At 45.4% G+C, this 144,179-nt stretch overlaps 1 protein-coding gene across 1 annotated transcript; it reads left to right on the forward strand.

The window, feature by feature from the left end:
* Positions 1-26,449: 26,449 nt before the first annotated feature.
* Positions 26,450-108,565, forward strand: MIP (major intrinsic protein of lens fiber). Its single transcript, XM_069652838.1, has 4 exons — positions 26,450-26,966; positions 68,808-68,972; positions 84,962-85,042; positions 107,623-108,565. The coding sequence occupies exons 1-4, from the start codon at positions 26,607-26,609 to the stop codon at positions 107,803-107,805; spliced, it is 789 nt and encodes a 262-aa protein (XP_069508939.1). The 5' UTR covers positions 26,450-26,606; the 3' UTR covers positions 107,806-108,565.
* The last annotated feature ends 35,614 nt before the right edge of the window (positions 108,566-144,179 follow it).

Raw genomic sequence — 144,179 nt, forward strand, 5'->3', positions numbered from 1 at the left:
AAGGCCAGAAAACCAGACTGAAGAATCCTGCTTTGTGTGTCGAAGATACCAAGGGCCCTCCAGTGTAACTGACCAAGGCGGGGAGGAGCAGCAGTCGCCGTGGTATCATCCTTGGCTCCAAGAACAAAGAAGCAACAGAGAGATCAACATAGCCGGTGAGTTGGGGAGCCCGATGCATGACCAGTCTGTGTTGAAGTCAAGGTTGCAAGCGGCAACATTGTATAACGAGCACTGGAACGATCATTGTTAAATGTGTGTGATGAAAGAGGCAAGTAAAGCTAAACTGCTGATGAATGTTTGAACTTAAGAAAGTAAGATACAATACCGTTGACAGAGTGGTCCAGCGCCATGACTGTGCTCAATCGAAGGTCTCTGTAAGGTATCCCACCAAGAGAAATGAAAGTAGAAGATTGATGAAAACAATTGTATGAAGTGAATCGAAGTGGTCCTGTGATGGTTTAAGCAAAACCCCTCCCACATTCGAAAGTCTTCAATTTTGATACTAAGAGGATCCAAGCCAGAACGAGCGAGTGCCATACAAAGAGGATCAGAGCCCGAATGAGGGAGATCCATGGTCCAAGCCCGAACGAGGGAGACCAAGTGTGAACATTGTGATAAAAAAAAGGGGTCTCCGCCTGAAAAAGGGAGACGTATGATGAACATTGAAAGCGAGAACTTGTGCATGTGAACATCCTGATAGAAACGGAACTTTGAGATTTGTTTTGTTACGACTCACCCTCTGCAGTAAAAGACTGTTATCACAATAGAGGCTCTGACAGAAGTCCCTGGTGTCGGTGCTTTGAACTGTGTCCTCGTAGCCGAGAAGCCAGAGTGTGTACGAAGCTCGAACTTGCTCCCTTGCTGAAAACGTGGGGAAGGGAAGTTAACTGCTCAACCGTCCTGACATAATTTTTCTTGAACACTTTTCTTTTGCATACACCATTGTCCCACACCCGTTTGTATTTAGAAGTAAGGATTGGTAATAGGTTTATTAGTACAGGTCCTTTTATTATGACTGAGACTCGACTAGGACTTCATTATTATTATTTGATGGTCGTAGCTTGCTCCCATCTTTAGATTTAGGATGAGATAGGCGCAAAACAAACACATTTGAAGTTAAATGAACACCCTTGAACTGTGATCACATATGTCTGCCTTCATCGTTGATACCATGCCTTCCTTACAGAGCCCAGAGATTTCATCACAAATCAATAAGAAAACTGCCAAGTGGTATTTACACTGGAATGATATAAAAGCACATATTTCTATGTTCACTCCATTTTACAACAAACAGTCCTGGAAGAGCTTGTCGAACATGGTGGGCGTGGCAGGATGCTTTTCATCATTCTGCCCTGGGTGTTTAGATGGAGTCAGAGACAGACTAACATCCTTAACCTGCTTGAGAAAATGCCCAAAAGCCTATCCCGGAATTAATTTCTCCTCACCCCCCTTCTTACTGACAAGTGCTGGGGACAGCAACGACCCTGTCACACATAGAGGACCTTCCACTAGCATGTGCTCAGTGATTCCTGATTGCAAGAGCATAACGCTTCTGTTAGGAAAGATTTCATGATTGTATGTCATTTTCCCTCCATGTGTCAACCCCCAAACATTTTGCTGCTGTTTAGACACTATTGACTGACTTTGCCAGAGAATCACAGCCTTCAGCTGCACTCCTCTGGGCTTTCGCTCACGTTTTATGGGGAAACTGACATGCCCTTAAGACAGTCAGTACTGGGAGACTTTGTTTCCCTTAGTCCTTTCCTCATGTTGCAGCATTTGTGCAACATGTAACTAGTGTGCAATGTATCTTACCATACAGCACACTTGGGTCTATAGTCATTTCTAAAGGCCCTAGATACTCTCGCTGGACTTTTAATGAACTGTGCAGATGTATCATGGACAGGATTGGTGGCAGCTATCTTTTGCATTATTTTTAACCCTTTCCTGTCATGTTAACTGTGTTAACTGCGTTTGGCACAAATAGGTGGCCAGGCTCCAAAATGGCCATGCCATGAGGTTCTTTGTCCTGTCCTTTGGCCATTTTGCCCCTTCACCTTCCCCAGGTCGAGTCGACCCAGGTCAGTCCTTATTTGGTCATGCACATTCCCGCAAATCCCAATGCTTTTGCAGGCTTCTGCATGCCTTGTGTGTGCGCCTCCAGGATGTGGGCTGGAACGTCTGGTTCCAATACACATCCTGGGTGCCAGAGAGTCTAAAGTGCCATGAATGACTGGGACCACCGTGATCTGTGATTGGTTCACGTATGGAGTGTGTGTTTGTGAGCAGATCTTCCATTGGGTCCTCTCAGTTTTGGCGCGAAGGGAACTTTGGATAAGAGGCGGCTGAAAACACCACTACCATGTCGATCTCCTGAGTTCTCACTGAACAAAGGATAGGATCCAGGTATCCTGCAACTACGAAGCTGAGTCGAGGAAACACTGGTGACCCGCTGGAAGGTTTGGCACCCTGAGCCCGCTGTCATCCCGTGGGACCCCTCTGCATCTGATCGTCCTAGAAGGTCTGTAAAGATGCTTCGACCAATTGGAATAGTGGAACCAACTATTCTCGGTACCTTCATCAAACTCTGCAAGTAAGCTTTCTCAGACGTGTCCCTGGGCCAACCAGGGGACTGACCAGCTTACCCAGCTGCTTTGCTCTGTCACCGCTGCCGTTTCGAGGAGGCCCTCAAAACTTGGTATACTGCTAGCTCTGCATCCATGGCACCCTCACACCGAATTTCATATACTTGGCATTCCCAGGTCTGAAGTGAGACGGGTGCGCCAGGACCGGAGTAAACGCAGTTACTGTGTTGCCCTGCCGCGGCAACGTCCTTTGCAAGTTCACTGCATTTGTGACCCTCTTGCCCCTGAAGCCTGCTGCAGTGAAACTGGGTCGATTTATCCACCCCGAGCTGAGAAATCGCCACGGTCCTGTTTGGGAATCATCGCTGTACCTCAGGATCTAAAAGGTGCCGAGACTTCCTTTTTGCCGCATTTGAACTTGCAAGCGAAGTGGACTGACCTTCCAAAGTTTGGGTCCGCTTCAGTCGGGGACCGGTGAGTACTCAGTACCCCAACCGGTGGCCCCTAGCACAAGGTCCAATTTTACGCATGAGTGGCCCCTGAGGGCCCCTCACTTGTCCTCTGCTATTGCGAAATAGCGACTCCATCCCGAACTCTCGAACTGCCTCTGCCTTCAAGTGGAGGTCCTTCTTGAATAGTGGGAACTTGTTCTGCATCACCTCATCCACCTTCCCGAGCTGCTAGAGACCCCTGAAGAGACCCTATTCTGCCCTTTGGAACAACCGCGTGCAGTGGCATTGCATGTACTATTGAGCACAAGGCTCCTCTCTTCTTAGGGCTTGGACTGCCTCTTAGTTAGGTGTATTCTCGATGTTGAACTAAGCCTATAGATTATCTGCACTGCCCGTTTCCTTCCCATCTAGTTTGTCGACATATTTTGTGCATTTAACCCTTTGGACCCTAATGATCTTGTATATACATTGTATTGATAGTGATGTGTTGGTTTACTTAGTGTTACTGTGATTCTTTTGCTATGGTCTATGTTACAAAGGCTTTGTAATAAATGTGTCTATATTTTTGATATAACACCAGTCTCGAGTAATTTGTAAGTGTCCTTGCTCTGTGTGCTCATTGAGGTCCTTCAGTCAACCTCACCCCTCCTGAGACTTATTCTTGACGGTCTGCCATAGCTACCCTGATTGGTCTGGCTTGTCCAGAGGTAAGCCTGTTCCAAGAAACTAGGCTGGCCTTCTGAACCTTTGCCCACCAGGTCAGAGTTCAGAAATCCATCTTAACAACTTCCCTCTCCTACCCCGCTGTCCTGCCCTCACACGCCCGGTAGACCGCCACAGAGCGAGGACTTTTCACTTGGAATCGCACCCTCAGGGTGTGACGGAATGACTACTGCTCTGCAGTAGTACATGGATGAGTAGGGCCTAAACCACCTACTCACCCACTGGCTACTACAAAACCAGCAGTGGTCTCAATCATAAAAGGCAGAACCCGACAAGGATACCTCCTTCTCCTCTTTTAGTAATGTGGGCGAAGTTCAGGATATACTTTTCAGGAAGGGTGTGAGCTGATACAGGTGTAACACAAACAACAATAGTATTTGGAGTCCAAAATAAAAAACATTTCGAACCAAAGTTATAGAAAAATAGGAACTTTAATCAAAACGAAACATGCACAAACCAAATTAAATTAATTAAACCCACAAAAGGCCCACCTCCACAAAGGAATCACAGAGAATTTAGACTTTGGGAATAAATGTGGAACTCTGTGTGAAGAAAGCGGTGCAGGCAATTGATCTGAGAAGCAATTGTCAATGTTCAAGGATATGCCTTTCAAACCCAGAGTCTGGCATTTTTACTGGGTCGAGTCAGCGTTGAGGCATTTTGAATCAGTGGTCCATTCTGTCTCGAGCTTGATTGTGCCTTCCGGCAAAAAGAGTGCTGGAAACAATTACATTTTTTTCAGCTAATGAATCGGCCCTTGAATCGGAGTGACCAGCAGGGTCAACTGGGGTACCACAGCGGCATCGAGTTAGATTCTGGTGAACTGGAGAGCCTGCGAAGGGCACTTTATAAAGGCATATTCCCATGGGGACTGGCAGATAGGGGATAAGCTGGACATATCATAGGGTGAGGAAGCAATTGGAAATGTATAGGGTTGGATGCAAGACTCAGGACATTTCAAGGTGTCAGGTGTAGCTGCGCTTGGGAGAGTACAACGTGCAGTTGCTTCCAAAGGGAGGAGAGGCACAGCTCAACCGGTGATGGAAATGGGAAAAGATATGGTGGGATTCCAAGTCTAAAAAACAGAGGGCCCAATTCTGCACTTTGCCAAAACCTGGAGTGGAAGGCTGACATTCTCTCTCAGGTTTCCAGCACCACAATTCTGAGTTAGGTGGAAGGATTTCAGGGGGCGCTGTTACACTTTCCAGCTGCAAAAGCTCATCGTGTGCACCAGTGCCACTACAAGGATTTCTGAAAAGTATGACACTTTTCTTATTTACTAATGACTCATCACGCCTTCCATAAATTAGAAAATTGGCGTTGCCATCCAGTGAAAAACCAAGCTTTTCAAGGAAAAACTTGTGAGAAATGTTAAGGACACCTCACAAGTTACACATTTGAACACCTTTGTTTTAACATGCAAAAGAAGGGCTCTGCAGAGGTGAATTCCCTCACAGGGTCTGCTCTGATTTAATGATGGCCACTAGGGAGGTTGTCAGGCCGTAAATCAGGCACACGCAAATGCTGAGGCTTTAATGCCCCGCCGCCACATTTTAGTTTAACAGAATAGGTGCTTTTAAGAAAAGTGTTGCTCCTCAGGTCAAAATGCCTGGAAATGGGATTGTGAAAATTAATTAGCATCTATTCCAGGAGAGATGTATAATTCTAAAAAAAAATGGTCATTAATATTGTGATGTTTTACAATTTCAATTATCTTTGTGTATGATTGTGAAGAGTGGATGTAGATATGGGCATGCTTGTTTGGACTGAGGTACATTGTCCAGTACGGATGTAAGAGTTAATTCTTTTTTCATTTTCCTGCATTGAATCATTGGTTTTTGATTTGTTCTTGATTCATTCAACATTTCTATATTAGTTAAACAAATAATGTTTCTATTTTTGTAAATTGTGTCCTCTGGATTTCTTCTTTCTGAAAAAAGCTCCTCCATGGAAAAACGCTTTTCTATTTTTGCATGTACCTCAGAATTGGGCCCACAAGGATAACATAAAATAACACCACATTTTATGAAGATGTCTTGAAGTATATATGGATCCCATATAAACATGCCTCACAATATGTACATCTTTATAGCAACATGTTGAGCAAAAAGAGAATAATAGGTGTAGTTTGTTGTCAGGTTTCCTGCCAACCAGAGGGCTCTGAGGAGGCAAGGCATTGCCCGACATATCATTACCTCAAAACACCAGGTTTCAAGAGCAGCTACAGCGCTCAGAGAATCACGTTCCTGTCCTCGTCACAACTCGGCATTGTCATTCTCCCAGTTCACCAAGGAAAAACAAGGGCTACCGCCCTTGTACGCACTGGATTCCGTGGATGGGCCACGTGGAGGTTGCCATGGTGACTGTGGCGTCCGTTGCGTTCGCTGGGCAACGTTCAACGCTTTGGAGGCGGAGCCACTGGTTACCATGGAAATGCTACATAAGCTTCCGGGTTCCAGAGAATGGCGCTTCTGATTCTGAATTCTGCAAGAACCTACGAAGTCCTTAGTGCTTTTGTTCCTTGTCTTTGCACTTGACCTTTCGCTAGTTTCATGTCTCCTGTCTTGTGATTACGATTTGCCTTCCTCATCTCTGCGACAACGGAATGAAGACTGTCTCACTGCTTATACCACCATTGCTCTTGTTTCTCCACGCACAGTAAACAGACCCAGACTGCTGCTTCGACCTTCCGAACTCTTCCTGATTTTGTCCACGTACCTCCACGCATAGTAAACAGACCCAGACTGCTTTTTCGACCTCCTGAACTCTTCCTGATTTGTCATCATACTTCCACGCACGGTAAACAGACCTGGATTGTTGCTTTGACTTACCTGGATTCTTCACGCACCTCACAACAAATCCATCAACTTGCCCAGAACATCTGTTGCTCCTCTCCTGTACCTGGAACCGCCCGATATACACCTAAGTGTGTTTCCCAAAAAACCCAGCGCAGGAACTCAAGGACTTCCACCTCTGGTGCTTGAACATCGTTAGGCGTCTGCGTTTCATCGTGACAGGTGGTCCCTGAGGACTAGAGACTGTTGACCACAACCGAGTTAGGCGTCCTCGTGCCGGAGGGATAGTCTCGTTTGCGGGCAAGGCACACTGGGTGTGGTATCTGGATTGCACTACGAAAGTTCCATGCTTGGGTAAGAAACTCTCTGTCATCTCTTGTTTGGCTTGTCTAGTTGGGGTTTCTTGTTTCTTACTTTCTATCATTTCTTAGGAAATCCTCCGATCCAATTAGGAACTTACGACTAGGAGGGGATTGTCTACCAGTAGGAACCTCAGTGTTGCATGCACAGCTTAGCCCACTTTACAGTGTTATCCTTTTCTGATCCTCCCTCTTCCGTTCTGTTATTGATCATCCTTGTATTTGTTACAGTAACTCCGGTGCTGCTGGTCTCATCATCACCTTACCATTGTTTCCTGGGGTGCAGTGGGTGTCCATCGCTCTCAACTAATAGATCTCTTTGCATGTATAGTCCATACAGAGAATTACATTGGTAGGGAGAATTCTTCGCCTACACTACGGAGGGCAAGACCTCTCATCTACACCACGTATCAGGTATCTGACATTTGTACATCCTGGATGCAAGTCTACAATTACCAGCATGCAAAGTAATTTTCAGCCTGAAAAAAATCTTAGCTGGGTTTAAATTTAGTATCAAGACAGAAAGAAACAAAGTGAAAGAAAATGCATTATGATCACCTGAATACAGTCATTATTCACACAGCATGTCTCTGTATACACCCTTCCCGTTTCTACTCACCCACTATCTGCTGCTTTTAAGGGACAATAATCACCCATGTGCTGATTGCACTTTAATGAGCTTACATGGTTATATGTGATCTTACCGACCACATTTACAGAGTGGTAAATTTCATTGCGGACAAAACACAGAAAAACACAGATATTTATTTATTTATTTATTTTTATTTGGAGGGTCCCCTCAGAACCCAGTTTTTTTTAACCTTTTTACTGAACAGCCCATCATGACCTATTATAACCCTTTACACCACTACCTTTTATTTATTTAATTAATGTTTGCACTGTTTTTCGGTGTTGTGGTCCGCTCTGAAATGTACCACTCTGTTTTGTTTGCAATAAAATGACTGGATACCGCTTACATGCAAAAGGAAGGCAAACCCTACAAGTAAATCTCCAAGGGTGGGGACTGAAGATCACTGCTGCTGTGTGTTGCAGCTCGGGCATGGGCTTCAATCCAGGGACACCATTTTCGAAAACCAGGGTAACCCAGCCCAATTCCAGCACTCAGCACAACAGCATGTATTAAACACCACCTCCCTCCATGCACCAGGAAACTGCACCCCTTCCCAAAAAAATTCTCATTCCATTTGAAGGTTGCGTCTTCGCTGGGCTGGTTAAGTGTGCTTGGATGGAATGCGCAGACAGTTGAGGAAGCCTTGCCCCTCTTTTTTGTTCTGTGTATGTGTTAACAGTAATTAGAATTCATTGTACGGACTCCACACTCTATAGTGATAGCGAGCTCTTGGGCCTTACTTCTCTGCCAGATGTTATCTTTGATGTCCTGCATGTGAGGCTGAGCAGAGGATAGTGGGGGTGCGAGTTATGGTTGCTTACCATAACTTGCAAATTTCTTTGGTTTTTCGATTTTGGCGTGAACGAGAACGTCTCTTTAACAATGTTTTTGGTCTGGAAATCAAAGGTTTTATTAGAGCAACTTAACCATAACGTCCGTTTAGCAATGTTTTTCTCTGAATTTCAAAGGTTTTTATTAGTGCAACTTAACCACAATGTCCATTTAACAATGTGTTTTCACGGAATTTCAATGGTAAAGAAGTTTCATGATGTTCCAGCACAATATATGTTATTAATATTTTCACTTTTAACATATATGAAAGAACTATAACTCTCCTTTAAAAAACATATTTTTTGCAGCGCATACCGACGTGTGTCACTTTGACTGGCAAATGTTGGGGATGCAAGGCATGAGTGAATTGCCTAGTGCATGAGGCTCCACCATGACCCCAACCCCTACACACCACCCACAATAGCCACTGGACCTAGCCTGCCAACTGATGCAGTTCCCACTATACCATAATGGGACGTTGGGCCAGCGTCCACGGCTTGTGGCCATGGCCAATGGCAACAAACCCTGGGCATGGGCTTCAGAGATGTATTCAGCCCATGAAGCAATCGACAGTAGAGATTGGGCCTAGCATGCAGCCCACCCCAGTGGCCACTACATTCCAATCGTGGTACCATGGCCTCTATTCATGAGTTGCAGCCATGGCCACTGGCCACACTCCGTAGGCCATGAGATTCAGCCATGTTGCCTGCCCCACAAATCAACCCACAGTAAACACTAGCCATGGCCTGTAGCCTGCCCTGTGGCCACTATTCCTCAATGTTAGGATCTTGGGCCACTGTTCAAGGCTTGCAATCCCTGAGAGATGGGCTTCAGCCATGTTGAAGGCCCCGCTAGCCATGTCAGACATTGGGGATTGCCGGAGGCTAGGCTCAGACCCACTTTAACCCCATAACCGGTCCGCTGGTGGCAATGACCAGTGGCCAGAATGTCCGTGGCATTTTGTACCTACATTTTGACACTTTTGGAAAACTAAAACACAGGATGGATTAACACCAAAGTTGCAAAAGTACACTTTGGGACCTGGCGGAAGCTCCTCGCACAAGTTTGGTGCAAATCAGTGCAGTGATTAGGTCTGTAGCAAAGAGCAAAATATTTTTCTCATTCAAGTTTATCCAGATTTTGAAAATGTTGGCTGACACCCCTACAACTTGGTCCCCCTTCACGAAACACCAAAATAAAATTCAGGGCCTGCCTTCCAAGATGTCCCCTCATTCTGTGTACCCTTGAACCTAAAAGCACCTAGCTGCGGTGCAGCAGGAAAAAAGAGGCTACCTGTTCATTAAACCCTGCAGAAATGTTGCCCCGGATCAGCCCTGCACAAAAGAAGAGTTGTATTTACAAGTATTTGAACCTGATACTTTACGCTCAAACACCTTTTTGGCACATAGCCAGCAGGTTTGCATTCCCCTTTGACCTATGGGGGCACCTGCTCTCTTTACCAAAACTCCTATCCCTTGTTGCAGAAATAACTCTGACTCCCGGAGACCCTGCTGGCGAGGATGTCACTGGCCACCACCTAGCAATGGTATCCCAAACCCTATACATCTATCTATGTAAATACATAGGGGATTAGAAACTAGCTAAAAGCCACAAGATGCTGTTCCCAAAACCCTAGGCCAGTGTCCAGGCCCCATCTTCATGGGACTCATAGAAAACCTTGCCCGGCAAGGCCTGAAATACCCTGTGGCCCTGCCTCCCATGCCAAGAAAGCACTTCATGACACTTGCACTACTCTGAGGGAATGCTCCACTGGCCCACAAGTACCATAGTGGCCATTTTAGATTCATTTCCACTCCGTTGGCATTCATTTTAATGCAAAGTGTTAACGTTCACAGAGTCATATTGTTTATATAAGCCGTTCTGCCTGGTTCCTTACATCGTTAAACCTATGGCGAAGTGTTCTTGTTCATTTCTACACCCCCAGGCAGAGCTGGAATAGTTGCAGGTTTAGCTCGGCCTGCTGCACTAGAAGATGACTCAAAGAGAACTTTGAGGGGCCTTCTGGATTTGCTTCCGTCTGTGACTACGCAAATAGGGCACTGCTTCCCAGAGCAATTTCTCCCACATACTCTCGCCAAACCGATTCCTCTGTTTCAGTGGATATTGTTTTCCTATTTTTTGGTAATTTCAAAAAACCGGAATGTAGTTTACTTTTACTATTTGGAATGTGTGTGCTCCCAGTGCTATGACTCTGGTCTGTCTGTACCAAGCACGATCCAATGCCTTTACTGCTTCTCGTTTGTAGGGACGGTTGGAGAATCCTGATCTACTAACATTTACTCCTAGATTCATGATCAAACTAGATTTGACACGTTTCATGCATGTAAGTGCACTTCAGTAGGGCCTCTAAAGACGATGGCTTCCCTCATGGCCGATACCCTCGGGTCTGGTGCGCATTATAAATAATAAAACAAAGAAACAAACTCATGCTGGATCCCAGAGACGTGCAACATTGAGAACATATGAATCTTTTCTCTAGCCATCGTGGAACTCTTGCTTGTACGGGATTGGTTGATTACTGCATGTCCAATTTGGTAGTTGGAGAATTGCATATTTTGTGGTGCATTTTGCCGCATATATATTTGGGGGAGGGTACAGGGGTATAATTAATGTAAAGGGATTAAAGAGGGTGTGGGGGACTCCCCCAACATATATATGTGGCGAAATCTACCTGTACGAAAAAAAAGTCTGGTCAATTCTCCAGCGATCAAAAAGACTTGCAGTAATCAACCCAAACCGCGTGGACCTATTGTGTAATAGGGAGATACTTCCAAATGGATCATCATAGTATTCATAATACAACACAAATGTATGTACGAAAGGCATATGGGCTGCATTGTTTTTATCATGGTCATTTCAATAAATTCTCTAATGGGCAAAATTCCATGCAGCTGAGGTACACGCAGTTTTTAAATATCCCTTGGGGGAGCAGGGAACCATCCTGGGTTAGGCACGAGAAGAACTGGTTGGAGACTTTAGGATTAGAGGACATGTGGCGATCCCCAAATGCGTAAACTGGGGAAGACTAACCTAGGATTGGGGAGGCCTTTTTGCATCACCGGGGGCATGTAACACTAATGAAGGTGCTGTCGATGTCTAGACAGCTAGTAAACTTTTCCCTGAAGCCAGAAAGACATTACGCACTGCACATGCATCCAGAGCACATGCAGAGTCCTGGCATCCGCTCGCTACACATGAAGGTCCGCTCAGACCTGCTTCCCCTCCAGCCAATAGTTGGAAGATGGCTGGAGCTGGGCTTCTGGGATTCAATGTGTCCATGCGATGGAAGGTCGGTGCAAACAATCCATTCTCATTGGAGACTGGGGGCTAATGCCCCCCTGATGACAGTTCATAATTAGAGGGATCGGTAATGCCTGCTATGGGCTAAATCCATGCTTTTCCCTGTAGTCACCTTGCGTGTTGCATCCTTTTTTGGTCAGAGCCAGGAGGATTAGATCCAAGGCGAGTTGATACCACCTAATAAAGATGGTTTGCCGATTCCATGGTGAATGGTATACATTTGAGATATATAGCGATACCCGATTTGATGTTTTTTGGGCTGCGAGATACAGAATCAGCTATGCACTTTCGCGATAAACCAAATACTTTTATTATTACTGAGATGGGTTAGAGTAACTTTAGTGGAAATATTCATTTATTAAGATATTGGGCCTCATTAGGAGTTGGCTGGTGCAGTGTTAGCATGCCGGTAATTCTGTTTACCGTCATGTTACCGCACTGGCCAACTCTGAGTTTGTGGGTAAGGGGCCTGATTTACCTCCAGCTAAGTGCTGCATGGAAGTCAAGCCCCTAACCGGCAAGAACTGTGAGAATACTGGCAAATCCCCCGTGGAGTTCTATGGGATTCCATGGAATGGGGAGCAACTACTCTTACCAGCATTTGTAATCTGCTGGAAATTCCAGCAGACCAAGTTCCAGTAACGGTAATACCGTTTGGTGGTATCCCGCCAGATTTCCCAGCGGGATAACACAAAACCTGTAATGAGGCCGATTATCTTGTATTTTTTTAAGCTTTGTATGCAATAACTTTTGGGCAATGCTGCAGGGCCTCCCAAAGCGAGGCAGGGTAACTGCTGTTACCATCAGCAGGCCTGGAGAGGGGCAGCCCAACCTCTCCCCCCCTCCCTGCTCCTCTCCTTCCCCCAAGCCGAAGAGACACGTAGTCTGTGCAACACAATGCTGAGGAAGGGGGAGGTGTGAGCAATCACCTCACCCTTCCTTCACGCACCAAGGTGCTAAGCACCTAAGGAAACCAACAGGCAGGCAGGGACCGGGTTCAAAGACCTGCCCCCCCCCGGGGGGCCAGATAGTTGGCTATCCGGCCGGGGGGGGGCTGAAACATAACAGCCCCCACTACTATACATATCAAAGACCCAGGGCTTCCCTGGGTCTTATAAATACAGAGCGGCTTGCTCTGAGAAAACACAAACAGTTTGTGGACCCTGAACAGGGACCCAAACACACAGGAGGTGCACTGTTTACTCAGTGCCTTCCAAACCTTTGCTCCTTTACCACAAAACCCTCCCACCCTACAAATAATGGAGAAGAACAAAGGAAAAGAAGTACAAGGCACTGTACGGTGCCCACAACAAGTCGTGGGACATGAGAAGGCGGGCGCGGGCCAGAGGGGGTAACCTCAGGACCCGGTGCCCAAAAGTATGTTACTATCATGATATGTGATTATTGTTATCTCCATAACCATATCTGTACAATAAAAACCTACGGCCTTTGATTGCCAACAATTGACAAACAATGTGTGAACCAATTTATTCTGGGTGAGGGCAAGGGATCGGCTAATAAATGTATGCATGCATATGGGTTCAGCAGTTATGGGTATGCAATAAACTTGATTTGTATAAATAATATTTATGTATTGGATTTTCTAACTGTTACTTGATATCACATTGTATGTATGCATGCATGGTATTTATAAAGCACGGCCCTGCCTTGGAAGCAACGGAGCACTGTACAAAGGGGCTGCACCCGGGGTTTCCAAGTCGCAGAAGGAGCTGGAATGGCTGTGGGAGTCAGGAGTGGGGAATCCCAGCGGATGGCGAAGGGTCAGGGGTGCTGGTCTAGGCAGAGCCAGGCTGATTGTGTTCATTGGAACATGCAGCCCACCCATGTACCCCTACTACTGTGCGATTGGGGGCAACACAAGCAAAGGCACATGTGCGATGGTTGTGACGCGCGTTTCTTAATTTTAAAGGAGCCTTCTGTTTGCATGGGAATTTTGTAGGGTAACTCAGTGAGTTAAAGTCTGCGTCCTGATACATGAAAGTCACACGCAGGTGCGACTACTAGTGGTTGGGTCTCAGCGTCATATCCTTCTAAGATCTCTAAAATGACCATTGAGGGGCGGGGGTGTGATGTTTGACCATCCCAAGTGTATTACCCCTTTAAGGGGATGTGTCCCTCCCACTTGTATTGCCCTTTTAAGATGCTAAGAAAGGAGCCCCTGCAGGCAGTGGTCGAAGTGCGCGGGAGCGGTCGGGGGCGGTACTCCTCTACTTTTTTTAATTACTTTTTACAGCTCCTATACTTTTATTTTAAAAAGAAACCATTCCGGAATGGTTTCGTCTTAAAATAAAAGTGTAGAAAGTGTAGAAAGACGTTGCAGCTTGCACTTTCAGCGCAGTGCACTGAACGTTCCCTTAAAAAGCAGGTGCAAGAGTTTGGGGGTTTGTATTGTGTGTGAGAGGGGGCGTGGTGATGGGGTTTGTGGGGAGTGGGTGCAGGCCAGCAGGGAACATAGTTCCACTACTTCTTTTTGTACACTTCGACCACTGGGCACGTGCAGCAGAACGGCTGCAGACTCCAACTATGGAAATCCTGTTGTCTCTGTCTCTCATTGTGGGCTCACAGGCCTACACAGTGTGATCCCGCTCCTGCGGCCCTGGCCTGCAGGCCCCAGGCCGTGTGACCACGGCCCTGCAGGTCCTTGCTGTTCTTGGCCCCCCAGACCAGTCTGGTGCTCTAGGTCCAGCCCAGGCACCCATCCAGGATGCTACCGGTGTCCACGGTGCTCCGGCACCCAGGCTGTGCCCCACAGCCTCCCAGGGCCCTGCCCTACAACAACTTGTAAGTCCGGGTGACCCCGGCATATCAGCATGGTGCTGGTCCCCCTCCCTTCGGCGCCAGTGACCGCCGCCCCCCCACAACAGGGGGTGCCAGCTGCACCTGTTATCCTGCACTTAGCTCTCCAGGTCTTTAATCACGTAATATTGCACACGTTGTGTTCCTTATGCCATTGAAATGGCGCTCGTAAATGCTGGCAGTGTGTTTTGATAACGAAATTACAGGAGACGTGAATTTGATATTAATATCACCCGTGTTCATCCATGCATTCACCACACTTTCGTTGACCAATGTATTTCTGGGATATGATTTCTTTAAACACGAATGCAATCTCTCTTAAACTAAAAGAAAACATCCCCCCAAAATGAACCTCCATTAGGGTTTCCCAAGCACAGAAACCTGTAATCACAGATCCATGCAGCGACTCGTGAGGGTTCAGAGGACGCACACGGCCCGTCCTGCGCCCGCACGTAACCCCTCCACCCCCCAACACACTTCTTCACACAGGAAAAATACAAGATTAGCAGAAACAAAAACAAAATGCTCGATGTTTTCCAGGCCTGTCGCCCTCCGCCCAACCAGTGCCTTTCTAGCCCATTCTGAGGCAGACAATAGCCGGCTCTTGTCGCGGATTTCGGGGCTGAATGGAAGGCCCGGCGCAGCGTTCTCATTGTGCGCCCTGGACCCCCGCACAAACAAACTGGCTGAGTGGGCCAAAGCTTTAAAGTGCTGCCCTCACAGAATCTGCCTGAGGGCGAGGGGTGCCGTGTATGTCCAGCGCGGCCATTTTAAGATCCATGCAGTGCGCGCTTTGTCCAATCGCCCTCATGCACTGAAGGCTGTAACTTCCGAACGGGTGGAACGAAAGTTCAGATCGGGGAGGCGATGTCTTCTAATGAAGGGCCGATAAAGTCACTCTGCAATCTCCCCTAGTCTTAAGATCCAGTGGCCCGAAACTTTGAGTGGTTCAGAGTGAATGATCGCGGTTAAAACCAATTCTGTGGCGGGAAAGCCACTCTTTGCAATATGGCTCATCTTAAGACCATGCAATGTGACACTTAGCCAAATACTTAGAATGCAGCACTTAATATGTCAGGCAATGTACTCGTAGGAAATACAAGAGCCCGATTCACCAAAGTGATAATGGAGTAAAAGGCATCCAATGTATTTATTGTTCATTTATAACATGTGGTTTCTACACGCGAGATCGGGATTCGAACCTGTGTTGTGCTGTGTTGTCTTGCTTCCAATACAAACGGGTTGCCCCTGAGCTGTCCTTCCTCCCCAATTCAGAAAAGGATAAAAGCACATGTCACTCTCATTTTATGAACCTTTGCAAATCAGCTCTCTGTGATCCAACTAGCCTGCAAAGTCTTTGTGAAAACGGATTCACTAGCACATCTTGTTTCTTGAGTGGGGTGCATTTTCATCATGATCGATTACACATGTAATGGACAATGAGCTTACCCTAGAACCACAAATAAATGCAATTATCAAGAAATGCGTCTTCCACTGGCACACAATCAAAAATATTCTACCATTCCTCTCCGTCACATACAAAACGCTGGCCATCATCTCCCTCATCATGTCCAGGATAGACTACGCCAACAGCCTATACCTTGGAATTCCTGATTATCTACTGAAGAAACTACAACGTACACAGAACACAGTGGCCAGACTTCTCCACAAACTCTCACAAAGGGACCACAACACTCCAGCGCAAAAAAAACGAATCACATTCAAAACGGTGTGCACAACACACAGAGCAATCCATGGCCAAGGAGCAGAATTCCTACAAAAGAAAATCACTATTTACCAGCGGACTAGAACACTCAGATCCAGCCAAGAAATGAGCCTGGAACCTAAACCATAGACAAGGAAAACACTTGGTGGATCGGCATTCTCTTGCCTAGTCGCAAACATTTGGAAATCCCTCCAGAGAGAAATACGAAACATGAAGGACCATCTAAAATTCAGAAAACTCCTAAAAACCTGGTCTTCAACTCAGAACCATACTAAAAAAAATGAGCAACACCCACACCCCACAGAATGAACACACAAATGACAAGACGGGGGACTAGACCAGAGCATGACAACGTGCAGAGAAATAGAGAGACCTCCGAATGGAAGGGAGACCCAGGTGCACCCATTCCCATAGAGGGTCCTACTGGAAACCTAGAAGAGAGATAGGAACGTCCCAGGTTGAACCACAAACAGAGGGCATTAGAACTGAAGGGGAGTGGTGACTGAACAGATAAACCACGGGGCCCAGGGAGCTCAAGGGCACAGGTAAGAGCCTCGCCAAGGGGCCCAGAGAGGCGATGGTAGCTCCACACCAGGATATACTACAGGACAAAGCTGGGTAGACAGGGGCAGAGCCAGCCTCAACATTTTGGGGGGCGGGGAGGGGCGGTCAGCAGTTTTGAAAACTGATAGTGAAATGGGACATAAAACCTATTGCGCTACTGATTACCGCCCATCCTTCCGCCCCCTCCCCATGCCCAGGAGGCTGAGTAGATATTGCACTTTCCTTTGGCCCATTAGACCCATCTTTCACTCCAACTCACCAGAGGCACAGCTATTGTTCTGTAACAAGTGCGGCCTGGAGCTAATGGAGTAGGGCCCACACTAAGAAGAGCCCGCAGAAGGAAGGCCCTTGTTCTGCCCCCAGCCAAAAGCACAGGGGTGACACAGTAGTGAGGGAGGGCGAACCAATCAAGGGGGGGTTGTCCCTTTGAGAAAAGTTGTTAAACAATAGCTTAATAGTGCATTTTTCAGTACACTTTCTGTGATAAATTAGGTAAAAACCCACACAGTTTACAATCGGTTTTGCAGGGTAAGATATCAAAAATATGCGCAGGTGCATTTTCAAACACATTTTCATATTGATTGTGCTCACACATGTCGGTCTGGTGCACCTATATATGCCACTTTTCCCACATAGGAAAATACAAATGTTTGCTTTGTCCATGATGCCAGTAACGATACAATAAAAAGCATGTGTATGCAGTCTCTGCCAATAGATGCCAGTATGCCCATGTAAGAATATGCTCCTTTTGGCTTTGCCTTAATGCCGATGAAAAATGACATCCCACAGTAAGAAAACATATCCTTGCTGGCTACACAAATCCCCCACTCCCCATATAAGAATTTTCATCATGATGTATTTGCTCCCTAACGGCAGTAAAAAATGCCATGCAACAGTAAAAAAAACACTGCCTTGCAGGCTGCACGAATGCCCCACCTCAGTGTAAGAATACTTATGTTGCCTTTGGCCTTAACACCAGTAATAAACTGCAATGCCACAGTAAGAAAGCATGCTCTTGCTGGCTAGCTGGTAAGATATCTCAGAGGGCTGAGCGCATGCTTTTGTAATCTGAGTGTGATTCGCAGGTTCAAACCCCGGCAAGGTCAACTCAGCCTTTCATACTTCAAAGTGACCTCCCTGATCTCTACCCTCCTCTACGGAACTTGTACTATTATGTTTCTTTTGCACCTTGTTACGTCTCTCTTAATCTGCACTGTACTGTGTTTTCCGTGCTCACCAAGTTGCACCAGCACTGTGATACTTATGGGTTTGGGCGCTGTCAATAAATGTAATAAATAAATAAAGCTCATTAGTACCCCAGCGAGAGACAATCAGAATGCAACAAGCATTCTGATTGGCTCTCGCCAGGTCCCTACCCGGCCGGGAATCCCTCCGTCGGGATTCCACAGCCTTTGTCCTCGGCGGAGGGCGTGGCAGCCCCTCAGCCAATGAGGAGGCTCGAAGCGGGGCCATCCCCGCTCCGAGCCTCCCCGCGGCTGAGAGGCTGCCTTCGCCCCCCGCCGGGGACTCGGGTAAGTCTTTATTATTATTTTTTTTCCTTCCCTTCCCTCCCCACCATCCCACCCGCCCCCCCCAACTTACCTTCTTGATCCTGCGTCCCCGGCGGGGGACAAGGGAAGCCTCCAGCCGTGTGGAGACTCGCAGCGGGGCCGGGATACTAATAGCAATAGAACCCTCACGGCGGGGGCATTACCGACTCTGGTAATGCCCCGGGGCCTTCGGTAAGGCCCCCGCCGCTCGGGTTCTATTGCTTAATTAAATGAGTGATACCTTTAATGTAAATACGGCCCATGGCCCACAGAACTAGGAACAGCACCCACACCATCGAAATAGTCAAAAACCTTGGAGTCCTAATGTGCAAAGTGGTAAGATTAGAACCACAAGTAAACACAATAATCAAGAAATGCTGCTTCCTCCTAGACTCTCTAAAATGAATCCTACAGTTCCTGTCCTTCACTCATAAAACAGTGACAATCATTACCCTTATCATTTCACGAATTGACTATGCAAACAGCCTCTACCTTGGAATGCTGCAACACCTGCTGAAGAAACTTCCACGTATCCAATACGCAGTGGCCAGACGACTCCTTAAACTATCACGAAGGGACAACATCACCCCAGCACTAGAAATGCTACCCTGTCTGCCAATCAAACAACGAATCACATTCAAATTGATGTGCATAACGCACAAAGCAATCCACGGCCAAGGAACAGAATTCCTACAAAAGAAAATAACCAGCTACAAACCGACAAAAACACTCAAGCAACGACATCCGCCTGGAACCAAAACCATACACAAGAAAAAAACGTGGGGGATCATCATTCTCCCACCTGGCAGCAAAAACTTGGAATACCCTTGCGAAAGAAATACGCAATACAAAGGACCACCTAAAATTCAGGAAACTACTCAAAACCTGGCTCTTCACCTCAGAACCAGAGAGAATCAACTAACAGACACCAATGGAAATTGAACGCACCACAAACAAACGCACATGGTAAGAAATAGCTGAGGAGGGAGGGGGCCCAGAATTCACCCTCTCCCAAGCCAAACCCCTACGCTAGGCAAAGCCCAGAGGACAGGGACTGTATCTGGATATAAAGGAGCATTAATCATTAACTAGCACCCAACAAGACAGGGAACTCTTAGGATTTGGAGGGAGGGTATCGCGCCCATGGAGCTCAGGAAGGCGATGGCAGGCAGACCCCACTGACAACCAAATAGCAACCCTACAACCTTAGTGTTCTCAACCTGGAGAGGTGGAGACCCTCCCCACCTTCCCACCCACAGATCACTAGACAGTCACAGAGACACGCGACCGCCTCGCACAGAACCAGATGAATGAACCGCCAAGGAACGCTCCAGCAGACAGCAAGGACAGAGACACCTAATACAGATGTCCGAAACAATGAGGTGACCCCACTAACCCACCTGCTAAAAGCCTCAACTCTCTGCTTACACCGCTTCCCACCGTAAACAAACAACCACTTTCTTGCACAGCAAACCGCATGCCCTTCACTACACTGCAACAACAAAACAAACCACACATAGTCTCGCACAACAGCACATGGGAGCCTACCGATCCTTAAACCGCACCCATGCTCATCGAACAGTGTTATTTGAACTGAAGCTGCCAACAGGACATCACAAATCTCGCTCTCCATTATCCCACTAAACTCGACTAACCCTCCTCTACCCTCTTACTTTTTTCAAATCCACCAGAGCGTTTGGCGACCACTCGGGTGTTGATAGTGTGCGGTATACATTACCTTTAACATTAACATGTAAGAATATTTATGTTGCCTTTGGCCTTAAAACCAGTAAAATAAAAAGCTAACTCAAAATAAGGAAACATGCCCTCCCCATGTGAGAACACTCATGTTGGCTTTGCCCATAATGCGAGTACAACATTCCATGCCACAGTAAGACCCAGCCAGCTCCACTGTAGTAGTCCCCCCAGCCCCACTCCAACCCCAACATCACATGAAAACACTCAAGTTGGCTTGCCTTTGCCCAAAAATGGCAGTACAACATGCCATGCACTTGTCAAAAAATGTTCATGCTCCAATACTCATCCCCAGGCCCCAGCGGGCATACACACAGAGATATAGACACATTCAAATACATTCACCCACCAGTCTCACACACCCACACAGCGGATCTGTCATTCACAGGAGCACCAAAAACATTTAGACTGTGCGCTCATTATCATGCGCAGTCACACCCGTGTACACCATTCTCACTGCATTCATTCACTGGTACTTTGTTTTAGTAAATGGTAATTATTGAAAGCATGGGCCATGTAAAAGCTGAGCCAGGAGTTAAGTCTTTAGCTGCAACATGGGGTCGGCTCTACTGATGGCAGGCTTTTGTCCTCTGCCTCTACCTTCACTTCAATGCCTGATTTCTCACCTCCGCGAGCAGTGTATTTTCTTAAGTAAATACACCACGCTCTGAGGTGAGAAATGTGACAGGTTCTAGCAGCCTGAGCCAGGGCTGGGCATAACAGCAGTGTTTTGCCTGCTGCGTCAAAGTGGGGGGGGGGCTTTAGCCCTCGCAAACCCATGCCTGGCGCTGCCCCTGGGGGTAGACACCGACTAGTCTGAACACGGTTGCTAAGACCCCACATCTCTGCACAGAATATCGAAGGGAGGCCCCCCTAGCACACCACAATGCACAACTCTGGCAGGGACATGTGCCACAGGTGGTCAAAACTGAGGGGGCACATTGAAGCACCGCCACTAACCAACCCCACTACAAAACCCATCCCTCTGCTTACACCTCTCAAACTCAACTCTAAACAAAACACAACCATACCTTTACAGCACAACAAAGCACACGCATTTCACTACACCGCAACAACGAAACATAGCACACAAAGCCTTGCACAACAGCACATTACAACTACTGACTGAAAATTCACACCTGTGCTCAGCGAACGGTGTAAACCCAACTGAAGCTGCCAACAGCACATCACAGCTCTCATGCGCTTTTTTCCCACTCAGTCCTACTAACTTACTCTACCCTCTTGCTTTTCAGATCCGCCAGAGTGCCAGGTGCCCAATCAGGTGGTGATAGTGCACGGTATAAATATACTATAACATAACATAACATGTAAAGTGGATGTGAGGGATCACTTGCCTTGGTGAATCGCCCCTCAGTGTACGCCGTAGATTACAAGGATGGACACTGAAAATGGTGGCATTGTTGGTCATTGAAGTACCATGAGGAGCTGACCTGTGTCCTATTCCTTGCTGACATTTCAGATTTTTGTTAACAGCTCCAGTGGATACAGTACAGTGTTTTATGGTGTCTCACCCTTCCCAGGCTCTCTCCGCATAGTCCAGAAAGTGAAACAGGGACATTTAAGAAACCTATTACAGCTTATCTTGAAGCAGATCATACCTAACCCTCACCTTACACCTTGCATAGATGTTTCCCAAAATAGACATGGAGATGAGGATGTTGCCCCATTTAAGTGTGCCTATGGCAGCTAAAGGCAAGATGGCCAGCAGCCTCGCAGTATCTGAAGTCTCAGATAACCAGCAAAGCTCCCAGGGAGCAGGTGCCTGTGTAACCCAGGTTGAACCTCACAGCAATCTCTGAGACCATCTGTCTGTTGCAATCTACGAAACTGAAGATCCCAGACTAAAGTGTAGCTGGCACTGCAAACCTTGCTGAGCCCCTCAGCATGCACAGAAACCATGCATGTGTCGCAATCTCCGAAAGAGGAAATCTCAGAATCGCATCCTGTCAATCTCTGAAGAAGCAGCTCCCTTTGTAATCCGGGAGGGGCCTCTCTCAAACTCTGAGACAATATGTGAATCTTCTCCGGTCACGGTCTGAGAGAGCAGCTGTATCTGTAATCTAGGATGAGCCTCCCGGGAAGCTCTGAGACAATGGATCTACTGCAAACTCTAAAACATCTGATCTTGGAATCCCATATAGTCAAGCTCCGAGAGTGTAGCTGCCTTTGGAAGCTGGGTTAAGACTCTGAACACGTTCTGATACGATTGAAAGTGTTAAAATCTCCAAACCTGAAATTAGTACATCTTATGCAATCAAGCTCTGAGAGCGCAGCTGCCTTTGCAATCCGGGACGAGCCTCCCAGCAAGCTCTGGGGTGATATGTAATATATAAAAAATCTAAAACCATGGAACCGTATGGCGTCAAGCTCTGAGTAGCAGAGCTGCATTCGTATTACGAAACCATGGAACCTTATGCATTCAGGCTCCAAGAGAGCAGCTGCTTTTACAACCCGAGATGAGCCTCCCAGCAAGCTCTGGTGTGATACATAATATATTCAAAATCTCAAAATCTGAAACCACGTGAGCAGAGCTGCATTCGTATTACGAAACTATGGAACCGTATGCCGTCAAGCTCTGAGTGAGCAGAGCTGCATTCGTATCACGAAACCATGGAACCGTATGCCGTCAAGCTCTGAGTGAGCAGAGCTGCATTCGTATCACGAAACCATGGAACCGTATGCCGTCAAGCTCTGAGTGAGCAGATCTGCATTCGTATTACGAAACCATGGAACCGTATGCCATCACCTTATGCATTCAGGCTCCAAGAGAGCATCTGCTTTTACAACCCGAGATGAGCCTCCCAGCAAGCTCTGGTGTGATACATAATATATTAAAAATCTCAAAAATCTGAAACCATGTGAGCAGAGCTGCATTCGTATTATGAAACCATGGAACCGTACGTATGCCTGGAACGTATGCCGTCAAGCTCTGAGTGAGCAGAGCTGCATTCGTATTACAAAACCATGGAACCGTATGCCGTCAAACTCTGAGTGAGCAGAGCTGCATTCGTATTTCAAAACCATGGAACCGTATGCCATCAGGCTCTGAGTGAGCAGAGCTGCATTCGTATTACGAAACGATGGAACCGTATGCCATCAGGCTCTGAGTGAGCAGAGCTGCATTCGTATTACGAAACCATGGAACCGTATGCCATCAGGCTCTGAGTGAGCAGAGCTGCATTCGTATTACAAAACCATGGAACCGTATGCCGTCAAACTCTGAGTGAGCAGAGCTACATTCGTATTTTTCGAAACCATGGAACCGTATGCCATCGGGCTCTGAGTGAGCAGAGCTGCATTCGTATTACGAAACCATGGAACCGTATGCCATCAGGCTCTGAGTGAGCAGAGCTGCATTTGTATTACGAAACCATGGAACCTTATGCATTCAGGCTCCAAGAGAGCAACTTCTTTTACAACCCAGGATGAGCCTCGCAGCAAGTTCTGGGGTGATATATAATATATTCAAAATCTCAAAAATCTGAAACCATGGAACCGTATGCCGTCAAGCTCTGAGTCAGCAGAGCTGCATTCGTACTACGAAACCATGGAACCGTATGCCGTCAAGCGCTGAGTGAGCTACGAATCCGTGGAACTTTATGCATTCAGCCTCCAAGAGAGCAACTGCCTTTGCAACCCGAGATGAGCCTCTCAGACAGTTCTGTTTAAAATCCTTGATATCTCATATCAAGGACTCTTATCCAGTCAAGATCTGAGCATACTGCTGCCTCTGTGACAAACAAATGTTCACCAGATGAGAATAATGCTGGTTTCTAGGCTGGTGCTGCACAGAATAGCTGAACAAATAAGGAAAACCTGCTAAACCTCTCCAATGAAATGATATACAACACAACTTTAAACTCAATTGTCTATGTGTGCCACATACATTTAGGTTAGAACTAAGAAGTATGCCCCATTGGAACAAATGATGAAAGAATGCGAAAATTACGTAAAATGAAGGAATGCTAAAAAATGATTTCCAGATGAAAAAGATCGCTCCCATGAACAGGTCTACTACACCTTCCAATCGAAGCAGCACAATATTGAAATGACAGGATTTTCAAACACTAACAGACCCAATTCTTCACCAACAAGTACTTATGGTGAATCAGTCAACAGTGAGAAGGGGCAGAACGCAACACCTCAGTGTCAACAAATACAGGGACCGGGAATGTGCTATTACTGAAGCGGAAACCAACAAAAATACAATCAACCAAAGAAACAAGTTACTTTTTGGGCAAATAAAATATGACAATTTCTGTGATAAAATGTTCATATGTTTACAGCTAAATTAAAAGTTGGCATTTTCTTGCACCTATATTTTCTTACATTGCTGTTTTAAGAACACTTTTTTAAATAAATACATAACTTTGCCATACATTTCTTGGTCAAATATGTAATCTCTTTCTGAATCACTATTGTATATGAATGTTTTTATAATCAGGCTTTAAAAGTATGTGTTGCATATATACAATTGAGTTTAATGCGAGGTTGTGGACTATAAAACAATACATACATGTGAAACACATGAGCGCACACTCATGTAAGACGCCAGTGTGAGAAGCAGACAAATCCTACTTAGAAGATACAGATACAAAATGCACTAATGTACAAAACCATGTTCCATCACAAGTTAATTGTACCCAACACCCCCCCAAACCACACACCCACACACACACACACACATTCAACTATACTCCTAATAGACGTTTCTTCTCAATGCAAATTAAACTTGAACTCAGACTTTACAACACTCGATTTAAATGTTAAATTGTTTACAACAATGCTATACTTAAAGACTTTTGAAGGGATGTTGTAGCGGGAGTTAAGGTTTAAATAGTAAGATGAACTTTGTAGTAGGCTAGTATTTTTTTTAATGCCTGTTAGTACCTTAACTGTGGCACTCCTATGGTGGGCAGACTTTACATTTTTGCAACCTTAACACTTAAATGCTTTTTACAATGTTATATGTGTGTGCATATCAGGGAACGAAATCGGTGGGAGCTATTAACTCCTGGTTGTAGCGTAGAAGTGCCTGGTTAGTTTGATACATAAAGCTACCAGAAACTGCTTGGAACTCCCCATGGCAACTAGTGCCATACACATATACTTGCTGATGAACTTGTCATTTTGAGCCTTGATCTAGTGATCTAGTGAAGCAAACGTGATATGCCTGGTATTAGGAGAAGCAAGGGCCCTGTTACCCACCACTGGGAACTGAGCCTTTGTCTACTGCAGGTGGACACTGCTATATATATTATCTTCAGAGCTTTCTAAACTGTACCAGACAGACGACGCAGACGGGGGTCTCCAAACCTTGCTCTGTGAGAGAATAAAAAGAAAGGGGCAGCAGAGGAGATAAAGGGGAGCACGGTTCTATGCACATGAAAGACCAGCGCAGGTAGGACATTAACATGCCTTTCCTCGTAAAGCACCAACTATGCTCTGGGCGTCGGGGTGCTATGGAATATTATTAAGAGTTCACTTCCTAATAAGCAGTGTTGCACGACTTAATGAAGAAAACTGAGCAGTCCTGGGATCACTGTTCAAAGAATTCAGAATACGTTTTTAAAAAAATGGTCCACCGTGTTAAAGAATGTGTCACTTATATACAAACAAAATCTACTCGCCTTTTGGAATGAATTCGATGCAGCTTGTAAAAAAATTCAATTTGAAAGAGTTCGGAACAGTTAAAAAAAAAATAATGATGTGCATATTTAAAAAAAATGCATTTTGTACATTTTGTTTAAGGAATTCTAGGCACCTTTATGGACTACTTTGTGGATTATTTTAAATAAATTCAATAAAATCTGCACAATCCTGTTTAAAATGGCAGACAATCCTAAAAGAGTCTGATGGTCGGGTATTTTGGTATCTGCCCATCTAATCATTTTGCATTACTTTTTAAAAAAATATTCCTGGGTTCTATGCTATTTTGCATAAATTCTCTGGGGGTGTTTTTCCTCATTGGATCTAGAAATGAAGAGGGACACGCTGCAAACGCTGTGCAGTGGTGTGGGCTGCTGCACGCTTCAGTGGCTGTGGCTCATCCCACGTCCATCTGGATGGGATTTCCAGCTCTGCCAGTGTGATTTTAGAGGGGCGCGTGCGGTGCAGTCCAGGGCTTTACACTTGTATGCCCAAGGCACAATTGGGCAGGACTCAGCGCTTTATAGCAAGGCACCGCTAACAGAGCTGGACGACAGCAGTGATCGGGTTAAACACTAATGCTGCCGTCACTGCGGTTCCACCCACACTCGGGCACGTGTCAAATCCACAGCCTGTTATAAATGCTTGCCGACTCTCTAAAAACAAGTTGGGGGGAACACATCGAGGAAGAACGCAGCTTTCTGTCTCTCAATCTCTGTTTTTCTGTGAAGTCCCCCCTTTGTCTTTCTTTTTATTGCCCTCTATCTTGATCCCCTCTCCTGTGCACCCTTCCTTCCCTTCCTTTGTGGTCAAATAGGCACCCAAAAATGTGGGAATTTCGATCGTCCTCGTTCTGGCGGGCGGTCTTCGCAGAGTTCTTTGCCACCATGTTCTACGTCTTCTTTGGCCTGGGGTCCTCGCTCAAGTGGGCCGCTGGTCCAACTAATGTGCTGCATGTAGCGCTGGCCTTCGGTTTGGCCATAGCCACCATGGTGCAGGCCGTTGGTCACGTAAGCGGTGCCCATGTCAATCCAGCTGTTACCTTTGCCTTCCTCATCGGCTCCCAGATGTCACTTTTCCGGGCCTTCTTCTACATCGCTGCCCAGCTTCTCGGGGGTGTGGCAGGTGCTGCTGTGCTCTATGGTGTAACCCCAGCTGCTATCCGGGGCAACCTGGCGCTCAACACGGTAAATATGAAAAAAACAAGCGCATGCGCTAACGCGCTAGAAAATAACCTGGTAATCCACAAGAGATTTAGGGCAGATTCAAAAAGAGGTTTCTCTGAATCAACGTTGCCTGAAACCGGGAGACGGCTATTCAATTCACAAAAAAGTTACTATGAGTACAGTATCTCTCACTTTTATTGAGGAGAACATAAGGAGTAGGGCAGAGCTACCCATAGTAACTTCTATGTGAATTGGCCCCTTGGTGTAGTTACTGTGTCAGTGATTGGGGAACCAGAAAAACTGAACTTCACCACTTGGCCAAACTGTGTGATCCAGGGGAATTGATTTTATATCCCCCCTGCCACATTTTCTTTATCCGAGAAAGCTGGCAGCACACAGAAAAAGTATGATGTCCTGTATAATAAATGTATATTTATTCCAAAAGTTCTGCTGGAAGTTCCAGGCAAGGCCACACTTGCACACGGTAGATCATTTTAAATACTCCTGCGTGAACCGTATCATTCGGAAAAGAATCCCCAAATCCTAGAGCTACTTGCAGTACATTTTATCTGCAGAAAATATACACAAATGATTTAATCAACTGTGATTACAACTATTTCTGCATAAACTTGTAATTTTGTTTGCACAAGATGTACATAATGATCTTATTGTAAAAATGAAAAAAAAAATAACAAGAAAGAGCTGAAAATTGGCTAGAAAGTAGTCTCCTGTGGCAAACATTGTGGGCTGGTGAGATCAATGGTCGAAGTGACCGGGAGCGGTCCGGAGCGGTGCTCCTGTACTTTTTTAAATTACCTTTTACAGCTCCTATACTTTTATTTTTAAAAGAAACCGTTCCGGAATGGTTTCGTTTTAAAATAAAAGTTTAGGAAGAAGTTGAAACTTGCACTTTCAGTGCGCTGCACTGAACATTCCCTTTAACAGCAGGTGCAAGTGTTTGGGGGTGTGTGTTGTGTGTGGGAGGGGACGAAGTGATGGGGTTTCTGGGGAGTGGGTGCAGGCCAGCAGGGAACATAGTTCCACTACTTATTTTCGTACACTTCGACCACTGGGTGAGATGACATTTGCAGCATTTAGATTTCGTTATTGAATGTATTCTTGGAGACAGCTGTGCCACCTATCTGTCATTGCCTCCTGTGCTTGTCCCTTCTCTGTTCCCACACTATCTCCACCTCTCCATGTTCAACTCATTCATTCCAACTAAGCTTAGAGGCACCCGACGCAGGGACTGGCTCGACCCCGAGAAACTGTATGCTCTGCACATCATTTGCGGTTGAAATGACATCCTGCTGCCTCAATAAATGCATCTAGCCAATGAACGTTCAAACTCCTTGGTGCTGTTGACATGACAGAGTTTTGTAAGCTACTGCTCCTCTGTATCAAGGGGAACTATGAGCCTATGGTCTGCAACCTGTGCTCTCCTGATGTTATAAACAACAACCTTTATGATCCCACACCATTGCCCATGCTGGCACTGATGGAAGCTGAAGTCCAAAACATCTGGAGAGTCAAAGCTTTCAGAACCCTGGCATGGGGATGACATTAGAAACGGGGACTTATGCAATCCACCGCCTAAGCACACTACAACGGTTAGTACATGGCAATATATTCACTTGCTTGATTTCATTTTGGGTATTTGTGAGACGCACAATCTGCCTTAGCCTCTGGAGGTTGAACGATGCACATGTAGGAAAACAGAGGTACAGTGCACGTTGCGCACTAACCGAGCACACTGCACTGGATATATCCTTAGCGTGCAGTCACTTGGGTAGATGCACTGCTGAAATATATACATGCACGAATTTCCAAAAAGAGATCCGCGCATGTGCAGCGCGGACAGGAAACTGAGCCACTGCTTTGGGTATATAGGAGTCATGTGCATGCTGACTCCTCCCACTCCCTCATTACTTTTTACCCTACAGAGCTCAGACTGGCATTCACCTCTACATGGACATTGCTCCGGTGGTGACGTGCGCAGTAGAACAGGCAAAGAACATAAACCACAGTGATATGGAAATATGCAGTCCAGAAAGCACAGAGACAGCCGCACTGCAACTGGTCAGATAGCTCAGCGGCGTAAAGACTAGCCTCAGGGACGCGTGCACGGCCTGCAGGCAGAAGGTGGAATCCCAGCAGGGCCCACTATAATACCCATCCTCCTGCTGATGGCGGAGGGTCCGGTTATCAGAACACTGTAGTATGGTCCTTCCCCCCTGCCAAGCACCACGCCAGGACCAAATACTGAGGTAAGTGCCTTTATTGCCAGGTACAGGTTAGCAAAGTACATAGGTACGACCGCTGGCATCGAGCACCACAGCCAACACAGCTCTAACTGCTACTCAGTAGATCACTCACCTAGAACTCTCACCTAGGCCAACGCTCTGCAAAGAATGCATCACCTGCACACCCACATCCTGACAGGCAGAACACTGCACACAGCTATCAGGAAGGTGCATAGGGGCATCAGTTGGGATCTACACAAGATACTTTGAGACGGGCAATATTGAACTTTTCCTTTTTTTGGTTCTATGTAATTTTACTGAATGAAAAAATAGAGAATGACATTTGGGGGTGCGGTCCTCCCTAAAAGCCCCCAGTTTCCCCATGTTTAAAAGCCCGCCCCAAACCACTCCCACCAGATTTAACCCCTTACCCCATCCCCACATATATGTATTTTTGAAATTCAGTATTTTTGTCGGTTTTTTTATTTGTTTGAATTTCATTCAATATTTTTTATTCGGCATAAGACTGAATGCCCTTTTTTTATTTTAGGCCTAAATGCATTACACTCCAAAGAGTTAAATGGTGTGTTGCCGTTTAAAAGGTTATAGGCCATTTTGTGTATGCTGTGTTGGGGGAAATAGTCCTTTAAGTGGGGGGTCCACATGTTACAGCGGTTCACCCGTCACCTTTCGTTACACCAGTTTCTTTTGACAGCTGCCGCTGAAGACAGGCGCTGTGACCAATGCTTAAAAGAGTTTTCTTTCCGGACACGTGACTGTATTGTCTTGATTTCAGCGCCAGAATTTCCGAACCCTCCGTTTGATATCCGTGTCCTTGTCTGTGCGTCTGGATTATTTCCGCGCCCTTGTGGGATATATGCTTGCCCTGGGTAGGGTGAAATATCCGTTCCCATACACATTTGTGTGTTTTTTGCACGTTGTGCCCATGCCCCAATTGTGAGACGCTTGTAATGGCATGCCGTGTCCGGTAGCTATATTCCGTGCACGTTACACTTTCCGCGCCAATCACTTAATATTTGTTTATTTTGTATTATATCTATTAACCAAGTATAACACACATAAAAAATGCAACACAGGAAAACCACAACTCAAATTCCGATCAGTCTTTTCAAAAGTTCAGACACCTTTTTTTAAATCTAGTTTAAAACAGGGATACAAATACATTTGACAGGACACATTCTTTCTAAGATGATTTAGCTAGGAACGTGTGCACAGTTCCCCATATCTAAAAGGCGGCTAGCAGGTCACTACAAATTGCTGGGAACTGGGAGCTATTTGAGCTCCGGCTTCTAGATTAGGAGAACCTGGTTAGCTTGAAAGCAACAGTTGCCAGGAGCTACTCTTAACTCCCCATGCAACTGGCGACATAGGAACATGCATCTGTGACATTAGCTCTGTATGTTTAGTACTGTGAATAAAGGTGATTAGAGGACACATAGAAGGGGCATTTACAGCAGAATGGAATACACAACATGGACAAAAATATAGTGTTTGCATCTCATGCAAATGTTACAGTTGTGGAGCGCTGTCTGCTAGCTCCTGGTTCTCCGGAGGTGGCTCTTGCCTAGCGGGTGATGCCCAACTCCTAGGCGCTGCTTCTAGCTCCTGCTCATCAAATCTCAATTTCGATCTCTGTTAAAGACCCGCCCACATAGATTGTTTCATCTGTTGCTTAGTTTGGGCTACCCTTGGACTAGTAAGGGATATAGGTGTCAATCTCAGTTTATCTTCAAGTGGTTGACTAGTTTCCCACATAGACCACAAGATCACAATTCATGAAGCCAACCAGATGGACTGCGTAATACAACCAGAAGCTGCAGTCACGGTATGCCACCCAACTCCTGGGCATAGTTTACAAGTGTTCAGGACGCAAACCCAAATCCTAGGGGGCCAGGGGGCATGTGAAACTATTTGTAAAAGTGCCTGCAGAGGTTGAGATGCTAAATAGGCCCTTTAGGAGGAAGAAGTGAGCGTTACCAATTGAGTCATTCGATTTACTTGTTTCCATCAGTTGAGCTAATTCACACACTAGCATGTACAGTATTTGAATTACGTGGGCCATGTTGGCCACAATACACACATCTTGTCTTTCATATTGATGCCGCTATTCTGACACACGGAACCGAGAGATAAATCCCTCCCGCCTTCTCCTCCTTCACCAAAAAGAACAGAGCTTCCAAATGGGATCGCAAAGCTCCCTCTGAATAACCATTTTCTTCTTACGTGCCTTCGTGGATGGTTTAGAGTCTCTCTCGCTCCTCCCCCACACAGGCAGAAGGTATGCAACGTCTTGTGAGGGTTCCAAACTGCTACCTTTGCGGCCAATGAAGGTTGGGTGAATTGGAAAGGTGGGGAGGAGGGGGAGGCGGTCAATAGCTCTTTCAGAATTGGTTGGGATGACGTGGAGATATGGTGCACTCTCTTCAGTACTATAGTTCGAGACCGTGATTTTGGCCAGGGACTGAGCCCCATCTTTCATCGACTCCATCCTCTCTCAATGGCATTTTCTGCAGGATGTTTGCATCCCTAGAGGACGGGCCTGTACCTCTGTTTCTCTATCCCTAGCACTTGATGACAATTACACCATGGGATCATTGCCACCTGAGGATGATCTAAATGATCCACCATCTCACGGACTAGGGTACCCAATAGGGATTCATTTTCTCAGGTCCAGATGTTCACCCAGAAGCTTCCGTTTGAGCACATGACGAATGCACGTAACATCTAACTCTTTATGCCCCATCGTTCCCAGCATTTGGTTTAGGAATTCGTTTTCTAAGGTGTCGAGGGAAGGGTGTACTTCGCTACCCCAGATCTCTTCCCTCAAAAACTGCTTGGAACACAATGTTGGCACAGTAGACCTTTAGTGGGGCTTTACATGAACAGGCTTGTCCTTTAAAAGCCCAAGGTGGTTCCAAATGCACCATTCTCTGCTGTGTCATCTGGACAGGTGCTTTGCAGGTAGAGGAAGCCGAGAGCCGTACCCGGCAAATACCCGCAGAATTGTACACTCTCCAGAGGGGCCAGGTCCACCATGCAGGATGTTTTTGGCCGATTTCTTTGTACAACTGTCATCATTTTAGATTTTTCAGCATTACTGGTTAGACCACGGTCTTTACAGAACTGTGAACGAATTTGACAAAATAACATTTTTGGTTTTGTCAATGAGTATCAAACAATAACAACCCAGTTCTGAACCCTTGATTCTCGAAAATCCAATTCCGCCCACGCTTGTGCATAATTTTTTAAGGCAATGTTTGCACAGATAAAGTAGCAGGGCAAATATATATTCTTGTCTGGCACCCTGGCGACACAGAGGTTTGGTATGCAGGTCGCCTTTCCCAGACCTTATCCAGACACTTATAGAATTTAATATTCAATTTGATATACCAGTAAGGTGCAGCTTTGGAAAGACTTCCAGCATCTCTTCCCGGACGCGTTTCTGTACTTGCTGTGCACATGGCCATAGTGAGAGACATCCCTATGGTGTGGTTATGTTCTGCACATGTCCATCATTCTTTATGGATGTGCTTGTGTGTTTGTGTATGGGCGTACCTGCTGGCGCGTTTGTGCAGGCATATTCTATTTCTCATCATGTTTGCCTGTTTTCTGCCAGTTCAGGCCACGCCTGTACCATAAGGTACATTCGAAAACTTTAAAAGTGATTTTTTGGCGGTAGGGGGGTACGCAACAGCTCCCCATAACTTCTAGGTGTAAGGCATAACTGTCAAAAACCGAAACGGCAATAGTGGAGATATCTGTCCCGCAAGCCTGACTGTTTTTGGTTTATGTATCATCATATTCTACCCTAGACTATATATTCATTTAGCGTCCCCTAATGGATTCTTCCAATGACTTTAACATATATAAGGCCAACTTTAGTCATCATTTGTTGGTGGGATGTGCTTTGATCCCATCGCCTGCTGAAGGCAAAGCTTCGAATATTTCCAATTCAATGGTGAACGATGCAGGCGCCCGCTTGTTCTGGTGCCCAAGGTCAATTGTAAAGTTGAATAGGAAGCTATATGGTCTGCTAGATTCGGAATCAGAGGAATGTTCTGAGGCATCCCCGTCAGCAGGTCATTTGACATGCTTTAGAAGAGGGGGAATCCCGGACCTGGGGAGAAGGGCATCTGGGTTCTCAGGCAAAGGTGACGTCTACCGTACATTTGACAGGGTTGTTGAGGCAAAGAAAAGGGGACTGAGGAGGACCTTCATTTCTAAAAAAAACTATTCCTGACCTGCAGAATATTGGGAAAAGGCCAAACCACTTAAGCAGTCTTTCAAGAATTGGGTGAAATGTCAAAGGGGTCGCCTGTTCCAGCAAGAGGTGGAGAGGATTTTACAGATCCTCCAGTACAAAGACACCAGAGAGTTCTGGAAGCTCATGAATGACAATCCGGATAGACAGAATTTCGTGCAGGCGAAAGGGCCTATCAGAGAATGTCTGGACAGAGCATATTAAACTGGCCTATGCCCATGTGGAGCTAGAACAAGCTTTGGTTGTACTGCCTAGAAACTCCAGTTGGGCACATGCAGTGGATAGACAACAGCTCAAGCAGCTAATTATGGTGGCCTAACCATCTAGGGATGCGGGACCTGACAGGATTTCCAACTTTGTAATGATGGCCGATTCCACTCTATGGGCTGACCTCCTGTTTATCTTGTTTCGGAACATCTTAATCTGTAAGAAGATCCTGGCATCTTGGAAGACTGCTACTCTGGTGCCCATCCTCAAGCAGGAGATAGGCTGCTACCTGATAACTACAGGCCTATCGCCCTACTTGACTCCTGCAGTAAAATCTTCGCTTCAATAGTCCTTGAAGCCCAAAATAATTGGACAAAAGAGGCTGCAGCTTCGATCAATGCCAATCAGGGTTTAGAAAGGGCCTGGGAACCCAGATTAATGGCTTCATTCTGCATATGTTAGTGAAGGTGAAAAGGGAAGAAAGAAATCCTCAATGTCTGGCATATATAGACCTGTCTTTGGCTTTCGACAGGGTGGTGAGATGAATTCTGGGGAGAAATTAAGAGATTGGGGTATCCCGCAGTCCTTGGTGGAGATAATTATGGCACTGCATGAAGACAGCCAGGTGCAAGTAGGACAAGATGGAATGGGTAAATTATCACAACCGTTGAGGACATATCGGGGAGTCAGACAAGGGTGTGTCCTGGCTCCAGTCCTATTCAATTTATATCTTTCAGATTTATGGTTATGGTTGGCTGGGGCATCTGCCTTCCCGCTTTATTTGGGGTCTGAAAAGTTCTACTACTTTCGCTATGCTGATGATCTGGCTATTATGGATGAACTCCCCCATTGGCCTCCAGCGCTCTTTGAATGTGCTAATGTCATTCATGGATGCACATGGTTTGGAAATAAATTGCCAACAAACAAAGGTCATGTCATGTGGGTTCAGAAACACAGGCTTTTACCGATAGGTAAAGCTTGTGATCCAGACAACCAGACGAGTTGCCCACACCCACCAAGGTGCTAATACAAAGATATAACGGAGGCAGGTCTAATGCTGCTGTATTTAAGTATAAGAGGAACTTTCTATTTAAAAAGTGATCTTGAGATGTTTATAACTTTAACTTTGGTGTCTGTAGACAAAGGATTGTCATGTAGGGCCACTCACATGCAAGGCTCTCTACCTGAACATAACCTCAGATTGTGGCATCACTCCAAAACCAGTTATCAAACTGTCACATCATTAACAGAGTGTGAAGTGGACTGACATTATCCGAGGAACGGAGCATCAGACTGTGAGGCCACTCCCAGAATAATATGCCAGACTGCCACATCCCTAGAGTAACCAGACTGTGCTACTATACATAGACTAACACAGTGTGACGCCACTTACTTCTGACTATGACATAGCTTCAAGTACATGACATCAGAATATGCCACCACTCCAGGAATTTGCCATCAGTCTGTGACATTATTCAAAGAACCCAGTATCAGACATCTGTGCACCCCTCTTCAGAATGCTATATTACTCCAAGAGCTGGACGCTAGACAAACATTACTCCAGGAATTTGAGTTCATGCTTAATCATCACCCTAGAAATCTGATGCCAAAATGTTCCATCACTTCAGGAAGCTGCCATTCGACTGTGACATCACTTCAGGAGCCGGACATCAGACTGTGGCATCTATCAAGGAAGCAGACGACAAATTGCCATCGGTTCAGCAACCTGATATCATAAGGTTAGATAACTCTAGGAAATGGACATCCTAATGAAGGACCTTGATCACTGACAAAATTGACACCATGATGCACATCAATGCAGGACCCTGAAATCAGAATGTTACATCACTCAAGGAACCAGCAGTAGAATGTTACAAGATGAGTCAGTGACATTACTACACCCCACTGTCATCAGCCAGTAAATTCACCCCTGAGCTCAGGCTTGAGCCTATCCAGCCCTGTCCATGGAAGTGAATAACTAGTTATAAATCATTTGTAATCTTTTAAATAACTCTTTGTTTACCTAAAAATGTAGACGCATTAGTACAAAAAGGATAATTAGGTACATAAAAACATGAAAACATCACATTATAAACAAAAAAAAACTAGAAGAACCATTATGCAAATCTAAAATTTAACAGACATGTACAATTTCTAGGGAAAAGGACAAAGAAGAAATTTTGTCAGGCACAATGCACTGACAAAACAATACAAGAATACATAGCTGTAGTAGAGTGCCATTGGTCTGCGACGAAATAACTGCTGCCCTGCAGGAGTACAGGGGTGAGCAGCCCCACACTACTACTAAACGAGCAGTGATCCCAATCATAAATGGGAACCGGGCACAGCCCAACAGGTAAAGCTTCTTTGCCTTTTCGGATAGCGCAGGCTGAGGGCACACAATATTCCTCAGGAGGGGTGTGAGGTCAAACAGCAGAAAAACAAACAACAAAAGTACCAGGGTACCACTATAAAAGATATTCGAACCAAAGTCCTATAAAAATAGGATACTTTAATTAAACTAGACATCACACACACTAACATCTCTAATGCCCCACTCCTTTAACGGGAAACACAGAGAATGCTTACTTTTTAAGAAAGGGGGCACTCTGGGTTTGAAGACAGTGGTAGCCAAATCAACAGCTTCTGAGGCAAATTTTCCAGTTCAAAATATTGTCCTAAAAAGTTAAGGAGTCAGTTCTTAAATGTCACTAGACCCCTTGAATTCAAGCCAGGGAGAGGGAACAACTATACATACCTTTATTCTTGCTTTGCATAGAGCTGGGCGAGCCAGGCTGGCCCGAGCCCCACCTAGGGCGCTTCACTGACCCCCCTCACATATGCCTCTATTCCGGCCTGATTACCAGCATATGGAGCAGAGCAGCGCCTGCTTAGGGGGTGCGGCTGCAGAAGGGCGCCTTGCCTCCAGCAGCTCAGTGTCATGTAATTAAGTTTACATGACAATAAGCTGGAGACAAGGTCCGGCCCAGCGCCTTTTAAAGAATCACGCCGAGTGCAGTGCTTAAACACAGTTTAAAGAACAGCAGGAGGTTCAGTTCTGTTGTTCGGGTGATAATTATCAGCCAAACAACAGAACTGAACCCCCAGTCAGGGGTGGACTGGGCCATAAAATTGTCTCGGGCACCAATGAAAAAGTAGCCCACCATTGCAAATGGCTGTTCATTCCTTTTGTAACACTGTTTGAAAAGTAACTAGTGGGGAGTTTTTGATAAAGTGTGATGCCAATTGTGAATTTTAAAGAATATGTATTCTGTGGTTTTGCTTCAGCCATGGGCCTATTGCCCTATAGGCCAGTCCGAGTCTAGCTGTACTGCATTTGTGGTGGGGGTGCACAATTCTCACGCTGACAGACCTTTGGCCGGCACTGGAGCAGAGTGATGGATTAGCTGAGAGGGGCTCCATAATGGAAAACCTTGTGTTAATTATATGGAAAACAAGATGGCTGTTTCACTGTGTTCCTAAAAAAATATTAAACTTGCCCATCACTGCAGCTAAAATAATACAGTCAGGTTTTCAACACAAAAATAGTGCCTTGTTATTCTGTGGTTTAATAAAACAACTATAAATTGTGCTTGCTCTCAACCTAACATCTGTGAATTGGGGATTACGGGAACACATCTAATCTTTAAACATAGGTTTGTATTAAGTGATGTCCCCATAAGGTAGCTATTGGTAACCTCAACAAGCCAGGCAGCATCACCTACCAAACCCACCAAACTGTCCGTAGACATCAATCTGGATTGTTGTGGCCTAGTTCTGTTCTGAAGGCTCCTTTCCATGCGACAAAAAAAAAATCACATTCACAATTAATATTTAGTGGAACAGGGTCCATTTGGCTGACGTCCACCATTGATAAATATGCCTCACCTGGCACTAGCTAACATAGGCGCCTTTACATATTGCAATGATAATTTGGCAAGCAAACACGCAGGAACTGCTGCAAGCTGATTTACAGCAGGAATGACTCAAGAAAGGCTGGAGCAGCTAAGTGTACATTATGATGTGATGAAAAGCCAGCCTGCAGCAGTTTCCTTCCGGTGTTCACGTGAAGAAACGAATATGCGTTTCTCTCTCATCTAAAGGGAGATGGTTTGGAGAAAGCGTTTTGTGGAGCCATTCCCGGGCTTGGCCCCTGGTGGGTTCCTAGAGCCAGGCCTGACCCACAGGCTCGGCCCCAGCTTGGCCCTACCCATGAAATCTCTGGCTCCCCCACCTCTAGCTTTGCATGCTTTTCAGCATCAAACCAGGTGTCAGAACCCTTTTGGCACTGAGCCGGGTTTAACTCCGGTAGTGGCATCGACAGGTTCAAATGACACGTGAGGGTTCGGTAGCAGCAATTTTCTTGCGGGTCTATGATGCTGGGAAACCGCACCGGCACTGGATGAATCTGACGTCACGATTGCAGAGAAGTGAAAACTTGCCTTCAAAAGTGAGCTGGCTCAACTGGTTCTTCACAGGAACGAAGCACTGTAGCAGCAATGGCTTGGGGATCGAAGAAATGGGTAACCAGGCAGGAGGTGTTGAGTTAGGAACACTGGAACACTCACCAGGTCTCAGATGTGGAACCAGAGGAAATTTGTCATTGATGTTGCACAAAACTCAGATGCATGAGGCGGTCGAGAGTAGAGGTAAAAAATGACTATGTCAGTTCCCTTGCAGCAGCTTGGATGACATTGAAGTTGCCCAACAGAAGTATAGGGATGAGGTGGGCAGCACTTAATTATATATGTCTGACAAAGAATAATAATTCAAACTTAAAGGTGTCCTCCAGAAAACCTGATGTACACTGAATACGGAGAAATAACCAGAACAAATAATGTCTAGTGAGACATTCACTAGACCTGGGGGCGCCTGGGGTGTAGTCAACACTACTGCATACTAAAACGTATAATCAATCGTTTTAAGACAAACAGAATAAACACAAAGGCGGAGTAGGTTGCAGAGTCTTTTGGTTGACACAGAACTCTGTTTCCAGCTCTGAATACAGTCTCCAGTGGACCAGCGAGGACTGGCATAGTCCACTTTCTACTTCCATCAGCTTCAACTTGCAAATACCGACCCACGCCGCGGAGTCAGTTGCAGAGTCTTTTGGTTGACACAGAACTCTGTTTCCAGCTCTGAATACAGTCTCCAGTGGACCAGCGAGGATTGGCATAGTCCACTTTCTACTTCCATCAACTTCAACTTACAAATACCGACCCTGCCGCAGAGCGGCCACATAGTCGGTTGCAGAGTCTTTTGGTTGGCACAGAGATCTGTTTCCAGCTCTGAATATAATCTCCGGTGGACCAGCGAGGACTAGCATAGTCCACTTTCGACTTCCATCAACTTCAATTTACAAATACCGACCCCGCCGCAGAGCTGCCGCAGAGTCCGTTGCAGAGTCTTTTGGTTGGCACAGAGATCTGTTTCCAGCTCTGAATACAGTCTCCAGTGGACCAGCGAGGACTGGCACAGTCCACTTTCTAATTCCATCAACTTCAACTTACAAATACCGACCCCTGCAATGGAGCGGCTGCACAGTCAGTTGCAGAGTCTTTTGGTTGACACAGAACTCTGTTTCCAGCTCTGAATACAGTCTCCAGTGGACCAGCGAGGATTGGCATAGTCCACTTTCTACTTCCATCAACTTCAACTTACAAATACCGAACCCTGCCGCGGAGTGGCCGCAGATTCAGTTGCAGAGTCTTTTGGTCTTTGGGTCCTTCAGGTCCTATGCGCCCACTGTGTCGGCCGATTTTTTGGAACCATTAACATCAGAAGAGGCTCCATTTCGAACCGTTATTGCTGTCGTTGCAGCCTGAGCTGTGTGTAGAGACGCACTTGCACTAGCTTCGACCAGAGAACGAGCAAGCAGTGCGAGGATTCGGAAAGCCTACGGTAGGAACAGATACAAGGGGACAGTTTCAGAGTAAGCAGCAACTACCTGAGCTTCCTCCGTGACTTTGTTGTAATCTAGACTTGAGATCCCACTGACACACAACATCAGAAAACCTAAGCTTTTGCCCACTCATTTGGCGAGCGGCTGTGCGTGACATTGCTTTATTACTAAGCGTATTATTGATGATACTGTGAAATTCACGGAACTCACCAACTCGTAGCGAATATCAAGAGTCTGTGTTTTTGGCTTGCACAAACTTATTACTCTACTCCATATTCAGGGGGTGGAGGGGTGAGCCAAGAACACTTGGGTAGACTGGGCTGTTGCCAGCCTGATCAGAAACAATCCTCACTTAAGCAAGAAGTGATAGGCTGAGACAGCCCATCTGTAGGGAAGAGGCTGTTCAATGGCCCACATTCAGTTAGTAGCAGAGTTCAAAACTTAACCATCCGGTTCGGCAGAGTCCCCATTACGGTCTCCTTGCTGAGAAGAGAAGTAAAAAATGTGCCATATTAAAACATCGGTAGAATTGTACCAAGGCAGCAAGTAATTCTGCTATTGTGTGGTGGTTAGATTGAAAACAAAATGATGAAATTACGCCGAACAGCCCTCCAAGATTCAACAAAGACATCCGAGTGGGATGGGTCTTATTTAGAGCAACCCACAGTGTCTGGCAACCCTTTGGGAATAGCCAACATGCCCCTTGTCTCTGATAATGTCACAATAACAACTCAGGCCCAAGTTTAGGTTCACAACTCTCCTTGTCAAGGAGACGAGGGGGCACCTGTGACTGAAGTACAATTAGCAGTGGCACAATGTTGGAAACAGGGTCTACAGTACACGGTCACAACAAAAAAGATCCAAAAGAAAATAAAAGAGCATTTTGGATAGAAAATAAATAAGAGTTTGAATGACATCGCAGGGGAGCTAGATAACATCTTGTTGTCTCGACAAGCTTCAGGATTTGAACCAGAGGAACTAAATAATCAATGTAATACCCCAAGAGTAAAGAGGAATATTGTTGATTCAATCGCCAGGAGCGAACGTTTGGTCAACCCGCAAGATCTCATTCATGACCCAGAAAGAAGATTGGTAAATACTAACTCAAGACTGGTATCCTCATTAGGGGATATTAAAATAGAAAATTCCTAATCCAATGAAGGTACACTGACAGCACTGAATTTCGTGCTCAATTCATTGGTCTCAGTATTTGAGCTTCTAAAAACAGAGGTTCAAGCCCAAGCTGGGATACTACTGGAGCTAACCAATGAAACAGCAAAATGTGAATCGACAATGGTGGGCTAGCCACTGCCATTAACCCAACAATTATTCCAACAATGAAAGAGGTTAGAGTGGAAATGGCAAAACAAGGCATGGATATTTCATCAATGCAGGTTATACTTAGCTCTAAAAAAAGAGGAAGAGGGCTGTCAACAAATGCTGAAAGGATTAACACAGCTCCTGAAAACACAGGTATCATTGCCCGGAGTAGGGGGAGAGAGGGATAATGACTAAGTCCAAACATTTGATGATACTCCTCTATCTGAATCCACTTTGGAAGAATTTATGAGATTGGCAAATGTTGTGGAGGAGGAGATAGAGCTAATCATAGAAGCCCCACTCCTCCAAGCCGCAGGAGCATCAGTGGAAAAAGAAATAGTGGAGCCCCCCAGAATCTCTGCAAATTATCAGAACTATAGAGGTCGAAGAAAAATGATAAGGAGAGAAGACGGAAAAAAGAGATCAAGAACACTTCCACCCCAACCTAGGAGAGATCTCAAAAAATCTAAAAATCGGAAGAATTTAAAAGCTGAGAGTACAGGAGCGAATCTCTTCTTGAAAAATTCCAGCATTGGTAAATCTTTGAAAACTGGAAAACTTAAAAAGAAGAGTCTAAAGCGTCATAGGGAACTGGAACAAGATGCGACAGATATTGCAAAAGTAAGTGTGGGTCTTCAAACAGATCCGCAGAATAAAACGTTATTAGATTCAAGGACAGCCTTGGGGTTAAATGCCACGCAGGAAACTGCAGTAGCGAATAAAGTGCAACAAGGGAATCTAACTATAAATAATCAGTTGGGTGCTACAACAACAGGGATTAAAAGGGCCCCAATATTTCTGCAAAAAAAGCTGGCTGCCCAAAGCAGAAACCATCTAATGACATGGAGCGACATGCCTTGCTGGGGACGAGTGGAAATTGTCTTCCATATTCCTGAAGTCCAGAGAAAATATCCCATCTGTAACAATCATTGAGCCAACACATTTAGACCCTGGGGCGGAAGTAGAGGTGGGCCAAGGAAAGGCCTCCACCTTGCCAGGAATGTGGAATGGCATGGGAAAATCAATCGAGATTGAAGAAATCTTAGGAAAGGTTAATGCGTATCAGTATACATCTGTCGGAAACTCACCCTTTAAGACAAGCAAAGAGGAAGAAGTTACAGACTTTGCAATTCCGAAGGTTTGGTGAAACTTTCTGTAAACACCAAACAGAACAAATCTCTGTGCAGATCGGTAATTTTTGCCCACCTCAAAAAAATCCAAAAACCTTTCCTATTTTCAACGGAGGATGTAGAATTTGTAAGATTTCCCAATAAAAAAGATCCTCATTTTGCGTAAATAGGCCTCAATTCAAAAAAGTCACAGAAGGCCATCTTGAATAGTTCAAGAGACCTAGAGCGACATGGTCTGAAAGTGTATTCTGCAATCCCTATGGAATCCCTACAGGGAAGTGTGCCAATCAGGGGGGCCCAAAAGGTGGATGGATGGAGGGGAGGAGGAATCCAAGAAGAAGCTCAAATTGAAAATAGAAGGAAGGATACCAGAAACATAACCAATGAAAAAGCCCTGTCCATCCTCCCAAAGATATTACCCCAAGTTCTCCAGAAACTGGTGGTAGGAACCCAGCACCTGTAGTCACAATGCCTTTAATTTAGTCAGTTGGAATACGCTGGGCTCCAGTACTTTTAAATCCAAAAGAATGCGAGATCAGTTATTCCACTCAAAGACATCATTTTATTTCAGGAAACATGGTTGGTCAATTCTTTAGAGATGCAGAGCTATACATTACACTGTTTATCTGCTATGCAAAAAGCCAAAGAAAGGCCATCAGGGGGTCTTCTGATGGCCTTCAAAAACAGTTCAATTAAAGACACAATTCCTATTTTTAACAACGCTATAAGAATTCAGGCCTGTAAAGCCCGGTTGAAATTCGACATACCAGACCCGGATTTGGTAACTATTAACATATACTGAAACCCCGCCTGTTTAGAACTTCAAATATTTTTGGCAACATTGGCCTCCCTGTTGGTAAAGATAAAGATAGAATTTGGAGATATTAATATAAATCTTGCTGGGGACTTAAATACGTTTGTGTTGAGTCAAAAAATGGGAAAGAATCATTGGTAGTTAGAGGAGTTCCAAAAAAAGGGCCAATTTGGTTGGACTTCCTAGACTCTTGGGGTCTGAAGATGTTGATTGGAAGCAGTGGGGTTGGGGGGTTCAGGCTTGCCCCCATTTGGCATTGTGGTAATTCATCTTCTGTTCTGGATTATGTATTTGTTTCCGCAGGTGTTCTTTCTCGTCAATCTACCCTGGTAATAAAACATGGGGGGAGCGATCACTCACGTTTAGAACTATCATTTCCTGATCTGTTAACTACATCATCTGAGGCACATATGCAAATTCCTGTTGGCAAAAAAGGGAAGGTTCGACTTGTTAAATACAGACAGGATGGGAAACATTTGAATAACAAACTAGGGAAAATTCCAAACTCTATTTGGGAGGAAGAATGTCAACCAGAGAGATTTATAAAATTCATGTGGTCCATTCCCCCTCACCCCCCAAGTGAAATAGGAATAGGAAACAAACAAAAACATGTCAATAGATTTGATGATGAGACATGGATAAGGAAAAGGGAACTTAGACAGAACTTGTGGAAATTAAAGAGAATGCATTTGGATCCAGAGGTAAACAGATTGGAGGCAAAAGAAATAAAGTCAAACTATAAGCATTGCTCAAAAAATCATAGAATGACTTGTCTGCAACAGGACAGAGAACTAAAGCTACAGTTATTAAATGAAGGGAACTCCAGACATTTTTGGTCGTTTGTTGGCCTATTAGAATCTAGCCCAATAGTGCATTATGCAATTTATTCTCAGAGCCTAGATGGGTGGAATATCTGGCAGAAACCTTTAAAAACACTTGGTGGATTAATATAGTGTGCGCCTAGATATTCCCTGGCAGATTACCTTCAACAAGGAGGATATTAGTGACATAATTTCAAAGTCATCAGTCTCCAGAGCTGCCAGCCCGAATGGCCTTACATACCAGGTTTTAAAGAATGACCTGGGGCTCTGGTCCAAGCTATTGAATCAGCTCTTTACAGAGATTTTGAAGAGATGTTCTTTTACAGCCTCAGGGAAAACTGCGCTGATCATACCATTCTTCAATGGGGGCGAAAGGCTAAATCCGGTGAACTATCGCCCGATCGCCCTCCTTGATATATATAGCAAAATCTTTATGAAACTGCTACTTAATGAATTATCAAAATGAGTGGACTCTGTGCAGATTTTATCCTGTCATCAAACAGGTTTTAGTCAAGGCCTCTCTACAACCCTGACCAGCCTTGTCCTAAACCTGGTAAGCGAACATACTATGGGAAAAGATGAAGCTCTGCTATATGGGGCCTGGGTCAATTTATCCAAAGCTTTCGACCAAGTCGATAGAGCTCTTCTCTGGCACAAACTTCGAAGGTGGGGGATTCCAGAGGTATTGCTTGCAATGTTGATCGATCTGCACAAAGACACCAATGTGAGAGTACGCCTCGATGCTCAGGGACATCTCTCTGAATTTATCAAAGTGGAGAAGGGAGTTAGGCAGGGGTGTATGGGGGCCCCCCTTTTTTTCAACTTGTTTTTGGCGTATTTGGGAATTTTTTGGGAGTCATCTGCATTGGCCAGTCCGGTGTTAAATGGGAGAAAGATCCGCTGGTTGGCCTATGCAGACAACATTGTGTTGCTGGACAAGACAGCAATAGGCCTGCAGCGTCTGTTAAACAAACTGGGTGAATATGCAGGATTAAAAGGTTTGTCTATCAAACCCTACGAAGTCCAAGATTGTAGTCTTTAGGCATCCGAAACAGAAAATCCGCGACACAGGCTGGTCCCTGGAGGGCGTAGCTATTCCGCGGGTGGATGAACTAATCTATTTGGGTTATAAAATCTATGCTTCCCCAGCAATCCATAAAGAAATAAAAGGGAAAAGCCTGCAGATTATACCCCAGATGTTGAAATGTTATGCCAAATACTGTAAATGTTCCATTCTCCCCTTAATCAGATTCTATATGGCAAAAGTAGTTCCAGTGATCCTATATGGCCTACAAGCGAATCCCCTGCTCTGGATTACAAACTGGAGTAAATTGGAGGGCTGTTTATCGAAAAAGGTCCTAGGACTCCCAACAAGTACTCCATCATGGAGTCTAAGATTTGAGTTAGGCTTAAGATCACTGGGCTGCATGGCAGATTGGAAACTGGTTTCACTCTATCGGGAGATTATTACAGCACAGATTTGCATGCTTTATGAGGATATCAAAGTACACTCTGATAACTCTAGGTCCAAGATCCTTGCAGTATTGGAGATCAAGGAGATTTTATTAAAGGTTGACTCAAATCTACAAACATTAATTGAAAACCCCCAGAAAATAAAAGGAATGTTGGAACAGATTGGATTGAAACAATTGCTAGATTGCGGGACTATGCGCTGCCAAACCAATTTCTTTCAGTTGACAAAAAACTGGGCTGTCTCTCGCAGTACCTAATAAAGTTCCCAGATAGACAAATCAGAAATAGTTTAGAATAAGACTAAATCTGATACATACTGGGGGGGGGGTGTTGGCTAAGCGAAATTATGGGGAAGAGGCCCCCAAATTCTGTAAAATATGTACTACTCCCTCCAATCAATCGTTAAGACATCTGTTGATAGACTGTGAGGGTACCTGGGGACTGAGATCAGTTCTATTTAGGAAATATGTGGTTCGGGAGGAGGAGCTGACTTCGGAATTTCTGTGGGATAAATTGATTTCTGGGCATGAAATAGGTTTAACATCTACTGTTATGAAAGTGTTGAAAGGATGCAACATTATCACTTGAAGAAACAAACTCTGATAAGTGGAAACGAAATGTGAAAGATTGAATTTTAGTTGAAAGATGGTTCATTACAACAGGTGGAAAGGAGATGAAGGTCTATGATGGTCAAAGCTGGGTTGAATGAATATTTTAGTTTTTGCAACATATATATTGTAAAAGGGTATATGGATGTGTGGTATTGGTCAGTATAGAAATGAATACCAATGCCTGTAACCTTTTTTTTATTTGTTTTATGCTATTGTATAAAATGTATTGTATTTTTCTTTTTTGCCTGTTATATGTTTTGTAAAGGTTTTCATTAACCAAATACAAAAATAAAATAAAAAAATAAATAAAAAAGAATAAATACAAAGTGCTCATCAATCGTTTTGTGGAGCTCTTCTCTTTAATGTTCATTGTTTAAGCGCAGGGACCCATGGCGATGCATTTCGGATTAAGACGTCCATCTTCAGGGTAGGTGTTACAAATACACAATATAGCACATATTCTTAGGGTTTGACCTCTTGTGTACACTTCTACTAAAAAAAAATATTAATAAAGATTCAAACAAACTGCTGTAGATACTTCATGTTAAGAAGCCTTATTATACCTGTCTATAAAGAGAGGAGGGGGGTGGGGGAGCTGGTATTCTTTGCTGCTTAAAAAGGTGGAGCATTAATGTTGAGGCTGCTCTGGAAATCAAGACACCCAGCCACCCTGCTATTTCCAAGTTGTGTCCCACCCAAACACCGGAGGCACCTTGCGGGTCAGGCAATTTTTGGAGCATACATATCATTCTTTATGCATAACTAAACAAACGTGAATCCCGAATTTTCCTTATTTAGCAGAATGAATGAGTCGCTCGCGCACGTGCTTCTTTCTTTTTTCAAAGCGTATTCAGAAATACCCTGACATTCAGCTCAAGCCTCAGTGAGGTATTCGACGTTCATATTCTCATGTAATCAGTGCATACTATCCTTGTCTGGAAGAATATTGGGGATACATCTATCTGAATAGCGCACTAATGTTCTTTCTTTCCTGCTCTCCTGCCCCTGTTAATAATCCCTTCTATTGCCTCCCATCCCCCATTCGCCTGTCCCCTCACCGAGGCTTTGGGAAGGCGCAGGCTTTATGCTTTCCTATCCAACAGGCTGGAGACGGGAAAGTGGCAGCAGCTGTATACTTGCAGACACACAGACGGACAGGGCCATGCCCTCTCCCTATGCCCCGGAGAGATGCTTTCTGGGACTGAGGGCCCGGGGCCCTGTGCCCCCACCTCCAGGTCCCTGATGTCCTGTCTTCCCTGTGCCAGGAGCAACCAGGGAGATTTTCCTCGCTGCAGCTTCAGCGTGAGGGTCTCATCCACGCGAATCGACTCAGGAGCATTATGTTTCATAAGGTTTGTAGATCTTTTTGTGTAAATGGTTCATAAAAACCTTGTTGGCTGTGGTCTGTTCTTATCGGAATAAATTAATAAACAATGTCTACATGTTAACTTCCACCGTCAGTTCCAGGAAGTATTACACGATTATTCAAAACCAAGAAATATCAAAACATTGATCCACAAAATACCTGAAAGGAGTTTTTCCTCGTTATGGATCAGTGTTCAGCATCAGCATAAGCAGAGTATAGTACCATTGTGATACAATTCATTGTTTTAAAGTTTCTACCTGTGAAGGTAAATGTATGTCATAACGAGCATTGACGAAAGCCAACAGTGTGGGCGTTTGAGTAGGCATGGGGTAGGCTTTTGCCCGGCACCACAATAATATTACTACTTGGCCATAAGATTGCAACGGCTAGAAAATGATAATAGCAGTGCCAGACAAATACTTATCGACTACCTAGAGGCATACCAAACAAAACTGTTGGCTTTGTCATTGATTGTTTTTTGTAGTACTTCAGTGCAAGGAACAGCTATTAATCAAGTGTCTGAAAGCACACCTGGCAAGCATTTGTATTACAGCAGTACCACCTTTACAGCTGCAGTTAAGCCCTTCACTCAGAGCATTCTGTTTAGAAATAATACTGTCAGGACACTGTTTGATGTTACCGCTTGATAGAGCTAGCTCAGCGAGATTCCAGGAGGATGTGTTTTGGGTGGGAGGTGCAGGGGAGTGGGTGGGAATGGCCATAATGATTAACATGGTTATGGGCAGGAAATGAGTGGGTAAACATCAAAAACATGCACATCTGTGTGTCCCTCTTCACATTCCATCTCCCTTTTAGCTGTACTCCAATACAATAGTTTGGGCTTTTAGGTGCCCCCTAGTAGCCAACACTAAAAAGGGAGGTTGTAAGAATAAACACAGGACTTTACCAAAAACTGGTGTTAGCAAAGCCAATCGTTTTTGAACGTTTGTACAGTGGACACCTTTCACGGGTGTGAGCCCACGCGAAGCAGTATAGGAGTGACCTCCCCTTGACACAGCATTGAGATGGCACGAGCAGGCAGCATTAGAATGACCTGTAAAATGCAATATGTCTTTGTCCTGCAGGAGGCAGTTAAATGATGGCCTCTTCTGTGAGCCATGAGTAAGGTGCAATGTGAGGGACAGGGGCACAAGGACAGACTGGGGCAGATCGACAGGGGGTAGGTGGGCCTCTTTGTTGGAATGTGGTGGCATTGAGATGACAAGGACTTCCCAACCCACTTCTCAGTAAGGCACAAGCTTTTAAGTGAAATTTAATGTGCAGGGTCTTGGCGAGATGCTGATGCTTACCTCAGTGTGATGCATTGTGAAACACATGTGTACAGGCGCGTTATAAATGACTTATCATATCATATCATTTGGTCTCAAATCAGTTTTTTGTACACGCTCTGTCTGTGAAATGGCCAAACTGCCATCGTTCAAATGAATTTGCTCCTGTGACAGAATGACATTTACGAGGGTGTGCAATCCTGAGCTTTTCTGATTGTTGCTTTGCAAAATGATGGCAGTTCTCTCTCAGGAGGTTTGCACTGCTAGTGAGGAATGTGGCTTGTGGCAGGCCTTGCAGGGTGGGGGGACAAATTAGGGTCTCTCTCTGCGTTCCTTGCCACACTCAATATGTGAGAACTGTCTAACAAATGAAAATGTTTCAGACAACTTATTACACCTGTAAATATATATAACCTGCTGCAATCTTTTATTTGTTTTATATTTTGCATATCCCGACTGTCGATTTGCTTGGTTCTGGCTCAGTTTCTAAGGTCTGAATTTGTTGACAAACTGTAGGGATTTGGTATTATCCTGCATCCTAATGGAATCTTTAGTCAGTGTCTTGATTGACAATGGAGTGTTAAGGGTTAGAATGTTTATGTGTGACTGGGGTTCTATGTGAGTCAGTTGGGAGATGTAAGCCTACCTGGGAGGATGCAGGTGTATGTTGCCCTGAACCCAGATGTACTTGATCTTAATTGATCGTCACTATGTACTGGAACGAAATTAAAGAAGTTACTGGAACTTCACCTGAGGTCAGAGTCATCTGTGGGGAACCAAGAACTTTACACAAACCTTCTTTCATTTCATGCAACAGCCTCATGTATTTTCTTTCCATTGCATGGCATTATTAGGCTTTGGATGCCTGCTTACATTCACAGCAGTTTAGTAAAATGGGCCTATACTCACTGATATTAAGCTACATATGGTGATCCATTCTTGTATGACATGTATATCCTACTACAGTGATTTTGTAACCATATTTCTCTTAGTGTACTGCGGAACAATGCTATCTGATGCCATTTCCTGTATTGTCAAGAGGTGAAAGGTTGTGTGCCATCACTTCCGTGATGTCACTTGGGGTGGGGTCGAATGATATCACTTCCTGTGATGTGATCAGAGGTCAAGGGTCGTGTGATGTGACTTCCATTACCCCTGGCATTTTAGTGAAATGACGTCCCTGCCTGCATTATGATTAGCATAGTGTTTTACATTAGTGAGGCATTCTTTCAAATGCGTGTAAACTGTGTCGTATATCCACAGCATTTGTAGTGCCTGGTATCGTATTCAAAACAAACATACTCTTTTGTTAGGACATGCCTCATGATTAGAGCAGGGTCTGACTGCTGATGATGTAATACCTATTCGCACAGAAGAACAAGTTACTCACCCATGGTAACGTTGTTTCTACTGGATGTTCCTCCCACGTATTCCTTATCTGTGATATTTCCTAATATCCAGCTTGCTGCCTCGGAATTCTTTTTTCAGTAGAAGGCGCTGTGTACCGATGCCTGGTCTAGTCGATGTCCCTCGGAGGCCTCTGTCCTGACGTCGACATCATCACAGGTATAAGTAGCATACGCAGCGCCCGTTGCTCAGTTCCGTTTTGAAAAGCGAAGCACTGTCTTGAGTTAGACGGTGACTCCCCTTGAGAGAGCGCAGACTGTAACCACAAGAGAAGTTTTACTGTGGTGTAGGATGGGAAGGACGATAAGGAATATGTGGGAGGAACATCCAGTCGAAAGAACGTTACCATGGGTAACTTTTGCTTTGAATGGATTGTGTCCTCCCAAGTATTCCTTATCTTTGATACACTCCCAAAGCAGTTACATAATTTGGAGGAGGGAGTAAAATTCAAGTGATCAAGTACGCACAGAGTGCAGTACTGCTTTTTCAAAAGCAGAATCTTGGCTAGTGGAGGAATCCACACTGTAGTATTTTGCAAAGGTGTGTGCAGACGACCATGTTGCAGCTGCACAAATATCCTTTATTGGATCTCCCCTCTGCAAAGAAGATGAGCCCTTTGATGTTCTGGGGAGTCTTTACCGGCCAGTCTGTAACATTCTGAAATTGTTAAAATAATCCATCTAGAGATGGTTTCTTTGGTGATGGCTAGACCCAATTTATGACCTGTATAGCCCACAAAAACCGATCATTCTGTCTCAGTTTTGCCAATCTGGTAATGTAAAAACTCAGTGCGCCCCTAGGGTCGAGTCTGTAAAGTCTTTTTTCCTCTTTGCCCGGATGTGGCAGAAGATAAAAGGATGGTAAAGTTATTTTCTGAGCCATGTCTAAACCTTGGTGAGAAAGTTAGGCTTCACCTTTAATACCACTCTGTCTTTATGAAAAACAGTGTGAGGAGGCTTGCAGGATAAAGCCTGTAGCTCACTCACCCTTCGGGCTGATGTTATTGCCACTAAGAAAACTGTTTCCAAAGTAAGAAGTCGTAATGGGCAAGAATGAAGAGCCTCAAAAGGAGCACCCATTAGAAAGTTTAAAACCAAATTTAGATCCCATAGTGGGACTTGGAAAGGAGTCCGAGGATAAACATTAGTTAAACCTTTTAAGAATTGGATTACCAGAGGAATCTTAAAATAGGAGACTTCCTCTGTAGTGCGCTTGAAGATGGATAGTGCTGCTAAATATCCTTTGATTGTTCCGATCTGGAGCCCCGGATTTGCCAAGTGTAAAAGTAAAGATAACACCATCGCTGTATTCCATGAGAAAGGGTCAACATTCTTTTCTCTACACCAGCTGCAGAACTTATTCCAACGGCAGCAGTATAAAGATTTGGTTTCTGGTCTTCTGGCCGAAAGCAAAACCTCCATTACATTTTAATCGGGAGGTCCCAATCCTTGTAGCTCGGCCTTTCAGAAACCATGCGTGAAGGCTGACAGTCCTGATATCTGGATGGAGAACCCGACCCTCCTCTCTCTCTCTTGAGAAGGTCCTCTCTTTGAGGAAGACGAATCGGAGGGCAGATGGACATGTCCAGAAGGTCCGGGTACTACGTCCTTCTGGCCCAATCCGGGGCAATTAGGATCATGGATTTCCTGAACCTTCTCAACCTTATTACGTGAGGAATGACAGGGACTAGAGGAAACACGTAAAGAAGTGGAAATTCCCAGTCCACCACAAATGCGTCTCCTAGAGCTCCTCTTGGGGGAAATTCCCTTGAGCAGTACAGTTTGCATTTCCGGTTGGCAACGGTCATGAACAGATCCACTTGAGGGATTTCCCAAAGGGTGACGATCTCTTGAAGGACTTCCAGAGCTAGTTCCCACTAGTGGGAGACTGTGCTCTGCCTGCTCAGAGTGTCCGCCGTTGTGTTCTTCTCTCCGGCTAGGTGAACTGCTGATAGAGAGATTCCTTCTTGTAATGCCCAGAACCAGAGCTGCATTGCCTCTCTGCACAGTGGTAGTGACCCTACACCTCCTCTTTTGTTGAGGTAGTACATGGCCACTGTCTTGTCCGTCATTATCAGGACATTCTTTCCCCTGTACAGATGACAGGAAGGCCTTCAGCACTAGTCTGATTGCCCTCAGCTCCAAAAGGTTGATATGTAGTTTGGACTCCGATGGAGACCAACAACCTCTCATGGTCAAATCGTTGGTATGGGCTCCCCAGCGATTGAGTGAGGCATCCGTCACTAATGTTATCTCCAGCCATGGTTGCCTGGTTCTCCTTTCAAGATGTTTTCTCAACAGGCCCACCACTGAAGATCCAGTGAGACTCTGAGTGTGATATGTAGGAGAGCTGAGATCCTTCCTGAGAATTGTGACCACTGGGTCCTGAGAGCCCTTTGGAGAGATCTCATTCTCAGGTGAGCCACTGGCAGCAGAAAAATGCAGGATGCCATGAGAACGAGCAATATTAGAAAGTCGAAGGCAGGAAGATGATGGACTTTTGTCACCATCTGCAGAATGTCTTGGTAGCAAGGCTTTTCCCAGGGATGCATCCAGGATTGCGCTGATAAACTGGAGTCTTTGTGAAGGTATCATTTGGGACTTCTTGAAGTTGAGGGAGAAGCCCAGTCTGTGGAGGTAGTGGCAAGTATAGATGAGATGATCCAGGGCTTGTTCTGGGGAACTGGCCCTGATCAGCCAGTCGTCCAGGTATCGGGTAGATGTGAATCCCCCCTCTCCTGAGACTCGCTGCCACTACCGCCATTAGCTTGGTAAAAACCCTTGGGGCGTAGGTTAGCACAAATGGCAGAACCCGAAAATGATAGTGAGAGTTGCCAATGGTGAACCTCAGGTACTGTCTGTGCTTGTGATGGATCGGCACATGAAAGTAAGCATCCTGGAGGTCCAATGATACCATCCAATCCTGAAGCAGAGGGCCTGAAGGATCTGAGTAAATGGTTACCATCTTCAACTTGTCCTTCCTGATGAGCTTGTTCAAGTCTCTTAAGTCCAAGATGGGTCTCACTCCTCCGTTCTTCTTTGGAATTAGAAAATAAGGGGACCCTTGTTCCTCTCCGCTACAGATACCGGTTCTATAGCACCTTTCTCCAGTAGGGTTAAAATTTCCTGCATAAGGAGCGGATCCAGAATAATGGCTGTATTGGCCTCCGAGCAGGGTAACTCTACAATAAAGTCTGTAGAGACGTGAGTCCACGGTTGTTCAGGAGCTGCTTCCTGTTGGAGTAGTCCAATGGGCTTAGAGGTAGCATACTTATTGGAAGCACAGATGGGACATGAGGAAACATAAGATAGGACGTCTAGATTCCAGTCTGGCCACCAGAACAGTCTATATAGCAGATCCTTAGTGGCACGTATGCCCTTATGACCAGCCAAAGGCGAATCATGACACCAGGAGAGAGCCAGATCTTGATGTTTCTTATCCGGCAGATACAATGCACGTCCTTTTAACAGGAGGCCCTCCCTTTCTTCAATCCCAGGTCCAACATTATTCTTCATGGGTTCACCCCGTTGTTTGATCTGGACTTCCCGTAAAAAGGCGTTAGCTACGGTCTTGAAATCTTTGCCTGCTAACAACAAGTCGTGGACAAGGTCTACCTCATTATCCACTTCGTACTTGCGAGATGAGGCATCAGCCAAAATATTCTCCTTGCCGGGTAGGTAGGTGACCTCAAAGTCAAACTGGGAAGAAAATACACCCAGCGGGCATGTCGGGCATTACAGCATTCCATTTGTTGAAGTATCCGAAAATTGCTATGGTCTGTGCGCACAGTGAAACGATGTCTAGCCCCTTGAAGAAGATTTCGCCACTCCTCACAAGCATGTTTGATGACTAGTAACTCTCTTTCAATAACAGAGTAGTTTCTTTCGCTGGAAGAGAGGGTTCTAGAGTAATAAACTACTGGATGTTGCAAATTGTCTGAACCCTTTTGAAGGAGGGTTGCCCCAATGGCTCCTCCTGAGGCGTCCGTTTCAACTATGAAGGGTAAAGCTTGATCTGGCTGCATAAGGATCGGTGCTTTAGTAAACACCTTCTTTATGGCTTGGAAGGCAGTATCTGCATCTTGTGTCCAGCTAAACAGTACTCCCTTCTTTAGTAAGGAGGTAATTGGAAGGACCAAATTGGAAAATCCAGAGATGAATTGCCTGTAAAAATTAGCTAGCCCTAAAAAACGGTGAAATTCCTTAACGCTTCTGGGTTCAGGCCACTGAAGAACTGCTTGAATCTTACTTGTATCCATGCGGATGCCTTCTTGAGATAGAATGAAACCCAGATAGGATACGGTGGGGAAGTCAAAAATGCATTTCTCAGGTTTGACATAGAGTTGGTTCTCCAGTAGGCATTCCAATACCACCCGCACATGTTTCTGGTGCTCTGTAAGGGATGATGAGTAGATCAGAATATCATCTAAATATACAACCACGATGGAATATAGGAGGAGGTCTGCCAACAGTTTGTCCATGAAGCGTTGGAAGACAGCTGGGGCATACACCAGGCCAAAGGGCATGACTCGATATTCAAAATGACCCAGAGGTGTCCGAAAGGCTGTCTTCCACTCATCCCCCCCTTTTATGCGGAGCAGGTGGTATGCTCCCCTTACGTCCAGCTTTGTGAAGACTGAGGCACCTTGAACTGCCTCCAGTATTTCTTTGATCAGTGGCATCGGGTATTGGTCTTTTATGGTGAGTTGATTTAACCCGCGATAATCAATGCCGGGGCGTAGCTCGCGGGAATTTTTCTCGGGTATAAAGAACAAGGAAGCCCCTGCTGATGACTTGGATTCCTGAATGATCCCATTTTGCAGATTGTTATCTAAGTATTCTTTAAGGGCTTTGCGTTCTGGCAGGGGCAAAGGAAACATCCTCCCGAATGGGATTGAAGCATTGGGTATAGTTTCAATAGCACAGTCTTAGTTTCTGTGAGGAGGAAGGGAATGTGGCTGTTTGTCGACGAAAACCTCTGGATAGTCTTGATAATGTTCTGGCACTAAGTGTCCCCCTCTCTGGCCAGAGAGGGGGCAACAGACAAAGACAAAGGACGCCTTTTTTAGGGCAGGGTCCCAATCGAGGGGATTGGGACAATCAGGTCAGGATACGAAGTCGGACAAGGAATCAGTGGTGATTAACTTGTCTAACCATGAACTTTCCCCAGAAGAAGAGAATACTCTTAACAGGGGCCTCAGTTTTGTCATAACAAAAACTCATGATCCTTTTGAATTTCGTACTGCGTAATGCGTCAACCTTCTGTGCGCCTACCCATTCCCACACCGGTGAGTCCACGGTGTTTGAAAGACAGGTGTTGGCGGAAGTCCAGAAGTTAGAAACCTGTGAGAAGTCCCATAATTCGAACTTCAGTAAGCTTCAGAGAGCTTCTGCTTTAAAACTTGCAAAGGATAAGAATCTTATCATCAGACAAGCAGATAAAGGGGGAGCTGTTGTTTTGATGAATCGCTGTGATTACGTTAAGGAATGTGAGGGACTTCTTTCTGATAATGTGAGTTATCTGAAATTGACTTGTGACCCTTCTGCGCGACTGATGAAGATCATAAAAGAAAAAGTTACTTTAGCACGGGACTCTGAGATGATCAGCAAACAAGAATATGAATTTCTAACTAGGGAACAAGGGAGGATACCTGTGTTCTACATTTTGCCCAAGGTACATAAGAGACGTGTAGATCCACCAGGACGTCCCATAGTCTCTGGGGTCAACTCCATTTTGGAACCATTGTCGAAGTTCGCGGATTTCTATCTGCGTCCGTTTGTCATGAAAATGCAAAGTTACGTGAGGGACACCACCGATGCCATCAATAAAATAGAGAACATAGAATTTGTTCCAGGCCGTTCCTTACTGATAGGTTTGGACATCCAATCCCTCTATACTATGATACCAAAAAGAGCTACATTAGAGGTGGTTGAGGAAATCTTGCTAGACAGAGAGGATGCACACCCTGTGAGCAGAGCGTTTATTTTATGGTGTACAGAATTTGCCTTGACCCAAAACATTTTCCAATTTCAAGGTACTTTTTTCCAACAAATAGAGGGCACCGCCATGGGAGCAGCCATGGCCCCAAATTTAGCCAATCTCTATGTTGAATATTTTGAAAAAATTGTGATATACCCAGCCACTAATCCTTTTATTCATCATTTGAGGAAATGGCTGAGGTATATAGACGACATACTTATTGTATGGGACGGCACGAGAGAAGAAGCTGAGTGTTTTGTGACATGGTTGAATCAACAGAATCACTTTTTGAAATTTACGGGATCCATATGCGATTTCGAGACTCATTTTCTAGACATTACTATCTTTCATGATAATGGAGTGTTAAAAGTAAAGCCCTATACTAAGACTACTGACAAGAATTCTCTTCTGCACTTTAATAGCCATCATGCCAAGCATTTAAAAACCAACTTACCTTTTGGGCAGTTTTTAAGGTTAAAAAGGAACAGCAGTAGGAAAGAGGATTTCTGCAAAAGTGCAGATACACTCACCCAGAAACTGTTAAATAAAGGTTACCCACCCAGAGTGATTAAGACTGCCTCCAAGAGAGCATATAATAACAATCAGGAGGCGCTTCTGGAGAAAAATGTGAAAACTAAGAGAGCGATTGGTCCTGTTTTTGTTAATACTTTTTCAAATTTATCTTACAAAATTAAATTTATTGTGATGAAAACATGGAAAAAGGTTTACAGAGGAAAAGGAACCTTGCCCCCTTTGGTGGCTTTCAGAAAAAGTCAAAATCTAAGGAACATTCTGATTAGGAATTATGTGACTGAAATGAGTACACCACTGGTGAGACAAACCAGGTTGTGGGGTTTACCGGAAATAAAAGGACATTTTCCCTGTGGTAAGTGTAGTATGTGTGCACAAACCAAAGAGATCAGATCTATACAAATTTTGCCGAATCTCAGATGGGTGTGTAATGAAATGACCACTGTAATACATCTAATGTTGTGTATTTAATCACGTGCCCCTGTGGCTTACACTATGTAGGCAAGACCAATAGACAATGTAAAGTCTGTATGGTGGAACATCGGAGCTGCATTAGAAATCAAGTGATTACAGCCCCTTTGGTAAAACATTTCCTTGACAAGAAACATGGCTGCAATGAGTTTACGTGGATCATATTGAAAAAAGTGCTTGGCCACAGTAAAGCTGAGACAGACCAGAAACTGTTGACATCTACATTGTTGTTTTGGCTGTTCTTGATTGTTTGTGTGCCCCTTTTGTGCACCCATTCCCTCAACACTGTTTTTCTGTTGCTGGGCTGTTTCATGCAAATATGGCCGCCGTGTTTGTTAGTTAGTAATCGCTGAATTAGTGTAGTCCTCCTTTAGTTTTCTCCATGATGAGGCTAGCCAGTACCAAACTGAATTGTGGAGTCCCTTTTTAGTGTATACAAGGAAGATGTGAGCATGTTACGCTGAGGAGAACACTGGTGCACTTGATATAAACGCATGCGGGTGCCGCATGGCTTGTTTAAACCCCGCGAGTTATTAGCGAGGAGTATGCCGTTCTGAAAATAGAGGTAAACATGTTGACTTTGAAATATACGAGTCACGTCATGTTTGGGGTTGGTGCTTAGCCGCACTCTCCTTTGCCGAGTAGACGGCTGTTTTGCATGACCACTTGCCATTCTGTGACGGTCAGCATATCAACACTAAATCCTCTTTTGTGGAGTATCCTTTTAGATGGCACCACTTTTGTATGCATGACCGTGGTTGGTGTACATGTGGGATCCTTTTGGAACATTTGGAGGCTTTAACTTCTAGCACCGGGTTTCCGTGGTACATTGGTGCATGTTGCTGGTTTTGAGTCGGTTAGTGATCGCCCCGTTTTATATTACAGATTGACACTGTGTCATTGTTGTAGTCATCTGTGGACTGCATTCGGTTGTCTGAACAAGGGAGTTCTTCCCTGTGCCCCACGTTGTGGGTTTCTTCACTTTCGTGAAGGTAATTTCTGTCATATTTTCAACATTTTTGACTGTTATTCTGTAATGACCTGTGGCTGTGACAGTATGGATGGCTCATTGGCAGTTTGATGTGTCTACCCTAGGTGTGACGATATCTCGGCGGATTGGGACGCCTTTTGAAGAGTTTTGGTTTTTCAATGAAGAAAAATTAGCTTATCAGTCATTCACGGACGTGCATTGAAGGTTCACCATATTAAGGTAAATCTAAGTGGTCTGATTTGATTTTTAGACCTTTCTGTGGAGCTGCTCCCTTTTTTGAGCCGTTTCCATTTTTACATTTGGTAAAAGTTTGGTAAAAGTCATCTTTTATGATATACTAAGTGTAAGGATGCAGCCAACAAAGAACCTCCCCTGATGGATTGCCAAGTTGGGTGAGACTGATGTAAACAATTGTTAAGGCAATAGGATGACTGAAACTGTATGGTGTTGGTTGACCAATCTATGAGAGGGTTGTGGCGGTGCAACCACGGAATCCCTAAAATCACAGGAAAATGAGCCGCCTTGATAAGGTCAAACACCATCTCTTCCTGATGTTGGAACAGCTGCACATGAAGAGGGAGCGTTTCCTGGGTAATGGGCCCGGAGGACAAGGGTGTACCATCCACCTCTTCCACAGGAATGGGTTGATCTTTTGTGAGGATGGGTACCTTCTTCTCTTTTGTCCAGGAAACATCAATAAAGTTCCCCGCTGCCCCGCAGTCAAGCATGGCTAAGGCTTCCCAGGCGGATGAAGATCCTATGGACAACTTGACCTGAAATACCATCAACCGGTTGTCCTCTCGGGGTGAGTGTGACAAAGTGTTGTTACAGGGATTCTTACGATCTTCCCCGACCAACCCCTGTTTAGGTCCGAGGGATTCATTTCCCTGACGACGTGGGGGAACCTCTGGACAGTTGCGCAGTAAATGTTTCTTAGATCCGCAATACATACATAGACCCAGATCCCTTCTTATCTTCCTTTCTTCAGATGTTAAGGGTCCTCGGGCGGTGCCTATCTGCATAGGTTCTTCCCCTTGCAGGGAAGTGGATGGTCACTGGAAATGGGAGGAGACACAGGTAAGAGAGGTGGTCTAGGTCTTCGTCGTTCTTGTCTCCTCTCGCCTAACCTGAATTCAATCTGCAAGGCAAGGGATACGAGTTCCTGGAATGTCTGAGGCCTGGCAATGCATGCCAACTCATCCTTAATGTCCTCATGTAAACCACGACAGAATAATGTCTGTTGGGCTGAGTCAGGCCACCTAGCATCAGTTGCTAGGCGCATGAAAGTCGTCACATACGCTTGAACGTCATGAGGTCCTTGTCTGATGTCCAGAATGGCTTCATAAGAGGTGTATAGTACTTCTGGTCATTCGAAACGTGTCTTAAACCGTTCAATGAATTGATCGTAATCCTTGGTCGAAGGGTCAGATTGAGGGATAAGAGGTGTAGCCCAAGCAAGAGCGTTCCCCGTTAAGTTTGAGACTAGAAACCCCACCTTGGCCTTAGTCGTCTCATATGCCCGAGGGCGGAAGGCGAAGTATAACTTGCAGGTGTCTAGAAATTCGTTTAGGGTCTTAGGGTTTCCGTCATATTTCCCGAACGGAAAAGGAAGCAGGGGTAAATCTCCTCTGGCTTCATCTCGAGCTGCAACCTGTTGTCTCAGGGATTGATTTTCAGACCGGAGAGATTGAACTTCCACTGTGAGTCCTTGGATGGCTGCAACAAGTTCCTGATACTGTTCCAGGGATGCCATTGAACTCCTTTGGAGTTGCACTCTGTCAAGCTCTGTGATCGTTCCCTTCCCTTCCTCCTCACCTGAGTCTTCAGTGGAACTGTCTCGGCACTCTGTCTTCTTCTTTCGACGCTCTTGTCGCTTCACTTTCGTCTTCTTTCTGGTCTTTTTATTGTGCAAAAAGGGACGAGCTCCCTGGGATGCCACGTTGTCGGTAAGTGAGAAAACCAGACAGTGGGGACTCCCTGGAGCCGGTTCCAGGGAAGGGAAAAAGCCACTTGGCAGAAAAAACCCTGCTAGCTGGTTCCACTTCAGATAGCGGGAACTGGTGTACTGAATTTCATAGATCAGCTGAGTCCAGGTAGCAGAAGCAATTCTTGGCTGAGGATCAGGAGCAGTCCCAGGGGAATGGATATGGAGAGCCACTGAAGGGTGAGTAATACCAGAATAGCAAGAGATGAGACACGAAGCCAAAAATGGGAAAACAGGGGCAAAGAGAGTGACAGAATGAAGAGAGGAACCGTGGGACACAGCAGCCGAGGAAAGGAGGAAAGAGCACAACCCGCACCGGAAGATCCGAAAGAAACAAAGAGAAGGCACAGGAACAATAGGTAGGCAGAAACGGGAGAGAAACTCACAGAACAGCGTTACCTTCACGGAGCAACGAAGGTGCAACGCAGGGTGAGTAAGAGCGAACCAGCACTTGCAGACGCGGCGGCCATCTTGGGTGCAACAACTAGACCGCTGCATCCAGACGGCCGCCGACGTGTTGGAACTACTAATGGCGTCTCCAGACATCCCACAATCGTCGCCATGCGGAATGCATGACACCTTCATCATACTAATTCTGAATTCCTCCCATTGAGCCGGGGTACTATGCTTTGAGGGACAAACAACCCTTTCGGTGAACTAGATGAGGAAGTGGACAGCGATCTTTGGCATCTCTTTTTGCCATGCCTCGAAGACGAGGAATGATGCGACCTACTTCGCGAACGGGAGCGTTTAGGTTTTTTATGACAAGGCGAGGAAGGACTCGACTCGTCAGAAGATTTACATTTGGACGGGGTAATAGATTTTTGCGGCCTACCTCTCTCCAACTTCCCTCTGCGCTCCCTGAAGGCCTTGGCCGTCATCGACATGCATTCGTCGAACTCCAAACACAGATGTTCTTTCCCTACACACCACAGTCAGATCCTGTATGGGTCCGTCATGGACATTTTAGCACCGCAGTCACAGCACTTTTTAAATCCGGACCGAGGAGTCGACGGAGCCGATGAGGAAGCTATCTTGTCAAAAAGTTGAAGAATTTTCTCAGGAAACTCAAAGAAATTCGAAGAACCACACAGAACCAAGAGTTACGTTACCGAAGCTGTGAAGCACAGAAAAACGGAACTGAGCAATGGGTGCTGCGTACGCTGAATGTGCTACTTCTACCTGTGATGACGTCGAAGTCAGGACAGAGGCCTCCGAGGGACATCGACTCGAACAGGCATCGACGCACAGCGCCCTCTACTGAAAAAAAATTCCAATGCAGCGAGCTGGATATTAGGAAATATCAAAGATAAGGAATACATGGGAGGACACAATCCATTGGAAAAACAAAGTTGCATTATGGCCGTTCTTGTTATTGACACTGTCACCATTAATGGGCAATCCAACCAAGAATAACTCAATACAGCTCAATGTACAAACAATCTCGAGCGTTTAATTGATGTTAGCTGGATATACAAAGGGATGCAACTCAAGTTGCCATATTCTGTACTCTTGAAACCTTTGTGCAGGTGCATTGTAAACATTCTTCTTAAAGACAATTCCACAGGTGCAGGGACTTCAACAAAGAGTAAGTACATGTGGCTCCATATACACACAGCCTCGAGCGTTTACAAGGTGATAGCTAAATATATCAAGTGTTGCATTTCATGTTTCCATACTTCATACTTATATGATGGTAATGCTCGCAAAAAGCAGAGACACAGGGCCTCATTACGACCCTGGCGGTACGGAGTGAACGGCACCGTAGAAGGTGCCGGCGCCGTTCACCCCGTACCGCTGCATTACGATTTCCCCTCGCGGGACACGGTAAGCACGCCTGGGAAAACCAGGAGTGCTTACCGGGTCCCGCGAGGGGAAGAGGGAGCAAACAACGGGCCATCTCGTAATGGCCCGTTGTTTGCTCCCTCTCCCATTCCCATTCAGCCCTTTTGGGGCTGAAATGGGAATGGGGAAGGACTGTGTCCGGGTCCTTGGAGGGAGGAATTACCGGGCCTTCCGAACTCGGAATGGCCCGGTAAGTCCTCATTCCGAGGACCCGGACCCCGATGCGATTTCGGCGGCATCCATGCCGCCAATAGCGGCATGGTTACCTCTGAACTCGTAATGAGGGCCACAATCTCATAACAGCATTGTCATCATTCTGAAATCAAGATACTAGAGGGCATCGTGCTTACACTGCATAACTGTTTCAAGTACTTATGATCACCTGTAGTTTTTTTTTTAAATTGCCATAATTCCATGTCAGGATGTACATGAAACACTAAGGTCCTGATTCACTGAAGCATGTTATAATGGCGCAATCCCATTGGAAAACATTCTGTGAATCAGGCCCTTAGTACATTTAATCAGTCTTCTTGTTAACAGTGCCACTAAAGCTGGGCAGTGTAACCAAAGAAATCTCAAGTGTTTAAATCATAATTGCTTGGTACAGCAAGAGATATGATTTATATTCCCACCCTATATAATAATACCATGGCGGTTCAACCCCCATGTGCCTACGCATGGGAACTGCTCACAAAAAAGAGAAACCAAATCTCTTAGTAGTATTTTCATCACAATGAAGAAATAAGATACTGAAGAACATCATTCTGACAAAGCATAAGAGTGTACTGTGTCTTTTGATCATATACAGAACTTTGAACTGCCATAATCACATGGTATGCTGTATTTGACACATCATGTGGTACCTATTTTGTTGTGGAAACATCCAACAGTACACAAAGGACATTACATCATGATAGTATAACCATTGCTGATGATTCATATGTGATATAGCTTCCATCACTTGTTAACATAGATTTGTAACAGTCTAACCATGGGTAATACTGCATGTTAGTTATGTCTGACCTCACCTGTTCACATCTATACATACCCCTACTATCATTGTAAGTGGTGGGGTTAATGTCTGTCTGCCCCCTGGCAGACACTTACTTGCTAACTCATTTGGTACTTAACAGATACTTCAACACTGTTACCTCTTCTTATATCTTTCTCCGAGAACAAGACTAAATATAACTTCTCACAGAGAATATATACACAGATAACAGTGCAGGTCCAACTCTGCATTGAGGCAATTTGGAGAAACCGTGTGTACCCTATCTATCCAGTAAGTTTCACTTTGAAGTTGCCCAAACCAGTGTCAAAGTGGTTTGCAGATGCACTGAGAGCCTGCGGTCACTTTGTTGTTTTAGTTGTTGCTGGGGGACCCTGTCCAGGGTCACTCCAGAGGCAAGGTTTAAGTCATTTCTTCTGCACTTCCCAGCCAACCAGGTTTTAAAAAGCACTTGCATGTTTCTATAACCTCCAGTGAACAGGTTCTTGGGTGCAGTTGACCTAGCCTAGCCATCAGCTCACCCCAAATATTCCCTTTGAATGGTTAGGCAGAAGAGCATTTCTCTTCCTGGGAGATATTGGTCTTGGGCTCTATGGCAGAGGACTCTGGAGCAGACTGCACACACAAGCAGGTTCCAGATGAATCCTCCTTCTTCGTGTGTCCAAAGCTGAATCAACTAAGGGGGTGGGAGGGGTCTCCCTGTTTATGTAGGCACAAGTCACAGAAGATTGGTTCCATTCTAGCCTTCTTTAAAGGATCTGAGCACAATCTTCTTGCCAGGTAAAGCCATACCAGTGGACTTTGTCTGAAGAAAATTGGGTACGGGACAGCTGTTTTGGGAACTCTTGGATAATCCAAGATGGTAGAACCTCTGTATTACTGTAAAGACCTCTCCCGAGCTTTTCTCCTCCGCCTCTTCCTCTACCTGCCTATATCAAATGTTCTATGTTAATTAACACCAAGTTTTGATTTCCTTTGGCCTGGCAGGCTCTGTTGTTTGAAGCTCTGGACCTCTTCCTGCCCGATGAGAGCAGTTCCTGCCTTCCTGGGTGGTGGCAACCATTTCCCAGGAAGACAAAATCTTTTACAGGGACAAAGCTCACATTGTTTGTTTTGGGTGAATCCCAGTCCCAGACAGTGAATTCACAGGAGGCTCTGACCAGAAAGGTCACTAGAAACCAAGCCGATTTGGTCAATATAATTGTGGAGTCCCAGAGATCACCATGTCATGACCAGACATGACTTGTATTTAGATTAGTCACCTGCCACCAGACCATGGGGCCCACAATGACATACTGAAATTCACATCTCGGATTGCAAGTGATTAAAGGCAGATTCATACTGCTGAACATTTGTTTCCAGGAGTTGCTGGCAGGAATGCTCATGACCCTGTTTGCTGCAATGCTATGCAACTACAAGGCCAGAGGCGTTGCTAGAGGGGTAGCTGAGGGGGCTATAGCCGCGGATCTTTTGGTTGCTGTCCCGGATAGAAGCTCAGGAGCTACTACCAAAAGGCTAGCTAGCCCAGAGTCCCGACAGTCCTGCCATCAGCGTAGACCCGGATCTTTTCCAGGTCTAGCAACACCCCTGCACAAGGCAGATGCAGCGAAGTGTCAACAGACAGCTCAGCAAAGTCACATGTGTGCAATGTCTTTTCTAGCATGGACCTTTCATAAAAGAGCGTCCGATTATCAGACATTATGATATGATATGATATTTTATCTATATCGCACCTATACATAAGTGTTTTAGAGACAGAGCTACCCGCATCATTGTATTCCTAAAAATCAAAAAAGCTCAGGCTGTTGCACCCTGGCAGTTGGCATACCAAAACACATGCACAATGCCAAACTGATGCCCGAATATGAGAACACATGAGCGGTACTCGTTGCACCTGTGGAATGGGCCACCAAATGAAGTGTAAATGGCAACTGTATCACGGGGATAGGTCACTGAACTGTCCCCAATTCATTTGAATCCCGTGCGATTGTACAGATCATAGTGAAATAAACATTGCAGGATTATCTGTAGAAGTGGGCTGATTAATTCTGCTCCAAAGCATCATGGGAAGATCCCAGTTATTATACGGGAATGTAATGCAATCACTGACACAAAAGCCCTTTGCCACTAGAAAATGACAGCTTTGCTGCTGTGTTCATGAGGGAGCTCCAGACATGGATTCATAAACTGCTGTAGCTGAAGGAGTGTTCATGTTTTGGCACCGTTTTACCGGGTTCATTTTCTAGCGGGGGCTTGGTCCTACAAAAGAAGAAGTGCACGCAACCTCTGAGGTGGTCGCTATCCTGCCACAGCCCCTATTCAGGCAGTGGCACCATTTGTAAAGATTGTTGGGAGTACTTTGGAGCACAAAACATACCCACAAATTGAATCAGCAAGCAAATATAGAAAGCATAATGACAAAAAGACACAACCAAAACACAGTATATGAACAACATAAACAATGTGTTCACATCAATGGTCCCGCGGGGTACCTTTGGCAAATTGTACCATCTAGATGAAGCTTTTACTGCAATGATTGGCATCTTTTGGGCTGACCAATGGCAGCAACAGGCCATACGGTGACTATAGCATGAATCTGAAGCCTTACCTGGAATTACATGGCATTAGTAGGACAAGTAAGGATGTGCTTGGCACATGACTGAAGGAGATGGGCATATGAGGTTGTACTTCACATGTGACGGCTAAACAGTGCAATCATTAAGTGGCGTTTCATGCTGTGCTAGGCATAAGCACTAGACATTTGAGGCTTTATATCACATATGGTAACTATTGCATGCATGGCCTTAAATGGCATCGCTGGGCCCTTCGAGTCTGTGCTTGGTGTGTTGTAGCAGCACTTGCATATGCAAAGCTGCACCTTTTTTCAAAAGTGACAACTTTGTGCCAGCACAACAAAATGATTCCAAACAAAACACTATGGGCTTTGGCACTGCTTGTTTTTCTTCTTCAAATCTTCTGTTTCTATCTTTACTATTGTCTTCATGATTTCTGTCTTGCATGCACCCCTCATCTGTTATGTGTCTCGTCCTGTGTGTTCTGTGACCCGCTCCATTTAGTCCAAACTTTCTCTGACTTTTCATGTCCGCCTCATCTCTCCCCTGTTCACATTCCCCCTTTTGCTAGTATCATCTCTAGTCTAACTTCTGATATTAGGCTTTACATATGCCCTGGTCTCGTCCAGTTTCTTCAATTCCCACTCTCTGGTTCACTGTCTAGCCCTATTCTTGACTTGCTCCCCCTTTCCACCTCCCACCCTTTTAGTTCGCTCACAGCCAGAGAAACCATGGACTACCAACATTCTTGCTCGAGAAAGAAAACCTAAACTTTACAAAGTTACTTTTGCGTGTGTGCTACCGCGGGAGCATTTTAACAGCGTGCTGAGACACTTTCTAGGAGAGGAATGTGCTTATTTGACATTACTTCCTGTTTTCTTCGCATTGTAATGTCACTTTTGTCAGCAATTAACTGAAAGAACACACCTACGAACAAAGAGGAACCTTAACGGCTCCACAATTACACACAGCAAATACACCACACTCACAACAAAACAAGGAAGGGATGACTGCGCATGGATCACGTGATGTTCACACACCAGCCTTCAAAAATGCAGGCTTGACGATAAGGAAGGCAGCAGACCTGACCAACATCAGGGCACAGCGTGCCCTCCACGTGGCATGGCACCTGCATCCACTCCATGGCACAGATCTTTTAAACATATACATCAAAATTAAAACTATTTTAGACATATACATCAGTATGAAAAGAGGAATATTTTCACTTAAAAAAACAATGTTAAAAAGATTTTCCACAATGCATAAATCAAATTATCTCAGTTAAAAGCGAAAAAAAAGAAAGAAAAACATATTTTTGTACTCAAAACGTGCAGTTATTGATAGGATTTAAAAGTTTCAAATAAGAAACAGAGATGCAACATTGACGTATATGTGAGGTCAGTTCAGTGTCACTGATTAGAACTTTTCAACAATCAATAATTGCAACCAATAATATTCACTTTCTCTCCAGCCCTCACTTACATGTAGCATTATCTGATAAATGTATGTCTGCCATGAAATTCGCAATCGCATATCTCAGTGATTTATGTGCCATACAGCACGGATCTGAAATCGAGGCTTACACACCCCGGCCCCAAACATGGACAGAAAGGCATGCGTGAGTGGACTACAAGTATCCAACCCCTCCACCCGTGGCTACTGGCTTCCCTCTCCTGCCATGACTGCACCCCTGGCCTGCCCCACACTCTTGGATCAGCACATGCCACCCGTTGGCCAGTGTGCCAATAATCACCGCCGAGGAACCACATCCTATCAAGCCCAGGAGGGCTGAAGGTACCCGAGTCCCCTGCCAGCAATACTCACCGCACTATTCACACAAACCTGCACTATGCCCTTCCTACAGGCTGGAGATGGAGAGGGCCTGTAAGTGCCTGCTTCCTGTGCACACTCGCCTGTTCCCTTTCACAGCCGCAGCCCATAAAGTGCGAGTGGTAGCAGTCTGCAAAAGTGTGCTTTAAGTTCAGGAAGTGTTCACGAGTCGTAAGAGAGGTCTTTCTCCATTTGTCTTAAAAGCACACCCAGGGGATTGCATGGAGGTTGGCTGCTTCAGAGCTTACCTAGTATTATGTAACAAAAGGCCTTCATCATCAGGGTGTGTGGCCGAACCATAACCGACATCTTCCCAACTGGGTCGGACTGGGACAAGAAATAGGCCCGCTCACCCAAAAAAAAGTGGCCCACCCCTTGCCTCAAAAAAGTGGCCCACCCCTCGCCACACGACCCTTGACCTCTGACATCACCGGAAGTGATTTCATTTGACCCCACCCCAAAATGACATCCCGGGAAGCGATGAAACACGACCTTTCACCCCATGACAAAACAGGAAGTGTCATCAAATAGCATTGTACCTAAGTACACTAAATTACTGTGAATCCAAGCAGAAGTCCAAGGCCAAATGATAATATGTTATTGTATAGCACTTACGCTCAAGCTCTTTTTTTATAGAGCAAAGATGCATACAATATCACCCAAGCTGTGTTGGTACTCATTTATCGACCTAACAAGGCTTTTTGAAGAATAAAAAATCAAGTTTTCCAAACCGGCCCAGGCATGGCCAGAACCCAGCCCCCACTCCCCAGGGACGATTTCGGCCCGGCCGAGAGGCCAATCCAACCCTGGTTCCCAATGTTTCTAGCAGCGGCACCCAGAAGAGAGCATGCCGGCAGCGCCAGTGCTTCCTTTGCACTCAACCTAATATTCTCACTTTTCCTCTCACGGGTACACGCTAGAGTGAGTGTGCTCTCTGTCTCACAACTATGAATCCAGCAAAAGAGCCTGGTCCTTTTCGCATAGGAATGCATAACAGCTCAGCATGTTACTTATCCATCAACCAGGCAACCGGATATGCACCATGCAAGCCCTGTGAGAACTTGAAAGTCTGAGAAAGTAGTCCTTTATCTGGGTGCAGTGGTGCTCAGTCATAACTAACTTTCGACTCTTGCCTCTCACAGTTGCACCCGGCAGTGCGCATGCGGGCTGTGTAATAGCTTGCACAATGGAGGTCTGGGAAAAGCAGTAATGTTGAAGTTGGCTACCTGAAAAGCCGTTGATGAAACTGGGGAGTGTTTGAAAGTTAGTAAAGTGTAAGGGCGTCAGCTCAGAACGAAACCGGATGCTGCTCAGCCAAGTTAGAAAAGTGTAAGGGCTTTCTGCTCAGAGCAGAACCCAGATGCTGCACTGCCAAAAGCAGAGCACCTGTAAGCTTCCTCCTGCCTAATAAAGCAACTGCGGCCTACCCACCCACAATGAGAGCCCGCTTGTTATTTTTGGGGGGGAACACGGGGGACATGTTGTAGGAGTCTAATGCAGGGGAGGAACTGAGAGTGAGTGGAAACTAAGCATACAACATACAGGGCCCAGGGGCCTAGTGTGGGCTATTGCGGCTAAGCCACTGGTCTAACGTCCTCCCATTTCTTTGAAGGAGTGCACAGGATGTGGCAAAACACGAGCAGCAGTCTGGGAAGTTGCACCTATTTCTTCTTGCAAATGTGCCTCAGAAGGGGCATGCCGGCTTTCTTACACTTGTCATGGCGTGCTGCAAAAGTGGGTCTCGTGGCCGCAGTGATTAATTGTGACCTGTTCCTTTTTTGCAGCTGCACCCCGGAGTGAGTGTGGGCCAGGCCACCACAGTGGAGATCTTCCTCACGCTGCAGTTCGTCATGTGCATCTTCGCCACGTACGATGAGCGCCGGAACGGCCGGCTGGGCTCCGTGGCCCTGGCCATTGGCTTCTCGCTCACCTTGGGACATCTCTTTGGGGTAAGTGCCATGCCAGGCTGATGACCAGGTAACAGCAGATTGTACTCTCTATGTGACCTATCTAGTGAGTTCCACTTGCCAAAGTCCACAAACAAGCTTTGTTGGCTTGGCGGCACTACAGCAAGAGTGACAATGTCGTCCATGACAATGCGCCAGTGCTTTCAAACCACCATGCTGGTGATATGGCACAGCACAAAGACTTACTAACATAACAACACAAGACTACACATTGATACAAACAGTAAGATTTATGGTACTAGGAAGAGCAGCGTATCAGGTAGGGCTAAGAGACTGAAAGACAGGAGCTAGATGAGAATGCAGATGCGCAACAAATCGCTGGATCTTACAGAGCGGCAGAAATGTAGAACAAGCATTGGAAAACCCAACAGTTTGCCTTTTGGGTAGACATGGGATAGGCATTTGCTCAGCACTGATATAATGGTACCACCTGGCCATAAGATCGCAAAGCTGGCAAATGAAGCGATTACCTAGGCACATGATGCCAGTATCTAGCAAATGCTTATCTAATATCTCAAGCCAAAACTGCTGGCTTTGCCTTTACTTCTTTTTAACAGGATTTCCATTCATGCAAGCAATATAAATCAAGTCGCTGAAGGCACACTTAGTTAAGACATTTTTATTACAATAGTAGCCATTTACAGCTGCAATTAACCCATTAACTCCCACCAGACGGTTTAGAAAAAACACAGGCAAGCTTAAGTTCAATGATCCTACTTGATAGTGGGAGCTCAAAGACGTCCCAGGAGGATGTGTTTAGGCTGCAGTGAGTGAGGTATTGGGTGGGAATAGCCATAGGGATTAGCATGGCCAATGGCCATCAATGGGTGGACACATAGCCAAACAACACCTATAAGCTGTATGCCCCTCCTCACATGTCATCTCTCCCCTACCTGTACTATAGTGTAATAGTTTCAGCAGCACCACCTAATAGACCAAACAAAGAAGCAATAGGTCTGTAACTAGAAAGTCAACCATAGAATGACAGTCTCGGGGAAGAGGTGCAGACAATCTAAAGTCTGCTGGCAACATTAGACAAAAGTTATAATTGTATACTGTGACCATTCACCAGGTCTCATCACTTCTCTATGAGGCTAGGGAGGTGAAACTGCTACACAGTAGTCCCCCTAGTGGTGGTAATATGCGGGAGGACCTCATAGGAGGCGACTCCCCTCCTGGGGATAAGGACGTCCACCTGGTGAAAAGCCTCCCTAGTGCCCTGTCACAGAACCCCCTATCCTCATGGTCACCATTTGCTCCCACCATTGATAGTGGAACCATGTGTTACTGTAAAGCTTTGACTATGACAAATGTAGATCATACTGGGAAGAAGAAGATCATGAGAAGTCATATGCAAAACCAGCCAAGTACTGCAACAGGGTGGCTTACTGCAGACATGAAGAGTACCAAAGAGACTTTCCAAGATGCTGCTTACGTTACGTGTAGGTGAAGTCAAGAATATAAAGAAGAAAGTAAGATCGTATTAGAGATCATTCATCGCGGAAGCCAGCAGCAAGCAAGTCCTGCCGGGAGATTCACACCAGAAGGACCAGAGACACAGAGAAGCTGCTCCTCCAGGCGAAGGCGGAAAAGATAGGGATGCTGCTACAATGGCCCAGGAGCCGGCTGGGCGCTGACTCGCCAGAAGGAAGAAGCAATCGCGGTGGTGGCGTGACCGCAGAAAGGTGGACCATGAGGCCTGGAAACAGTACCTAGACCACCAGCTGGAGTCTGCTGCGGAGCCGCACAGATGTCGGAAGCCGCAGAGCAAGGAACCTGCGACCCCGGGATGAGACGTGTCCCAACAGAGAACAAGGTAACAGGAACAATGGGAAGACCAGGACGGGCCCGGGAAGCCAAACCAGGAGCCAGAGTGCCTCAGGAGTTATCTACCTCGTCACAGTGGTGACAACCCGAACCATATCATTGAGCCAGAGTGCATCAGGAGTTATCTCCCTCGTCACATTGGTCAGCAAAACACCACTGCTCTAGCAGAGTTTATCGGGAATCCTCTCTCTCGTCGCAGTGGTCAGACAAACACCACCACTGCTCAAGCAGTGTGTATCGGGATTCAATTTCCTAATTGCAGTGGTCAGTCAAACACCATTTCCCAAGCAGATAGCATAAGGAGTCATCTCCCTTGTCGCAGTGGTCAACCCAATGCCACTGAGCAAGAAGACTGTGTCAGGAGTCATTTCACTCATTGCAGTGGTTTACCCAATGCTGCTTCTCAAGTAGAGTGGAACGGGAGCCCTCTCCCTCATGAGAGTGGTGAATGGAAGCCAAGTAGGGCTATGAGTTTTTCTACTTTCTGGAAGGAGTTAAAGAGACTAATCCAAGTGTTCTGCAAAAGTGCTTAAAGACCACTGTGGAGAACCTTGATAGAAGAACCAGGAGAAGGGAGTCATTCTGGTCCTGGTCCTGGTCCTGATCCTGGCCCTGGTCCTTTGTGATGAAACATTGACAGAATTACTTATACTATAAGATGGACGGAAGACACCAGGAAAAGGGAGTCATTCTCCAGGTGAAGGAAACACGAACTTCACTTTAGTTAAAGACTTAGGTTTATATTGTTAGGGTTAGATTAGTTGGTTTCTGACAGAAGACGGGGAACATTTAATGTTGACGGACATTGTGACAACTCACCACAGTTTTCCTAGGTTGAGGCAGGGCAAACCCCTTAGAAGTAGGGGGAGATGGGTTCTTTACTGATTTAATACAAGTTTGTTGCCCATAAAATGATCCATCTTGACAGTCTCCTTCTTCGACACCCTTACAGTACTTTAAAAAAAAAACAGATATATTGTTAAATACGCCTTATGTCTGGAATTTCTGGTACCTTAGAAAGCATGATTGGGATATCCTGCGAATATAGGACTAAATCCCATTAAAATATTGCACGTATTGAGCAAAGACTGTTAATCTTTAAAGAAATTACACAATTAAGAATGGCTGAGTATTGTATAAGTAGGGCGACTGTATAGTGAATATAAAGTTATGAAACCCCCTATTATCACAAATCCTGCATGACACAGATACCAACATTTAAGCATAAGGAAATACCTAGTACTTGAGGTCACTTTTGCAGTTAAGGAAAAGGGTCTCCGAACTTTGTATTGAAAAGAATGCCATATAGGGAATCCAGTTAAAATCAGCAGCACCGGCTGAAATAATATGCGGTAGGGAAGGATTGCAAGAGCAGTGTCCCTGGAAAATCTTGTAGGTTGCAAAGGAACAGCGGTATTCAAACGTCCTTATGCCGAGCCCCTCCTGTGTACACATGTTGTTGCTGAGCCCCCCACCCCTTTCAGTACAAATATTGGTGATGGTCAACCTAGTTGTCTTTTCTGCTTATATTTTCTATTAAAATCAGTCACAGTACTCCCTTTTGGAAGAGCCTCGAGCCCCCCTCCACCTGCACACCTTTCGCCCCCCCCCAACAGGGGGAACCACCGCACAGTTTGAAAACCACTGCAATACAAGTACATTAAAGTGTTCATCATAAAAACGCACTTGACACATTGACACACTGCCTAAAAAGGGAGGGGAAGTCGTTAGCGACACCTGTTGAAAATAATGAAACCTATACGGATTACAAGGCCAGCTGTCCATGGAAAACCTGATCATAAGCAAGGAAAGTGCATTCAATTCTACACCAAAGAGTCTATTGGCATAATGACACTCGCAAAATTAAAGGGTGCCAACATCTCTGGACTGGGTGTACCCACCGCAGTCAGTCAAAACTGACCCAGTTAGGGTGTTGGCAGACAAGAGATGCCTGTAGGCCTGGGACCCTAGGTGTTGAGCTTCTGCAGTTTAGGACCATACTGAAGAGGTGGGCAGGGGCACAACTTACATGTAGGAAATATAGAACATGGGGAGGGCCGACAACCTGCACAACCTGTCTCCTCCAAGGTTCAGGATGCTGAGTGATGAACTCCTAGAATGTCCACTGATGCATTGGATAAGTGAAGCTGTCCCAGAAGTCGGTCACAGATGGTCTCTGCTTCCTTTCACAGAGTTCCAGCTCTGCCTTCAGTTTCAAGACTATCGAGGGCTTTAGGGGGGTGGTCTGTAGTGCAGGAGCTGCCCTGGGCTTCCTCCACAGTCAGACAGAGGCCCCATGATTAAAGGGGCCTGGAGGAGGCAAGTGAAGATCAGGAGGGTTGTACCTACCATCAAGGGACTCCTAGCTTTTTGGCATCGGTCATACGTCTCGAGAGAAGACCGACTGTGCAAGACACCTGAACTCAGAAGATACACTCTGCCATTAACGAGAACTCGAGGTGTACCTAGAGGGTCTTCTGCAGTACTTCTCCACCTCAGGACACCTGCAGTGGCAGGGCAGTGGACACAGACTGCACTGGGCCCAAGAGTCCTTGCCAGCCGGCAGGACTCAAGCAAGGTTGCAGGAAAACATCAATGGTGCCATGCCACAACAGGTGCCAGCAGTTAGAATAGCCAATAGAAGCCAAACACAGACTGCAGCTCTCAGGAGAACCGAACCCTCAGGATAGGGGAGGAAGACGTCCCTCTCTTTGACAGAGTCCATGCCCAGTACACAGCAGCACACCTTTTAGCCTGGAAGCTGTTGATAGGAGGAGCATGATGTCTTGGGGTTTGCGGAGCCCTGCAGGAGGCTACGTCTCAAGAGAATTCCTTGATTATATTCCCAGCCCAGAAAGCTACCTCAGGGGACTGACTTGATGAACCATGACCTGGCCACTCAACCCACACAAACTGGTCTAGTACTGTGCCCTTCTTTAGCAGTCAGGGACATGACTAAACAGAGATAATACACAACACGCATTGGCAAAGCCAGTAGTTTTGGCAGTTTTCTCTCTGTATTTTACATTTATAGGCATGGCTTTGTGTCAGTCCCAAATCGAATGGCCCAGCTCACACAGCATACAAGCTGCACTGCTGGTCAACACATGCCTATTATTAAGTGAGCTGTTAGCCTCTGCTGGTGGATTAAATACTTTTAACATTTTAAATTGGAAGTTGAGGAACAAAGCCTGCAGTTTACTCAGCCTGTTGAGAAGGGTAGTAAAATGTTTTGGCTCTTTGTACCGCCCAGCATGACAAGACCAATGTTACAAAGCCCAATTAAATCGCAATTACCTGAGCTGTAAACGATGTACACAAACTGTGTAATCTGTAACAATCAATTTACTTTAGGCTCAAAGGGTAGCACTTTACCAATCTAAAGTAGACCACAAACATACATTAAATATGAGAGCACGTGTAGGCAAGTATATACCGCTTAATAACCATTTTTTAAAGCAAGATCGGATTGTAGGGCCAAGACCTAGCAGCAGTTCAGCCGTCATGGCCATGCACAGAGGGCATCAGCAGTCATGTAAACTTGCTAGTTATAGTTGATGTAAGGAAGGTCTGACAACATGACAGCCCTATGCACATTTCTGTCTGAGAAACATTTGAGCACCATTCATGTTTTACCACTTATCGCTGAGACAATTCAAGAACCGGCTCTACTCAGTTCTTGCTGGAAGGTTTGGTTAGGCTATGGTCAAACCTCAAACCCTCCAACCGAGCGAGGCCCTCGGTTGCAAAATGCAGAAATACCACACACAGATCCATAAGTGAGCCTCTCATAGATGATATCACATGTTATGCTTTCTGTGTGGAGCCCCCTTACACACTCTCCATTCAGCCCTTAATGTGTCCATAGCCTTCTCTTTCAATATTCCCACTACCACCAGCACCGCGCTCCCCACTGAGATCAAAGGGGAAAACAGAAAGTGATACGTAGATCTGAAAGCGGATTTCAACTCCGTGAATAGGGAGATGTCATGGGAGTGACTGAGGAGGGAAGGCCAGAAGGAAGGGTACAAGGAGAGGATAGCTCAGGGGCAACGTGCTCGCCTTGGAAGCAAGACGACACGCAGCAACACAGGTTCGATCCCCGCGTCCACGCTAAGAAACCTCTGGGAATTAAGCGTGTTATAAATAACCTATCATATCATATACAGGGACGCTTCATACTGTTAATGTGGTGGTGGCAAGAGTCAGGTATGGCCTGAATGGAGAACTGATGGGGAGGGGGTGTTAACTCCCATCCTATTTAGCTTGTTCTGGATTGATATAGAGGGGTTTCTGGTTAACCAGCAGCTGGATGTGCTAGGGTGGGAGGCCGGGATCTTACACTCCTGTTATTTCATGGAAAGAGCAGCGCAAACATTGTTGGGTGCCCTTTATTATTACTGCTTTCCCAAGAAGCTGGTCATTAACGAGGGAAAAACAAAGGCAGTGGAGATAGACCCACCTGGAAGAGTTTTTGTGCAACTATTATATGTTTTGAGGTAGTGACTCAATTAAACTACCTGGGTGTCCACGGGGTGGGAGCTATAGGTGTAAAAGAATGGGAGTTAATTTGGCCAATCTGCTGGCAGGGGATTGAAGCTCAATAGGGAGTTTGGGGAGAACTTCCTGCAAAGGCCTTTGATGTCTATTAATAGCCGTCTGTCCCTGGTGCCGAGGTCTGCAGCTAAATCACGTGCTACAGTGACTGTAGCAAGACATTCCTTCATTCAAAGCCTCTTCTTTTTGTCAAAGGGATCCTGCGTCTAGAGACCGGGGTATGTCTTATTGTTGATATTATTATTACGTTTTTACACTGCACCAGATCACCACCGCAGTAGTCTGAAAGGGAGTACGCCTGGTTCGAACTAAGGGGCATTACGTCCCGCCCAGGGACAGCAGGACCTTAGGCTGCTTAGACCGCCTTGGCCAGGAATGGTCTAACATGAGAGGGAGGTGTAGAAGCAAATGCTCCCCCATTAGCAATTGCACACTGCATTAGGCTATGGTGTGCCCCATTGGTCAGAGTGTTCCAAGCCAGTTTGGGAGATATTTTACGCTCAGATGCTTGTATGAAGATCCTCTGGTTGGCCTTGGTGAGGAAAACGTTGTTTGCATTGGGCTTTGGAACCTTGTGGGAGTCTCCAAATATGATTACTAGGGGCTCTCTTAGGGAGGTGAGGGAGATATTTTGGGATGAGAGAAAAGAAAGCGGTATTGGATAATCCCGACACAGGCCGGTGCTGTCCTGGTATTTGAAGCATAAAGCTATATAGAGGATGGAGGCTTAAGTTGCCTGAAGTATACAAAAGAACGTCAGGGAAACATTTATGCACTTTACATTCTGAAGCCTAATTATTGCCTATTTAACTGCTAAGTGAGTCCAGGCGCCTAGGGATGGATTCTTTGAATGTGATAATAGGACCATTGTGACAATAGTGCCTTTCTTACTCTTATGCTTGTGTTATTGCAGATGGCAATGGAAGGGGCCCATATCCCTGTTTAGGTCAAACAATATTAAAACATGCAACTAGGTCATGAAATATTGCACATCCACTACAGATGAGAAGATGACAGAAGTAGTGGCCTACTGAAGGAAAACGAGTGTGATGAAAGGGACACACTGTGACGAAGGTCAAGGACTATGATTAAGTACTTTGACGAACAAGCAAGACTTTGATGATGAAGGACTGACAAAGGAAAAGGGCAAGGACTGTGTAAAAGAAGAAGCACTGTGACAAAGGATTGTGTTGATGGATAAGGGCTATGATCAAGGAGAAGGACTGTGACGAAGAAGGCACTGTGACAAAGGAGGGCTCAAGAAGAAGAATATATTGAAAGAGGAAGACTATAACAAAGGAGAAGGATTATGGTGTAGCAGAAGGATGCAGATGAAGAAGGACTGATGAATGAGAAGGACTGTGGTAAAGAAGGATTATGATGAATGAGAAGGACTGTGATGAGAGAAAAGTACTGTGACAAGGGAGAAGGACTGTGACAAATGATTGATCAAGAAAAAGACTGATGAAGTACTGAGGAAGGAGAAGAACTGTGACGAAGGATTGTGAAGGATTGTGATGAAGGACAAGGCCTGATGAAGGACAAGGGTTGTGACAAAGACAAAAGACGTGTGGCAAAGGAGGAGGACTGTAAGGAAGGAGAAGGAGTGTGACGGAGGACAAGGACTCTGAAGAAGGGCTATAACGAAGGGGAAAGACTGTGATGGGCAGTGATGAAGCAGAAGGGCTGTGTTGAAAAGGGGCGGTAATGAAGGAGAAGGATCAATGAGGGAGAAGGACTATGATGACGGAGAAGGACTATGATGGAAGACTATAACGATGGAGAAGGAAGGACTGTGATGAAAAAGGTCTGTGTTCAGGGACTGTGAAGGAGAATGACTGTGATACACAAGAAGGGCTCTGATGAAGGAGAAGGACTGATGAAGGACACAGACTATGATAAAGGAACATTGAAACAAAGTAGAAGGAAGGACTTTGACAAAGGAGAGTGACAACGGAGAAGGACTATGATGAAGGAGAACGGCAGCTTCTCAACATCCTTTCTCTTCTGTGTAGCATTGCTTTGGGCACAAGGTAATGCATATGTGTGCCAAAACCAAATACTTCCAGATAGGATGCATCCAGTAGGCTTGGCTGCATGCAAACCAGGCAGAAATGAGCGAGCAGAAACACAATGTACCCATACCAGCCTTATAGATAAGGGCTGTATCGGCCACTTTTGCTCCCTAAAAATAGGTAAATACTCCCTAAAAATAAACATAGGCAGTAAAAATGCTCTCAACAAAAAATTGCTTTCACCCACAAAGCTCCATGGATATGTGTGGACCAGTAGTGCACATAGTGCCACAGGAAGAGACTACTGTTACTACTGCTTGATGGGAAGAGGTAAACCGGTATCATTTTATGTGCATGAATAACTAGGTGCAAAGAAATGATTATTACAAAAACATTTCCGTTTTCCACATTAAACATATTTTTACCCGTGTATAAAATACTCCCATTGGAAATTGGACTTACATTTTTACTCCCTAAAAAAATAATTTTACTCCCAACTTTCAAAAATAGGGAGTCAAATACTCCCACTTCCAAATCTTATCTGGAGCATGCATACGCCAATCTGGAAACACACACACAGGAATACTGCGGAAGAGGTGGCTTTACCAACTTTGGGCCAAAACTAAAACTGGCCCCAGGGGTCACAAAAACATAAGTGTAGACTCGAACACTTCACCCTGTGATGTAAAAACTTGCAAACACTTTCAGAGGGGACAGACAATTCCATACATAACTTCCAAATATAAATTACTCCATATAATTGCATTGCCACCAGTCTATGCCTTTGACTAATGATGCAATTGTCTTGAAATAGTTTACTCCATCTTTCCCCTTTAAAAAAATGCACGCCTCGGCCTCGTGTTAAGGGCCAGTACTAACAAATCCTCCCAACACACCCCAGGCTTGTCCCTTAAGGTGAGAGTGCAATGTGAATTGACAACTTTCTGCCAGGACACACACTTCCGATCTAAACGGTACACAATGCTAAGCACCCTAAGAGCAGAGGTTTGCTACCACAATGCATGCTGCTGTTGAGGGCCATACTGCAACAGCAGCAATTACATGAAAATTAGGAAAAATGCTGAAATGAGTGTAAGGGAAAAAACCACATATCTTTTGTACTTTTAGAATAAAAGAACAGAATACAGCGGCCATTTCACCACCCGCCTGAACAGAAATAAAACAATGGGGTGCAATATGTTTCCGATGTGTTTATATGATATTAGCACATGTATGAAGCCTTTGCAATGTGCTTGGAAATACTCTGCACTGGCCGGGTAGATGATAAAGGAATCTTTTAACGATATTGAATTCACGTATCTCCAAATGATAAGGAATTATTCTAATACTGCCCATTCAATTAATGTAATGTTTATTTTTTATTTTTGTACCGTGAGTGCAAGGACTAGCCCCCCAAAATGAGATAGGTTTAGTGGCCTCTCCGATTGATGCTGTGATTTTCTTTTTAATGAACTAGAGGATGCAATGATGTTTTGTCTAGAGGGACTGCACGTGACTGTGTGTTTTGAGTGGCGTGGACATACCCGACGTAGACTAGAATTCTCGGACACCTTAGTAATCTGCATGAAATGATACCACCATTTTGTGGTTAATTAATGTGTGTTGTCTCTGATCATAGACGTGAGGACAAAGGCAAAACATTCTATCCAGTCCTGACTCATGGGCGTTATGAGCAACTGGCCCACGACGTCCATGAACCCCAATAATTCCAGTGAGAAATCCAATAAGTGCCCAGGTTCCTTAGTTTAGCACTCTCTTGCGGGCCGTCCAGCCATGTATTTCCGGGCACGTCATTTCCTGTCTGGGGTCGACTTGTGACTAGCTTTCATGGCCTCGGCTTTTATCGTCGAGATACCCATGGTTCAGCCCCAGTCAGCTGCTCTTTTGTGTTGCCACGGATTGTTTTTTTCACTACGCATGGGGGCTAGCAGTTCCTTTATACTCAGGAACTGAAATATAGGTTTGCCAACGTGGCACCATTTCACCAAACTCAAAGGGGTAGTAGAAGAGGTATCAAACAGCCTTTGACTGATATGAAACCACAGAAAGTGGCATCACATGAGCCTTGACCCAGAACATGGAGCATTGTAAATGTAAACCATCCTACAGCCTGATAATCGCTATGAATGCTCCCAAGGCCTAGTAGGACCACCTCTCTCTGTCATTGTTATATTTGCTTTTCACTCCCATGTTCCCTCCCTGTTGCCCTGTGGGTGCTTTGAAACACATATTGCTTGATGTATAAACGCCTTACAATGGCACAATAAATAAATAATCAATAGAAATGTATAGCAAGGACACAAGACTATTAAACAAGCATGAACTGAAGGCATGATTACTTTTAATAGGTCAGCAGCGTGATTCATTAAATCACAGTGGTTGTAAATCGGTCCACAGGGGTAGCAAACAGCAACATAAGGCTAGCAATACCTTACATTCCCCACCCCTAAATGACGTACATGTCACCACCCATCACACCTCGTTTAGCAGAAATGTCATTGTTGACATATCTATCCGTACCCCTGACCCATTGTGTGTAGTCTAAAATGTTGCCCGTCGTGATCTTGTGATATTAACTAGCCCTTTGGAGTGGTCTCTCTGCCCATCCAGATGGGGGGCATGCAGTCATGCCCCAGCAGGTAGGGCCTGAATGGGGGAGTCTTGGCTTGTTAAGTTATTAAGGGCTGGCCCTTCATAGTCAATCTGCACTAGACGGTCTAGTACATATTTCTTGCTATGTCGCCTCAAAAGCAAATGTACAACACCATGGGAGAAGGGAAGCATAAGCACGCACAATGCAGACACAGTGCAGATACAGTGCAGACACCATCAGGCAAGAACAGAAGGTAAACTAGCATAAGATTCAGGTGCAAGTCCCAACCCAGAGAGGAAACTAGAGAAGAGCTTGAAACCAGGTAACACCATGCAAAAAAGGCAGTTTAAGCACACACAATGCAGACACAGTGCAGACACAATGCAGACACAGTGCAGGCAAGAACAGAAGGTAAACTAGCATAACATTCAGGTGCAAGTCCGAACCCAGAGAGGAAACTAGAGAAGAGCGTGAAACCAGGTAACCTCATGGGAAAAGGCAGCTTAGGCACACACAATGGAGACACAGTGCAGCCAACAACAGAAGATATACTAGCATAAGATGCAGGTGCAAGTCCCAACCCAGAGAGGAAACTAGAGAAGAGCGTGAAGGTAACACCATGGGAAAAAGGCAGCTTAAGCATGCACAATGCAGACACAGTGCAGACACAATGCAGACACAGCACAGACATAGTGCAGACAACATGCAGGCAAGAACAGAAGGTAAATTAGCATAAGATTCAGGTGCAAGTCCCAACCCAGAGAGGAAACTAGAGAAGAGCGTGAAACCAGGTGACACCATGGGAAAAAGGCAGTTTAAGCACGCACAATGCACAGTGCAGACACAATGCAGACACAATGCAGGCAAGAACAGAAGGTAAACTAGCATAAGATCCAGGTGCAAGCCCCAACCCAGAGAGGAAACTAGAGAAGAGCGTGAAACCAGGTGACACCATGGGAAAAAGGCAGTTTAAGCACGCACAATGCACAGCGCAGACACAATGCAGACACAATGCAGGCAAGAACAGAAGGTAAACTAGCATAAGATTCAGGTGCAAGTCCCAACCCAGAGAGGAAACTAGAGAAGAGGGTGAAACCAGGTAACCACATGGGAAAAGGCAGCTTAGGCACACACAATGGAGACACAGTGCAGCCAATAACAGAAGATATACTAGCATAAGATGCAGGTGCAAGTCCCAACCCAGAGAGGAAACTAGAGAAGAGCGTGAAGGTAACACCATGGGAAAAAGGCAGCTTAAGCATGCACAATGCAGACACAGTGCAGACACAATGCAGACACAATGCAGGCAAGAACAGAAGGTAAACTAGCATAAGATTCAGGTGCAAGTCCCAACCCAGAGAGGAAACTATAGAAGAGCGTGAAACCAGGTAACACCATGGGGAAAAGGCAGCTTAAGCACGCACAATGCAGAGTGCAGACAAAATGCAGACACAATGCAGATACAGTGCAGGCAAGAACAGAAGGTAAAATAGCATAAGATTCAGGTGCAAGTCCCAACCCAGAGAGGAAACTATAGAAGAGCGTGAAACCAGGTAACACCATGGGAAAAAGGCAGTTTAAGCAAGCACAATGCAGACACAGTGCAGGCAAGAACAGAAGGTAAACTAGCATAAGATCCAGGTGCAAGTCCCAACCCAGAGAGGAAACTAGAGAAGAGCATGAACCCAGTAAATTCTTTGTCAGAGCAATCTGCAAATTCTAAGCGATACAAAAAAAGTAGAGAGGTGTGACTACCATAGTACTATATAAGGGAATTGATGGCTAGAGTAGTACCTGTGCCGCGTGTGTTAGTCCTGATATAGAGGTTAACACATTCAACCTGATGGTGGTTTGGAAGGAGCAGGAAATAGTAAATGGGGACAGCACAAGACAGACTTTAAATACGTAATTAATACTTACAGTATGTACAGATATACACAGATATGCAATCCACTGGGGAAGGTGGCTGGGAAATATTTGGTGGGCAATTACGCACTTAGACTCTGGTGGTGCTACTGGGGGAGGAGGAGGTTCTTCAGGGCGAAATGAAGGGCTTGATGGAAGACGGCAGTTTTCAATCTTTCCAGAACTAAACATGGCGGGTCATACGTGTATGCCGGCCCAGGAAGAATACCAGTAAAACGGCTGGTACCACTGGCTCTGGCATTTTTCCCAGACCTGCATAGTCCGAGTTTGCCAGTTGGGGCTGTCAACTACCAGCTGGCCTAACTTGCCAGGAGTCTAGGCCCCTACCTGCAAAGAATTGCCCCTATCAGCAGCACCACTTCTAATGGTGCCGGTGATAGGGGCAAGCCCATTGGAATGGCATTTGGAATGGAAACTTATCGCCGTTGCTGGCACTCAGAATAAACCATGAACACCGGGATATCGATCAGGCGCACCGGTAATGGTAAGGCGAGTCTGCCGGTAACAAATACTTGTAATGAGGCCTATTTTCTGAAAACATGAAGATGGCTTGCATTTATTTTGTGTCCCTGGACACCACGACTCGCCCTCATGGCCCGCCTAGCGCTCTCTGGGCCTCACTCAGGAAATATACCATGCAAGACGCGCGCAGCACATTGCCCGCCTTCCCCTTCTACTTGGTAGGGAAGGAGGGATGGGCCGGGGATGGGCTGGGAAAAATATCTGCCTCGAAAGTATTAATTGCCAGGTTGAATGTGTCCACTCAAGGGTTTTTGATCCAACCGAAAAGAAAAAAGGGGCATAATTAGGAGCTCTCACATTTCCCCATATCAGGTGTGAGTAAATTATGCAGTCCTGGCTTTCTACTTGCATTGCACAACTTGAAGTTCTGCTTTATGGTGTTGTACTTGAAAGATTACAAGAACCAAAGTTCAAAAAAATAAACAGGACAAGCTGAGCTACTCACAGGAGACCGGGACAGCTGAAGATCCCTGGAATGGGTGACCAATTAATTCCTGACACAGGAAAACCTCAGATCTCGCACAAAGTCAAAGCAGTCCCTATGCATTGCTCACTGCTCTGTTCCCTCTGGCCGCCCCCTAACCATTTATCATTCTTGGTGGATGGCTCAAGGACTGATCACACAACCATAAGACGCATGCTCGCCCTTAAAATCTTCTCTACCACTTTAGCAAAGCCACAATGTTCCACCCGTGCCAGGCATTTGTTGCAGATGCCTTCAGAACAAAGTATACTCCTTTCTTTCTGATTACATACCTCAGCATGCACCGGAACACGCATCCAACAATATATCTCCTTCCAAATGCAAAGTGAGCATAAACAGCTGCTCAGTGATCAGCTTCGTTTCAGCTACAAAAGTAGAGATCCCCCCTAGTCTAATGGGGTCAGCTACAAAAGTAGAGATCCCCCATAGTCTAATGGGGTCAGCTACAAAAGTAGAGCTCTCCCCCATAGTCTAATCTAATGGGATCAGCACTCATCTCTTAGTAAATGGTTAGCTTGGACAGCCTAAATGGTTCACCTTCCATCTTCTAAAGGATTCACCTTACACCTCTTAAATGGGTCAGCCCCATCTCCTAAAAGATTTATTCTCAAACACCCGAAGGGGTCAGATTCCTTCTCCGAAAAGCGGCCAGCTCCCAACCCTAAAATTGGTTGGCTTCCTGCTTCTCACTAATTAAACTTGCAGCTCATAAAAGGGGTCACACCACATCTTTTATAGTGGTCAGCTTCTACAGAGCCAAAATGGGGCCATCTCCTGGGTGACTGATCTTCTGGCTTTTAGAGGGGCCTTTTCCCAACTCCTCATGATGACATCTCACACCTCAAAAGGTGGTCATGTGCCATCTCCTAAATGGGTCATTTCCTGAAAGATTCATCGACTTCCTTCTAAATAGATCCCTTAACACCTTCTAAAGTGATCACATCCTCGCTCCTAAATGGGTGATCTTCCAGCTCACAAATGGGCCGGTTTATAGATAGCAAAGAGCTCCACTACAGCTCCAGAAAAGGTAATCTTTCAGCTCTAAAAGTGTTTAGCACCCAGCCTCAAAAGGTGTCAATTTTCAATCCTATCTCCTAAAGGTACCAGCTCATCAAGGGGTCCAGCTCCAAAAGAGGTCAGCCCCATTTCCTAGCACGGTCAGAAACCAGCTCCAAAATGTGTCAGGGTCCCGCTTGTAAAGGGGTCAAGCTCGTTGAATGTTCATTTTATTTATCTACAGTGTACAGTGCTTATGCAAGTGCAGATACCCTCGGGTTTGGTGCACTTTATAAATAAATAACCAAACAAACAAACAATACAGACAGTGACAAGGAAGTGACCCAAGTGGAAATGACTGGAGAGCAATTACTAATATGTCAAGGGAAAAAACACAGAGCAGGTGGGTGAGTCAAGACCAAAGGAATAGAAGAGAAACCTCAGAGACAGAAAATGACAACGTTTAGATCAAACTAACAGAGACGGTATGATGAGCAGGGAGTAAAGGGGAGCACTAGCCAACACGCAGGGCCTGATTCACAAAGTGTTTTCCTATGGGATTGCACCATTATGAAAAGCTTCTGTGAATCAGGCCCTTAGTCTGAACAGAAACAAGCGGGAGCATTAAAAGATGTCCAAGAAGATTTGGGGAGAAGCCCATTGCAAGACTAAAAGAATATGCACAGAGAATTAAGACTGTGCAGAGGGGAGCTTTAAAAATACATAAACAGCAGTATTGAAAATTACTTGAGATGGGGAGAGAACGAGTAGGCAAAAAGACCCATCAAACGGAATGCGCAAGACTCAAGGCCTGAGATAAGGGAAGAAACAGGATTCTGGTAGCTTAAAAAAAGTAAGAAAAGATGACATTTTCTATTTCCCAGCTGGCTGACTCGGGTCTCTAGCGTGCCCAGGCTGAGTGGATGATGTGCCCGACACAGGCTCCCTTCCATGCATCCAGGGTATATACATTTTCTTTGGTGGGGGTGCCTCTGAATGACCTCACCCCGTTGTTGTGTTTTTATTCCAGATGTACTACACAGGAGCCGGAATGAATCCAGCGCGGTCCTTCGCCCCCGCCGTGCTCACCAGAAACTTCAACAACCATTGGGTAAGACAGGACACACAACAAAGTACTTCCCAATGGGTGTGGGACTCACAGGCCACCTAGAGGTGGCAGAGAGGAATAGAGGTGGATAAAGGCAGAGTGGGAGGCGTGGGGAGGAATTGAAGCAGAAATGGAAAGATTGATCTATGGAGGAATGGATAGATGAGAGATGGAAAGAGAGGGTGGAGTGATAAAACAAAAGCAAAGACATTGTGAAGATGGGTTGAAAAAGGTAGAAAGAGGGGAAGGTGGCTAGAGAGATAGCAAGAGCATGTTGGCTACTGAGGGAGATGGCCACCCAGGCTGATATAGATACACTGATGGAGGGAGAGAGAGGGAAAGAGTCAAAGAGAGAGAGAGATGAGTGGAGCGAGAGAGCACTGGGGGAATGATGGCTGAAAAGAAGATGATGGAAGAGCATGGAGACATGGAGGAAAATATAGGGAGGGAAAAGGGATTCAGTAGTAGGGAGTAGGGGAGGAAGACTGATGGATAGAGTGTAAAGGCAAGAGAGACAGAATGAAATGGGGGGGGGGTTTTGAGGACCACAGATAGTGACAGCTAAGTGACAGCGGTAGCCGAACTCTTATACCAAATATGATGGCTTCCCTTGGTTCTCTTTGCTCTTCACCTTTCATTTAAACATTAGAATTAGCATCAGGACTAACTGCTCCTCCACTTGGGTAGCCATCCACACCTGATCCGAATTAAAAAAAGATACTCATTTGTAAATAATCGTCAATCTAAGGGAAAGTGATGCACGACGCCCCCTATTATAGAACGGGCAAAGCAAGCCAAGGTGATTGTCAGAAACAAGCACATAAACCATAAAAGATGTCCCCTTCTGCATGCATGGCAGTCCCCATGGGCAGCAGAGTATCCGTCCCATACTTGCCATACTCTCCACTACTACTACTACTACTACTGTGAAAGGAGTATTCAGACAGAACACCCAGAAACGAAGCTGTTGTTTAGTTTCTACACCAGCCGTACTAAAGGGGGTCACAAGCAACTACTTTTGGCGTAAACTTGTTATTTATACTTTTGCATACACACTTAACAAGCGCACCCTCCAGCTTGGGTCTTTATTTAAAACATAACAGTGCACAAGCGTTTTCCAGATTCCACCTTCTTTTAAAACTATTCACATCTTCTTGGATGAGAACACCCCTTTTGTCCTACAGTGCAACCAAGTGGATACGAGAGGCACTTCAAACCTTAAATGTGATTACAGCCTATGGTGGGGCTGGATCGTATAAACTGGCTTCACTCTAATTCCCTTGATGGCTGTACGTTATGCAGGGCTCCCGTTATGTTCGCCATCTCATACATTTCCCTTGCTTTTAGCGCCTACATTCTTGCAGTACGTAATCTGGGGTTCTTCCACCCTATAGCAATACATGCTCTCACCGCCAGGAGCAGAAAATGTGCCATGTGAGGCAAACGCTACCATTTACCCTCTATTGCCTCCATTCGAACAGTGCCAATAATGGTTCCATACGTCTCTCTACCCCATCAAGGTCCGGGATCCAGCCTAGGACTTCCTTCGAGAATCTACACACCTCAGGGCATGTCGACTGCATAAGCCAGTACATGGCTCTCTGGCCGTAGCCTCTCCAACACACCGCAGGGCATGTCACAACATAAGCCAGTACGTGGCCCTCTGGCCGTAGCCTCTCCAACAGGATGGGTCCACACCAGGGAACATTCTGGACAGGCGGTGAGGGTCATATTGCCATCTGTACAAGAGCTTTAAACCATGCAGCTTATATTGACACACCACTGACGTCTTGTGTGCATTAATACACAAGGTTCTCCACTGCCCTTCATCCAGTTCCCTGCCAAGGTCCCTCCCCCACTTCCTGCAATTGTGCACCTTCTCGCCTCCTCCCCCTGCAGCAGCGCCTGATATATGCTGGAAGTCAGTCCCTGTGTTGTTGTCTTCTCACTCATAATCAGTTCCATTCCTGCATCCTTTACATGGATTGCGGTGGCAAAACCACAACATTTTTGCCGCAATATTTTGTGTCCACGGCCATTTTTGACGCAATTTTAACACATGGAACCATTTAAGCGGCCCAGCCAGGAGAGTGTCAGAGAGGACCAAGTCTCCAAGTCAGAGAACAGATTGCTGAGCAGTACAGGGAAGTTCGCTTCACATGATATGATAGGTTATTTATAACGCGCTTAATACCCAGAGGTTTCTAAGCACTGACCCGGGGATCGAACCTCTGTGGCTCTGTGTTGTCTTGCTTCCAAGGCGAGCACATTGCCGCTGAGCTATCCTCCCGAGACCCGATATGTCTCTTGTAATGTAGAGACGCAGGTGCTTTGACTCTGTATGCTCTATGGGCGGCCTGTATTTATCTAGATCTTCAGTGGACTGTTCAGTATTACGACTAAAGGGGAAGATTACATATTTTCATTATTTACCTTGACACCCGACAAGTGTCCATACTCCCCTAGCACCTGAAGCGTCTTTGGTATCAATGTGTGTGGGTCCCTTACATGCAGGCATAGGTCATCCGCATACAGGTCATCTGCATACATTTCAAGTTTATATCCCCTTACCCCTATCCTAGCCCTTACAATAGCCTGTTCCATCTTAATCCATATCCCCAGGGGCTCGATTGACAGTGCAAATAGCAGGGATTATAGGGGGCAGCCCTGTCTAGTCCCTCTTATTGGGTGGCTCAAGCATGATGACCTCCCATTTACAACCACTTGGGGCGTTTGGTCCCTGTATATGGCTTGTATACTTTTCAAGATTCTATCGCTGAACCCCTGCTTTTGCAGGACCGCAAACACTCCACACCATCAAATGCCTTTTCAGTGTCCAGGCTTAGCAGCACATGAGTGTTCCCTTACATTCGGCGTTTTGCGCACCGCATCGGCTCCCTGCCTTCCCATAATGAGCCCCGCCTGATCTGGGTGGAGAAGGTATGGCATCATTTATTCCAGCCTGGTAGCCAACATTCTAGCAAACATATCTAGATTTAGGAGTGAAATATGGGGCGGTAGGATTGGCAGCGGTCAGGGTCCCTACCATCTTTTGGGATAACCAAGATCAGAGCCCTGCTGAAGGACGGGGTGCTACTCTTGTCTCCATTATATTACTGTATAGCTTTAAAAGATGGTGGAGGAGGGTCCCCTCAAATTTCTTATAGCACTGTCTGTATGGTGCATCCATCCTTCCCGGGCACCTTTCCATTTGGTAGTCTCTCAATCGCCCCCTGCACTGCTTCTAATGGGAATAGGATGTCCAGCAGGCCTGCATCACTATCCTTCATTCGCACCATATCTATCTCCCCCAAATATATCTCAAGGTTCTCCTCCTACCTGAGGTGTCCCTCTGATAAAGCTGCTCATAATATTGTGCAAAGCACTCAGTCACACCCTTGGGTGTGCTATCTAGCCTCCCCTCCTCATCCCGGACACCCATTACCCATCTCGCCACTATCTGAGCCCAGAGTCTGGCTGCCAGCATCACATCCGCCTTGTCCCCCTACTCATAATACTTTTGTTTAAGGAATTTAAGTTTCCTGGGCATCTCACCCTTGTTCACCACTTTTAGCTCCATCCTGCAAGCTTAGGATGTCATCTTCCCAGTAGGACCCCTCTCTCCATGTATGAGGTCCTCCAAGCTTGTGATATCCCTGCGTAAGGAGTCCCCCTTTAACTTTCACTCCCACTTCTCTCTTGGCCCCTCTCGTATCAGAAGCCCCCTCCAGGTTGCTTTCCTCGCTTCCCACACCATCTCTGCACTCACTTCCCTGGTATCGTTAATGTGGAAATACTCCTCTATGTCTTGGCTGAGACTTGTGGCGAACAGTCCCGCCATAGCGAGTCGTTGCACCGCCACTTTGAGTCGATCCTACTCATTCCTGCATATATTGCCATATAGACCATGTCATGGTCCGACCATCCCACAGGGTGGATTTCACAATGGTGGATTCTGGTGCCTTGCTCTTTGTTTACCAGCAAATCTATTTTTGTGTAGGTTGCATGCGGTACTGAATAAAAAGCGTACCCCTTTCAGTGTGGCTGCATCTTTTGCCACACGTCTATTAAGCCTCTACCCTCTACACTGTTCCCAAATTTGTCTGCTCGCATCTAACATGTCCGCTCGCCCAACTCTCCAACTGAAACCCTATCCAGGTTTGTATCTGCCCAGGAGTTGAAGTCTCCCCCCAGGATTGTCATTTCCCCAGGCAGTGCCATCACTTTGTCCAGTGCACATGCATTAAACTACCTCTGGCCTGGATTAGGAGAATATACAGATGCCACTACCACGCTAATCCCTTCCAACATTCCCTGAAGGATCAACAACCTCCCGTCCATCCGTTCAGATATGGTAATGTGCGTAAATCTCAGGAGGTTACACAGTGTAATGCCCACCCCTCCTTTTTTAGCTACACCGGAAGCCCAATATACATGCCCCTCTGCCCCCACCCTTCAGTGGTCACTCCTCACCCTTGTTTCCTGTATAAACAATATGTCTAGGGCCCAGATGTGGAATTCCCGTATTACCAAGGACCTCTTAGGGGGTGAGTTAAGGCCCATGACGTTAAGAGTACCCATTTGCAGCCTGCATTCTCCCCTCCATTCTTTAGTCATATCCCCCATCGACAGCTATCCATGTTCCCACTGTCGCATGACCCCATCCACTATTTTGAGTCCAGAAGCCACGGTCTCTTACTGATTACCAGTGGTCGAAGTGTACGAAAATAAGTAGTGGAACTATGTTCCCTGCTGGCCTGCACCCACTCCCCAGAAACCCCATCACTTCGTCCCCTCCCACACACAACACACGCCCCCAAACACTTGCACCTGCTGTTTAAGGGAATGTTCAGTGCAGTGCACTGAAAGTGCAAGTTTCAACTTCTTCCTAAACTTTTATTTTAAAACGAAACCATTCCGGAACGGTTTCTTTTTAAAATAAAAGTATAGGAGCTGTAAAAGGTAATTTAAAAAAGTACAGGAGCACCGCTCCCGACCGCTCCCGGTCACTTTGACCATAGCTGATTACCCATCATAGTTCCTCCCACCTGCTGCCCCCGATATGCCCCCCGTCCCAACAAAACCCCTTCAACTTCCCCAAAACAATCGAAAAAAAAGAAGGAACGATGATCTCAGGGACATCATCCTACCCACCCCACCCAAACCCTCACCAGTTAAGCCTTTGAGATACCCAAACAGCGACTCAGGCCCACCAGGGTTGCACCGTACCTCCCATACCCCCGTGCCTTGATCCATAACAAAAGTCTGTACTCTAAAAAGCGAGCCAAAGAATTATCAACACTGGTATGACCAACCATTTAAAGTTATTGTCCTGTATGCCCAGCCACTCCTCCTCATGCCGGTGGGGAGGGGATATTCAGTCGTAAAAATGTCCAGCTTCCTGGCTTCTTTGCTCTCCTGCCTCCAGCATCCTAGCCTTTGGGTCTGCGCTCCTTTGGAGCCTCAGCATTCGTCCCTGACACTTTTTCGTCCATGCCCCGCAGTTGGACCAGGATCCCCTCCACCTCCCCCTTTGTAGTAACACAAAACTCCTCTCCTCCTCTCTCTAAGGTACGCGAAAGGGAAAACCCTAGCAATATCTTGTGTCATGCTCCCTTAGCCTCTGGGTCAAAGCTCTACAGTCTCTGCGTCTGGCCAGTGTAAAGGCAGACAGATCTTGGTATATAGCCACTTCCGCTCCCTCCTTGGTAAGATCAGGATGCTGACTGGCCTTGTACAGAATTCGCAATCTATCCTGGTAGTTGTGGCACTTAGCCAATATGGAGTGCAGTTCCCCCCACCCCAGGGCCCGCCAGCCCTATGGATTCTGTCGAAGCAAACGTCCTTCATCCCATCACCTTCCCCATCAAACAATATTCTCAGGATTGACTTGACTTTCAGCTCTAGGCCAAGAACACCCTCTCCTGCGCCCTTCTTCACTCCCAAAATGTGAAGGTTGCATCTACGTTCTCTGTTTTCTAGGTCGTCAATCTTTAATAAGGGTCATATTCCTTTTCTTCCAGTTATTTCATGCGCGCCTCTATCCGCATTTCCAAGAGGTCTGTGGATAGCTGATAATGCTCCAGCTCCTCTACATTCTCCTGCAGCTTGTCACCTCATCCCTCCAGAGTCTGGAGAGAGGCCTGGATGTCCCCTCTGATCGACTTGATCTCCCCCAGCAGAGCATTAAAATCAGCCGTTGTGACCATTTCTTGTGGCACTGTTACTAGGGCCTTCGCCAACTCTGCTGGGCCTGCCTTGTCTTGCGCAGCCCTCCTAAATGCATCCAGCTTCTTAGCTGCTTCCTCTGACAGCATAGACTCTTCAAATCAACCCTGCCAGGACCCCATTCTCTGTGCTGGGCACCTCCACACTCTCCTGCTCCCAGGGGGCCGGATGCCGGGAGGGGGGTTGACTTTGTTCTCGCTTACCCGTACTTCTTAGACCGTGGGCTGAGCCTTCTGCCCGCGTGAGCAAGCATACTGCGCCGGGCCCCTGCGGCTCTTCGAATCTCGCTCTGTCAGCCTCCTGCCTGCACCCCAGCACAGTGCCTCGTCCGCATTAGATGCACCGCCTGGTCCTCCGGCGTCATATAGGCCTACGGCCATGAGCGTCTCACTGCTCTTCACAGCCTCCACAGGGGCCCCGGCTGGCCGCAACTTCTCTGAAAACATACGCTGGATCTCTCCGGCGGCAGCCCCCACCGAGGCACGGATGGAAGCCGCCAGAAGGCCCAGTCCGCTCCCACGTGTGCTCTGCCCTCTATCGCTGTTGCAGCCGACCAGTGGATGGGCCAAGCTCCTGTGGCACCTCTGCTCACAACGCCAGGGGTATTCCTGCCATCCACGCTGCACTTATCTCCTGGTCTCGCTCTTCCGTAACCACAGGGGGTTCAGCCACACTTTCCGCTGCTCCGATGGGTGGACAATGGGGCCCGCTGTCCAGCACTCTCAAGCAGAGGGGGCTTCAGGACGGAGCTACACGATCAGGCAGCCATCTTGCCTAAACCCCCTAGCCATCGCCCCAACTGTTCACTTTTGATTTCCTAACAGGATCGCTCTCTGGGTCTATGCACTACCCACCTATGGCTGCTAATGCCAACAGTAGCAGCTGTGATGCTAACCGGTTATCCCCAAATGGGGAGGGAAAGGACCACCCCCACACCACCACTGATCAAGGCCCATTGTAAGATGTCTCATACTCTGCTCCCCTGCAGGTGGCAGTAAATCACCTGCTGTGACTTAAATCGCAACAATTATACTCTAGACAAAACACCTACCCTCCTCTTAATTCCTACATCATCTGGGAGAATCAACCAGCCCAGAAAGACCCTGAACATAGACCCACTGCTAAAATACTTGTTATTAAGCACGCAGATACTATTTATGACCTCCCAGAAAGCATTGACAAGTATACCCTGGTCATCACTGAAACCTGGCTCCCTGACAACAACCCTACCTACCTGGATGTTATCCTTCTGACTAGCTTCAAAATGATTTCCAAGCAGAGAGACCATTATGCACAGGAGGTTGTGTGGACCTCATCTGCCCAGGATACCTTCAAGTTGCAGAGGTCTTCACCAACCCTGGTGTCCTTAAAAGATCTGCTTCGTAACTACTCTCTGAACTCTAACAGTAAGATATTTAAATACATGATCTACAGACATCCTGGGATGCTAGAGTCTTCTTGAAAGAGTGGTCAGAGTTTGTTACCAGCATCCAGTCAATCATTTATACTATACTTATAATCGAAGATCAGAACATATGGTTTGACTGCCCGGCAAATAACACCACCACACCCTTACAGGAGTAAGTGGACCATCTTAACCTCACTCATATCTACTATGGCCACCCACACTGTTGGCCACACCCTCTATGCCATCCTTTTCCCAAACCTAACAATCTCCGATGTGAATTAGACTTGCCTCCGTTTGTCTGACCACTCCCTAATCTTGGCAAACCTGATCAGATTCAGGGGCAAACACTGTCCTCCACCTACTCACAGACACATATTAAACCCTATTCAGCCTATATATAGAAATCAGGCAGACCAACTTTGAAGAGATTCTGAATGACATTCTACAAACCAAAGCAAAAGTTATCTTCAGAGTTCTGGATACTTTGCACCAACTACGCTCCTGCTAAATCGAACCACAGGTGGTTTGATGCTGACCTTGTCCTCCTTTAGAAAGTATACCGAATACTTGAAAGACAATGGTGAAAAACGGAAGGCCTTAAAGACAAGATGGCTTGCCTACACGACCAGTGAGAATCTCACAAGCCCCTCATTGGGAAGAAAGAAGCCTTTCTCCAAAACCAGGTTACTTGGGCCAGTAACAAATACCCTCAAATAGTCAAGATCACCAAAGATCTGCAAACGCCTATAGTCCGCTGTCCTCCCACTCCTCCCTCACAGACCTGACAGATGAACTACCATATTATTTCAAGACAAAATTGAAGGCCTCACCAACCAAACTGAATGTCAGCTTCGATCAAACCAAAACATTGTCACTAATGTTGTCTGTAACCGCACATGTAGCACTTTCAAAGCATCCTCCTTTAGAAAACATCATCAAGACTGTGACAAAAATGAATACTTTCTCAGACATACTACTACCCCACCAGTACAATCAAAGAAAACATCTCTACACTGGCCCCTTTACTCGCTGTGTTGCATTAACAGCTCTTTGGCCCAAAGGGACATGCCTGCAACCCACAAGATATCCACTTGCGCCCCGCTACTGAAAAACCTTTGGAAGAACCTAATGTGTCTATAAGCCTCTGTCCAATAACCAGCAACCCTTTAATTGGTAAACTAATGGAGAAAATAGAAGCACAACTACTGGAATACACAGAAGCCAACAACCTCCTCCATCAAAGCCAAAAGTGGGTTCAGATCACAGCACTGAAATCGCTGTGCTGTACATAATGCAAGTATTCCTATTCACAATGGAGGAAAACTCTTCAGCTGATTTTGTATTCAACCTCTCAGCTGCATTGATATTGTCCTATTGTCCACCATTAAATCCTGTTGCAGAGACTCAAGCATTCTTTCAGCATTTAAGACATGGCCCTGAAATGGATTTTCTTCTTCCTTCAAGACAGAACTGCTCTACTCCAGCCAAATATTGTCCCTAAGGCTCAGTCCAGGGCAGCCAGAAGATATGACAAAATAATGACTGGTGGCCCCCCTTTACTTACAGATGGGAAAACCTGCCTGCATACATTAACAACAAAAAATCCATTGATCTGGTTTTCAAAAGCAAAAGGACAGTGGACAAACTGTACATTTCTTGTGGGCAGGGGGTGGAGGGCGTGCAGTCACTTGGTGAAGTTTTGTATCCCAGGAGCACATACCTGAGCACACAATTGATATATAATAGAGGGAATGGGAAGAATTAATTCAGTGTAACATAGGTAAATGACTTTGGTTGAGGAGGCAGCTGTGTGGCACGTACATTAAAATGGAGAATGTTTCCTAATGCACATTCCCATGGGCGATTCCATAGTGTTATCATTGCGGTTGCATAACATGAACCAAAAGAAAATGTCATTAATCTCCAACTGTATTCGCTGCCTCACACCAAAGAGCTGAAAGCAGGGTAAAACATGTCTGTGATTATTGAACCATTTTTGGAGAGGTCTGTCTTGGCCAGCAACACCATTTTGAAAACAACACAACCTTTGCTTTGTGAACACTGGTGCCTCCATAGAGATAATGCGCATACCATCAGGCCCTCCTTGGGTCTCATTCTGTGGTAACATCCTAAATAAAGCAATTGAGAGAGGGTATGAGTGGTTGCAGGATATCAAGGGAGAGGTAGTTGGACTCTGCCCAGAAGAAAAAAGGCAACTAGAGGAGTGAAGCTAAAACCCTAAATGTCCACTTAAGGAGCTATTAAGCTTTCTTTTTCAGAGTCAGAGGGGTCTGAGGGGTCAGAAATGTGAGGCGGACAACATGGTAAAGGTTTTTCTTAAGATGGCATTTTATTAACTCAAAAGGGTTTGACAAACGGCTCACTATCCCCACCCTGAAGATGATTTCCTTGCCTATCAAAATAAACTAAAGGAAACACTCTAACAAAAGGAATCTGTCCCTCACACTTATACATACAACAAACTTATCAAGGTACGATATGGCAATTCAAATGTAACAGAAATAACAGTTATGCTCAATGAAAACCTGATCATTGTTTCTCCCTGTAACCTCATTGAGATCCCCTTCCCCAGATTCAAACAGGATTTTCAATGAACAGTTCATAATAGGAAAGTTCTGTTTTGCAACAAAGTTCTAATAATAAAGTTCTTCTTGCTCCCAAAAATGTATCTCACTTGGACTTTGACCAATAGTTCAAAATATTCAACAAGTCTTTATCTCTTTGTAGCAGAGAGTTCAACACAACTTCTTCTTACAAAACAAGAATATTTGCACAGTTCATCTGTATCAACAATAAAACTTTTGTTAGGATGGTTCCACAACAGTTCACAAAATATTTGCATCAGCAATAATGATTTGTCAGGATGATGATTCCACAACATTTCACAATATACTTAGTGGCCTTGCCACTTCTTTTTCTTCACAGTCTTTAACCACAACAGAGTATTTCAATTACTTCTTCCTGGTCCACTGACCTGCCAGGACTACTACTACAAACTCCCTTGCCCTGGTATACTCGCCTGCCAGGACTCAATGAAAAACTCTTAACATTGCTACAAGTACTTCTGTGGTAACATTTACTTCAAACAACTTAGCAAAGTCTTTTGACTTTCCACAACATCAGTTTTGCCGATTTCTTCTGGGAAGTCATGCATGAAACACATTGATGCTGTTTGTTCCACACTTGCGATTGCCACATGCAATGCATATTATGCTCCTCTCCTCCTGAATACTTTCTATCAGGAGGGCAGCTCTCCTGCCACTCTTGTTTTCCCACTCTTATATTAACTAAGTGCTGATGATGGCTTTTTCTCACACTTGCTCTTCTTTGACTTAGACAATGCGTGTTTAGGTCACTTCCAACTATTGCCTCTTTCTCACTCTCTCAATAGGGTTTAAAATCAACTTTCTTCATAATTGCCCACTCTTGGTGTTGACAATAATAGAAAGGCATCATTATACTTATAAAGGTGAAAGTAATTGCCAAAGCAGAGAGAGGGAAATATTAATAAATAATTTGGCATTTATATAGTGGTACGAACCCTCAGGTATCTGAGTGCTGCTTATTATTACCCACGGTGTGTGGTGCTCATTTATTGACCTCGGAAGGATGAAAGGCTGAGTTGGGCCCTGCCAGGATCCGAACCTGCGTTAACAAGCTCTGCACGGATGCCAAAGCGAGCGCTCTACTCGCTGTGCCACTTGACCGGCTTACAAGAATCTAACAAGAACTATAATTGCCAAAGCCAAGAGAGCGCAATATCAAAGCAAGTTAATATGAACCAACAATGCCAAAGCCAAGAAAGGGCAATTAAGAAGCAAGTTGATTGTAAACCCTATTGCGAGAGTGGGAAAGAGGCAATAGTTGGAAAAGACCTAAAAACGCATTGTCTTGGGTCTGCTGCTTCCTCTGCTTCGCTCTGCACGGCAAACTGCTTCTCTTCGCTTCCCGCGGCCCATGCCAGTCGGGAAAGGAGCATTCCTCGCTCTAGGCACACTCCGGTGCTCGCCTGCCACCGGAACCCAACTCACAATGGTGGAAGCTTTTCATGCTAACGATTGCCGCTGCGCAACCTCTGCATTCATGGCCATCAGGGGGAAAGCTTTCCAAAACAAAGCTCCCTGATGTACAAACTCTGCACACAAGGTTTTCCAAGGTAGAAACCCTCTCAAAACTGGTCTCCGCTATGCGAATAGCGGTGGCTCTGGCATCTCTGCTTTCCTTCAACTTCTCCTGCAACGTGGAGTTACTGCAATCACTCCACCTTTTACTCCTCCTCCTAATGGCCTGCACCTGAGGGGGCCTTTTATACTCTCGATCCCACTCAGGTGTGGGTCATTAGCACTACTAGACTGCAACTTGCGCTGCAGTGCCTCTGCATCCTTCTTTGCCCCAGTACTTTCAGTATTGTGGGTCTTGAAGTCCTCAATGTTCAAATTACCTCTTTTACTCTGAATGTTGCTTCCAAATTTACATCTTCTAAAGGAGTTTTATAAGGACTTAATGAGTGGTTCTGATTTACAGGAGAGTTAGAGCTTTTAGAATCTAAGATGTTAATGTTTTTTGAGATTCGCATTTAACCTTCCCCTGTTGATCACAGGATCTTTCAACACCATAAATGTGGGTGACTTTGTGAGGATGGTCTTACTCCCAATAAACAATTGATTATGGCTGTTTTCACCACCATCAAGATAATTAGCTTTGGGAAGGAAAATCTCTCTTCGACAGCAAGCCATTACATATTCCGGCATCACTGACATTTCTTGCTCTGAGGAAGACACTGTGTCTCTCCCAACTGAGTCCTTCCTGTTCCCCTGGGACCCTTCTCCTCCCAGGTGATCATCCAGGCTAATATCACCACCGGGGTCAGGATCAGGTAGCGGCTGCCTTCCACTGGCCACCTAGGAGAAGACTTTAGCAGGATTCATCACAGGGGGGCCTCCAAGGTGTGGGGACCAATTTAGATTACAAGAGCTGAAAGGCCTTGCCGCTGAACCTGACTCAGTCATATTCTCTTGGATGTTCAACTCTTAGGTGAAATCTGGGATTCTTCTCCCGCCATTTCTGGATGTATGCCAACAATACACACATTGCCTTCAAAATCACTTACACTGCTGAACACACCCATAAGATATCTTGCTGCATTGTGTCTTATGAATGACTATAAGACTGAAGTGCTTGTCATTAGTCTTAATAACCTTACCACTGCCCTCTGCATCTACTACAATGGGTCCACTCCAACTGTCCAATGCATCTACTTCAATGGGTCCCCTGCTGACTGTCCCCAGCATCTACTAAAATGGGTCCCCCTCCGACTGTCCCCTGCATCTACTAAAATGGGCCCCCCTCTGACTGTCCCCTGCACCTACTTAAATGGGTTCCCCTCCAACTGTACCCTGCACCTACAAATATGCCCCCACCGACTGTCCACTGCATCTACTAAAATGGGTCCCCCTCGACATTCGCCTGCATCTACTTAAATGGGTCCCCGCTGACTGTCCCCTGCCGACTGTCCCCTGCATCTACTACAATAGGCCGTGCTCCGATACCCACAAAAAATGTCTTTGACCATAACATGTCCTTCAACTGACGAATCAGGGAGTTATTGAAATCTTGCTATACCAACACCACGTGCGCATCCATTTACTGCCATACTTGAATATTCAGCACAAGGGAAAAGTGACCAGAGCTGTTTTGCTCACCACTGGGCTTTTGCAACAGTCTGTACCTGGATCTCCCTATCAGAGTTAATACCATGTGATCACATCTCCCATGCTTTAAAAGCTCTGCACTGGATCCTGTTTAAGGAAAGAATCGACTTCAAGGTTCTGTGTAGTATTAACAAGGTAGTTACTGGTGGTGGTCCTGTGTAACTAAGGCCTTATATATCTAGAAATACACCCCGCCCGGGAACTGAGATACACCACAACGAAGACACCATGTTCTTCCTCCTTCAAGAAAAAGCCACTTGTTCTGCGATATATCCGTGCAGGTGGTTCGACCCTGTGGAATTCTCTACCCGTGAGCATAACATCTGAAACAAGACACCAGAGATTTGGACGAGAGCTAAAAACTCACCCGATCGCCAAAACGGACTCTTCCTCCTGGCGGTGCAAGGTGAGGGTGGTGGAAGGAATGTAGTCCCATCCTCTACTTCATGGATCATCTCATGAAAGAACCTACGCTTCAAATGTCTCCTTGTCTTCAATGGGTTTCCCCCGTGGAACAGTGCATCTTGCACTTGATAATTTGCTGCATAACAATGCCCACGATTTCCTGATCTGCACTTCTCCTGGTGCCGCGTCCTCCGATCCTTTATGGTCTGAATGCCCAAGGTCTGCAAATGACCTCCTGTATATTTTCCTCTCTTCCTCTTCATCTTTGTCTTCCGCTTCCCTTTTCTTGTTAAGGTACCCGCTAACACTTTGTGCCATGCAGTGGCTTCCAACACAAATCAACAATAAAAAAACTCGTACTCCACGAACAACACCCAGGAACAGAGGCCAAACCAGAACTTACAAGTGACTGTTAAATGAAATTCAGTGATCAAACTGGACATTTAGGTGTGACCAATTGCTCCACCCCTGAAGGAAGAGCTAGCAGTGTCTGGTCTTCCTTGCACAGGCATGGGCAAACAATAGAGAGCAGCCTTCATTTTAGAGGTAAGCTATCAAAAGCCGCTTTCTAACCGGGATCCCTGTTGTACTTCTGCTTAGGCCCAGGTGGCCTGCTTGCTATAGTGTGGCCAAGCCTGGTTACATCTAACCAGCCATTTCAGCACAGATAGCGGGTGTTGCGGCATTCTCTAGTTGATAAAACTCTTCTTTACCAGCAGCAACTTCATCGTTTGGCATAAGAGACATCAAATTAGTGCGACAGTGCAGGAAAGATTCTCATCGTCAATAAACAAACGTGTTTACTATACTTCACTGGATGTTAAGTAAAGCTCCACTCCTACTGGTTATAATCACACACATGGCTGAAGAACCAGGCTCTAACTTCCTTTTCTAAAAGCAGATGGTGTTTAAGGGACCGGTCACGGGGGGAGTCTATTGAGGTGCACAGCTTGCACTGAGTCGACCATGACTCTGGTTTCTCTTTTCCTAAAACTTGGTACTACCAGCAGTTTCTAAGCGGATAAACTCAATGTACATGCTGGACTGGTGTGTGCAAGTCTGTTTCCCAAAAGAAAGGATGGAGAAACAGAATGATTTAAGGTCCCCAGACATTAGAAGCAGGACACCGAGTCAGTAGTTATCGTTGCCCTGACAACCTGACACATGGGAACCAGGAAAATCAAGACTAAAGCTGGACTGCATCCATAGCTTCCCCTGGATTTCAGGAATCTGAACCTCTACCTTGGAGGAGTTCAACACCGGCCATTTTGGTCTCATCCGGCTGCGCATGGCGCAAACACACCCAGCTGTCATAGTGCATCTATCTGCGCCCAAGAACCATCTCCTCATCATCTTCATTTCAAATGAGCAAAATACTAAGGGAACTATGGGAGGTATGTGTGAAGGAACCTCTCTGATCTTCCACCCACCCCGAGACAACCCGTTCTACATTCCAATGGTTCTGTCTCCCGCACCAACACTCTACAAGTCCGGCAGATTGTAATTGACATATATTTTGTCCTACGTGTTTGATTTCCCCCACCTGTCCTCTGTGAAATTAAGAATACAGGCATACATCTTGTGAGAAAATAGGTATTTTATCACCATAAGAAATGATCATACATATCTCCGAATGGCGACAGCTCCGATCAGGTGTGGGACATGTAAAAAAGCAGGTGTAACTTGCTTCAGGGCAGCAAGTTTATAGACCTTTGCTGCCGCTCAAACTCTGCAACAAACGCACCTCACATTCGGCAAGAATTTAGAGACCAGTCTTTTCTCTGTCTAGCCAAAAATCATTCTACACAAGAATCAGCAGGTTTCACTCCTTTGGGCAGCACCCAGCATCACAACAGACCAGGAAAACTCATACAGCACCAAGGTTTCACTTTCCTGCAGAGCGCCCCCACCAAAGCCCTCTCACCACACTATTTCAACCCATATCTCAACCCACTCGTCCTCTGTTTGAAAATCTTTCCCCTCCCTCAATTCCGCAATGCTATTTTCTCACCATGAGCTAACACGTCACACTTCATCTAGCATCCACCATTTCAACAGAAAGCGACAAGTAACACCCCTCAGAGTTCCACTGGCACCGTACCCCCACTATAACACTCTTCCCCTATCTCTCCTTTCAACTGTCTGGTACCACTTCATTCCCAACTCTGCCCACCCACCATAACATCAGCGACCATGATCTTCTGTCTCCACACCAACGTTACTGTTCCCTCTCTCTACCGCAGCATGCATATACCCTCAAACCAGACTTCCTTCAGCTATTTTACCCTCCAGTGACTACACACCTTCCTTACCGCTCTCACATGACCAACCGCCATACTCTCCCAACACCCATACGCGGCTCCATCTTCTGATCACACAAGCCATTTCCTCACACCACCGCAACAGTATTGTCCATCCTTTCCTGCTTCCCTCCAGGCCTTTGGTACTCTCACACATCACTCCCTCGCTCTCCTACTCTAATCCTAAACCCTGTTATTGTACAGCTCACACCCAGAACCCATCTAGTTTCAGCCTACCCCCTCCACCCACCACAGCCCCTGGCACTCAAAGGAGGATATCACCACCCTCACATTATATCACATTAACACCCTACCTTAATTATTTCTCCGCCACCTCCTACATCCAATCACACAAATCCTCACACCCCATTCATTTCTCCCTTAACTTCAAAACATCACCCACTTCCCTGCATACCATTATACCACCCCTCACCAATGCAGCCCTGCAATCAGACACTGAAAGAGCCCTGATGTGTATTTCTAACCACACTCCAGTTTCATTGAAGACACAACCAGACAGCCATACCTCGTTCCATTGGCTGCAGAAGAACCAAACAAAATTACATCACACCTAGTTCTTGTGAAGTGCTACAAAACTCTACCTTTCATGGGTTGCAGACTCACGCTGTTAACTTTATGGGCAAGGGGAAGCCTATCTGTAAGGTTGAGAAGTGTGACCACCCCGAGGAGCAATCTAACAGTAACACTTTGCAATAATTTAAGGTAGTTGTTTTTTTAAATAACGGATCTGGGATTCGAACCTCTGTTGCTCTGTGTCTTGCTTCAAAGACCAACGCGTTGCCCCTCTGCTATCCTATCATAGCTCAGAAGCACTTGAAATGACATGAAAAGATGATGAAGGAACCCTGTACATCGGATACCTCTGGGGTAGTAGACTCACACTGGCATAGGCATTTGGGTGTCACTGAAGACTGGAAAGACCAATCACACAGAGAGAACCCATCCACACCTGGGAAAGCATGGCCACTGGAGAAGCCAACCACTGAAAAAGACACTTTCCTTCGCTGAGCAGATCGTGTGTCATGGAAGCTTGAGAAGGATAACCGTCATGCAGAAAAAAACTCCCACTGACGCCTCGCAGTAAGACTCATACACAGGGAAGTGTCAGACAATCAATGTTATCAAATGCTGATGTTGGAAATGCTACAAATCCGACCACCCTGAGAAAACAGAATCCCTCTAGCACAGCAGGCACTTGGGCGTCACTGAGGCTGAAAAGACTGGCCACCCTCAGAAAACCCTTCCACGTCAGAGAGCAGGGTCATTAGGAGACAAGCAATGCACTGTTAGGCAGAAACCTGTGCAGTTCCCTCTGGGACCACTGCAAAAGATTTAGGACTACAGGTGTTTGGCAGTAAACCCACTTGGTAGCAGTCTGTACAACACAGATTCACTTGGTAGCTGTGGCTGAGCAGTCAGACTTCCCTCAAGAAGAGTTAGGCAGTATACAGAGTATTCACAATAGGTCAAGAGCACACAATAGAACAAGTAAACACTGACCAGGGCTTGGTGTAAAAGAGATATCATTATTTATTTAAAACCACATCTAGAAAAACACACAGGCACTAATCGTAAGCAATTCAGAAACACGGTCACTAAAAGATATACACTCCCTTAAAAGAATATTAGACAAGTCTTAAGTAAAGCCCCACTTATTTTCAGACAGAGGTGAGCGCTTAATGTAGATGGCACTCTAATAGTTTGTTTTAAAAAAAGGGAGAGAAAAGCAGAGAACAAATTGAAACAGATCCCAACACTTTTACAAGAACGTAGCAAGAGAGGATGGCAACGTAAAACCGGGAATTCAGAGTTAGTAGGCCGGATCCGCTTAAAGAGGATCCAAACGAAATGTGTCCAAGGTCACACGGTTGCAGTGCACAAAAGTCTTGTAATGGTTCAAAAAGAAGTTGGATCAAAGAAAAGGGACCAGTTAGAGGGTCAAGGCGGCCAGCCCAGTCCAGAAGGTTAAGGAGTTATTATTACCTTGTTGCAATCTTTAGAAAGGGAGGCCTGGCGGACGCGGTACCTTAAAGTGGTGAGAACGCTCCAGCGGGGGCAGTTGTTCCTGGCAGCGGGTACAAGTCGGTGCTTCGTCCGGGGGAAGAGAGGATCTCGTCGCGTAGGAAGACAGGGGTCCGTTGCACTGCCAGGGAAGAGACCAGCCGCAGAGTTTCTCAGGTACGAGGAGCGGTCCGTTGATTCGCGGTTCAGTGGTGAGTGGCTATCCGGCTGCCGGGGTGCTTGGCACGGGCAGTTCGACCACAAACCGAGCTGGGGTGTGAAGAAAGAAAGATAAACTGGTTGTGCCCACCAGTCAGGGGAAGAAGCCTCTCCAGCCAGGAGATCTTCTCTGTCGTCGGGAAGTGGTGAGTCGGTTCCGCAAGGCTCCACCGGTGGTGTCGTCGTGGTAGGTCGGCTCAGCTTCTCCCTCGTCGGATTCTCAGGTCCTGTGGCGACTTCTGAAGTTCCAGTCCCCAAAGCCCTGCTTTTATGCAGAAAACCCCCATTCACTCAGCCTAGCTGTCACTCAAACATGCTAAGTGGTGAGCCGGCCGGCTCACCACTTGGGCCAATCACACAAGAGTGCGACTTGAGTTACCATGGTAACTCAGTCCAGGGTGCCTAAACCCCCTCCCACACCCCCGGTGGTACCCAGACAGAGTGGCACCACATTTGGAGGCTTCTGTGGAGAAGCCCGCCAAGAAGTGGAACAAAGGGCTCGACTTGGGTTGGAGTCTCAGAAGAGAACACAAACGCCATTTTAGGATCGAGTCTTGGCAAAAAATACCAACCGGACAATTAATATTAATTACATAAACCGGCGGTATGTTCGAGGCTATGAGAGTTAAATAATGAAAACTGGTAGCCTCGAACAATGGGAAAATCCCATAGGAAAATATTTGCGGTCGAATATAAAAAGTAGTTTCCACTGCCACCAGCCAAAACTCGATCAGGGGGGACGGAGACATGCCCCCTCGACTAACAGACCCCAGGGCAATCGAATTGCCCTGACCATTACGTCCACAATATGATGGTTTGTACTGGTTTTCGTTAATAATTTGGGACTAGTAAAGTCAATGGTGACTTTACATGCCCTGGGAGACACTAGTCAGTCCCAGGGTATGGACTCTATGGTGGGGTGTCATTATGACACCCCTGTGTTACTGCACGGAGGGTACTGTGTAACACACATAGGAAAAACGCATTAGACCCTATGGAGTAAAGGACCCCATAGCCCATAAAACACATTACCAGTCAAAGGAATACCATAAATCATGTCCAAGAGTGGGAGGAAAAGAGTCTCACTCTTGGCAGGAGGAAAAAACAAACTCCAGAAATCCAGCAAAGCTGCTGGGGGACTCACTAGGTTAGTACATTCAGCCTAAAGAGAGAATTCTCCCTAACATGCACTAAGAAAAGATACATACATTTCCTTAGCCGTGTACACAAGAACGTAACACTAAAGTGTGACAGAAAGCTGCAGGCCCAAGCACCCTAAAGCAACAGACCAACATTGACCCTTCATAAGGTGCCCCCTTAGTGAAAGTCTTGCACGCACAACATCAAACCTACGTGGGACTCATGAAACCATGATCCCCAAGCCACACACAACACCACTCATTTGATTGTGAGATGAAAGAAAAAAACAAGCATGAGAGAACACATCCACCCATGAGGTCCAACTAGTCGGGGAGGATCAGATGACCTGGGCAACACACATGCAGGCCACCTTGGGCCTGGTACATGAGGACCTCATACTCCATATACAGAAAGCTGTGACAAATGCCCAGCCGACACACAGATAACAAACACACACTCATGCACACACAATCAGTACAAACAATACTCTTGCAATAGAAAGCAGTATGCAAATGGGGAACACACATAAGACGCATACAAACAATACACACAGAATATTAAACACGCATGGGCACATGTACTGTATAAAGCCAAGCAAAGGACACCATCCATACAGAATAGCAGGTTAAAGAAAAGCTTGGGTTAACGCCTTACCGGATTACGACTAAATAGGACATGTCTGGGATAACAGTGCACGAGGATCACAATACACATGTGGGAGGTTGTCTTGAAATGCATATCCACAAAGTCCCCACCAAATGTCTTTGTCTCATTTGAGAAACACTAATCTACAACCAAGGATTCAAATGAAAGGGTCAACATAAAGTCCAAATATTCATCTTATCCTAACAGCACAAAACATTCCAATGTTTGGACCAAATCAAAGTCTCAAACCTATTCTTAGAAGTCTATCCCTACCATTTGAAGAACACTTGACATAATTATGCTTTCAGCGCAAGGGCCTTAGGCTGTTCCTCACAGACTGACTCTCTGCTGTCATCAGCTCGTTCACTCTTCCTTCAGAAGTGCGATCTTTCAATATTCTTTCTCATTTGGGGCTTCCTCCAGTCTGGTCAACACACCTTCTGGACTTTCCACTAGCCCTGTAGATTATGCACCTGGACAACAAGCCCTTTTGGATCTTGAGTCCTTGACTGGTCTCTGTCAGAACTCTGCTTCACAGTGGGTCTCTCCTGGGCTTGGATTCCACCATGGGACCCTCCTGGATCTCTGATGCACAACTGGCCCATCACAGACCTCAGCTCCACGCACCTCACTGAAGGACCTGGGGCTCCACACCTAGTCCCACCTGGGCCTCAGCTTCACAAGAGGTACGGCAAGGACCCTGGCTGCTCAACTGACCCCTCAGGGGCCTCAGCTGAACAGTGCAGCCCTCAAGGAGCTGGGCTTTTCAGATGTTTCTCCCCCTTGCAATCAGGGTCCTTTTAAGGCAATTTCAGGCCTTTCAATTCTCACCCCTCCTGTCAAGGGTACTTCCCTTTAACCTTTCGGGTTGCTGGTGGAGGGCCTATGACTAGGGCCTTCAAGTTCCGTTTAGGTAGGGGAATAAGGTTGCACACTTCCTGGCTAGTTTCTTCCTTCAGGGGCGCAAGGCATGAATGGAGTTTGTCCTGGGAAGTCACTGCTTGTCCCAGTTAGTCTGCATTCCTCTAGACTATCTCTTGGTCCACATTCTCTGCTATGTCAAGTCCTCTCCTTGTTTACAAGGGAGCATGGATAGGCAAGTCTGCCTCCTCTGGGAGTCTCTCAAGTTGTGTGGTTCTTCCTTCTCTTTTGTCCTCCCCCTCAGGCGGCTTGGTCTAGTCTCACATCTGATATGTGTTGTATTATGGCGGTTTGAATTCTACAAACCAATTGGCTAGTTAGTTGACGTGCCCTATTTTCCCTTGTTATTCTTGTATCAGTGGGGTATTGATTCATTGTGTCAATCTCATCTGGGTTGTTAGCGTTGGCCTGCAAAGGTTTAAGGGTACCTGCAGCGGGTGGCACCCTCTTGGATTGCCCCCTGGCATGGGTAGCAGCTCTGCATTGCTCTGCACCATCACTGCTCTGCTGCTAGCCGTGGGTGCTTCAGCAGTCTTCGTCTGTAAGGCAGCATTTGCGCACTCACCAGCTGTAAAGATTTCTGGCAAGTCATCCCAGAGCTCCCAAACTCTTTGGGGTTGTGAAACCATGGCTCCGATCCACGTGTGCAGGCTATTCCAGGCCTTGACTTTTCCCCTGTTCTTGCAAGGCACCCTGAGAGATGTGGTTTAGCGGATTTGTATTCTGAAGGGCAACACCCCGCTGGGGTTCTACCACATCTCCCGTGTGACAGCGAGCTGGCGGAATTCCCACCTCATCCATCCACTGGGAGGCACAGTGGGTAGTGGCCAGACTAGCCCAGTCCAAGGAGGCTCCCTTCCCACACATGAAAAGATGGAAAATGCTGTCAACCCACCACAGCCCAAACAAGAGGCTAAAGTGAAAAGCAGACAAATCACATTTACAATATGCAGATGAACAATACGCTAACATACAAAACCTATTTTAACTTACAATCGAATTATAGTATCTCTCTCTCTCTCTCTCTCTCTCTCTTTCTCTCTCTCTCTCTCTCTCTCTCTCTCTCTCTCTCTCTCTCTCTCTAGAAACCGGGCTACACTGATGCAATAAGGCCCACATAAATAGCCACTTTCAATTGTCACAGATGTCCAGCCCAACTGGGAAAATGCGCACACTTCTAGACCTGTCACATAACAAAACATTTAGCTGTCATGGGAAGACCTATGAAACCTGCCCGCCCTGCAGAATACATTCACATTAACACTGGGAGCCAGGTGTTGCTGGAGGCTTTACGAGGATTGACGTTCCTGACAGAAGAGGTCAGTCTCATCAACAACACCAGAGCATTGAGTAAGTTGCAATGCTCCTCCCCCTACCCCTTAGGGACACCTTCTTTGGGGAGATAATTACCTTGCCCATCCAGAGAGCCGTCAACGCCAAGAGTTCAGATTCTGCCTTACATGGTGCTAAATATTCAAGCTGTGGTGATTGTGCACAGAAGACCAGGATGGCTGAGCTTCTGGTTTATCTGTCTAACTCTGTTATTCTTTTCTTCTGTTTTAGATCTATTGGGTCGGTCCCATCATAGGAGGTGCCTTGGGAGGCCTAATCTACGACTTTATCCTCTTCCCCAGGATGAGGGGGCTATCGGAGAGACTTTCCATCCTGAAAGGTGCCCGTCCTGAAGAACCAGACCCACAGGAAGCCACGGGCGAACCCATAGAGCTGAAAACGCAGTCCCTATAAGGGAGCCAAAGTAGACACTCGCCCCCTTCACCCGGTCACTCAACCACCCACTCACTCACATGTTCAACCACCCAAGCGGCTGCTCTCCAACCCCCTACTCTTGGCCTATTGCTCTTCCATTTCCAGTTCTCCAGTGTGAGACCAGAAGCTCTTACTTCACCATAAATGGTCATGAGCAGAAAGCTACAGACTTAGCACAGGCATTGATGAGACAAAGGCTGGAATAATAACCTGAGCGCAGTGACATTCACACCACAAAGATGCTAAAGGTTCCTTATTTCCGGTTTTGTGGACACAATATACCTGTATAAAAAAAACAAGTTGATGGTCATAGCGAAAAACCATCAACCATTGACCAATTTGGCATTCCGGCTAAATGACATTACATTTCCTAGCCAAAATAGTTCACGTTATTTGATAAACCAATTGAAAACGCGCTTAATGGTGATGAGAATATAAGACTGGAGTTTTGTTTACATTTTTATTTTTTGTGTTTTGTGTGTCCACTCCCACTTCCCCTTTCCAATAGGTTAGGTTCTTAGAGTGGAGCTTGTGTTCTTTTACCTTTGATCTTGTGACTCTGACCTACATTTCAGCTCGAAGCATTGGACTTGACCACAGAATCCCAGATCACTGGTAAAATGTTTTGGTAGACTGTTTTTCACCATGCTTCGTAGGGTTGTAATCCTGTTGATAAAGTGGAGATTCACACTTCCTTAAATGTTCTGAGGTGAATAATAAAGAGCACTGATGAGCCAGGCTATCCCTGCGGATCAGGGCCAACATGGTGTCTGTCAAGATCAAACCCCATCTCAAACAGTCAAACTGTTTGCTCAATGCTCTGTCTGTTTCTCTGCTCATCTAGCCGCCCATTAATGAGAATATTGCAGTCTGTCTCCCTTACTTAACAGGTTATATAATGGTTACATCATGGCCAGCCCACATGCAAGTTGGCCACTGAATGATAACATCATAGTCTGCCTTTGTGGCAGAACCTTCTGCCAGACCCGGCCGCAGAATAATGAAATCATATTTTCTCTTTGGGTCTTGCGTGATCATGCAATGATGACATGCGAGTCTGTCCTCCTGCCTCAGCTGCTAGAGAGTTAAGGTATCTAAAGCTGTCTTCCTGACTTAACTAGTTACCAAGGCTTACATCATAGTTTGACTTTCTGGCTCAATTACTAAAACAGTGATGGTATCATGGTAGGTCTTCCGATCTATAAAGGTACACTGTGACTATATAATAACTGGTCTTTATGGCAGATCTGATAACATAACGAAGACCATGTAAACTATCTTCATATCTAAACTGGTTACACAGTGATGACACCATAGTCTTCCATCCTAGCTGTATTCCTGAAGTAAGCACACATTGTGTGACACCATAATCTGTCATCTGGGAAAAGTCACATACCAAACACATCACAGCCTGTCCTTCTATCTTAATTGCGTTTCTTCCTATCAGAACTCCATCTTCTTGCCTGAAGACGTCACAACGTGAAGACACCATGACCTGTCTTTCTGGCTGAGCTGGTCACGCCATGATAGTAAATAATATAATTACAGGCATTCTTAGCAAAATTACATTTCTATGTATCACTACTTGTACCTCCATACTTCCACTCAGTGCACAAAACAGCACATTGCGGTCCTATGAGAAGGGTGGTGAGACTTTGGTCTCCTCTGTTCTCACCAGCCTGTCTCCATTTTGACCATCGTTTTGTAAATGTCAGCGTACCTGGTTGAGTCTTTGGGTTTCGTGAGAAATGGCAAATTGCCTGAGGGAGACAAACGCAGTTGTGAGTGGATGTCTTGATAGTGAGTGGTTGTCCTGTCCTATGGCAACATTTCCACCCCATGTTAATATTAGAATTTTTCATTTGCTGTGTGTGGCGCAAAAATATTTTTTTTATTTTATTTAAAAACAAATGAAATCAACAAAAAAATGAACCAAGTAAGAGCTGCTGATTTTTGGGGAAAATCCCCCACTCATGTACTGATTGGGGTAACATTTTTTCCAAAGATGTAAAGATTTTCTTTAGTTCGTAATATTCAATTGATTTTTTTTTATTGAAAATGAGCGGCAATGAAGTCTTGATTGAGGCCGGACAGTCTGTGTGTCATGGGTTGTACAGGCCTCGCCTCGCTCCATTGTACCGCTTGCAAGGGTCCTTCTGGTCACTAGAGGGGCAGGAGGGTTTCCCTGCATGAGTGATACCCTCAAGTTAGGCTTGGGTGTTGCCTGTCCTGTGAGGGCCAGGTCAAACGCTAGATGAAGATATGTTTGTTTACTCAATGTTTCTGCATGGTCAAAATGACTCAGAAATTACAACCTGCGTTAACCCATCACGTTGCAGTATGAGCAGAACATGACCGGACACGCTTCCAATAGAGATATCCTGGTTTGCAGTTCAAGGTACAGAAACCTTAGAGCTAAGCTGACAGCCGACACTGTATGAGAATTGATATAAAGTCATATGTGTCCATATCCGACAAGGGAGGTCTCATGAGTCAGGGCAGTGTTGGATTCAAGGGTCCCTCTGCACAGGTATGACAGAAACCTCTCAACATGCCTTCAATAATAGGACCATGACCTTTAAACTAGAACAGAAAGATGGTCTTGTACTAGTAGAACCAGGTAACTCTTAGTTGAACAGGTACTTCATATCCACAAGGCAGGGCAGAGCATTTCTTAAATTAACGGATAGGATCAAGAACATCTTCGATGCCCAGGAAGGTCCAAGATGTTACTATCAGTACAGGTGGGGCCAAAAAACGCTTTCCTGTTCAGGTAGAGTCAATAACTACCAACCTGCATATATAGGACAAAGAAGGTTTTCCCAGTAGAGGCAAAGTCAATAACTGCCTAGCTGTACAGAACATGTTGCAAGTACAGATAGCAGCAAAACCTTCTTACATGCACAGAAAGGGCTAAGAACCTCTTAGCTGAACATGGATGACCAACAGGTTTGCCTGTAGATGTAAGGACAATGCTTTCCTACCTGAATAGTGAATCTGACATGTACAGATAGGGGAAAATATTGCCTTACCTCTGCATGTAGGGCCAAGACCCTCTTGCATTTAAGGGTAGGCCGGGTAATTTGTCACCATCTTAGTTGTTTAGACCGTACCAACACCAGTTAGCCTGTACAGGTAGAGCAAGGAAAATATACCCCGCACAGGAACACTCAAGGCCCATGTAGATGGCAGGCCAGAAATACCCTATATCTAGTGGTAGGATCAGGAACATATGATAGGAAGAGCAAAGGACGTGTTACCTGTACATTTAGGGCCATTAACATCTTAGCTGTACTCAACACTGTGCATGTTTTACATTTACATTTAGAACCAAGAACCCCACATCTCGTCTGGTAGGAACTAATTTTTGTAAATGTAGGGCCAAAATATTCTTACCTGAACAGGTAGGACCAATACCCTTGGACCTGTACAAGCAGGGCCAGGACAATCTTACCTCTGAAGGGAGATAGAACAGTCCCTTAATCTCCTACCTGTACAGGCAAAGCCAAAATGGTGTTCCTGTCTAGATACGAAAACATAGATTCTCCCCTATATACCCTATATACCTTGGGCCACAAATGTGTTTTTAGGGTTATGAATGTTTTCCCTGTACAGGCAGGCACACGTTCCTTTTAGATGCACCAGCAGGGTAAAGTATATACATCGTGCCTGTAATAGTGAGGCTAGGAACGTCTTGCCCTTACAGACAGGACCAAGACCAACCTATCTGTACCAGTTAGGTCCAAAACCTCTTGTATAAGCAGGGCAAATAACAGCTTGACTTTAGAAGTATGGTTCAGATTGTCTTAACCATACGCGTAGGGCAAAGAACACTGCAAGTAGTGCCAGGATCTTGTCTGTAAAAAGAGGTCAAATAACCTTAAGTTGTACAAGTAGTGCCAATAACAATCGTGTTGTCATTACAGGTGGGGTCAAGAACAGCCCTGGCCTAACATAAGATGTCCTTCCACTGAGGTTCTAAGTGGTGAACCAAAAACTGCTGTTGTTCAAAGTGGCATCTACTCTCCATGGCTGCATGTGGAACAAAGCTTGTTAACCTTCTCAGACATTTTCCCTTCACAGTGGAAACTATTAACGGGAAACCCCTGGGTCTCTCGCAGAGAAAGTTACTGTTCTCAAAAGAAAAGAATATACTTTAAAAAGTCGTGGATTTTTGTGATTAAACATTGTTCTGCTCGGATCTCGGCTGACAAAATAAAAATTGTAATCATGTAAATAACGCGGGTCTGCGTTGTGTCGCATGTGTGAGAGTCGGTACTGTTGCGCTGCCTTTCTCTGATAGAAACGTGCACTGAGACTGCCTGCACTGAGGACAGGCAGTGGTTTCAGAGGCATCAACAGTGGGCAACATTAGTGCCAAGCATGACTCACATGAATGGATCATCAGAATGTGGAGCCCACTTGCATGCGATTTCAGGGACTTTCGAAAATAGCGACCTGTTCTAGAACACACACAACGCCCGTGGAGACGAGGAACCGGAAATCATGCCCCTCGGCTTTAACCCTGACTCTATATCATACCTGGAGGTGTGTGGGGGAGGCTGATAATGCATGGGTAGAACTGAGCCAGAGGATCTGGCTTGATTCAAAGACCCAAACTTGAGTCAAGCTGGCAAGAGAACCATACCTGGCATCCGGCCTCCCCACGCCCCTAATCACATGACCCATACCTGGCATCCTTCCTCCCCTGGCTCCACAACACATTCATTTAGGCCAACCACACAACAGAAGGATCATATCTGGCATTCTGCGTCCCCGCCGCCCGTGACATCCTGACCCCCGCCCACACTGCACAAATCCCATTCCTGGTGTCCCGATTTTGGCAAATACAACAAAGTAAGATTGCCCAGGTTGGCACACTTTAGTGAAGAGGTGAGGCTGGGATTTGATCATGGTCTGCACTTAAGATACCCGACCACATATCTCCTGTCTTAATGTATAGTTTTAAGAAGCTCAAGTAATACTCTGTTTTATAGAGATTTTTGAAAAGCATGACAGTCACATAATAAACCAACATGACAAACATAAATCCTCATGTTAAGAACAAATAAATGGTTATAGCTTTGTTTTCGCCACACTGAACGCAAGAATTCAAGTATTACAATGCAAAGTAGTGTCAGCTGTTTGTCTCCAGCCAGGCCAAAGTTTGTTTAAAGATGCTCATCGGCATAATAAACAAAATGAAAACTTCTTGCACAATATTACATTGAGGTGCAATATCAGATACAGTGTGTACATAAAAGGTATGTTTTTATTAAACAAAGTAAAATCATGATTTAGCATCAATAAGTCAGGTGTTGCAAGTCTCGATATGGTACTGGATCGAAAATAATTTCAGAAGTCTGTCTAAATGGCAACGAATGGGTACCATTAGTGAAATGTTATTAGCTAAGATGCAGTCATGCATACACAATTAAACAAGTGGGGTTATGCTTTTTCCATACCTTCAAACTATTTCTTTAGCAATTACAAGCCGGGGTTTGCAAACCTTCGCATAGTATGGGGAGTTTGCCAAGACATCGAAGTGATACTCTGACAGGGTCATAAGAAATTGCAAGTCCTACAATTTCAGACATTCTGGACCATACATCCTGCCAAATGTTCGCAGTTGCAAGACATGACCAAATCATGTGGAGATAATCAGCATCCATGTGTTTACATCTTGAACTACAACCATTATGCTCTGGATCACTTAAGCCCATGTGTAGGTGTACACTTTAGACATTTCAATACCTTGAACTGTATTAGTCTGAATCAAGAATGTATTGATATTTTATTGATCAATAAGCATAGCCTGCGCCGCAACACATCTGTGAATTACATACCCAAGACGTAAGGACACTCCCGTCCCCTGCACACCTTGATCCTGTGATCTGTTAAAATGTACATGAACGAGCTATCTGGTTACACATCCCACAGCGAGCTGCACAACACTGCACTATGTAGGATCCTAGCACTAACCAAGACTCTGCCATGCTATCTAGTTACACAACCCACAGCGAGCTGCACAACACTGCACTATGAAGGATCCTAGCACTAACCAAGACTCTGCCATTCTATATAGTTACGCGACCCACAGTGAGCTGCACAACACTCTGTGTGTTCTCATTCTACTCGATCTCTCCTCTGCCTTTGACACTGTCAACCATGCCATCCTGCTCAACCGTCTCCGTGATAACCTGGTTATCACTGGTCAGGCTCTGGCGTGGCTGACCTCTTTCCTTTCCAATCGACCCTCCCAGGTCCAACTGGTGTCCTTCCTCTCTGACATCTTTTTCTCCTCCTGTGGTGTTCCCCAGGGATCTAACCTCTCTCCCTGGCTTTTCAACCAGTATCTGGCATTCCTTGCCCTCCGCATCGCCGCTCTCTGCCCCAACTTCCAGTGCTATGCGGACGATACCCAGCTCATTTTCAGGCTACCCTCGGCCTCCTCCTCTCCTTCCCTCATCTCTGACTGTCTGTCTGCTATCCAAGAATGGTGTGCCGCCAATGACCTTTGCCTTAATGCCAGTAAGACTGAGATTCTACTTATCGGCACACCCACTCCCTCCTTCCCTGCAGCTCTCTGGCCGGCCTCCCTTGGCCCCCTTCCTGCTCCTACCTGCAAGGCAAAAAACCTCGGGGTCATCTTCGACTCCACACTCTCCTTCTCTCCTCATATATCAGACGTCTCTAAGAAGTCACACTACCAGCTGCACCTCCTCAGAGGTATTCTTCCCTTCCTCTCCTTCCCCCAGAAGCTCACTGTCTCCCGAGCCCTGGTTCTCTCAAAGCTGGACTACTCTAACAGCCTCTATCTTAATCTGCCTGCCTCCACTCTCCGCCCTCTGCAACTCATCCAGAACAGAACTGCGAGACTTGTCCTTGGCCTCAAGCCCAGGGACCGTATCTCTCCAGGACTGAAATCTCTACACTGGCTCCCAGTGGCTGCGAGGATTAAGTTCAAAACCCTCTGCATTGTCTACAAGGCCTTCTGGGGCCTGGGGCCCAAATACCTTCAACTCTCTCTTCCTAAATATCTTCCTTCCCGAGCCCTTCGCTCTTCCGTCTCCAACTCCCTCAGGGTCAGCCGCTTCTCGAAGCAACGGTAGATCTCTCTCTGCAGCAGGGGCCTCCCTCTGGAACTGCCTTCCTGCCTCCCTGAAACTTGAGGAGAACCACCTCCGGTTCCGGAAGCACCTCAAAACCTTCCTCTTTGCTTCTGCTTTCTCTCTCCCTCTCCCCTGCTGAACAGCTTTAATTCTTCACTGAATCTGCTCTGAATCTGCAACTGGGCCACTCTCAGTGACCTCGGTCCAGGGCCCAGCCACTCTCCACTTGCACTGCCTCCCTGGCACCCCCCTGCACTGCGGGACTGTCACTGTATCCTTACAGCCCCCCCTTCCCAGCACTTGTTCTGCATCTACCTTGCACTTGCCACCAGCTGGCCTTATTTATTATTTTTTACGCTACTTACCTTGTACTGCACTTCCCCCCCTCCCCTTCCCCTTGCACTTTTCCCTTCCCCCCACCCCTGCACTTGCGCGATCTGAATGACACCTGGCCTAGTAGGATCGTTGTCTGTCTTCCCTTTGTCCCCCCCCTCTGCCTCGTCGCGCCTTGAAGCACTTGTGTATAGGCGCGTTACAAATGCCATATCATATGATATCATAACACTGCACTATGAAGGATCCTAGCACTAACCAAGACTCTGCCATGCTATCTAGTTACGCGACCCACAGCGAGCTGCACAACACTGCACTATGAAGGATCCTAGCATTAACCGAGACTCCTCCATGCTATCTAGTTACGCGACCCACAGCGAGCTGCACAACACTGCACTATGAAGGATCCTAGCACTAACCGAGACTCCTCCATGCTATCTAGTTACGCGACCCACAGCGAGCTGCACAACACTGCACTATGAAGGATCCTAGCACTAACCAAGACTCCTCCATGCTCTCTAGTTACGCGACCCACAGCGAGCTGCACAACACTGCACTATGAAGGATCCTAGCACTAACCGAGACTCCTCCATGCTCTCTAGTTACGCGACCCACAGCGAGCTGCACAACACTGCACTATGAAGGATCCTAGCACTAACCGAGACTCCTCCATGCTATCTAGTTATGCGACCCACAACGAGCTGCACAACACTGCACTATGAAGGATCCTAGCACTAACCGAGACTCCTCCATGCTATCTAGTTACGCGACCCACAGCGAGCTGCACAACACCGCACTATGAAGGGTCCTAGCACTAACCGAGACTCCTCCATGCTATCTAGTTACGCGACCCACAACGAGCTGCACAACACTGCACTATGAAGGATCCTAGCACTAACCGAGACTCCTCCATGCTATCTAGTTACGCGACCCACAGCGAGCTGCACAACACTGCACTATGAAGGATCCTAGCACTAACCGAGACTCCTCCATGCTATCTAGTTATGCGACCCACAGCGAGCTGCACAACACTGCACTATGAAGGATCCTAGCACTAACCGAGACTCCTCCATGCTATCTAGTTATGCGACCCACAGCGAGCTGCACAACACTGCACTATGAAGGATCCTAGCACTAACCGAGACTCCTCCATGCTATCTAGTTACGCGACCCACAGCGAGCTGCACAACACTGCACTATGAAGGATCCTAGCACTAACCGAGACTCCTCCATGCTCTCTAGTTATGCGACCCACAGCGAGCTGCACAACACTGCACTATGAAGGATCCTAGCACTAACCGAGACTCCTCCATGCTATCTAGTTATGCGACCCACAGCGAGCTGCACAACACTGCACTATGAAGGATCCTAGCACTAACCGAGACTCCTCCATGCTATCTAGTTACGCGACCCACAGCGAGCTGCACAACACTGCACTATGAAGGGTCCTAGCACTAACCGAGACTCCTCCATGCTATCTAGTTACGCGACCCACAGCGAGCTGCACAACACTGCACTATGAAGGGTCCTAGCACTAACCGAGACTCCTCCATGCTATCTAGTTACGCGACCCACAGCGAGCTGCACAACACTGCACTATGAAGGATCCTAACACTAACCGAGACTCCTCCATGCTATCTAGTTACGCGACCCACAGCGAGCTGCACAACACTGCACTATGAAGGGTCCTAGCACTAACCGAGACTCCTCCATGTTATCTAGTTACACGACCCACAACGAGCTGCACAACACTGCACTATGAAGGGTCCTAGCACTAACCGAGACTCCTCCATGCTATCTAGTTATGCGACCCACAACGAGCTACTCAACACTGCACTATGAAGGATCCTAGCACTAACCGAGACTCCTCCATGCTATCTAGTTACGCGACCCACAGCGAGCTGCACAACACTGCACTATGAAGGGTCCTAGCACTAACCGAGACTCCTCCATGCTATCTAGTTACGCGACCCACAACGAGCTGCACAACACTGCACTATGAAGGGTCCTAGCACTAACCGAGACTCCTCCATGCTATCTAGTTATGCGACCCACAACGAGCTGCACAACACTGCACTATGAAGGATCCTAGCACTAACCGAGACTCCTCCATGCTATCTAGTTATGCGACCCACAGCGAGCTGCACAACACTGCACTATGAAGGATCCTAGCACTAACCGAGACTCCTCCATGCTATCTAGTTACGCGACCCACAGCGAGCTGCACAACACTGCACTATGAAGGATCCTAGCACTAACCGAGACTCCTCCATGCTCTCTAGTTATGCGACCCACAGCGAGCTGCACAACACTGCACTATGAAGGATCCTAGCACTAACCGAGACTCCTCCATGCTATCTAGTTATGCGACCCACAACGAGCTGCACAACACTGCACTATGAAGGATCCTAGCACTAACCGAGACTCCTCCATGCTATCTAGTTACGCGACCCACAGCGAGCTGCACAACACTGCACTATGAAGGGTCCTAGCACTAACCGAGACTCCTCCATGCTATCTAGTTATGCGACCCACAGCGAGCTGCACAACACTGCACTATGAAGGATCCTAGCACTAACCGAGACTCCTCCATGCTATCTAGTTACGCGACCCACAGCGAGCTGCACAACACTGCACTATGAAGGATCCTAGCACTAACCGAGACTCCTCCATGCTATCTAGTTACGCGACCCACAGCGAGCTGCACAACACTGCACTATGAAGGGTCCTAGCACTAACCGAGACTCCTCCATGCTATCTAGTTATGCGACCCACAACGAGCTGCACAACACTGCACTATGAAGGATCCTAGCACTAACCGAGACTCCTCCATGCTATCTAGTTACGCCACCCACAGCGAGCTGCACAACACTGCACTATGAAGGATCCTAGCACTAACCGAGACTCCTCCATGCTATCTAGTTACGCGACCCACAGCGAGCTGCACAACACTGCGCTATGAAGGGTCCTAGCACTAACCGAGACTCCTCCATGCTATCTAGTTACGCGACCCACAACGAGCTGCACAACACTGCACTATGAAGGATCCTAGCACTAACCGAGACTCCTCCATGCTATCTAGTTACGCGACCCACAGCGAGCTGCACAACACTGCACTATGAAGGATCCTAGCACTAACCGAGACTCCTCCATGCTATCTCGTTATGCGACCCACAGCAAGCTGCACAACACTGCACTATGAAGGATCCTAGCACTAACCGAGACTCCTCCATGCTATCTAGTTATGCGACCCACAGCGAGCTGCACAACACTGCACTATGAAGGATCCTAGCACTAACCGAGACTCCTCCATGCTATCTAGTTACGCGACCCACAGCGAGCTGCACAACACTGCACTATGAAGGATCCTAGCACTAACCGAGACTCCTCCATGCTCTCTAGTTATGCGACCCACAGCGAGCTGCACAACACTGCACTATGAAGGATCCTAGCACTAACCGAGACTCCTCCATGCTATCTAGTTATGCGACCCACAACGAGCTGCACAACACTGCACTATGAAGGATCCTAGCACTAACCGAGACTCCTCCATGCTATCTAGTTACGCGACCCACAGCGAGCTGCACAACACTGCGCTATGAAGGGTCCTAGCACTAACTTGCTGTAATGATTTTTTTTTAAAATCTATATAATATATTGGGCCTCATTACACGGAAGGCGGTGAACCATGGCGCTATTAGCACCCTGGACCATGCCGGTGGGAATGGGGAAGGCGCAATTTTGCGGTGCCGTAATTAGCTCCGAGGTCCCTTAGCGGGTTGGTTTTAACGCCAGCAAAAAGCAGGCATTAAAGCACCAACCCGCTAACGGACCTCGTAGTAAAGCGGTAATGGTTAACGGTCACCGTTACCATTAACGGTGGCCGTTAACCATTACCGCCTTCCGTGTAATGAGGCCCATTGTCTAAATTAAGTCGCATTACTGTTTGAATCAAGCAACACTCAATTAGCATAGGACTTCTTATCAAGTTGTGTTCATGTACATTTTGCCTGATCACAGTATAAAGGTGTGCAGGGGATGGGAGTGTCCTTACGTTTAGGATACGTTTTTCTCTCATGTCTGCTTAACAAACAACCTTTGTGCCAGATTTCTACTATTCCACCCAGCAACCTGATCTCTTAGAAATTAGCATTACCTACCATTTAAAACTTCAGATTTGTTAATGAACTTGGAGTGCACTAAAAATCCCTCTTCTTCTCAGTTCCATGCCCACATCCATACTCCACCCATTCCACAATTCAAACAGAGCATCTATATCATGGGCTTAGAGAAGCCACGATATGTGTGCATCCCTGTGACTGTGCAATGTACTGAAGGTATGGATGTGTTTCTGGTCCCCTCTGGAGGGTAAGCCTTTTGGCATGCAAGGAAGAGTGCATTTAGTGGTGTTGTGGGGGTGCCATACTACACACGCCTAAAAGGAGCAGAGGCTCACGGTGTGAAAGTTAGACACCGTGAGGAAACATCTCAAAATACTCGAAGTCCGGCATGATCCCATAGTGTCAATGTTATGATCTATTGTCGGATAGATATTTGGGATGTCCCAGATAGGAATTTCTTTATGGTATCAATAACCAGTTTCCCCACCCATCTCTACCAAGCAAGAAGGGGAGTACATACTGGATCAAAGGGACTTCTTCATCAGTAATCCCAGCCCACAAATCTACCTGCCCAACGGACATTCCCATTAGTGGCTTAGACAACAAGCACAGTTCTATTCCAGATGGCATATGATGCCCCGGAGAAAGGTATGTGTACTCTCATCTATATAGGTTAAGACTCCTCTATACATCCACTAAGTCACTGTCACCCACACTCGGCAAAATTGTGCTATCCCCCTGATAACACCCTTGAGTGGAGCTCCTGTAACATCAAGAATCGTATTGATATCGCCCCTCCCAAATTATCGGGTCTTTGGCAATTTGCTGCAAATACAAAAAATCTCACTCCTCTAGGTTTGGAGCATATGTATTAATAATAACTCTTGACCTTGAACAATACAGTGAAACACAACATGCCACCCCTATGCGTCAATAAAGGCTGCAATTTCCTCGAATTGGCAGGGACTTATGTGCAACAGTAAAATCCACAAGGGATTGTGATGGAAAACTAGTGTAATGTGTCTCCAGTTTATCGCAAACCTTTCTACAACCCCACTTAACGCATGGGTCTCCTGTAGAAAATGTATTGTGGCTCTTTGCCACTCCAAGTACATTGCAAACTGCGACGAATCCTTGGATGTCATTACTTCTCCCCGAGGGGGAGCCCCTTCCCATGAGGCCAGGGAGGTGAGGCCGCTACCTGATAGTCCCTCTGGGGATGGTACTCAAAGGGAGGATCTCATGGGGAGGGACCCCTCCTCTGGGAGCTGGGACGACTATCCGGGGAGAACGCAGAATACACCACTCCAATCCCCTCCACCTACCCCACCCTTGCCTTGTCATCCCATGTACATGTGTCATGTAACCAAAATCATAAGTACTGGAACGAGGAAGAATCTAGTCAACCCAAGAAAGAAGGATAGTACAAATATTGAGACGAGGAAGAGTCCAGTCTACCCAAGGGAGGAATATAGGACAGGTACTGAGACAAGGAGGCAATGCGGAAGCATGAAGAGCACTCCTGGAAGTACCAGTGAATATTTTAGTGGTTCCCGAATTCCTATTGGTCAAGTCACATTCAAAATGGAAGAGAGAAAACAGGAAAACGAGAGCAGCCCTCCGGAGAGGAAACACGAGCGTGGGGATCGCTCGAGCTGCCGCCGAATTGGAAGACTTGTAAACAAGTTTACTGAGCGGGTAGAGGTGTCCTGGAATGGTCCAGTGTGGAAGGACCATCTGGGCAAGCAGAACAGCAGAGGTGCAAACGTGAGAATCCCGGGAATCACGTGGGCAGGTGAAGACGCGCATGCTGTTGGCCACCACATGCTGCTGAGCTGCCGCAGCATCCGAAATGGCAAGGGGAGCCGCAAGAACCCCCGAAAGAGAACACAGAACAGCCCAAGACCAACCAGAGAGCGTTGGCAAGCCCCAGACAGGTACAATAATTGCTGGGACACTTGGTGGGGCTATAAAAAGCGGTAAAAGCAACACAGCTCGGGTCTCGGACCCACACCCTTGAGAAGGAAAATTCATCAGTCATCTTCATAGTTGCAGTACCTGGCAGGTTAGTGAACCAGGTCTGCCATACTATCAGCAGAGAATCCTATGTGTGTGAGACCCACACCCACAAGACTGGGAGCCAAGACTACATTGGGGAGAAATTACAAAATCATAGACCGAGGCCAGGGGAAGGGAAACATTCTTCCTGGCGTTGTGAACTGTAACGTAAGCCTGAGAAAAGGCATGGAAAAGGGAGACATTCCCTGTGGTGTTGTGAACTGTGACGTAAGCCTGAGAAAAGGCCAGGGGAAGGGGGACATTCCTCCTGGTGTTGTGAACTGTAAAGTAAGCCTGATAAAAGGCTTGGGGAAGGGAGACATTCCCCGTGGTGTTGTGAACTGTGACGTAAGCCTGAGAAAAGGTCAGGGGAAGGGAGACATTCCTCCTGATGTTGTGAACTGTGTAGTAAGGTTGAGAGAAGGTCAGGGGAAGGGAGACATTCCTCCTGGTGTTGTGAACTGTAAAGTAAGCCTGAGAGAAGGCCTGGGGAAGGGAGACATTCCCCCTGGGGTTGTGGACTGTGAAAGTAAAAGCCAAGAGAGTATCAGAACAAAGCCAAGGAAAGTAAAGGAAGGGAGTCATTGCACTGGCATTGTGAAAACAGTGAGCGCAAGATACCTGCAGAAAGGAGGCATTCTCCAGGGACCCAATAGTAAAGAAACAACTATGGACAATAAGGAATGTTGAGGTTTGAAATGGAACTTTACCTTTCGAGTTTATTTATTTATTGTTTGCTTGTTAGGCGCTTATACATCAAGTAAAATACTGTTTGAAAGCGCCCACAGTGCGAGGGGGGGGTGACAAAGGAATGAAATGCATTTCAGAACACAATATTCAATAAGAGCAGTGGAGGGAAAAGGGACAGAAGGATGAACCTACTATGCCTTGTGATTATCCAGAACGTGCAAGTGCAGCAAGGAAGAGGGAAGAGGGGGTAAGTGCTGGGGAGTCCAAGGTCATGGGTGAGCCACAGATGAAGTGCTTGGGTTGAAGAGTACTACACGGCCTGGAGCCACGTTAGGTGTAAGTGCGAACCTCCCGGGTGGAGAGTGTGCCAAGGCAAGTGCTGAGGGTAGACAGGAGCTGGGCCGATTGGGTGTGGGTGGTCAGGGGACCCGAGGATACATAACACCCCAGACACCAATCACAGCAACTGGAGGGTTAGCAGAGGAGAAGGAAGGGAAGGAGGAGGTAAAGTCCTGCTCAAGGTGCAGAAGCAGGGGGAGGCTGTTCATAGGAGGGAGCCAACTGAGGAAAGCAATCAACCACCTACCCTCTGTTTAGCTAAACGCTTTACGCACAAAGAGTTGGTGCCAGAGGAACGTAGTAGTCTAGAGAAAGAGTATTTAGTAAGTTAAAGGGGAAAATAGTGTGGTCCCTGAGCCCAGACAGCCTTGTGGATGCTGCAGAGGGATTTGAATTGAATCTGTGCAGCAACCGGGAGCCAGTGAAGACTTTAGGGCAGGAGAGATGCAGTCCCTGGGCTTGAGGCCAAGGATAAGTTTGCTGCCCTGTTCTGGATTAGCTGGAGGGGTCACAGAGTGGATGAAAGTAGATTCAGGAGGAGGCCGTTGCAATAGTGAAGCCTAGAGAGAACCAGGGCTCAGGTCACAATGAGCCTCGTGGGGAAAGTGCGAAAAGGGAGAATTCCTTTGAGAAGGAAGAGCTGCAAGTGTGACTTCTTGGCAATGTCCTGAGTGTGAGGGAGTTAGGAAAGAGAGAAGTCGAAGATGACTGCAAGTTTTCTAGCTTCAGAAGAAGGATCAGGGGAGAGCCCAAGGAGGAAGGCCAGAGTGAAGGGAAGAAGGAGGGAGCAGGGGTCCCGATGGGAAGGATCTCAGTTTTACAGGCGTTGAGGCAGAGATTGTTGGAGGTGCACCAGGACTGGATGGCAGATAGGCAATCAGGGATGGTGGAGGGTGCAAGAGGATCAGCAGGAAGTTTGAAAAAGAACTGTGTGTTGTCTGTCTAACACTGGAAGTTGGAAGAGAAGGAGGAGATGAGGCGTGCAAGCTGAGCAAGATAGATGTTAAAGAGCCATGGGGAGAGGATAGAACCCTGGGGACACCAAAGGCGGAGAAGTAAGTAGGAGAGGAGAAGGTGCCCAGAATGACTTGGGAAAAGCAGTCAGCTAGGAAAGATGTCAGCCAGTCCAGTTCCCATTCCGAGATACCAAGGGTATTGTGCAGCCTCTGTATGAGGATGGAATGGTTGACTGAGACCGAGAAGGATGAGGACAGCTGGGGAGTTGTAGTCCAGAGAGGCGAGCAGTTCTTCATGGGTGTTCAGAAGAGGAGTTTCCGTGATGGATGATCGGAATACAGATTGATGGTCGTTAAGACCACCAACACGAACGGTGTGTGAGTTGAGTTGGAGCAATGCCTGCTTCTCCAGCCGCTTCCCCAAGAAGCGGGTGATGGAAATAGGGTGGAAGTTGGCAGGGCAGGTACGGTATGCTGAAGGTTTTTTCAGGATTGGGTGCACAATGGAGTGCTTAAGGGAGGAGGGGAAAGATCCAGTGACGAAAGAGTGATTGCAGAAATCAGGGAGTGTGGGGGCAAGAGATTCAATGTTATCTTTGATGGTCTTGGATGAGCAAGGTGAAACCTTTTTAGAAGAGACCTTGATGGAGCGGACAACTCTGCTAACTTCTTCCGGTGTGACAGGGGAGAAGGAGGAGAAGGAGGAAGGAAGAGGGTGAGAGGCCAAAGGAGGCAAGGGGGTGTAGGATGGGTTGGGAGGTTGGGTAGCCAGGGTGTTCAGGATATCCTGCCTTTTGGTGGTGAAGTGTGTGGCCAGTACATTGCAGAGGGCCTGGGAAGGAGAAGGGGTCAAGGAGACTGCAGAACGGTTGGCTAGTTCCCTGCAAATCTTGAAAGGTTCAGCCGTGTTGTTGGATGCACCAGAAACCTGTGCCTGTATGTGGGCTCTTTTCTTGGCACGGGTGGAGAGTCTGTATTGCCTTTGGAGCAGGCGACAGGCCAGGTTGTCAGAGGATGAGCCTGATGTTTGCCACTTCTGTTCTGCCTCCCTGCACTTTTGTTTCAGGGCCGCAAGTTTGGATTCGTACCAGGTGTTATGCTTAGAGGCAGGTTTCAGGTGGATCCTCATGACTGGGGCAAGAATGTCAAGAGTATTGGTGCTGGACAGGTGGAGGTTGCTGAGGGCAGAGTCAGAGGTAGGAACTGAGGTAGGAGGTGAGGGGGGAGGAAGGTGGAAGCAAAGGCAGCAGCTGACACTCGTTTCATCGGGCAGATGTTAATGAACGAGGTTGGCAGGGCTTTTTGGGGGACGGTTAGTGGGCCAAATGGACCTAGGTGGGAGGAGAAAATGGTCTGACTAGGAGAGAGGGGTGACCAATGGGGGGAGAGAGAGAGGTCGGAGTGTATGAGGGTGTCCAGAGTGTTTCGAGCTGAATGGGTTGCTCCAGAAGAGAGAATGGAGAGGGAAAGAGAGGTGCAGAGGTCAGTGAAGCGAGTGGATGCAGAGCCAGGGGAGTCCAGTTGGATGTTGAAATCACCCAGGAGGAGGAGGTTGAAGGTGGTCAAAGTAAGGAAGATCAGAAATCAGCCCATTCAGAGCGGAACAGGGTGGTGGCCCCTGGAGGCCTGTAAATGTTGGAAATAGTCAGGGTGGAGATGACCAACTTGCAAACCAGGCTTTCAATGGAAGAGTAGCGCTGTGTGGTTAAAATGGAACCAGGAACACACTCAGGGAAGATTAAGGCAACCCCCCTGCCAGTGAAGTGATGGCAAGCCTTGAAGATGATCTTGAAGCCGTTATAGAGGAGGGAGTCAAAAGCAGTGACTGAGCTAGCATTGAACCATGCCCCGGTAAGTGCGAGAATGTCGAGATCAATGTCTTCAAGAAGAAGGCAGATGTCAGCGGAGTGTTTGTTGGCTGAGCAGGCGTTAGGAGTCAGCAGATGGAGGAAGTCTCTGCCTTTGAAGGTTTTCTGAGGTGGGGTACAGGGGCATGATACACCAGTCAGAGGAGGGAGAGAGCGAGTAGTAGGGGGAGATGCAGGCAAAGGAAGGAAGTTAATGAGAGAAGGCAGGATCTGGTCAAAGTAAAGGAGGTTGGGTTGTGGACCCTGAACCAGATAGTGTCTGTGTGATAGACATTAACGAAGCAATGTGAAGATGAGAAGCCGGCCAAGAGGACTTCCCACTTGGTGCCACCGTTAATGATAGAGGATGTGGAAGGAGAGAGAGTGGAGATGAGATGGGGGGGTCCAAAGTTCTGGAGAGGGGACAAAGAAGAGGATATCAGCGAAAACCTCTCCGGAGGAAGCGCTGCCAACTGATATTCCAGCATTAGTGATTCCGAAGGGTAATCTGAACATTGGAGAGTTCCCAAAAGCAGATGCTCACTTGAAAAAGAAGATATCAGTTGGATTTCTCAATTGAACAAAAAGAGAGAACTACTTCTCAGCAAAATCGATAGCAGCCTTCAATGACATTCCGTATGAACAGAGGTTGTTCAGCCAGGCTTCGGCAGTATTCGCGACAATCTTCATGCCAGGAATTCAGACGATGGCAAATACCAAATGGTTACAAATAACCAGATGGGAGCTCCTGCAGACGATCAACACTACCATAAAGAGATTCAAAGCTATCAAAGAAGAGCTGAGAGCCATGAGACTGATGACTCTTCAGACTAGATATTTCTTAGATATGATCACAGCAAGTGATGTAGGTGTTTGTGCCAAAATTGGAAAATCATGTTGCAGATTCACACCTTTTCACGATGGAGAATGGGGCGTTTGCGCCTATTTTCTCATGGGTACCACAATGGATGGCGAATATCTTCAAATTCCTTGGAGCCTTGTTGGTGATGATCAGTTCAGATTCTGTGCGATCAAAATAATAATCATACAATGCAGGAAGACTGCAAAGAAAGCAGTAGGAATTAAGATCATGATCAATGTCGAGTCAGGGTTTGGACCCAAAGAGGTGACCGATGAAGAAATTAGAGACTATGTAAAAGCCAGTCTTTATGCACCTGAGGGAACAAAGTTCCTGTATCAGAGAAACCACAAGAAGTATGTGGGAAGATGGATCTACTGCAGTCCGAATGGACAATTGAGTGTCGATGAACATGTGAAATCAGCAGGATCACTGAAACGAGTAATATATATATGAACTCCAAAGAAAAACTTTTTCAGAAAAGGATGTGATTGATGAATTGCCAAGCGGGGGAAGTGTAGAGGAGGAGCCAAGTGTCTCTACCGGATGTCCTGCCCCCATTCTGCCTATATGTTGGCAACCGGAAATTGCAACATGCACAACACCAGTAATGATCCGTTTACAGCGAAGAGTTCTTGAAACAAGATCCATTGAGAAACCCCTATATGATGTATCCGCAGAGAAATGACAACCTTCTGAAGGAAGTTCCGGAAGAAGTGTGAAGATGAATGAAAGAGAAGACTGTTGACGGCACATGAAGCAGAAATGATGCACCCAGAAGAGATGTCAATGAAGAGGATGAATAGATTGTATAGAACCTGATAGCAAAGTAAAGAATTAAGCAACAGTTCATGATTAAAATTAAGATTCGACGTGCGGAGAGCACTGAAGAAAATGCAAAACAGGTTTATAATTGTAGAGATGCAGTAACGCAAGTAGACCAAGTAATAATGAGGCTGGCTATATGTAGTGAATAGACTGCAGGCGGTGCCCCAATATATATAAATGTATGTATAGAATCTGGATGTTCCACAATGCACTTTAGCAAGCGGAGATCCCATGAACAGAAGGGCTGAAAGTGTGGTGCAGTTGAATAAAACAGCTGATGCCGAGCAAAGATTCGAGAAGGCTTGTCTGGCCCAGTGTCAAAAGTCAGGGCCGCCAAGAGCTTGATTATCTATTCAAGAAGATACTATGAACGTGAGAAGCAAGACAAGCTCCTGTTTGAGGTGTATGGAAAAACACTACAAGTGGCAGGTTTTATTCATTAAATAGAAATAAAAGCAATGAAGGAGCTCAACATATGGTTTCCTGTCACATGGTTGAGATGAGAATAGACTTTGGGAGAGTTGCACCGAGACCAGAAGATAAGGCCATGCTCACACTCCCTTCTATTCTCAGGCACAGTACTGATTGCAAGGCCGAGTTCAAAGAACTAATTGAATGGCAGACAGTAGGAGTGATGATGGATGTTGGGCTATTTGGGTGGGGAGGCAAGACCAAGCCAACCCTCCAGCACATGAGGTACCAGCCTGTGTGCTGCTAGCGAGTGGAATATCCCAGAAGAGTACAAGCATGCCAACCAATTGTAGAGGGCCCTGAGGCAGAAGGGCTGGATTTGTGACTGTTAGGTTGTGGCAGCATCTCGAGTGTATTAATCTGTCAACACTCGTTCATTGCAGGAGAGGAGAGACCTCACAGCAGCAGCAGCTGATAAAGAGACCAACTGTACTTTATCTGCACATCTCGACGGAGCTTAAAAGCAAACAGGTGAAAAGGACGCCTGGGGCTTTAAGCACAAAAATACACCGTGCTTTGAATCTGCCAGTGCGCTCACGTGACTTTTTTCCAGCCTTCATAGGCACACCCCTCGCTCCCTTGCGGCGTAAGCCCTGGGGCAGAAGGGCTGGATTTGTGACTGTTAGGCTGTTTGGCGGCTTTGGCGCTCAAGCGCTGGTAGCTTAAGACAATATTTGTGTATTGACACGAAGGCTGCATACGCGGTGAACAAGTTCACAAATACTCGGACCCACTTCCTTTGTGCAGCTCGCCAGGTAGTGTGAAAGCCCTGGCGACATCGATCCCCAAGAGAAGTGTGGAGAGGAGATTTGGCATCTCAAACCCTGTACCTCAGTTAGTGCACAACGTGACGACCAAGGAGCTGCCTGGAAGCATGGCTGCTACTTCAACTACAAAAGATGTGGATATCAACACCACACTTGAAGGAATAACAGCTCGCCCCCAAACAAGAGCTACATCCAGACTCCCCCAACATCAGCGAGAGAGACCCGGTAAAGTCCACGGAGCATCAAAAGAAAGAAGTAAGACAATTGTCAGCCCTAATTCACTTGTGTTGTCACAGCAAGAAAGTAATGAGAGACAAAAGTCTGGTGAGACGGATGGAGGAAGGGAGGAAGTTATGGTGGAAGTAGCCACCGAACATGCCTCCTCAGTGTTACCAAGTATAGATATACCATCAGAACTCACTTATGATTCAGAAATGACCCCGCCTTCAGATAACAAAGAAAGGGATAGGCAGACAGTCAATGAAATAGACAAAAACCAAGAGGTATCGATCCAGATGGCCGCCTTGGCACTAGACCATTTAAATGTGACAGATGCAGAACTTACTGGCATCGATCTAATGGTAGAAGCACAACAAGAGAATAGAAGTGACATCATAATTGACCTAAATGAGTCCAGAGAAAGGAGTTCTAAATCAGAAAGAAATGACTGCGACAATACCTCCTTACACAGAGAGAACGACAAAAGTCAATCACCTGAAACTCAAAATCTGTCCGAACAAAACATGAAAGAAAAAGGAATTTCAATGATTTGAGTGAAAAAGGTGAAAACCACAAAACCAATAAGCAGTCATGCGGCGAAGACCTAGAAGACTCCATCTATTCTGACGCATCAGAAATAATGTTAATAAGTGACAAAGGAGAAAATCATGATACAATAAATAATATATCTTGTCAAGAGTCCACGAACAACATGAAAGAAAAAGAAGGAACCTCTCGAGATACAATCAGGAAGCAGTCTAGTCTTCCAACATTAATAACAGGAATTAATTTGCAGGATGATAACAAGACCAAAAAGAACAAGAGGTCACTAACAGATACAGGCCCAAATGAAAAGGAATATAGAAAATTGGAGTCCGTACTAAAACAGAGAGCACAGAAAAGATGTAATACCCAGAATGACGAGACTGACCCACACAAACAGGTGAACCGCTTACTTCAATTAGCAAAGAGCAACCAACATTCGCCCCTAATAGGGAAAAGATTAACCGCCAAAAGGCGAAGTCATGAAATTTCAATGGCAGAAGAGATTGGTGAACAAGAATGGAGGGGACAATTTATAAAAACAATGGAAGAAAATATAACAAAAGGTTCATCAAATGAAAAAAGATATATACCTGGCCTAGAAAACAGCCAAACAACATTAAAAGGTTTGCCCAAAGATCTTGGAGCAAGACCAAAAACCCATGGAAATTCACAAACAACTAATTTAGGCAAAAACCCTAACGAGGGAATAGGTCTTCGGCTGGTATTTAACACAGATAACGCAGACACATTGATATCTTCACCACTAGACAAAAGAGGTCTGCACTGAACTTTCGCCTCCAAGAGCCGTCTTCCCACAGTACCCACTAAAGATGGAGAAAAATCATGCACAAAGGTCCAGCATGAAACAATCTTTACACAAACAGACAAATTGGATTATTTGCCTCAAAGAATGGGCCCAAATGGAGAATCTAACCAAAGTAATAGTAAAAAACTTCCAGAAATAAATACAACGAGTATGCACAATAAAGAGTCACCTACGATCCACTGCAACTCGACATCGGAAATTGGACTCCAATTACAAAATAACGTTATGGCTGCCTTAACCATCTCACTGGCTCCGTATATGAAACTTTATGAGGCGATAAGTGATAATGTAAAGGATAATAACGCACTTCTAGCATTGATGCTAACAAAGTTAACAGCACAGGAAATCACAGCTTTAAAAATAGAAGCAAGATTAAATCACGAAGCAGAAACCTCAGCCGCGTGGCAACGAAGACTTTTCAATCTGGTGAGCGGCGAAAAACAGCAGAAAGAGCAACTGACTAACGCAATGCTAGAGTCTCTAAAATGGATGCGGAAAACTGTAGAAAATGCTGAGCGGAATGAACAATCGCGGAGCGTATTAACACAGTCAAGACAAATAGACGCTCGAAATGATGCACAAGTCCAGCACAAAACCTTCCCCAAAAAACGGAAAATCGTCACCACAGTGCGAAGTCCACAATCCTTAGAAAAGTTAACAAAAAGGTAATCTGCGAGGGGCCTGATGCAAGCACCAATGGAATTTCTAAAGAACCAACCACTAGAGCTGAAGATGACAAGCCAAATCCACAGGTAAAGGTCAAGAACATTCAAAAATCGGATCTGTTAAATAGTAAAACGAGCAACAACATCGATAACTCCCTAATTAAAATGGGAGCAAACGGGAAAAAAAAAATCTGTACAATGAATGATGACCTGTATCCTGTATTTGGTCCGGCTCAAGGGCAGGGGTCCAAAAAAAACAAGAGTCCATGCTCGAGACCATTTACGAAGGATAAAAGAGACGGGAAAAGAATCGAATAACCTGAAAATTAAAATAACTGGTAAAAGTAACCCACAAAGTACACGCACAGTATTCCAGAATATCAACCCTGGGAGAGATAATGCAAGACAATTCACGAGCGAAGAAAAAGGCCTACCTCCACGTGATGCCTTGAAACAAAGTGACAGATTGGTAAAGATCATAAACAACGAGGATGAAAGTGAATCGGACTCCTTAAATGGATCAAGAGACTTGATAGAAGATGTCTCCTTTTACATTGAAGAGGCAGCTAATATTTCATTACCTAAACCAACGGAGGACAATGTGCGACCTCAATTAAGTCAGAAAGCAATAAGGACTATACAAAGAGAGAAGAGCGACGACGAGATGTCGCAGTTGGGTCACGATGAAGAAGAGAACACAGAAAATCCAGGATTTCTAACAATGGACGAAAAAAGAAAACTAATAAACAAGGCAATGGCTCTGAAAACGGAGACAGTATCGAAGCCTGAACCCTCCAGAAAGAACATCAAATTATGGAATCCAAAGCAACCCAGTACAAGTCAGCACGATGTCCATGAAAGGAGACACACAAAAAACGTAGAAAAAGAAGAAACGGGCCATTCGTCTTACAAGGTATTAATAGAAAACCTGCTCAGAGAAAACGAAGATAAAAATCTGAACCGAAAAAATGTGATGTCTCTACTTCATTGTGTGGAAAGACTAAAAAAATAAGAAACCAAGATATAGCAGTGGTGGAATACACATACGAAAATCGAGTAGACACAGTGGTATTACATCTGAAGTCATACTCAGACAAATAACTAATTTTAAGAGAAGGGAAAGAGCTGCTAAAACGCGGCTATGAAGTTCGGGAAATTCTCAAACACAAAAATGGGGAGGTTAAGAAAGCTGGCTCACCCATTCAAGAACAGAGAAAGACGCTGAGGACCTGCAAAATATCGAATAAAACGGCGGATAGTCAACAAAAAGAAAACTTCAGAATAACAGTGGCAAACTCAAACTCTAAGTTGACAGAAGAACTAGATGCCTCAAGAAGCGGAGAGGAAAAATTAAGAAATAGAAAAGACAACTTGAAAAGAGAAGTAGGGCTTCAAAAAGATTGGCAATGGCTTGCAAGTTCCTTAACGACAGAAATAACCGACCAATAGCAAAAAAAAACGGTTTCAACGGATGAGGAAATAATGATCTCGTGGAACACAAGGGGGTTCAAACACCTGATGAATGAAGAAAACCCCCTATTAAACATCACAACAATAATTTGTCTACAAGAGACCTGGAAAAGTGAACTCCCCGCAAGCAGAAATGTTGACATATCCATGAATCCTACAAAAAGAGGAAGCGAAGGGAGGCCATCAGTGGGGTTATTAACCCTGATAAGAAAAGGAAGCGGATGGAGGTTAACTGATAAAGGCAACTTGACAGATTTTTTACAATGGTCAATATTAGAAAACAACAGTGTTACTAATCAGGAGGAAACATTGACCATTATGGTGCTAAAAGTTTACTGGAATCCAGCAGGCATAACAACTGATCAATTTCTAATAGCAATCACGGAAACAATAGTTGCCAGATTGGAAGGTAACTCGCAAACACAAATAATCATATGTGGAGACCTCAATATAAAATGCCTAAACAAAACTGGGACATCTCAGCAGGATGCGTTAAGGATAGGATATTCGAACGCCTCCAGATGGACACAAATGACAAAAGGCTTTAATCTGCACATGCTAAATGGTCAAATAACGGGGGACATTCCAGGAGCACATACGTGGTCAAATGGTCAAGTATCATCCACAATCGACTAGAAATGGGTTTCCTCAACTGTACAAAAAGAAATAAAAAGCTTTGAAATCATCGAACAGGAAGACAGCGATCATAACATTCTTAAAGCGACATGGAGGAGTGTAAAGAAAGAGAAAAACCTAGAGAAAGTACATAAAGTGGAATTGAACCCGTCGATAAATCGAATAAGGTTATCAAAGTAGGATATTCGATCTTTGAAAAGGATCATCAGCGAAACCGATACCGCCGGGTCCGGACACCTTAACTATGAAACTCTTTTGAAGGTCTTTATAATAAAGAAATCAGGGCTCAAAAACGATGCCATTGTACACAAGCACAACTATAGTAGTCAAGTAGTTGAAAGAAGGAAACAACTTAGAAAGGAAATAAGAGATTGTAACAGAGGAACACAAGATACGGCAGAAGAAAGACTGGGAAAGATCAAGACAAGTGAATCCCAATACAAAAACTGGTTATCAGAATTTAGAAACATGAGACAACAAGAACAAGGGGAGGTAATGCTAAAGACCCTACAGAAGACTAACACCTGAGACACATGGGACTTAATTAACAACTGTACATTAAACCAACAAAGTAGATTGAGTGGAGGGGTTTCTGAACAAGATTGGATAAAGCATTACACCAAAGTATTTTCAGCTAGATTAGAGGATGCGGATCTGCCTGAGGCAATTACCGTGCACGCCTGGATCACAATGATGGATGAGGCGGAAATAGAGTCTGTAATTCGAAAACTGAAAGACTCCGGAGCCGGACCGGACGGGGTAACAAATATCCATCTGAAAAAAGATCCACAATCATGGGTGGCGAGAATAAGCAAACTGTTTAAAACAATAGAGACTCAAAGAAAGATTCCTGACATTTGGAACAAAAATATAACAGTTGATCTACAAAAAGGGCCAAAGAGACTTGCCGATCAATTATCGACCAATTTCACTATTGGCCACAATTGGAAAGCTCTTTGCATCAGACCTACAGAAGAAATTGACTAAGTGGGCAGAAATAAACAGCATCATAGACCCACGACAAACAGGATTCACAAAGTGAACCAGTACTGATTTAAATCTCTTCATCCTGTCAATGCTCAAAATAAATGCTGTGGAACATAAAAGAGAATTACATCTTGCATTTATTGACTTAAGTCAAGAATTTGACACAGTTAATAGATGAAAGCTTTGGGAAAAGCTGAAAACATTGAACTGTCCTACAGAGATGATGAATCCAATAAGAGCTCTTCATCAAATACAACAACACAAATCCGGCTGAACGAAAAAGGAGACTTGGCAAACAACACCACAATTAAGAAGGGCGTGAAACAAGGGTGTCCGCTCGCCGCCACGTTGTTCAAATTGTACCTATCTGACCTACCGGAAATAACATCTGATATAAGAATTTTCAGCCCGAAAATAAATGAGCAAGAAGTGGCATTAATATGCTACGCCGATGATATAGTCCTAATGGACGAAACTAGAATCGGTCTACAGCGACTTCTTAACAATCTTCAGAAATACATGCTAAAGAACGAATTTATCATTAATGTTGAAAAATCAAAGATCATGACAATAAGTGGCAAGAACAACGGCACTATGAAAAAATTCACGTGAAAGATAGGAGGAGATACATTAGAAAGAGTCTCCGAGATAAGATATCTGGGTGTCGGAATCAACATCTCAAGTGTGGAAAAAAACTGGGAAGAAATTCTGGTAGCAAAAGAACGTAAGTGTGCAAGGCAGAGTTGTGAATGGGAAAGTGGGTTTTGGAAACCCATATTGAGGCTACCGATGAATACACCGACAGTAGCAATAAGAGATGAATACACTGACAGTAGCAATAAGAGCAGAGCTTGGGCTAGAGTCACTAGAGGCCACCATGAAATGGAAATCACTAAGTCTGCTGAGGAAAATACTTGAAGGGAGTCCAGCTCTGGGCTACAAAATCCTAGCAACGAATGGTTTGGGAAAGAGTTCAACTTATTTAAACCAATGGAAAAGGGAATGGACTCAAGTCCTATTAGATTTGGAATCGACAGAAGAAGAACTAGTCTCAAATCCTAACAAAGTAAAATAGAAATTGTTCAGACAAGACTGGCTATCTACAAGAGAAGCCAAAATGAAACTAAAAAACATAAAAAACATGGCTGTAGAGCACCGGAGGAGAAAAATGCTCCCAGAGTACCTAACAAGATTTCCGTCAAAATATGTTGGTTGGAAGTTGATATGTAAAATGAATAAAAACATGATATAAAAAAAAAAATTTCATAGAGGACTACTAATGAAAATTTGGCTAGGAGTGTACCCGACCAATGACTATAAAAACAGAACTGGCGGCAGAGGAACCATCGAAGGACGATTTTGCACAGATAACGATCAACAGGAGACACCTTCACATCTCCTCATGAATTGCAGAGCGGTAACAAAAGTTAGAAATCAAATGCTGACAAGTCATATGGCTATGACACAAAGCAATGCTGAGGATAGATGGGATTATTTTATTCAAGGACACAATCCCAGATTCTCCTGTGCAGGTATAAACTTTCTGGAAAAAATATTGAAAGATAAGGAAAATGAGGTTGCAAGAGAACTCACGGAAAAAGACTTGTGTTAAGAACATTTAATGAAGGTGGTCGAAAAAAAAAAATGTCTTCGAAGAAGGTCATGAAACAGACCTAAAAGGAAGAAGTGTGATAAAAGTTTTGTAATGTAAACTAAATTTTACACAATAAATAAAAAAAAAAGTGGGCCACATAGCAGAGGAGCCCTATAGTTTGAAAGCCAATAAAACAGTGTGTATTTTCATGATGCGGAAGAGGACATGCACTAGGGGTGGGCATAATTGTTCACCTGACCTTAGAGACCCAATCACAACCCCATACCCCATAGAAAGTATATGTAGATGTTCCCCATAGACCAACCACAACCCCAAGTAGGTTTTCTTAATTTGCCACATAGTAGGACCTCAGTAATGACGAATTTTCAATATAAATGTGTGTTTTGTCATGTAAATCGTTGAGAATGCTTGTGAGGTGTCCGTAGATGCACGTTGTACTCCCTGTTTTAGAGAATTGTTATTAAAACAGTTGAGTTTTTGCCAACTTCCTGAGTCGACCTGATTATTGATGTACGAGTAAGATCTGCATCCCCATCCATTTCAGAGACTGTTACCTCATCATAAAGGATCTTTGTGTTCAATTTCCTGCACCAGACTTATCACTCCCTGGCCAGGATCCACAAACACTTTCCTACCAACCCGCCTGCGTGTGCTAGAGGTGCATTTACGCTGGCAGGCTTTCTCCATCTGCCTTGCGAGTGCCCATGGATTTCCAAGTTCTGGGTTGAGGTGCTGGTGATAATATCACAGATTATTGGGGAACCACTAGAACCTGACCCTGAGGTGGCCATGCTGGGATGCACATGAGCCCTGCAGCTGGCCATGCGACGACTGGCCGGTCTGCTGATGGTGGTGGCACGCAAGAGGGTGGCCATGTCCTAGGGGAGGGGTCGTTCACCTAGTCCTCATTGGTGGTGGCTGCAGGATGTTGCCTATTGTTATGACACTGAAACTGTCTTTATTCGGATCCTACCCCTGCATGCGCGCCCCCCAGAGATTTGGGTCCCGTATGTTCAATACCTGATTACAACTGCAGACTGATAACGCAAAATGCCCCAATCATTCCACCGCTGCTTACTTTTTTGTGACTGTGTCTTATGCTGCCTCTTTGGGAATCGTATTGGTGGTTGGCACCGGGGCGGGAATCAGACTCTGAGTTTCTTTGTTGTAAAATGCAAAAATAAAGTAATTAAAAAAACGTTTTAAAAAACTACGAGTTTGCCTGCCGGGGCTGCTGCGCCCGACAGGTCTGACCCTGCCGGGCACCGTGGCCATGGCAGGCAGAGCCTTCACGGTAGCGCTGGCACTGTTACCAACAGTGCTGGCACTTCTGAGTCCCCACTCCGATAGAGTCCTATCGACCTCTATGGGAATGGGGACTAATGTTTTCCCAGCGCCTGACTTCCCGGATCACCGGACTTGTAATGACCCGGTGGCACTGGGAAGTCAGGCACCTGTAACATGCTGGTAGGACCGTCAGGGCTACCGCCGGACTCGTAATGAGGCCCATTGACTACACTCCAAGTCACCTAGGTTGAATCAGTGGCTACATTTTACAGGCACTTGGATTCAGAGCTAGGTTACAATGTACAAATAATTCTAGATTCCGTAGCTGGTTACATACTCTTAGACTCAAAAAGGACAATTACTGAGTCCATGCCCCCCCCCTATAGTTAAACATTTTCTGCGTGCTAAAGCGCCTAGAATCAAAACATTCACTTGTGCTAAACCACTGTGGCGTAAGTGTGGATAGTGAAAGCGCTTAGGGAGTCAGCCCTTGATTAAATGGTCAATGAATTGGATAGCTGCACACCTGTGAATGTACAGATTATTGTTCATGACTGCAATGTATTAATTGCTTGACTGGTTACTGTTGCTGACACGTGTTTCGACCTTCTGGTCATTATCAAGGCTTTGCTATATACAGTCAATACACACAATGAATTATAAACAACTATTTTGTGAAAAATAATGTCAAATACAGTAATAATAATAAAGTAAATCGATCAAAAAGTTCATTAACATTACCCTTCTGTTTTCAAATTCCATCATTTCAAAAAGGATGAAAAGAGTTTGGGAAATAAAAGTGAATCAAAATAAATTAATAAAATAATAAGGAAGATATTACAAAGAGCTCTCTTAGTAATTGTAACCTTCCACATCCATTGTTCAGTTGATACAATTACAGTTGATAAATTAAAGACATTTGTCATAATGATTAATCAAGAAATCCAGAAATTTGATAAATGAAAGATTTCAATTCGCCAGAATTTTTGATTAATTAAAAGTTGCTTACCCACATATGTGCATGTGGCAATATAGGCATTTCTATTAAGGATAGTACCTTCCATTAGTAAGATTCACTGGGACAAGACATGTAAATAGTGTTAGCTGTGGTGAGTCCCACACCGTATCACACCTTAGTGTGTACAGTCAGATAATGTACCTAATTATAACTCACCAATTATGTCTGACTTGACTGTCATTCTATGAAAAATATATAAATAGTGGATAAATATAATCAATTTATGAATTGATGAATAAAATAATAAATGTATTCCATTGTGGTATAAATGAATTGAATAATTCTCACCCATTTCTCAATTCATATAATGCTATGAATGTATATCTTGATATGTCATATGGTTAAATTCCTCATTCCGATATTTCTACCAGCATCTAGACCAAATTTAGAGGCCTCATGTAAAGAACCGTTGATAGCATATCAATTTATAGGATCAATGTCAAGTTTTATGTGGCCCAGGACACTAGTAACTAATGTGCTTCTTACCTATATTGTGTCAGAATTCTTCCAAAATAAAGTTTAATTGTGATACATCAATTTGCTTAAACGACTTGTTCCGAAATTCTATCTGCATCTGGACCAAAGTGAAAAGCCCATGTGAGCGTAGATACCATAACAACTCATATGGTCAATATCCAATATCTTGTAACCCAGATCACTATACAACTATTGCACATCTTACCTGAATAACATTTGAATCCTCCCGAAATGGAGTGTCATCCTGTTTGGATTTCAGCGTTCTGCATGGCAATCTACCGCGATCGCCATTTTAACAGCCATTATATAGTCACATAATAGTGATGCGACGTCAGATGCCCTAAGTCTGTCTTCACTTTCATTTGTATAAACACAAAATGTTATTTAGGAAGAAGTTATCACCCAACGTAAAAGAATACAGAAAGGAACTTTTGTTTTTTTGTTATTTTGACACATCAGGCCCTCAGAGGTAAAAGACTTTGCAGAAAGGAGTCTTTTCTTTTTTTTCTTTTTAACTTTATTTTCATTTTCAGCAATAAAGAAACATAATACATGCAAAATAATAACAACTAGGTCGCTAGCAAACGACAAAGCGTATCATATGAGAGACATCAATCAAAGAAAAACAATCACAAATCTGTTAAAATCTGTTAACCCCAACAAAATTCAACACAGTCCACAAAATAATTGCAATTAACAACCCCACATGCACAACCACAAAAGACCGCATAGAACAAAACACAAACACCCACCCCCCTAACATATGTATTAGACTACATACAATCCTAATAAATATTATCGAAATAATCAAAATTCACCCATAAAGATCAATGAAATTCCCCCATTGTTCATCATAGCATGTTTCTTTGTGCAACTTACAAAACATAGTCTTCTCGTAATTGGAAAGCACTTGCACATCAAAAATTCAGTCTTCCACTATTGGTTTCTTCCTCGTCTTCCAGACCTCCAATATCTGTTTAGTAGCTACCAACAAAACTTTAGTAACCCAACACGATGTAACCCAATCAATTTTATAATCATTGCTCGGTAATTGAAAAATAATTGCAGATGGGTTCCTAGGATATGTAATGTCCCAAACCTGTTCAATCCCATCAACCACATCACTCCAAAAGTTCTTTACTCTCTCACAGCTCCACAGTATGTGAATCAAAGTACCTTTCTCCTACCCACATCCCCAAAAACTATCACAATCAATCATACCCAAGGCACACATACGAGCTGGAGTCCAATAGATTCTACCCAAAATCCTCTGATGAGTGTAGTGTAGTTACAAATCTGCTTTAGCCCTAACTGAGACTCTCCAGACCTTTTCCCATTCAACTAATCTCAATTCTCTACCCAGTTCCTCTATCCATGCTAACCTCAATTTTTCCCATGAATCAGTCCACTGCACATCCAACTGCATAACTTTCAAAATATCCGATACATTTTGTGATCCACAGGCCAATAAATTGCGGACCTCAGGTTCCCGCAATAGCGGAGCTTCCATCATTCGAATCCTTTCAGATATTAAACCCACCAACTCACCATACCTCCTTAACTCTCAGTTTTGTAATCCAAATTTTTCTACTAGCCTTTCAAAGGAGACCATTCCATCCTCTCCCCAAATATCACCAAACTTTAAAATACCCCTACCAATCCAACTTCTCCAATTCAAAGGTCTATTATTAATCTGCAGGCCACGGCTGTGCCAAAGGGAAGCCTCCTTGTAGATAAATAAACCTTGCTCATTACCCACTATTAGTGACGTCAATGCCTCTTTCGTCGCCAAAATTGTTTTCAATTGCCTTAATTTCCCAGGCAACTTTCCAAATGAATACAAACACTTAATGTCGTACAGCAAGACTTTTTGCATTTCAATCTGTACTCACTAAGGCATCTGATTCGGATCACCGACAGAATACTTAGACACCTTTTTCAAAAGCAAACCATTACAATAATTTTTAAGGTTCGGGTATCCAAAACCTCCATCCTTGACACTGCGAATCATAATATAACGTGGAATTTTGGCCCTTTTCCCCACTCGCCAAAGAAAATCTTGAAATAATCTATCCAACTGCTGCAACACATTCCTTGTGAAAAGTAAGGGCAATGATTGGATAACATACAGGACTTTTGGTAATAAAATCATATTGATTGCATTAACTTTAGCCCAAATGGTCAATGTGAATCGTTCCCATCTTCTAATATCTCTACGAAGGACCTCTATAATCCTATCTACATTATAAATGACCAATTTACCTATATCACGAATAATGTATATACCTAAATATTTTACACTCACATTTTCCCATTTACAATCCCAGCCTAACAGCTGTTCTTGCCTTGGTGAGCTACTTACTGGAAACACCTCAGTCTTCCCCCAATTAATCCGGTAACCTGACAACTTACCTACTTCTTCAAAAATACTATTCAACAAAACACCCCCCTCAGCAGGATTACTCATAACTACAACATTGTCTGCATGAGCCAACACCTTAATTTCTCTGTCCCCCACACACAAACCTTTAATCCCCCTATGCTGTCGAATATACGCCAATAAAGGCTCTAATACGAAATTAAATAACAGCGGGGACAAAGGACAGCCTTGCCTCGTGCCCCTAAACAGTTGTAACCATTCTGAAAAACCACCATTAACCCACACCTTAGCTGTTATCTCAGTCTGCAAAGACTGAGCAGCCCTAATAAACAAAGGCCCAAACCCCAATTTTGACTTGGATTCTGACTGCTCGACTTAATAATTATGTGGGGGAATTGATAGAATGATCTCAGACAGGATATATGAAGTATCGATATTGGTATGACAATATCGGAACGTTGTTAGATGTTTTGGATTTGCCAGATTCTGAGATCAAAGATGTTTTAATATTTTTTTAGACGCTGAAAAAGAGTTTGATAGAGTGAACTGGAGATTCTTACATTTCACATTGTCGAAATTGCAGAAAGGAGTCTTGACCACCGAAGGTCTTGATATCGCTGAAAGGAACTGTAACCTCATGCTGGAGATGGCCAGGAGTGGGCTGTGCGCAAGAGTCCCACCTTGTCCCGTACTAAAAACATGGAGAAAAGAGATCTGGTCATCACAGCCTGACTTATAATTTGTGAACACTTCGTTCTTTTCTTGTGAACACTATCCCACACTGTTTTGTAACTTAGCGCTAAGGATTGCCATTAGTTTTATTTTAATATAGACCCTTTTTATTTGACAAGACGCCACCAGGACTACCTTATTATTATTTGATGGTCGTAGCTTGCTCCCATCTTAGATTTAGGTTTAGATTAGGCGTTTTCACACCCATTTATACAGTTTAATAAATACCCTTGAACTGTGATCACTTGTGTCTGTCTTTACTGTTGCCACCATGAGTTCCTTACACAGTAAAGACACAATTGCCACAACCCCAGCAATTCCAACAAGCACCAATGCAGACACAGTCATTACAGGGGCAGCAACAGAAAGCACCTATGCAAACATAACAGACATCCCAATGCAACAAACATGCGCATCACAATGACAAATGGACACAGGAGCTACACAAGTAGTAAAACCCAAATTAGGGAGTGCGACTGTGGTGCGAGGGAATTATTTCACAGGCACAGAGATGAATTTATGCCCAAATAGCACAGCCCACAGGATGACCTGACGTGCTCAGTACTATCTTTAACACCAGACCCTAAAGAGGGACCAAGGGTCAAGGTGATGATAGGAGGCAAGACGTTTTCATTTCTTGTAGGCTCAGGGATTTTATGGGGTGACACATTTAGTTCCATTTACAGATGAATTACTCATTTCTATACGGGAATGCAGCATGTCTATGCCATTGCTATACTCCAAACAGACACCGGTAAAGATACTAGGACGTGATTTAATGACAAAGTTTAACATGAAAATATCTTTTACTAATGAAGGCATAGTGTGTTCAACCCTGGGGATATATTATATGAATGTGAGGGAATTTATATTAGCCTTTACAACAAACACAGCCTTATGGGAAGTCCCTCTAGATTAGAGGTATTTTTATATGTAGTGACTGTTTTATTATCATGGTTACCTAAAATGGTAGGTAAATTATTAAGGATACCTGAGAAATGTTTGTTCAGGCCAGAAATTCCTAGGGATGATAAGAAAGGGCAAGTTATTTCTTTGGAATTAGAAGCAGAAGTGGTAAGAGAAGAAAGGGTGATGCTTCATGGGACAGACGATGAGGGAAGGGGATGGAGAACAGTGATAGCCCCCAATGATGGATATAGACTGACATTTGACAGATGAAGAACTTTTTAGGGAGGACTATTTAGATGATGAATTAGTAGTCTTTATAAGTCTCACTTAATGGGTTAAAGTTGAGAACATAGGGATACTACAAAGAATGGCGTTGGTAAAAGAGAAACTGCCATTTTCTCAGGAAGATTTGGAAAAGGTGCCAAGTATTTAATGGACTACAAGTCTGGGAGCAGTGAAAATTAAGCTTAAACCAGGAGCTATTTTGCAAAACAGTACCCGATGTCCATGCAGCGGATGAGGGGATATTCGAAACTATATCCGCCCTAATGAAACAAGGCATTCTAGTACCATCAGGTTCTCCATGTAACACGGCTGTGTACCCTGTCAATAAATCAACGGGTGGGTCGTGGAGATTTATACCGGATCTTCGCCCCCTAAACAATACAGTCGAAGCCGAATTTCATTTAGTTCCAAACCCTGCAAAAATATTGGCAATATTCCATCAAAAGCCAGGTATTTTACTGGTATCAATTTGAAAAATGCGTTTTTCTCAATTCCCCTACATGAAGACTCACAGGATTTTACTTTGTTCTCACGTAGAACGATTCGCCTGAAACATACTCGCTTGCCCCAGAGGTACTGTGAGTCCCCTGCATTTTTTTCCATAGAGTCCTTCAGATGGACCTGGGAAATATTAATCTCCAAAGCAACATAATTCAATACGTGGATGATATTTTAGTGTGTAGTGAGACAGAAGAAATATATAGAGAAGACTCTGTCAAATGTATGATGATACTCGCAGAGAAAGGGTATAAAGTAGACAAAGAAAAATTACAACATTGTCAAGAAGAAGTATTATACATAGGACAGTTAATCTTGCATGAAGGAAAAAAGTGACAACTGAAAGAGCAGAAGCCATTATGAGAACTGTACAGCCAAAAACGGTGAGACAAATGCAGCAATTTTTAGGTCTATGCAATTATTGCAGGTCCTGGGTTTTTCACTACAGTACATATATTCAACCACTTTTAAAAGTGCTTAAAGAAGCACAGGTGGCTAAAACTAAATTAGTGTAGACAGAAGACATGACTGAAGGATTTAGTGAATTAAAAAACACGATTAGTACTGCTCCTGTATTAGGGATTCCAAATTATAGTGAAGAATTTTACTTATTTTCCCATTCAAATGGAGACGTCATGACAGCAGTCCTTACACAGAAAATGACATTAGGACATGGTCATAACCATTCGGAAATTACAGTGGGATTTTAGATCCATTTATGAAAGGACACTATCACTGCAAACAGTCTTTGCTAGCTACTGCATCTGCCACAGCTTATCTCTGTAAGTCATTGACCATGTGCACTACACTCGCCCACTAATGTCACCACACCTGGCACATGTGCTGATCTATAAGCCTCCTCTCGACATGTAAGCCGGCTTTTGAGATCCTGCTCCGAAGGTCAGCGTTCACCACGCATGTATCCAGTGACAAGTATGCCAATACCAGCTGCCCAATTCCCATGTACTCTGTTATGCATTCTCCCGGCCTGGTCTGCCCACTATTCATTTGCTACAATGTTCTGTCCAACCTGGTGTTAACTCTATAACATCTTTTCTCACTGCTGCTCATTGTGTTTATAACATCACTGTATGAAGATTAATGACATCATAACTGCATTGTCAAACTGTAACATATTGCTTCATGTATCGTCAGCTTCACGCTATCACACCCACAGTCAGCCTAAGCTTTAACAGGTTACCTGCCTTATAGAGCATTTGTCATGATAGGAATTATACTCATTATAACCCAATTCAAGGGCCAAATCTACTGCTGCAATCAAGTAATGTAATATATATGTATGTATTCACCAACTATCATCGACTAACACAATGTACCTACCAGGTATCTACCCAGCCTGGCTGAGAGTAATTCTCCACCTAACTCACTCATCTAGCCATTCAAGCCCCACCTTGAGCTTCG

The sequence above is a fragment of the Ambystoma mexicanum genome, chromosome 3q (genome assembly GCF_040938575.1).
Source record: "Ambystoma mexicanum isolate Mex_15411 chromosome 3q, UKY_AmexF1_1, whole genome shotgun sequence".
Classification (NCBI taxonomy): Eukaryota; Metazoa; Chordata; class Amphibia; order Caudata; family Ambystomatidae; genus Ambystoma; species Ambystoma mexicanum.

Excerpts from the sequence above, each read along its gene's own strand:
- MIP (XM_069652838.1), top strand. The coding sequence starts at position 26,607 with ATGTGGGAATTTCGATCGTCCTCGTTCTGGCGGGCGGTCTTCGCAGAG. Across the intron at positions 26,967-68,807 it reads GCAACCTGGCGCTCAACACG|CTGCACCCCGGAGTGAGTGT; the intron begins GTAAATATGAAA and ends CCTTTTTTGCAG. Across the intron at positions 68,973-84,961 it reads CCTTGGGACATCTCTTTGGG|ATGTACTACACAGGAGCCGG; the intron begins GTAAGTGCCATG and ends TTTTTATTCCAG.